The following is a 144,179-nucleotide window of genomic DNA, read 5'->3' as shown; positions in this document are numbered from 1 at the left end:
TGTGAAGTAGTACAATATTAACTCTAAGTAAATTATGATAAATTAAAGACGCATGATTTAATCCCTAGAAAAGTAGTCCTCCAGTTTGGTTTGCCAACTAACCATATCAGTGTCACCTAGAACTTTGTTAAAAATGCAAATTATTGTTCTCTTCCCAGACTCACTGAATCAGAAACTCTGGGGAAGGGGCCTACAAATTTTTGTTCTTAGAGACTCTTTAGATGGTGAGAATCATCACCTTAGAGCAACAAAAAGCAAACCAAAAAAATTATAAAGATATGCTTTTAAGGCAATGGAGAAGAATAATTCTCATTTTATGATGCCCATATACCCTTGATGCGGACACTTGACAAAGACACTACAAGTAAAGACAATTACACACCAATATCTCTCATGAGCATGAATGCCAAAATCCTTAATAAAATAGTGCCAAATTGATCACAATGAAATGTAAAAAGAATAATACATTACTACCAAGTGAGCTTTATCCCAGGAACATGAAGTTGGTTTAATATTTTAAAAATCATTCAATATAATTCACCACATTAACAGGTAAAAAAGAAAGTAACTATAGGATCATCTTAATAGAGGCAGGAAAATATTTGACATAATTTAGAATTCATTCATCATAAAAGCTTTATTAAACTGAAAATATAAGTGAATTCTCTTAAACTGATCTACAACTACATCTACAAAAAGCCTAAAGCTAACATCATGCTCAGTGGTGAATCACTGGATATCTTCTAACATTGGAGGCATGCAAATTCCACTATTTCTACTCAAATTGCACTGGATGTCTTAAAACAAGAAAAAGAAATAAAAGGTGTAAAGATGGGAAAGGAAAAAGCAAAACAAAGTTTATTCATGTATTCACATGCTTATTTATGCAGAATATTCTATTTCTATATACTACCAACAAACAATTTTTAAGTATTTAAAATAGCATCAAAAAACATCATATAGCTAAGAATAAATCTTGTCAAAGGTGTGGAAGACTAATACCTATGAGAAAGTAAATAAAACCAAAAGAAATGGAGACATAAACCATGTGAATGGAATGGATATATCACTACTGTTAAGATATCAGTCTTTCCAGGCAGATCTAAAGATTCTACAAAGTATCAATCAAAATCTCAATTGGCTTTTGTGAAAATTGACAGGATAAGAGGGCAAAAAAAAAAGCGATGGCACCTGCCTCTCACCATACACAAAATTGATTTTCAGTGGCTTCTAGACCTCAACATAATGTCTATAATGACACGTTTCTAGAAGAAAACACAGGAATATCGCTGAATACTGGGGTTGGCCAAGGCTTCTTAGACAAGACACAAAAAGCACTCACCACAAAAGAAAAAAATTAATCAGAAAAACCATCAAAATTCAAATGTTTCTCCTCTTCAAAAACCACCATTAAATAAGTGAAAAAACAAGCCTGGGAAAATACATTCATGTTCAATTTATCTGACAAGGTTCTTGTCCATATTGATGAAGAACTCCTACAAATTCACAATTAAAAACAGGTGAAAATACAAAGACATTTCACAAAAAGCAGATATATGAATGGTCAATAAGCATGAAGAAAAGCACCCAATATCATTAATCATCAAGAAAAGAAATGAAAGAAATTTCCGGTATAATGGAAATATACTACATGTTGATTGAGATGTTTTTTATATAGGTGTATTTTTGAGCAAAACAGATGGAACTTTATACATAAAATTTATATCTCACTGTGTGTTTATCTTACATCAATTTAAAGGAGTACAAACAGCTTGTACTTTTTTTCTAGCTTGCTTATTGCTATTCTAGTATTTGTACTTGAGAGTTGGTTTGTTTTAATTTGTGTATTTTTTTGTCATTCATTCATTCATTCATTCAGCATTTACTATGTACCGGACTTTGGGTTTTAGAGAAACCAACTTATCATCAGTTTGACTATGGTTGGGGGCGCACAGAGGGTAGGATGTAGTGTGGCTGACTAATTTAGGAGATTCACAGCATTACGACAGAAGACAAATGACTGGGGCATGAACCAAGGAGCTGACACTGAAGATGTGATAAAGGAAAAAGGAAACTGACTCAAGAACTACTTGGAATGCATACTCAATAGGACTGATTAGATTTGGTGGAGCAGGGGAACTAGGAAAAGTAGAGGGAGAAATGTAGAAGAATTTTTAGTTCCTGTCTTAGGTAACTAAAGATAAATAAGGTGGGGCTAGTCATCAAGAAAGCAAATATAAGGGAGACTAGATTAGAGCAGGAGAGAGGTAATGGGCTGGTGCAGATATTTTGCAGAGACTGAGTTGAGTTACCTAAAGGAGACACACAAAAAAGAGGTCAAATAGGCAATAACATCAGACCACTGAATCCTAACTACTTTCTGCTTTGCAGTAAAAACTTGGGTTGCTGCCTGCAATCCTTTTCTGTCTCATCTATAAAATGGACTTAATCCTTCTGACTCCTTTTACCAAATAGTCCAAGACTAATGTCAACATTTTGACTTGGTTTGTATTTTGAAAAAAAAAAAGAAAATTCATCCTTAAGCTTCAGGTTAAGCTCAGTTAAAGGGAATTATGGTGGGAGTAGAAGCATGGTTTGAAATCAGACTGATCTTTATTCCAGTCCCTGTTCTTTTAGAAGCTGGGTGATCTTGGATAAATTAATCCGTACATACCAGCCTCAATTTCTTCTTCAGCAAAACTGGATTCGAATCCTATTTTGCAGCCATGTCGTGATAAGTATAAGAGACACGGTGCAAAGGGAGTACGTCTCACAGAACTTGGCACCCAGGAAATGCTTAGCACTATCCATGTATCTGCAGCCTTCCCCTCAGGTAACAAAGGGATGATGTTTCACCAACAAAAAAACAGCCTTAGCTAAAAGCGTGAAGTGTGATAAACCCTGGACTCTGTTTCCCACCCTTTCCCTCTTCAAAGCCCAGGGCTTTCTCCCTCTTTTCATCATCAAAATCAGCCCTCAGGAGAGGATGTGACACCGGTCATTTGCCTTTCACTGTTAATGAGGTTACATCATCCCCTCCCTCGCCAGGGAGACTTCACATTCCAAGCCTTTTATGTAACAATACAAAGAATGGCTTTGTTTCTGGTTAAAGTCCCAGTGCTGGTGAGGAAGGAGGCTGTACAGAGCAGGGACCCCTTCCAGGGACTCCTGAAATCCTACGCATGAAAGCAGCTGATTCTCTCTTCTCTGCCTCTCAGTTGGGAGCTTAAAGCAAAGGACAGCCAAATTTCATCACGTCGAGGGTGCGGAGGTCCCAGCGAGCCCCTGGCAGCTTTGCAAACTACCCTCCTCATTGTCTAGTTACCTCCTTGGCTGTGCCATTTTATTTTGGATTTCAATTATTACATTTTAGTAGCTGTAATTCTCCAAAAGAGACAAATAGGGGAAAGGGGAGTATTTGTCTATTATTTATTACTCCGTAAGCTAAATGTCTGCAGGTTAATTAAATTGAAAAGTATCCCCCTGGGGTGTACCAGGTCCCTGGTGGTCCAATAAGGTAATAAAACCACAGTGAACCTGAAAGCATTATGGTGTGCTGCTTTATTCTCATCAGCAACGGAATCCAAATACAAATTTTGTCAATTATTGGGTGATTCAGAACAGGTTTTCTGGGAATTTAATTATCAAAATGATCTGTGTGGGCACCATGGTTGCTGTGGGGCAAATGAGCTGGAGTTGTCCAAGGGCCACTAGTCTCATGTCCTGACTAAACATATTTACCCAGAAAGTGACTAATGAACAAAGAATTCTGCTCTGGTTTTATCAGAGAAAGTGTCTACCACAGCAGCAACCTCTGTTAGGGGTGTGTGTGTGTGTGTGTGTGTGTGTGTGTGTGTGTGTTTAAATCACATATTTAAATTACCTCATTTTCTTTGTTTCACCAACCTCCCTCCATTAATTCATTAGTTTTGTAAGTCTTTGTAAGCATGTTAAATTCCTCTCAACAATAGGACAGGTGTTATCAGATCTGAGCAACAGTGAAATCGATAAAGTCTCTGGAGGGGAGCAAGAAGAACGGTATAGAGTAATAGCAATTCTTCACTGAAAGCAGTCTAACCCATTTTTTATTTAATTTGGAGTGCCATTATTTAAGGATTCCAAATGCTAAGGCCATTTTAATCATGCAGATCTCATGTCTTATCGAGTTGCGGCAGAGAATTACTCTTTTTTGTGACCCTGACTTAGCAAGGACATGCTGGGCAAACAGCCAAGGTGCTGTAAGCTCAATAATAATAATAATCTATACTTAAAGTTAGCATGATGGCTCTTAGCCATTGGAGGACTGTCACCTCTTCAGACCCTATAGCCATTTGACATAGCACTTTCTTTAGTGAATGAGAAATGTCACCAAATAAGCTATCTTTCTTGCTCAGGAGGAAAGAAGGAATAAGACAGACTATAGAGAAAAGCTATGAAGTACTAAACATATAGAGGAGAAGCGGCAGTAGGAGTGGGGAAGCATATGGGGAAAAAAACAAAAAGAGGCTACCTTTGCAAAGATGGGCAAAAACCTCCCTTATCCTGGAGCATTGTCTTAGGATGTCTGATAAACCAGGGACATATTTTGAACCCATCAGTTATTCACCAAAAGAAAAATCACTTGGTGATCTACTTCCTCTAAAAGAGCAGTTAGACGGGAAATCCCAAGTCATTTGAATTTGCATACTAGGTTTGGATTCTCTTTTCTAATACTAAATTCACTAAATTCACACTTTATGCAGAGTCCACAAGTTCTCCGCATACATTAGCCTTATTTAATTTTCACTGCCAAACTTACACTACATATTTTCCTCACCTTACTGATGAGGAAACTGAAGCTTTAAGAGGAAATATGTTATTTGCCACTCGAGCAAGAGGCAGTGCTGGGCTTTTGATCTGGAATTCCAAGCCTCTCACTTTTGATTCTGCATCACCATGCTTTTTCTACCAATGTGTAAAGCTATTTTGTTGTTGCTGTTTGTTTGAATGAAGAGTTCAAACATGGCCTTCTAAAATATGTTTTTCTTTAGATAAGTAAAGTATCTAGGCTCTCAGATAAATACTGAGATACCTGATCATTTACTCTCTCCTTTTTGGAGTGCGCCAAATATTTAAATCTGATTTTAAAGACCCAACTTGTAAAATGGACTTTAGAAAATCAACATGTTATCAGTTTGGAAGACGCTTCTCTCCCAAAGTCTTAAAGATTAGCTGCCAGCGGAATGGAGAGGTTGAACTACAGGGTACATAATATACACTATTCAAGGCCGTCTTGTACTAGAAGGTTCTATGAATATTCTGAAACTAGTTTGTTCCCAAAGTTGCAGATTTACTTTCTGTGTGCATCACTAGAAAGTGGGATTGTTGATTTTAGTCACTATCTTATTTTGCAAAATGGTCAAAGATAAATAAAATCATTCTAGCAAGATACCAACTGTTAGAAAGACATAAACAAGATTTTTTAAAAAACTACTTCAAAACCATTAATTCTTTCAATTCACCTTCTAGGGAATGAAGACACAAGACAGTCAATAATTCAAATTCCCCAGTAAAATAGGAAAGTATTATTGACCGTGAAGAGCACAGAGGTTAATTTATTTGCAAGAATCACCTCCCATCACATGCCCTGGGTGGAAGAGAAATTATGTTAAGCCTCATGAGAAAACAACCACCTTCTCCCCTCCCCACCCCTCATTTGTGTCTGCTTTGGATGTGTGTTGGTAGGGGGAATCCCAGGAAGCCATTTAGGAGAGGTGTTTGGGTATGCTTGAGTGTATCCAAGCTTGTGTACGCTTAGCTTGTCCACAAGAGAAGCCATAAAGATTAAAGGAATATTGGCAATATGGATGACAGCCAAACACATATTGCAGACTAGCAGAATTTTTGCAGCCTACTTATTTATTTTTTAATGATTTGCAAGGCTGGGTAAATTGAATTACTCAATGTAGATTATAAAGTAGGCTAGTAGGCAAGCCCAGAAGGTCAACTTATTTACCATTATAACTACTAACCTGTATCTTCACCCATAATAATATAATATAATAATATTCTTCAGATTATTCTTATCATCCAGTCTATAAAGACTATGGCATTTCCTCAAATTATTCCCAATAATTCAAATGAGAGAATGCTGAATTTAAGCGATGACTTGTTGACATTTGAATTTTAAATTCATTAATGAATTTCATTAAGAAACCTTCTGAATTAAAATGTTCTTCTTTCAAATTGTATTTTGGAATGACATACAGTGGACTATTATTGTTTTGATTATCAAGAATGCATCTCCCTGTCTTTTGGTAACAAAATTCCAATCCATTTAGGGAAAAACTTATCTCCCCCAAGGTGTGTCGTCTGGGTGGGACTGTAAATGAAGGCTCCTCACCCTACCCTAGATAGGTGATGGAAACATCATCAAACTAGGTCCGTCAGAGCTTCCCTCTTGAATATCTTGAGGGTGGCATGCACCCATTCTGGTTTCAGAGCCTGGTGAGATGTTTGAGTAAATCTTGAAACTGAGAATTCAAAAGCAATCTGGTTCCTTTTGTTTACTTTAGTCAGTCCGGCTCTTTGTTTTCTCTTCAATTCTGTGAGCCTTCCTCAACTAGACCTACCATCCCACTTTGTAAATTCTCATTGTGTGTAAATTAGCCAGAACCCATTTCTATTGCTTGCATCCACATACTCAAATACATGGACTCAAGACACCAAAATGAACTGGAAGCAATGATGTTAAAACCAAGATCCAGCTGGGCCAGGGATGCGGATGACTTGTTTTAAATAGTTCTGTCTTTGATCTCATTTCTCTCTTACATTGTTTTAGAAACATCTGGGGGAGAAAAAATATTACAGTGGAATCTCTTGATCAGCCACTATATCTCTTGATGGAGTTAAGACTTAACCTTCTCTACTATTTGTCTTTTTTTATTCTGTACCCTGGGTGGTTGTCTCAGTATCCAAGCCAATCTGATATAAAAAGTAAACAAAATATATCAAAATAAACAAAATAAACAAAAAATATCAAAATAAACAAAATAAACAAAAAGTAAGACCAGGTTAGATTTCGATCAGTGTCTCTTCAAAAGACATCGTTGGGAAATTATGAATGAAATAAATTTTGAATTCTGTATCAGACCATGCCAATTCCTTAGCTTTGCTGATTCCAAATCTGTTTCAAAATTAGGTATTTCACTAGCTTTAATGTATTTTCTAACCTGATTCAGACTCTAGGATACATTTTATAATTTGGGTTCATTCATAATTTACTCTTTAGGAAATTATTGTGTGAATCACAGCTGGAGAAAATCGTCCTCCCTGCTCTGTTCTAAGAATTGAGGTAATAACAGAAAGCAGCACAGGTTTCCTTGGGAACTTCCATCACAAGCTACTTGGATAACATTGTACCTGAGACCACAAGGAAAGGAAGGTAGGAAAAGGAGCTAATATTTATTGAACACACACTCTTTGCCAAGCATTATGTTAGGAATTTATTATCCCCATTTTTTTTAAGAGAAGGAAACTGATGCTTCGAGGTGCTATTTTTTGTTTAATGTACATTTCTTGAAGACTTACCATATGCCAGGAACTGTGCTCAGTCCTGGATGTACAAACATGACTAAGATCCATAGATCCATATAGCAGATCCATGAATGAAACCCAGGTCCATCTATCCCCAAAGCCTATGCCGTATGTAACTAACGTATCTCCCATCAAACATTCCTTGGTCAGGATCCTTTCTCCTGGCATGAATCTGAGACCAAGAACCAGAATAGAACTTGTGTTGCCAATGTTTCAGCATCAGGACATATTCTTAGGATTTTTAATAATTAGAACCATTTCTGGGTTTAGTAAAGGAATTTTATAATTCTCAACTTTATGATTTTAATTTTCCCAAGATTCCTATAAAATTGAAAACAAATATTTTATCTCTTTCAATTAACATATTAAAGAAAAAAATGGCTTAATGAGATTACTTAATAACGGTCCTAAAATGAAAAGAGAAAGAAAGAAAGAAAAGAAAAGAAAAAAAAAGGAGAAAGAAAGGGGAAAGAAGGAAGGAAGATCTGGGTTTAACAGTCCAGACAAGATAGTGAGTTAGCACAGATTATTGGCCACGCCCGTCGCTCCACAACTCAATCCTGGAGACGCCACATGACAGTTTAAGAGGCTAAAGAACTCTGAACCTCAATAATTTACCATTAACTGCACATAGCCCTTGGGAAGACCAAAAGTGGTACAGAAAAAGCCTTGGAAATAGGTCAGACGCCACAAGGAAAAGGAATGACTAGAAACAGGTTTCTTTCCTCCACATTGTCTTGGCAGATCCCTGCTTACCCACTGCTGCCTGAGGGCACACAGTACCAGTTCAAGGTGCCATGACCTTAGGGCAGTATAATGGAGCTCAGTAGACAATTGGAGATGTGAATATTAAAACCTCGAATTGGAGAACTGTTAGAGTTCACAATATCAAGAACTCAGTGGGTAGTCTGAAGAACATGTTGAATGAACATAGATGAAGAAAGAATTAGTGAGCTAGAAAATTATACATAAGAACTATCCTGAAAGTGATTCAAAAGGGATAAAAGTTGGAAAGAATGAGGTAAAAGTTAAGAAATAAGGAAGAACTAGAGGTAACAGATTTCATCATCTAGGAATTGTAAAAGGAGAGAAATCAATCCCCAGATGGAGAAAAGAAAATATTTGAGAAAGCTGTGGTGAAGAATTTTTTTAAATTAAAGAAAAAAATATGACTTTTGCACCCTTTGTCCTGTGCTACCATAGTATGTGATTCACTAAAAAGAGTCAATCAAGAAAGAAGAAGACACAGTATAGAGGAAGCACAAGTTCCATCACAGGAGAGAGCAAAGGAGATCCTTCAGTTGATGGGAAGAGGAGATTTAGGATGACTGCCATGTGGAAGAGCTGGGCAGCAGCCAGGCCATGTTAGAGTCAGAAGTCAGAGGGCTCTGGGAAAAATGCCTCCAAGAAAAAGAAATTTTGAATATCTGATAGGTTTGGATGTATTGAGAAGAGACTTACTTAAGGTAGAAATTTTAGTGGTGAATTGCCTACAAAACTGAGCAAGTAGAAAAGCAAATCGATTATTAATGCCAAGAAAAAGAAAAAAATTGTACAAGAAAGAAAATATATTGATAACATATAACAATGCTTAGTTATGAATAATCTCTATTTTATATAAATCTTGCCCCCAAAGTGGAAAAAAATGGAGAGCTGACTGTATTAGTTTGCTAGGGCTACTGTAACAAAGTACTGCAAACTAGGAGCCTTCAACAATCACCTAGGAATGTATTGCCTTGTAATTTTGGAGGCAAAAAGTCCAAAAGCAAGGTGTTGGCAGGATTGGTTCTCTCTGAAGTCTGTGAGAGAAACATCTATTCCAGGCATCTATCTCTCCTTGGCTTATAGATGACTGGTTTCCTGTTCACGTGGCATTTTCCTTATAAATATGTCTCTGTGTCAAAATTTCCCCTTTCTACAGGGACACCAGTCATGTGGGATTAGGGCCCATCCTCATGATCTCACTTTAAATTGTTTACCTCTGCAAAGATCCTCTCTCCAAATAAGGTGACATTCTGAGGGGCTGAGGATTAAATTACAGTATGTGAATTTTGAAGAGACTAATTCAACCCATAATACAGACCAGCATAGGCTAGTATATCCTTGATTTCAAAATTGAATAAGAATTTAATTGTATAAGTACTGTTTTGTTACCATGTAATAAAGACATTCATAGGTCAGTTTTATGTATGAACATGGATACAATAATCTTGAATAAACTGAATCCAATTGTATACTAAAACATCATCGTTAATCAGGTTTATCCTTGGAAAAATGAGTGAATCAGACATTCTATAAATCTGATTCACCACTTAATGCACAAAAATAGAAAATCTCCTGATCAACCCAGTTGCAAAACACTGGCAAAGTTCAATACTTACGTTTATAATCTGAGAAAACTTTAAAAAATAAGAAAAATACCTAAATACAATGGGTAAAACAATTAGGTTAAATTAACAAAATGTAAGAAAATATCTGTGTGACCTAGGGCAGGAAATGACTTCTTAAACAAAACTCCAAAAGCATGAATCAGAAGACCAAAAAAAAAAAAAAAAAACTAAACTAAATTGACCAAAATAAAGTATTTTAGTTCAGTGGAGATCAGTATGCAGAAAGTTCATAAGACACCTACTAAAATGGGAGAAGATATCTGTGGCATCTAAGCCAAAAAACAAATTGTTTGAATATACAAAAAACTCCTTAAAATCAATAAGGTAGCATCTCTAATAGACAAAGGGGGCAGGGCAATTTATAGACAGGGAAACCCAAAAAGTTAATAAGTATCCACCAGGATGTTCGAATCATTGGTAATCAGTGAAATGCAAAGCAAAACAATTAGAGGGGTAAAAAGGAGAAAGCTGGATAATGCCAAGTCCCAGTGAGGATGTGGGACAGAGGGTCCTCCGTGCACTGATGGAGCAGGAGGGCAATATGTCACTACCTAGTTTTATGCAATAGGCATTTGCCTTATGAGCCAGCAATTCCACTAGGGCATGTATATCAAGGAAATGATTCTTTGGGTCTGTAAGGGGACATAAAAGGGATTTGGAAGCACCCTGGGTATTTATCACTGTGAATGTGGGCAGGAAAAAATGGGATTGGAACACCCTCTGGAGTATTATGTAGCAGTCAGAATCAAAGGATTAGATGTTCACATGCTTGGTGAAAGAAGTTGGAAACAGAATGAGATGCACAATCCAATATCATTTACAAAAATGTAAAAATCATGTGCTATATATATATATTTCAAGAACATATTGAATTAAAAAGAAACACATAAAACATTAACTTGACTGTAGGGAAATGGGAGTGGTATAAAGATAAAATGGAATATATAAATAGATGAAGGAAGGAGGAAGGTGTATTAGTTAGCTGTTGTTGCAGTAATACTGCATGACAAACAATAGAATTCCAGTGGTTTACAACCACAGACATTTATTTCTTGTGCATCTGCAGATCATCTTGGAGTTGGCTGGTGTAGGTTGGGAAATTTGTTACAAGAATGTTCCATATGTTTCTCATACTCCTTAGACTGGTGGCTACCCAAGGTATGTTCTTCCTGTGATAAAGGGCAGAAGCTTACATGGGTGAGCCCAGACATGCTGATGCAATAGAGTCATACCCCATTGCCAAAGCAAGTCATATGGCCAATCCCAAAGTCAGGTGGCAGGAAGAATACCCTACTTACCAGGAGTTTATGGCAAAGATACAGAACCATACCATTTCAGGGCAGTTAAATATGTTGAATCAATAATTCCATTTACCATGGTAGATAGATAATAGATAGATGTTATGTATGTGCACATGTGTATACATAGATAAACATATATATTCATAAAAAGCAAACAGTATATTTGCATGGACATATAATGATAATAATCCATAAACTAAGGAGTCTGATAAATTAACCCTATACACCTAAGATCCAAGAAAACAACCTAAAAACCCCAAAATACCAAGCAATTCTAAGAACAGAAAGAAACAACAAGCAAGTAAGTTGAGATTGAACATCTGAGGTGGCACTGCAAAATATTTTAATTAGTCATCTCTTTACAAAAGTGCAAAGAGAGTGCATTTATCATCTTTCTTTGGAACCTGTAAATGTGCTGTTTATTTTTAAAAATAAATGGAACCTATATTGCTAAATCGAACTATGATATGGTTCTGTTCTAGGTAATGCTGCAACATGGTTAAAAATGTCTAAAGCTTTGGAGCTCTAATATAAGGTGAGATGAGACCCATTCTGGCTCCATCCTATTCCATCAGAGCCAGCTCTTTGCCACTAGATGTGTATTTAGCATATCAGAAGGAAAAATCAAACATGGATTTTATATGGGAGTTACTAATGGAAATCTGTTAATGGAAAAAAATTTGGTGGATTTGACCACATCTAAATTAAAGACTTTGACATTTCCATAGACAAATCAGCAAAATTTGGGGGAAAAGATATTTGCAAAACTTATATGGAATTGATACTTAGAATATGTAAACAACTTTGCAAACAAACAGGAAAAAGAGGAAATTCAGAAGAAAAAAATGGGCAAAGGATATGAGCAGGCAACTGACAGATGAGGAAATGGAAACAGCTAAGTATATGAAAAATATACATCCTCATCAGCAATCAGAGAAATACAAATTTAAAAAAATGAGACACCATTTTACACCTGCCAGTTTGGCAAAAATTAGAAAGTGCTAGGAAAGATATAGGGAACTATCACTCTCACTGGTGGTGAAATAATAAATTGGTACAAACATTCTATATATCAATCTGAAAGTACTTAGTGAAATAAATTGTGCCTAAACATTCACAGCTCAGAAGTTCTACTCCTGGGAATATACTCTAGAGAACTTCTTGCTTAGAGATTCATAAGGAAACATGGTGATAGAGAATTGTTGTAGCATTATTTATGGTACCAAAATGCTGGAAACAATCTAAGTATCCACTAGAAAATCTAGGTATCCACTAGATGTCCACTAGAGAAATGAATAAGCAAAATGTGCTGCATGCAAGAGTCAGATATGGTATATGCATGTGTTGGAATAATCTGCAGGACTAAGAAGCAATGAATGGGACTTTTATATATAGAAAAATACATAGATGTCAAAAACACTATGCTAGACTCAACACCAAAAAAAAAAAAGAATAACCTAATTAAAAATAGACCTGAATAGACATTTTTCCAAAGAAGACATGCAGATTACCAACAGACACATGAAAAGATGCTCCACATCACTAATCATCAGGGAAGTGTAAATCAAAGCAACAATGAGGTGTCACCTTATAAAGTCAGAATTGCCACTATCCAAAGACAAGAAATAACAAGTGTTGGTGAGGATGTGGAGAAAGGGAACTCTCATACCCTGTTGGTGGGAATGTAAATTGGTGCAGCCACTATGGAAACCAGCATGGAGCTTCCTCAAAAAACTAGAAAAAATAGAAATACCATATGACCCAGTAATTTCATTTCTGGGTATTACCCAAAGAAAACAAAAACACTAATTAAAAAAAGATGTATGCACCCCTATATTTACTGCAGCATTATTTACAATAGCCAAGATATGGAAGCAACATAAGTGTCCATTGCTAGAAAAATGGGCAAAGAAGTTGTGATATATATATATATATATATATATATATATATATACACACATTACTCAGCTATAAAAAGGAATGAAATCTTGCCATTTGTGACAGCATGGATGACCTGAGGGTATTAAGCTAAGTGAAATAATTCAGAGAAAGGCAAATACCATATGATTACACTGATATTTGGAATCTAAAAAAACAAAACAAATGGAAAAGCAAGTAAACAAAACATAAATAAACTCATAAGTTCAGAGAACAAACTGTTGGTTGCCAGAGGGAGTGGGGTAGGCAGGATGGGTGAAGTAGGTGAAGGGGATAAAGAGGTACAAACTTAAAAATACTATGCTAGACAAAATGTAAGAAAGAAAAAGAGATTTATAGCACGTACATAAATGGCACAATACTTCTAAAGAAACAGTACTAATCTAAATAAGCACATGAGAGGTGGGTTAGAAGAATCTCCAAAACATTCTTGAGAAGGTGCAGTTGGGAGTGCTGGGCAGACTGGGGATGGGGACCAAAGTGCAAACAAAATAGAATAAGATAAAATAGGGGCCTTGCAAGGTTAATAGTGTCTTATGTATTGTCTCAATTCTGTATACCTAAGATAATAAATAAACAGCAATTGGAGTCCCTCTACCAATTCTCTGTACTGTAAAAAGTGCTATGATCAGAAAGTATATTTTTAAGTTCTTGAAGAAAGCCAGCAACAGAAAGCAAATAAGAACTGAAGAAGACAAAGCCATTTATAGATTATCTTGGTTAATCATTCATTTATATGCAGCAGTGGGATAGTACTGATCTAGAGAGAGATTCTATTGGTTTTGAAACACATTTGCTGCTGATGAGTGATGGAACAATGACATTTGTGTGAGTTGAATTGTCTTTATTTACACGCAGTGACCATCATTTGAGGACTAAATGCTGTCAAATAACTCTTCATTTCTGACCAATTAGCTGATGGCTGGGAAGTGTGCAGGCTGAAAATATTCCTACACAAGTCAGGCATTCAGATCATTCTCACTCTTCTTTTTAAGCAAACAGAGACGTGGAGAAGGGCATGAACCCTAAGCAAGTAGAAAGTTCAGACCAAACATCAAAGGTGCACATCAATTGATTTTAATTAGTCATCTTCCTACTCAACATAGGGAACAATTAGTGTAATGAGGTTGCAGTGCCCTCTTTATTTGGGACCTGTAAATGTGCTATTTATTAATAAAGATAAATGGTACCCGTGCTCAAAGGAATGCTCTGAGGTGGTTCTTTTCCAAGCACATCTTCAACACAGGCAAGAGTCTCCATAGCTCTGGAGCTTTAACATACAGTGAAATGAAACCCTTTACATCTGGCTCCACTCTATTCTGGGCCACTGAATGTACCAGTGCCAGCTCATTGCCACTAGACGTATACTTAGCATATTGGAAGAAAAACCAAAAGCAAGGATTTTACATAGGAGCTAATCTGATAATTACATGGGTATCCAAAAGCCAGACAGTAAGGGATGGTGGAAACAATATAATTGCATAATTTGAGTGAGGCAGGAAGACTAGAGGCGAGGAGTCCGCCTCTGAGATTGGATGTAGAATACATTTTATCAACGAAGGAAATCACAAGAAGAATTTGATGCCAAAGCACATTCACTCTCAGAAGATGGATGGCAGTTAATAATCCCACACCTCCACCGTGACCCAGACGTCAGTTTTCAGTGAGAACTCAAATTGTGATTCTAACTGGAAACAGAACAGCAAGGAAGATTGGGGAGGAGTTAAATTTTAACAAGATTCCAGGTCAATTCTTCCAATTCCTGAGGCTTGGGAATGGAGATAAACCTTGAGAAATTTGGGATCCTTAAGAATGGCATTTTATAAATACCAATTATTTTCAGTTAAGGTTTTTTGCTGTCAGTGTAGCATTTCCATTTGCCAAAGTCTTCCAGGCCTTTCTGAAGCTGTCTAAATGATGCCTCCAAGGAGCTGGCCATCATTACCTCCAAGTCCCAGGTGGTGAGGCTGAGAGGTTAAGTGAGTTGCCCCAGGCCACACACTTCATTTCTCAGCATCAGGTGCCAATATAGGATTATCTCTCCGAGTTTCTGACTCTTTGTACAACAAATAAATCTTTGCAGGGTAAAACATATCAAAAGGCACCTGCTGTTAATACAGTCTGAGAAACCTCTTGAGCAATATAGACCTCTCAGCATATAACAGCTACCATTAGAGGGACCCAACACATGTCCATCTATGACTCCCCTTGATAACACAGAAAGCACATAATGTTTATTCAGCAGGAAGGACAGGAGGCTTGTTCAAAGAACCAACTGAACACCAGATCTTCTAGGTCACTAGCGAGATTAAGACGTATCATTGGTTCTTAAAGCATCCGGTGTCACCTGGGAGCCAAAGTGCTTGCTCTCCTGAGAAGGCGGCACTGATGTGGCTACAAAGAGTGCAGATGATGGAATTAGACTTGGTTTCATTTGTTCTCCAGCACTTACTAGCTGAGAGACCTTGAGCTTCATTTTTCTTGTCTGCAAAAGAGAGGAGGGGTTGAACAGAGTTATTGTATGTGACCCCCTGCCCCAAACTCCTAACCCATAGAACCTCAGAATGTGACCTTATTGGGAAATAGGGTCTTTGCATATGTAGTCAAGTTAAGATGAGGTCATTAGGATGGGCTCTAATCCTATATGACTGGAGTCCTTATAAAAAAGGGGAAATGAGGACCCAGCCAGACATGCTAGAGCAGACTTAAATTCTACAGATCGGTGTCATAAACAATCTGTTTTCCTGGGGGGATCTCTGGGTTAGAAAGGGCTGAGGACTGGGCCAAAATACCTAGGTCTGAACTGGAACAGAGGAAACTTCTGACTGGAATATAAACTGCCATTTATTGGGAAGAGCTGGGATGCTTTTCTCTGAGGGACACTGGGACATACTGTCCAGCCAAGCCTAACTTCTACACCCTGGGTCCCACCTTCCCTGTAGCTGGGGCCTCTCAATACTCACCGGAAGGCTCAGCCCTGGCCAAGGTGCTCAGATCCCACAGCCCTTTACAGGAGCATCTGTTTTTAGGGGCTGTTATATGCAGTGGTGGCGTTATGACCCTGGAGCAGACTACCTCAGTGTAATCCCAACTCTGCTCCTTGTTGCATCCTTGGGCAAGTCACTCTCTAAGCCTCAATTTCCTCCTCTGAAAAATGGGCATGATGTTGATAGTACCCTACTTAACGGCTCACTATGAGGATTAGTTAACACAGCTAGAGCATATGGCTCGGTGTTGGGTACAGAGTACAATGTGTGCTATTATTGCTGCTACTATTGTCATTAAGATCCAGTCCCTGCCTGCTCTCCAGTACTGGCTGCTAATGCCCTTATCTTGAGAGCTTCTCTAGAACCAGGACCTGGACCAGACTTTCTACAACCTTCACGCATTGTCACAGGAAGGACCAGTGTCTATGGACCTGCTGTCTCCCCAAAGACATCCCTGATGTTGCCTGCCTGCCAGGATGCTCAAACGCTTTGAACTCTCTACCTCTAAGCTCCTCCCTCTCATGATGTCATCTGATGATCATCTACTAGCCCCTCCAGTGATGGCAAATGACTGGGCTGTTAACTGCCACCTGGACTTGCTTCATAGCTCAGCAGCTGGACTGTCTCTGAAAAATCTGCCCAGACACCCAGAAGCGGGCTGGATGCCTCCTGTCTGCTCTAACTTCTTGCTGTGATGGAGTTTTATCTAAATGGGAGACTGGGTATTTCCACAGCCCACCAAAATGGAGTTAGCTCATTTTGACCACCAAGCAGCCAAAACATTAGAAATGTGTGAGGACTCACGGGCACTTGAGCAGGTCTATTTAGTAATGACAAACCCATCATTCACAAGGCACTACATTTGATTGTAGCAAATCCTAAGATTGAGAAGAATAGGAAGGTCAACATTTATAAGACTTTATAAAAGTTTCTCTCATTTTGCAAGTCATCCTCTCTAAACTGCTTCAAGGGTGGTATTTAGGAAAGCATCAACAACAAAGTACAAAAGTTAAACCCTTTTCTGCTCCTCATTTTCTCAAAATGATTCTACCTGTAAGGTAGTTAGGTTCTGCAAAATGAAGCCCTGGAAGAGCAGCTGAGATACAGGGAACGTGCAGGAAGTGAGTAAAGCTTGTGAACTTCCATTTGCCAAGTACTAATTATGTTTCAGACTCTGTGCTAATTGCTTCACACAAATAACATAATTGAATCCTCATAATAAACTTGTAAATTAGGTACTGATCCTATGTTTGCTTTGTATGTTTGTTTTTTTACAGACAAGGAAATTGAGGCACAAAAAAGGTGAAATAAATTGACCAAGATTCAAAATCTGTGTTGGCTGAGATTGAAGCCTGGGTCCAAGAATAGACCCTTGTACACTAAAGTTCAAGAAATAAATTCTTTTACATTCTTTCTTCTTTTTCCAGTTGATTTGGGCTCTGACAGCATAAGAGTGTCCAGCTAGGCATTCTCCTTTCAAATGTATTCAGTGACATTTGCTTGTGAGCCACCACCAGCAAACAGTCCCTTCATTGTCCCCAGCATAATGCAAAGTCACCGTGGCCAGCAGAGGCAGCGAGTTCCTTTGCAGTTAACTAACGCTGGGGGAGGCTTGGACGGGAAAACACTAGAACCCCAGTGTTCCCTGCCAGCAGCCAGCCCGGCTGGAGCGCAAGGGTGGAATGTGATGGGGACCTGTCTCAGGTGCTGTTTACCTCTGGATGAGGTAGGCTCTGAAAGCTGATCATCTGTGGAGATTTCATGGACGTGGGTGCAAATGCGGGTGGAGGAAAGAACGTGGTGAGTTTTTTAGGACTGTAGGCAGGAAATTGGTGGCAAAAGCTTTCCACCCAAATCAAAGAAAATGGCTTTAGGAAGCTGAGTCTCTACCCCTGTTCCTGTTTCTTCCTCATAAATCTACCCCTAAGTAATCTTCAGGGAATCGGAGCAGTTGGTTTCTCCTTGGCAATAAGGGGAATTCCAACTACTGACCAATTAGAATACAGCCCGACTTGACTACTGGTTTCATAAAAGAAGTGAAAGAAATCAGAGACAGCCTAGAGCCTTGCCTAGAGGCCAGTCTCCTGGCGAAGCAGATGGAAGCCGGCCCTGTGGTCTCCCGATCTCTTGTCCCTCCTGCAGCATGCTGCTTTTGGCTATGCCACCTGCCCGGGACCGTGCGGTGTCCTGGGTCACACCGGCTCGCCACACACCCCTGAGCTGTAGTCCGTACTTCCCTGTATACTCAATCTGTGTCCTTGGAGGATTCACTTCCTTGTCCTGAGCCTCGGTTTCCTCATTGGTCAGTTGCTGGCATAGGTATAATTTAACATCTTAGACGGTGACCAAACACTTAGAAACGCAAGACATTGATTTCATCCCTTATCCCCTCCCCACAGTCACCTCTGCGTTGGTTTTCCCTGTGTTTCAAGCTGAGGCATACATTATCCTTGCTCCTACTGACTCCCTACTGCACGTGGTGCATGTGTGTGCACGTGTGTTTGGGAATGTGCGTGCCCGGCACGTCTGTATTCTTGTCATTCTTTCTTTGTTCTCTCCCAAGGCTTCCGCGAGAGTAGTAAGTGGGATGGAACATCCTCCGTCAGACCCTCCCCTCACCAGGAGGAGAAGGGACCCCCTCCTACCACCCCATCTCCGTTCATCTCCCTCCCTATCCTCATCAGTGAGTCAATGAAACCAAAGCTGAGGAAGAGTTATTTGATTATTTGCCTGACCTTTGCCAGTGCCAGAAAGGTGTAGATCCATGCGCTGTCGTCCAACAGCCTTCTGGGGCCCTTCTGAGTGTGCCCCCAGAGAGGCCTTCCTGTAGCTGCATCGAATCAAAACTGAGTGGACCCTGCCCCCAGCACCCACAGCCTGCCTTTATCCTGCATCGCCTGGTTACAAACAGCAATTACTGACAGTAATTAGCTGCCCAGAATAACAAGGGTGTTATCTTTGCTCAGCTTTACTCCGAAGCGCATGAGCAAATCTTACTGTGCCCAAGCACAAGAAAATAGATGTAAAAATCCCCCTTGTAGAATCCTGGAAACCATGGCCATTGCCCCTTCCAACCTGGAAAACCTATTCCCCTCTTGATGAGGGGTGGATTTCCCTTTTGGGTAGAGTACAAAGGAGTCGGCAGGAAATTAGCATTTGTGAAAATTGTCATTTGTCCATAATTTTTGACACTTGATTATCACTTGCTTAGAATTATTTTACCATATGCATACTTCTTAATATGCATTCCTTGGATTATACAGCTTCAGGTGGCGTTAAAGTTGTCAATACTGAAACAAAAGCAACAAGCAAACGGTGAAGCTAGAGGGGAAAGGGTAAGACCTTAAACCTCTGTTTAAACCGTGGAGAGGTCGGCAAGTCAATTTACCAAAATAGCAGTATCCAAAAAAATCTGGAAAACAAATTCACCACCAAACAGTTTCTACTGCTCCATTTATTTCAACTAGTGTGGTATTAATAGAACGCCTAACAGCAGGGAGTTGGAAAATAAATGTATTCTCACTCACAAGGGAATGACTAAGTGACTCACAAATGCAAAAATAAATAAATGGTTCCCTATGAAAATCTGAAACTATATTACCCTGACTGAAACAACTAAGCTTTTTAACTGTAACCTAACATGTTAAATTCAATCAGTTTTATTTGAGGCCTTAGACAGATTGAGGGATCAATCTCCATTATCCTGGGCTTTTCTTCATCTTCATAGTGCTATTTTTCTTCCTACAAGACATTTCAGTTCATTTCCTTGAGTCTTCTTCAGTTTAATGGCTGGTTTTCAGACCAAAAATAAATAAATAAATAATATTTCCCACCCCCCTTCAAGGGGGGAGGGAAAACAGACCAATGAAAAAAAAATTTAAGAAGGCTTCTTTTAATTCTGTGTAGTAAAGACAGGGAAGGAGGACACAGTGTGAGAAAAAGATAACAGGTAGAGAAATAATGTGTGTTATAGCTTGTTTCAAATGCTATGTTAAATGTTAACCGGCAGGGCCTCCTGACACTATAAAAAGATCAACTTTTTGTCTCCTTTGTAATTTGTGAACAGGTAGGCCCTGAGGACTTGAATGAGGTCATGCCAATTAACTCACCGATTCCTGCAATCAGAGTGATAATAACATCCTTAGCAACCATCCTATCACTATGGCACCAAACCGCTGCAATAAAAACCCTTTTCATCTACACTAGTTTTTGGTTAGGTGCCCAGAGCTGTGATCCTGAAATCCACAGATTGAGAATTTACGTTAACCTCCCAACCCCACTGCCCCAGCTCACCCAGAGGCATGAAATCTTTCCTCTTTCAAAAGAGAAGCACTGAGAACAAAATTTTCCCTGGCTCCAAATGTTAAGGATTGGGACTATTCCCAAACATCATATAAAATCATCGGTTGGCCCTTTGGAATCATCTCCTATTAATGAACTTCTTACCTTTCAAATTTCTCCAACCTGATTACACTGTATATTCATACCTCTTGCCTAAAAACTACTTGTTACTGGACTGTCTTTATGAATAAAGACCTTATCAGTTACTTCATGGGATGAGAATTGATACCCTAAACACTGCTAAACAAAAACCATCAGCAACATCGAAGGGTTTCTTCCCAAGAGTACTTTTTAAATGTTTAGTTCTCTAGAGACAAACTGGATTCATATAACAAACAGGAGGGAGATCAGGAATACATGGTCAAAAAATGTATTGCCTGGGCAAATTTATCTTAACCTTCTCCAGCAATAAGTTTAAATTGAGCCAGTGTTTATTAAATCAAGCCTCTCTTGTATGCCCCTTGTTGTACTGGGCGCAAAAATCTAAGACACTTGAGTGTCCTGTTATTTCAAGGAATCAAATCTATTTGGGAAGAGAGAGAAAGAGGCACCTGAACAGAAATAGTAACAAAAATCTCTTTGGGAAAAGAAGTCTTTATGGTATAAGATCTTCATGTCTGTAAGATTCCTTAAAAGACCTCTGACAGTATAAATAAAGCTAAATAACAAAATAAAAGAAAGGAAGAAAGAAAAGCAAAAGGGGGAGAAAGAAGGAAGGACCAACCTGTCTGAGAAGCAATCAGGAATTAAAGAACAACTGAGCATCCCAGGGAAGTTAAGAGAAGGCAGGTAAATACACCTCAGGGCCTTTGCATTTGTTGACTGCCTAAGAAATGCTCTTTACTCAAATCTTCATATGACTGGTACATTTTCAGTTTTACACAAAAATGTCTTACTCATACTTTTGCATTGTTTCTATACCCTCCTTTGGAACCAGGGACTCTGTCCATCCTAAACTAGTGCTGGCTCAAGGTAGGTTCTCACAAATTTGTTGAATTAATGACTGATTGGGAAGAGTTAGTTGCAGGGGATGGAAATTGCACTTGGAGAAGACAAGGTCTGGTAAGGACAGTGGGCCACATAACTAAGTAAAATCTATGTTCTCTGACATACTCCCTAAGCATTGATGACAGTGTCAGGTAGGCCTGTGACTTCAGAGGTGATATTCAGAGCTGATATTATCTGTAATGTCAGCAGTTACTATATATTTCTCATTGGAGGATATCAATTCTCTGTTTTCCTAATTGATTCCAGTAACATAGATACCTTGAGTGCTGTATACAGCTCACTGATTGCTGGGCAAACACTATTGAAGTGTCAATATTTGCTTTTTCCTACAGCATCATTTTCAAAAAGACTACAATTCATTTGGGGACACTTCTCTTATATTTAATGCCCAGGGAGTGCCGATACAAACTAAATCTTCATTTTACTATTTTTTTACCCTTGCTCTGGTTCCGGGGTGCTCAACTTACCAGCCACGGTGGCAGCCCCAGAAATGTTCTTGTTGGATGCTGCTATTAGTGACTGTACACAGTGCTGTGTCCACCTCTTCTGATAAGCCCAGCAGTTTAAGAAAAGAGAATCTGGAGTGTCTTGGGACATTGAGGGTTAAGGTTCTTGATCCTACTCTACAGGACTACACTAGATATGGCAGCTGACTCCCGTCCTTAGCTTCTTGGGTTAACCTGAACCAAGCTCTGGCCCAAAGTTCAGACTTGGAACAAGGAATCATTCTGCTGTCACATGACCGCATCATTACAAGGCTAAATCCATATGACATATGTTGGAACATTCTCTTCCTTTGTGGCAAATGAATGTGCATTGCCTTCTTTAGTGTTTTGCCTTAGAGAAGAGATTTGGTCTCGGTAGAGTCAGGGATCTTGAGGCTAGGTCCCTATAAAGTCATATAGAGGTGAGTTTTCCTATACTTATTTCCAGATGCAAATAGAGCCATACTCAAGTGCTTTCTGTCTTCCCAGAAATTCCTGTACTGCGCTTCTCCTGGAGCATGTGCCCTGATAGCTCATTGAATTACTGTGCGCCATTCTAGCCCTGAACAGTCCCATTTTTCAGGGTTACTGTCTTGCCACTCCCACAGGATGAGAATTCCAGACTCAGAATCACACCTGACAAAATCACTATTATGTACATGAGAGTTTAGAAATGTTTTGACAGGGGACTTTGATATTGATGTCCCTGGACCTTTGCATGATTCAATTCCTTCATACCTAAGTTGAAGATATTAATAAATGCTTTATTCCTTCCAAGCCACATTAATGGTAATTGAGGTGCTTCTGAAAATGAAAACAACTTGTGATGATCCTGAGATATGATCTGGTGTGATGGGCCAGGCAGTAATATTTCTGATTAGTCACCACTAGGCCACCTAGACTTTCAGTTTACTTATAACTGTGTTTCAGATAATGGTATTCCCAGTTAGGCAGATGATCATTGTAATTTCTGGTAATGAAATGGCTAGGGAGCCCATTCTGTGCTGGGAAGACAGCCAGAGACTGGCACTTTATAAGAAACAAGTGTTACGGTCTAGGACAGAGGAATGAAACCAGGGTGCTAGTTGAATGTTTACAGCATGTATCAGATTGAGTCTCTAAGCGCCCTCTTTCCTACTTAATACTGATATATTTTCCAAAGGACATCCCTCAGCTTGAAAGCAACTCTGCAGAAAGAAGAGACACTAACAATTTTTCTTTCCCCATCATACCTTTTAATGTGCCATAGAATCACTGTTGGCCTTCCATGATGACGAAGTCATTTTCTCACCACGGTCAACAGTGGTTTTGATCAGCAACTTACACAACCAGCAACAATAAATAATAATGGAGCTTTTTTTTGTGAAACTTATTGAAATAATTGTGGATAAGAGCTCTCTAGATGAGAAAAAAAAATAAAAGACATAAGAAGAAGCTTCTCAAGAGGGTGGAATTGTTAATTCTCATCCCCTTCTATGTTTCTAACGTCTCATACCTCAGGAACATTCACAACAAAATAGTCACTTGGCTTCAAATTTCTGGATCGTTAGGCATTGCAACTAAAAGCTGAAACCCAGTATCTAAATTGTTTCTTTTCGATATATCAAGCAGTTTCTCATTCAACTTCATAGGTGTGAATAGTTCATTCTCTGTCAAGGTTGGAATCCATCTCTGTTGAGGCTGTAGCCCATTTATAACTCTGCAAACTATTTGCAGACAACTTTGTCGACAGGCTTCCAGCCAGGTTCGGTCAGTGGAAGGCACCAGAGTGCAGGGGAGGAAGGACCTGGGATAGTCCTTTTTTTCTGCTTCTGGTGACAGTTTACAACAGTGACTCTGTCATTCAAGCTGCCCTCCTGATAGCCCCTTTCTCTAAGGTCCCAGCTGCCTCCAGGTAGCCCCTGGCTTCCGGCCTCTATAACATCACTGTTTCCCCGTATTTCTTCAGCCTGAGGCAGACAGCAGCTTCCTGCTGCTGCTGATCTTTGGGTTGCTTCACCATCTCCTGTTTGGTTTCTCATCCCTTCTGTCACCTGCATAGTCAGTTCTTGTATTAAATTCCCTCTATTTAAATACTTAGAATGGTTTCTGTTTTCCTGACTTGACTCTATCACAACCCATTCTGTTCTTCTCTGAGACTCTCCATTGGGTACAGACACAGGTTACCCCTCTATTCAAATTTCAGGTCATCTCATCAACCATTAAAATTCATCATACAATCACAGTAATAATAACAGCTCTCATTACTCAGAAAGTTTGCGAAGTCCTTATCTGCTGCCAGTACTATAATGTAAGCGTGTTGTTCACATTTCATCTAATTCTCTCCATGCATTCTGCAGTCAGTATTATGATCATCCCATTTTCTAGATGAGGAGACTGAGGCTGAGAGAGTTTAAATACCTTGATCAAGGTTACGCAGATAACAAGTAGCAGAACACTGATTTGAAATTATGTTCATTTCAAGCCCCTAGTTTTTAACCCTCCCAAGAATTCTGATGGCAGTTAGCACCACACTTCAAAGGCATGGCAACTCCAGAGTGTAATCAGTAAGGGTTCCAAGCAGTGTATCTTCATATAGCCTTTTGGGCTTATTCCTTCTGCTTAGAGGCATTAAAATGGATATTTTCTATGTGTCAAGGAAACAAGGGGGGAAAGAAAAAACACCCAAAGCTGAGGACAACTGTTAATCTCCCTCAGGGTGCTTGTGGGGAATAAGAAAACCATCTCCTGCTCAAGACAGGCAGCCGGGACACCTGCTGGATGCCTGCTGGGCGTGCAGGGGCCTGGTGTGTTCTCTGAGCTCCCTGCAGGTTTGACCTGCCGAGAGTACTCGGGCTCTGATCTTTCCTTACCTAAGGGCAAAGAGATAAGCTGCAGAGAAAAATTAATAAGAGTGAAGGAAGAAACAGTCATAGGAGGAGGAGGAGGGGAGGCTCCTGAAAACAAAGGGGGATTGTCTAGACACGTGCTACATCCTTTCTGCTGGCTTCCCTCCACCCCTTCCTTTTTCCATTTTTTTCTGAGCTTTGTTTTCAGCCTGATTTGCCTTTGCATTCCTTCCCCTTCCATGTCTAAATATGGGGGGTGGGGTTTCGGAATAAGAACCCAATTAGCCAAACATTTCACCTTTGGGACTGAGTGGCAAAATAAGAGCCCAGTTTCAGCTCTCTGAAGCATTGCATAGCATTGGAGGCATGTGGAGGGGCACCACAGGAGCAGCACTGGGAGACTCTAGGCCTGTACTAGAACTTGATTTTTTGCATGGATAAAATTCATGTTCCTCTCGGGGACTGGTTCTGAGCAAAAGCAATGACAGCTTGCCAAGTAAGAAGTCCCAAATGGTCATGCAGTGTATGAGCAAGCCCCTGTGGCTTCTGGGAAAGGGGCATCATTGAGAACCTGTGAGCCCATAGCTTACTTTAAAGTGGACAGATGTTTTGGGTCTTTGATTTTCCTGTTCTACTAGCTACTTGCCCTCAACACACCTTCCAAAGAGGTGGGCAGTGGGAAGGAACTGAGGATCTAGCAGATTGGTCGCCTAGGGTTGTTCACTTTTAAGCAACGCAGGTGCCACCTGGTTAGCTGTTGGATGTCCTTTTACTCATGTCTTTTCTTTCTCTCTCTCTCTTTTTTTTTTGAGTGCACATAAAGTTGTGTTTGAATATCAAAAAAATCAGGAGATATAGGTGATCCTGAAATAAATTCCAGTTTTGATCTCTTTATCTAAAGGATGCCATACTTTCAGTCTGACTGTGTGAAGGGAAAAAACAAGATATTCCTGTTTATCTTCTTGCAGAACTGGTGAATGGTACATGTGTGTTAGTGCTCAAGTGGCTGCAGGCTCACATCGTTTTATACCCACAGCCAACAAATGCTGCAATGGTGTCACACTGCAGTCACAGAAGCCATTGAAAATGCAGTTTTGTGAAAAGGGGACATTTTTATATAAATACAAGGATGGTGTGAAATGAAAACTGCAAAAAAATCTGAAGATAGATCAAAAGGTAAGTCCCTGCTTTTTCTATTGTGATTAAATAGAAACAGAAAAATAGCAGATGCAGAAAGCAGAAGAAGCATCTGTGTGGAAAGAAAGACAAAGGAATGGGGAACAAATGGTATCTTAACATTGAGACATTTGACTCGGCTGCACTGATCACTGTCATATTCTGCCCTGACAAGGGGAGACATGGGTTGATATAAAAGGGCTTTTTCATTTTTACTTGCTAGAGTTTGCGAACAACTGGTTCCCAAGTGGCAATTGCTCTGCCTTCTCCCAACACCCTTCCCTACCCCTTTGTCCCCTTGTAGCCTAAGCACTTAAGAAATAAAAACCCCACTGGGTCCTCTGGTGCTCTTGTTTCTCTGAATTGCAAGTCTGGCCTTGATGCACTTAGATTTTGGAGGATGAAAATTGCAAAAAAAAGGCTGCCTTTAAGAGGAAATCTGCTTATTGGAACCAGGTGGCCCTCCAACATCACCTGAAATTAAAACATATTCTCCTGCTCTATGAGTCTGTCAACAGAAGTCCCAGAAAATAGGTCACATGAGATCTTGAGCCACTTCGGGCCTGCTGGAGAGCCTGGTGGTCAGCATGAGAATATTCCCTAGGCAAGAAGGATCTCCAGGTAAGTGCTGGCTTCAGGGTCTCCGTGAAGGCACTATTTGTAGGGATCCTGCACCCAAACATCAGTCCCCAAGGGTGCCAGAAATTCCATGAAGATTGATTTGTAGCATTGGGGTAAAGCAATAGGCCGTATTTGCAGTTCAGAGCTCTAAGGAGATATGATATCAGAAAGACTAGGCTAAATGTTTCTCCTTCCCCAAGAACTCTTTGTCCTCTTTTAAGATTCCAGTATCAGAGGGGAAGGTGTGATAATTAGTGACAAGCACCCTACCATGAACCAGTGTTTTTCAAATTTCATTTCTGTAAGCACATTTTTATGAAATAACATACAGAGGCCACTTTTTGAAGTTTCTGGCAATCTATTGGGCGAAGGCTGGGGATGAATGTAAAAATTATGGAAAATATAGGACAGTGCTTCCATGCCAAAAGAATTGGGTAAATATGAAATTTTACAACAATGCAGGACAGGGGTAAATTTATGGGAAGCTTCAAGGAGGAGGTGGGACTTGAGTTGGAAGGGAAGATAAAACAGAAGTAGAAAAAATGGAACATTTTGCAACATTCATCATTTGGAGACTTTTCTTTAAGAGAAAGGTATTGTCTGAGCTGATACTCTGGAAAAATTTATCTGAAACGCACTGCACCCCTTCTGGCTCATGTTATCAGCATCTTCTGGGTTCTCAAAGGTCACCCTGCCCTCTCTCCTGTCCTCCTCTCATCTATTCCTCAAAGTACTGCAGAGGGCTCTGAAACTCTGTTGGATTCTATGTGGCCCTACCAGTTAAAAATCTTCACAGCTCCTCATTGGTTTTAGGATAAAATCCAAACTGACACATGCAGCTTCCATGGCCATGCTCACACCTCCATCCCCACCTCTCCCTTCCTCCGCCCTGAATTTCAGCTGTGCTCTCTCCTTTCAGCTTCGAACAATACCTCCTCCCATCCCCACTTCCCTCCTTACCCCCGGAAAACTGGGGTAACTCCTAAGCATCCTTCAGGCCTCCACCTAAAGATCATTGCTTCCAGAAACTAATCTGACACCCCTAGACTAGGCCCCTTCCTGCTACATGTCAGCACTTTTCTGGACCCAGTGGATAGGTTGCCCACAAATTAGACATGGCCCCTGCTCTTGGTGGAACTCCCATTCTGATGGGAGAAGACACAAAACCAGAAAATAAACACATAAATACTCATGATCATTTCAGACGGTATTAAGAGACTATGATGGAAATAAAACAGGATGGTGGGCCAGGAGCCGACAGGGCAGTGAAGGAGTCAGTGAGTAGTGTCCTACTTACGTGGAGTGGCCATGGTGGTTTGGGACCCATCCCACATGTTTCTTGCACATCCAGCTTTTCCCCATCACAGGTAATAACACCCCACTGTTATCAAATGGTGAGAACCATTTGTTCATCTGTATTCCCTAGGAGATTATAAGCACAGAAGCAAGGTCTACCCATTTCCTCATTTTCCCCTGGATGCTTTACGTGATGCCTGGAATATAGTATGTAATAAGTATTTGTTGACTAAATGAGAGAGTAGAAGGGAAAAGACTTGATTTAGAAGACCATTATCATCACCCAGTTAGAGCTCATGGAGGACTGAGCTAAGTGGGGCACCAGGGATAGAAAGAGGCTGGATATGTTCAGCAGAACCATAGAGGAAAGATCGACAGGTATGTGGCGAAGTGGAAAGGAAAGGAGATCAGCAGCAGCAGCAGAAGTAAGGGATATCTCCTTCCAGTCTTTGAACACAGGTTACAGGGAGAATCCAGATAGCTAGCCACTCACTAAAACCTGTCTCCTTCCAGGCACACAGCTAGAAAACATTTCCCAGCCTCCTTTGCCATTAGGCTACATGACCAAGTTCTAACCAGTGAATGTGAACAAAACGAGGTGTGTCTTTTCTGGATGTGGCCTATATAAACCTCCCACAAGACTCTCCATGCCTTTGCCATCCAGGGTCAGCACTGAGACTTCCTTGGAAGCCATACATTGAAGATGGCAGAACCTCTATTTGCCTGGCTCCTGAATGACAGAGCAGAGCTCACCCTTCCTTCATCTCTGGGGGACAGGGGAATGCTTCTACCTTGACCTATTGCTAGGTCATGAAATGTTCCTAAATCAAGAAATGAATAGAAATAGGAGATTTAGGAGAAAAATGGCTTAGGTTTGGATGTGGGAAACAGTGACAAATTTGATTTCAGAAAGCGGAGTGTGAAGTTTCAGAAAAGTATCCCATTGAAGATGTCTCCAGAGAAGTTGGAAAAACTAGCCCAGGGAGTTTAGGGCCAGGTTGGGGATGTGATGGGTAGGTATAGGGGTCATTTCTTTACAATGAGTAGGTAATGCTGTGGGAGTAGATGAAGTTGATAAGGAGATGGAGGGAGAAAAAATGGGCAGAACCTTTTGGAATCACAGCATTTTTGAGATTAGGAAGAAGAATAGACTCTGACAGGCACTGAGAACCCAGGAACCAAGTGCCCCAGATCTTGTGAGGGGACCAGGAAGGAAGGACTTGGGCAAGATCAGGGAAGGTCAGGGAACATGCTGGTGCTGACACAAGTGGTACACCAGGGCACAGTGAAAGTACAAACCAAATTGCACACTGGTGGCATGGCAATATATGGGGTCAGTAATTGAAGAATCCTTTCCACCCCCAGGTCCCCACATGACAAAACATTGCAGTGAAAGGTTGACGCCTATGCCAGTGGCTAGAGAGAGTCACAGAGGAAAGAGACGTCTTGAGGGAATGTGGAAGTGGCAAGGAGGATCCTACAGAAGCAGTGAGAAAGAGAAGGAATAAGGAATGTGAAATGTCTGGAGGAGAACCTGAGAGGGGATGGTATGAAGGACATGGGTTAAGGATGCCGCCCTGTCTACAGGGACTCTTCATATAAGACATTAGTGAAGGAACACGTAACCCTGCTTCGACTCCAAGAGAGGCAGGCAATGTGAGATGGGAGAAAGGTGCCACCCAGGAGCAGGTGGCAGAGATGTGACCCCAGCAGGACCAGATTCACCCTTCAGGCTGCATCCTCACAAGCTCTCTCCCATCACTCTCATTTCATCTGGAGCCTCCTGTTCGTGTATCTGTCTTGCTTCACCAGCTTGATGTATTTCTTGGTCACCAAATCATAAGACTGTGTCCAAGGTCAAGCACCTGAATGGTGCGTGAGTATTCTAAAAAGAGGTGATAATTATGTGAAAGCCTATATACTGGCTGAAAGAGTAGAAAAGAACATATCTCAGCACTTGTAGTTGTAATACGATTCTTTTGGAGACTGTTGGGGGAAAGAATTGTCCACTCTCTTGAATTGTAAACTCTCAGGGACCTGGATTCCTAGGATAGAAAGGAAAAGCTATTTTCTGCCTAGAGCACAGAGCCTGAAACATTAGGAAAAGCTTAGCAGATGTTAGCTACTCTTATTAATATTATCATTAACGACCCTCCCCTTCGGGTAAAGCAGTCAGCCTAGAAACATTATAACCAATGATCAGCATTAGACGGAGGAGTCATTGATCTTTACAGCTGAAGCCAGGGACTTTTCATGGTGGTGGGAGGAAGAGGAGGCAAGACAACCACAGGCCTGGGCTTCTCACTAATGAAGAGGGTCAAATTTATGCTTTAATCATTTCACCAAATGAGGTTTTTATCTTCAGTCTCAGAGTTACCTCGGCAGGACTGATAGAAACCATTCATCATACAACCTTAAACTTGGGACCTATTTTTAGGTCAGACTGCCTGTGGTTTCCTAAGAATGGACATTTGTCATAACTCTTTAACTATCTTGTGGGATTAAACTGCACTTCAACCTTATATTAAGTGTTATTAGGTTAAATGTAAATACAAGTTATGCGATTCAAAATGTGCTAATATAACTTGCTAGCAAAAAATGATCTTTAAGCCTCATTTTTATTTTTCTTACTACATGGATGCCCTAAAAACATCAGAAATGAGTCTGAGAGTTCCTGGCAAGATGATTACCTAGTTTAGTGATTTTAAACTAAAAATCAGAGGAGCACATCTGAGTCACTGGTGGAATTTCTTGAAAAACAATGCCCCACCCACTCCAAGAGTGTGATTCAGGAGTTCCAGGCTGTGTCCAGACCTGCATCTATTCTGCATCTATTCTGAAACACTCCCTGGACTTCTGACCCACGGTTCTGATTAAGATCCACTGTCAGGTGCTCCCATCCCGGGCTCCTCCCACCAGTTCACAGTCCGCATGTCATTAACAAACATACATCCTGAACATAGAGCCTGAAACATTAGGAAAAGCTTAGCCCTAGAGGGCCCGGGGCAGGTGTGTTTGCTCTCTTTCAATATTAGCTAGTGAGTCGTTTGTTTCTTGCCATCCTTATTAAATCAGCCCTGAAGCAGGACACGATGTGGTGCCTCTTAAAAGCCATGCGTATCTGGCTTCAGAAACAATAAAAGAAAAGAGCCATCTCTTTCTTCCACTTTCTTTCTCATGAAATTTGGTTTGGGAGGCATATGTTCCCAAACCTGAATTACCAACTAAATAGGAAGCTTGCTTTATGAGCTGGACTTCAGATCCTATGCCACGGGGCATGCAGATGTGATGGGTGAATTCCCACTCTTAGCGTAGCAGCCGTGAGGTCCTGTGCTCTCAGCGCCCGGGGACTCTGTGTCTTCTTGTCCTTGGGGCACTCTTCCTCAAGAGGGGCTGAAGTCAAAGGGTCTGGTCCCCCGCTCCAGGACACACAGGATGCTGGAACAGCTGGTCTCTGGTGCTGCAGGAAAAGGCTGAGCATTTGTTGATGTGCCTTAGACTCCTGAGGGACAGCACGGGACACAGATGCTGCCCAGGGAAGGATCGACCATGTGTCATCTTTATGCTTCCAGAGGGTCACGGCACATTAGCTTGGTCTTGGTGCCTCTCAGAGGGGCAGGGCATTCTGTCTCCAGATTTCATTCAAATTCTGGACTTAATGTCTGCACATTTGACACTAAATTGTACCCTCTCTCAGGAAATCGATGATCTTGTCTTCCGTCATTCTGTAACTTTATCTGAGTGTCTCTCATCTCCCCCAATTAGACTGTAGGTTTCTCAGGCAACTATAAGTTGTCATCTTTGCATTGCCACATCCCACAGTACGGGTTCACCGATTTCACATCAAATGATGAAAAAAGTTGTAGAAGGGAGGCCCAATATAATTGGTGCTATTAATATTGTTACATCCAAAGGTGTGCTCCTTAGGCCTCATTCTTAACTGGCAGAAAGAGGAAAAGCAATAATATAGTAGATCATTGAATATACCCCTGTTGTTAAGAGTGGCTCTTTGCAAATAAACAGACCTGGGCTTTGTCTATTACCAGGGAATCATCTATGGACATCACCATTTCAAGTTCCTGAAGTTTCTTAAATATTGAAAACACCAAAAAGAAAGACAAAAATGATAGTGGATGGCAAATGAGGTATATGACTTTGGGTGTTTTCTTAATTGAGTTCCAGGCTAGGTTTAAATGGATGATATATCCATTGATGAGGGCCTAAGGAAGTGAGCATTCTGAAACATAACTGGTAAGAGTGTACAACAGTATCACCTAGTGTAAACAGGATTCACACACTTACGTAATCCAACAATTCTACTTCTAGGAATTTAAGCTGAGAATGTAATATAAAAAGTATGCAAAGATATACATTATGAAAGTTCATGAAAACTTGGAAGTACTGGAAACAACAGAAATGTCTACTAATAGGAGATTTGTTGAGTAATCTATGATAGGACTGTAAAGTGCAATATTATGTAGCTGTCAAAAAGGTCAAGGTAATTTTTTAACACTGTATTTCATCATTTATAAGGTGCCTTCTTAATATTTTAACACCTCTGAAATTAAGACATGTCATATAGTCTACAGAGCCTGCCAATTATAACCAGCAGCATTTTTTCCTTCTTACAGGTACATAATCTTGCAATCACAAGCATCTCTCATTCAATGAGGTATAGCTTATTGGCTTAGAAATATGGCCATCATACATTAAGTTTAAAAAAGGTCCTACAGAACACTACATAGGTACGATCCTGCTTATGATAATATGCATATTGATTTTTGGAAACATGCATCAAATTCTTGATAGTGATTATTTGGGTAGGGTTATAAAAAGTTTTCACTTTCACTGTATTTGTTCAAATGATTTACAGCATTCATGTTTTATTAGGAAAAATAAAGGTATTTTCAAATAAATCAGTTGTTAGTTTTTTACCCCCCAGCCTTCATGAGGCCATTAATCTGAGCGAGAGGAATTTCAGGATTCCTTCCCGTAGAGGAGTCAGGTGAGCAAATGTTGTCTTTCTCTCCTCCAACCAGTCAGCAATATGGTCATGGCTGCAAGCCTGCGGCTCTTGGCTCTGAATACACAGTCCAGAGAGCATTTTTTGAAGTGAACTTGCATGGCTGAGCTCCTATATGACCTGTATTACATTTAACCTAACAGGATTGGTGCCGTGTTTTCTTATGATGAAGGCAGGGAGGTCCTGTCAGGGAAACTTGGCAGGGGTGGGGAGGAAGGAGAAAAAGGTAAAGTGGTTGGTTGTTTGAGAGAAGCTACCTATTCTGATAGTGGAAAAATAAGGGAAAGAGGAGAAAAAATAAGGCATTGAGGAGCTAAGTTTGCCATTTATCTTCTGACCCAGCAAATACTGACACTTGGTAAAAGTTTGTCCATCAGGGTAATATTACCTCCACCAGGGTTGCAGGATTGAACAGAAATTGCTTAAAAGGAGAATTCTGAACATGAGACTGATCACTGAAAATTATTAGGGCATTTTATTTTTTTATATCTAATTCTATTACATTATTTAAACAACCATAATTAGAGGATAACTAGAGTCATTTACATTTATTTAACGTCTGATTTTTAAATTCCTAAGCATTGTGCTAAGCATAATGTTATTATCAATTAATTCAGCATTCTTACCACTTTTGGTCTCAATAACTTTTTAGCTCCTATCATCTGGAATTTTAGTAGCGTCTCGTCAGTAAAGGCTCATTGTGGCTGTGCCGTCTGTTCCATTAATAATTTCTTAATTAAAGGAGATGACAGCTGTCCCTCCTTATCCTCACTACCTTGTCACTCTCTTTCTTTCCAATGTAATTTTTTTTGTCTGGTCTTCCTCATTTTTGCTCCTTACTTTTTTTCCCCTACAGACAAGCTTAGCTCCCAGTGTCGTTACAAATGGATCAGGAATTTCTTCTCTGATCCTCACCCCACCTACCCCAATCTGTTCCTTCTCTGTCTCTTGATTTTAGTTCCATATTCGTTTCTCCTGTTCAAAAGCTTTAGTCACTTCTTGCCATGTCCTATCTCTGTCTTTTTAGTCATCATGGGCTTCTTTTCTGCTGAGCTCTCATTTTTCCCACAAACAATTCAATCATGTTACCTTCCTTTTCTCTCTGCTTATATATTTCACCCATGTTCTAAATATCCAGTAATAGGAACAAAGCCTTTATAGAAAGAGACTAAATTAATGCCAGCTTCATCATGGAAACCCCTTATGACCTTGCACCTGTCAGCCTCATATGAACAAACATTGTTGCAGCCATCCCTTTGTTTATTCAATTCCAAATATTTTTTCCCTAGTGATTTTTCTCAATGAGAAATGGAAAATGTTAACTTTGGAACAACTAGTTGACTTGATACCAAAATGTACACCCAGAAGACTGATTCTTAAGTACTTCATTTTCCAGTATTGCCTTTTACTTAAGACTGTGTTGTCCTTGCTTTAAAGTCTTTCCTCTTGTTGATAAATAAACCAGCTATGAACTTAAAAAAAAATATCTAGGATTATATTCGACTCAAGAACAAGAAAAGTAACTCAGGATTCAGCCCTTAATTTATCCAGATTGGCTTATCTGCTTTGGAATTATGTATGTAGCATTGTCAGAATGAGAAAAGACCTTAATGGGTCCTCATTTTATAGATGAGGACCCTGAGAAAGTGGAACACTTGGACACATGCTGTCCAGTACAGTAGCCACTAGTCACATGTCACTATTTAAATCTAAATTAATTTAAAAAAAAATTTAAATGTAGTGTTCCTTCATCACACTAGCCAATATTTCAAGTGCTCAATAACCACATGGCTACTATATTGGTCATGCCAGATACACATTTCCATTTCAGCAGAAAAGTCTGTTGGACAGCACTGGTTGAGATTATTACAAGGCAGAGGTTCGAGAATCTGGGACTCAGTCTTCCTGTAAACTGAAGACCTCAGTGCCCTGTAATAAAATTTATTTTGTAATGTTGTCTTACAGTATGGGAACCTGAGAGGTCACATACTAAGGGGAAACTGGATTAAATATACTTTCGTACAGTTAATCGTTCATGAAATGATGCTGCTTTCAGTTTACAAAGCATTTTCACATCCATCATCATATTTGAAGCTCACAACAGCCCTGTATGATAAAAAGGACAGGTGTTCACATCTTGGTTTCTCAGAGGAAACAGCAGGTCAGAGAAATTAGCACTTGTCTAAAGCCACACTTCTTGAAACTAGGACATAAACCCAAGTCTTCTGCTCTGAATCCCTTGGTCTTTTCATCATGTTGAGAAGTACCAGGAGGATGGGTATTACTTTAAAAAAAATCATGTGTATTAAGAACATTCTAGAAGCCAGGTGTTGTGCCAAGAGTTTATGTGCATTATCTCATGCAGTTTTAAATGCCCAACTGCCTACTTGATCTTTCCCCTAGAGAGTCTGATAAATTTTCAAACTTGCAGTAGCTAAGGAAACATTGCAATAGCCTAGACAAGGGATATCGTAGCTTAGATGAAGGTGGTTTTAGTGGAGGTGGAGAGAATTCAAGATGCTTGTGGTATATTTTAGAGAGTAAATTCACTGGATTTGTTGATGGGACGGGAGAGGGAAAATGAGAAACCAAGAAGGACTCAGGTTTTTCACATAAACAATTTAAATGGATGTTGATGCTCCCTACTGAGGCACAGGGCTTGCTTAGAAATGTAAATCAGATAAGGGTACCCCACTGTTTAAATTCATGAGTGGTTCCCCATTGCTCTTAGAGCAAAACCCCAGTCCTTGACCTTGCCTTGTGAGGCACTTCAGGACCTGGCCATTTTCCAGCCTCTGTCCTGTCTCATACGACTTTGCTCCCTGGAATCCAGCCCCAGGGGCCTCCTTTTTGTTCCTCCAGTTCTGCAATCCTGCGCCCTCCCTCAGCTTTGTTCTTGCATCTTCTGCCCAGAAAGCTCTTCCTTAGCTCTACACATGGATGTTCCCTCTCTTCTCCCCAGGTCTTAGTTCAAATGTCACTTCCTCAGACAGTCCTTTTGTTACCATTCTATCAAAGTAGCCCGAATGTCCAAGATCAAGTCTATACATTAACCTCTTTACTTTCTTCATAGCACTGCAACACAATTTTAATGAACTCATCCACTTCCTTATTTCCTTGCTCATTGTTTAAGGCCCATGCCACCTGTGCTTTCTGAAATATCTTCCTGATCCTTGCACAGTGCCTCGTACATAGTAGGTGCTCAATAAATTTTTATTCACTAACTCAACAGCCTTGGGAGTAAGTTCCGTTATTCTTTTAATTTTATAACTAAGTTAATGGAGGCTTAGGTAATAACTTACCAGTTATTTCACATTTAGTAGGTGGTACAGCCAAAAATTGATCCCAAAACATGAAAGCCTGCTATTAATCATAGATCTATGTTATGTCCTTATTTAAAAAATTCTCTGAGTTCATTCATTCATACATCAAACAAAGTAAGTGCCAGGCAAAACAGGCCACATTGGGCAAATTCAGGCCCTCTCTTCGTGGCTTAAAACTTAGCAGATGATTCTTTTATAAAGTAAAAAATGATCCCCAGTTCATTTTGCATATGTATGTGATCTGCTTAAATCTGCATGTATTGGTTATAACAAGAGAATCATGGGAATAGACAAATTCTTAAGAGGCCACTTCTCTGACTCTCTCCCCTCCTATTCCTGGAGACAAAAATCTCTTTGGAATGGAGATTTTGCAAGATATTTTAGTAACTGACCAAAATACAACATACATAATTATCTGGAACCACCCAAGTGGTTTGTCACTTGGTAGACTGAATTATTAGTGACACAGATGTGATTCCTTATGTCGATATCAAAGGAAAACTCCAAGGAAGGGAGAAAGAGCACTGAGTTGGGAATTGAAAACCTGGGTTCTAGTCCCAGTTCTGTCCCTAAAAAGCCTTAGCCAAGTCAAGTCCTTTAAAATTTTTTTCCTCATCAATAAAACGGGGAAAGGAATGTGTCCTACCTACATCATGGCAAAATTGTATGAATCTAATGAAAGAGTTTATGTGAAAGCATGTGTTTCTATCATTTTAGGACCTCATTTCCTTCTTAGAGGATGGGGAAGGTGGATGGGTCATAGGTACACATAGGACATAGAGTGCTATTCCCCTTTCTAGCCTCTTCTTTTCACTCCTCCCCCATCAAAGTTCCATGACTGAGCCTTTGCACATGCTGTTCCATCTGTCTGGAATGCCCTTTCCTCACTGATTATTTTCACTCCTTCTGTATTTTTTTACAGCAATCTGCTGTATTTCTCAACTGAGCTCATGTGCTTACAGTATTGTCTATTTATAGATTACAAGATTGAGAGCCTCATGGGAGTAGGGACTATCCATCTTTCATGGGGTTGTCTTCTCCACATACCCCTTCTAGGAGCCGCTCATTTCCACCTATGTCCAAGGGGTTACGAAGGATCCACCATGCTAGTCCAATGTAATTTCACCCCTCACCCCACCAATTGTTTCAGGTTAGTGCCTGACAGCCGAGTATTCCACCCCAAAGAACAGAGTTATTTGGCCTAGGGTGAGCTCCTGGTCCAATCTGGGAACTGGAACTGAGAAAAGGAACTTAATCTCTTGGTTTTAAAGCAATAAACTTCAGTCACTGGCAGCCATGTTTTCCGACATGAGCAAAAGAAGAGGAAGTCTTTACAAAGAGAAGAATGAAAATAAGTGAGTGAGTGAGAGAGAGAGAGAGAGGTAAACAGAGTCCAGAACAAGGGTCCTGAGCACTCGAACCCCCATTTCTAGTGGCTCTAGAAGCCATATTCCATTTCCATGGTTTTCACAAAAATACTCTGGCATACCTCAAGTGGAATTTCTGTCAGCACCAAGAATAAATAAGTAAACATAAGTCTACAGTTCTAACTAATATAATTGCTTTAGGCATCTTTGAATCCCAGTGTTGAAAACAGTCTTTAGCTTATTGCACACATTAGATAAGTTGGCAAATTAATTCATCCTTATCCCAATTCCTGTGTCATACAGTTTTCACAATACTAAGTAAAAAAGCCTGATCTTATCAATGACCAAATGCCACAATGTAATTGCATTTTTAAACTTAAACATTGACTAGTTACTTTAATAAAAATATGGTAAAACCCACTTTTTGAACAAACTGCCAGAATACTATAGTGACTCAATTATAAACATAAACATCTACTAAAAGAACCACATCTGTGGACATCTCATCACAGGAGGGTACAATTTTCTTCATGCTGTGCTGATCAGCACATGGTAGGCAGGAAAAAGAATTAATTGAAGAGCGATGTTTTCACCCCAGCTCTATTGCTTAGCACTTTTATGACCTTGGGCAAGTCACTCACCCTCTCTAGGCTTCAGTTTCCTCATTCAAAGACAAAGAAGGGGTAGAGAATTGGGTTTAGATAATATCTATCCTCCTGACCTCACACATTATTGTGAATATTAAATAATATATTTTGCTATAGGCAAGCTATTAAAGCAAAACCAAAAGGCATATAAATTTTGCTATTATCCTATTAGATCACTCTTGAATAATACGTTAATGAGTAGTTTTCATTTTGTACCTATGGAGAGATATTAAAAATCTAAATAATGAATCAGTCCTACATCCTTATAACAGCTTTACTGTTATAAGGACTGTAGCCTGTGAGTGGTTGGCGACAAGCATTATCAGTTCTCCTTTGAGAGATGTGGGGGGGTGGCATATTTCAGAATATTTTTCTGTAACACTGTTTGGTTCCTTTCCCTTTTCGAGTTTTCCTTTTCTTTTCTTCACCTCTCAGTGAGTGCTATTTCCCCATAGAGAAGCCTTTTATAATAATAATAGTAAGTTAGAGTTGCCTGACATTTTATTTGGAAGGAAATCCAAATCCTTCAACAAGCAAGTATTGTCTCCTTTTAAGGATTGAAGAAACTGGCCCAGTGAGACAGGCTCCCGGAAAGCCACGCGGCTGGTGAGTGACAGACTGAAAGGAAAATGCTGACTCTTCTGCTCATATAATCTAGGATCCACTAACAAAGACACTGTTCTTTCTGTTCAAAAATAACTGATGCAGGAACACCTCAAAACTCTTTCTCCCCCACAGTTGTGAAGGAAAAGGACGGAAATAAGCGGGTGCTTAATCACGGCTCCCCTCTGTGCTGAGTTTCCTGACCCTTCTTCCTCTTGGTACTCTCCAAGAATTGCAGGAAATCAGATCTCGAATGTGGAAAAAATAACACTTAGCAAAGAGAATGGCAAACATTTCCACCAGGGTTGAGTTGTCTGAGAACGCACTGGTTAGCTTTTCACAGGTAAGGTCTTAGGAGAAAGAGCAGGGTTTGAACCTGGGGAACCCTCGGCCCCGCAGCCTCTCTGGTGACTCTGTACGTTAAGGAGACTGAGCTGGCCAAGGAGTTGGGGGCCATGGTGCTTGGGGTGGCTGCAGGAGGGGAGGAAAAAGAGAGAGGCTGTGCGCCATGAATAGGGCTTTCTTCCCTGAGCCCAAAGCGGAAGCCACCAGCCCAAGCTTGGGAGTGAGTGTGAGCAGCATGTCCTTTTTCTCAAGGACTAGGGTCAGAGTCAGATCTAGGAAACTGTTTCCCAAACTGTTCAGGCTTTCTATTGGTAATGATAATGACAGCCAGCGCTTACTAGGCATGGAGTGTGTGCCAGGCCCAACACCCACATTTCCATGCATTAATTAATGTAATTCTTAAAACCACTTTCAAGTTGCTAATAAAGGCTCAGACAGTCAAAATGGGGGATAACTCATAATTAATATCAGATTGTGTTTCACAGTGTTTGTACATTTATCCTTGAAGATAGAGGCCTCTGATGTGTCTGGAACTTATTCTAAACCTAAAGAGGAAGCCCCTTCAAAAAGACCAGACACAGAAGGCAGAGGAAAAGTCGGCCAGTTTCTCTATCCAGCCATATTCATGTTTTCCTGTAGCCATTAAATGTTAAGGTTTCAAAGTGTGAAGGCTGCAATCTACTTAGGAAAAAGAAAGAAGCCATATGTCATCAATGACTGCAGAATTCTATAGGAGAAAATAGCATTAAACATAAAAGGAAGGCTTACCTCAGAGATACTGCAACATAGATGATAAAGATATTTCCTATAATATCCTGAATTGTGCCTTTGAAAGTGTAGGAATTGTATCATTTATTGCTATTTGCATATCCAAAGCCTAGCACAGAGATCAGCTAGTATTAAAATATTCTCAGTAAATTTTTTTTTAATGAATGAAAAGATGAATCACTCTCTGGAAACATTTTATATGGCTATTCTACAATTTTCATATCAAATATTTCTTAAAATTATCTTATTATAGTGTTTAAGAATAGAAAGGACTTAAAGATTCATCTAATCTATTTCTTTATTTTTCAGGAAAGGAAAAACAAGGCCCAGAAAGGCTAAGTGATTTGCCTTGAGTCACACAGCTCACCAGAAGCATAGTTAAATGAGGTAAACGTTTCTTACCTTCTCATCCCCCGTCTTTTCTGCCTATACCCTTGATGGCCTCACACATGAATAAACAAGGAAATTCATCTTTGTTTTTACTGTAACTGGATTATGTGTGTTACCTCCACTGCTGCAGCTTTTCTCTTGATTCTCGTGGAACTGTCTTGAAAGGTTCTTGGAATTTTTTTTCCTCCCAAGTTTTTTGAAAGGAGGTGCAGCAGAAGTGTGGGTGAGAAGGAATTAGCGGCTCTGGTAAAATGAATGAGCCTGTGCAGTGCTGGAGTATATTGTAAATTGTGAACACAAAAACCAGAGCTATCTGCAAGGCTGTGTTGGGTATCCTGAGGTGCTCGACTCCAAGGGGAAGAGGTAGACTCCTGCACCTTGCCCTGAGGAAGGGTGTCAGGGATGCCCTTCTGTCCTCCTTGACTATAGTGACTCTTAGCTCTGGAAGGATGGACACTGTGTGACTGACCCTTGCTTCCCACTGGCTCTCAGCAACAGCTGATTGAGCCAGGGATGAGCCCTGGACCCAAGCCTGGCCAATTAAATTCTTTCCTATGGGAAAGTAGAATTGGGACCCAGAGACTGTGTCAGTTCCTGTGGTAGCCCGGTGACAAGTCCTGTGGAGGCTGGAACTAAGGCAGTTATTTGGGGGCAAGTCAGGGGGAAGGTACACTGGACCATACGCAGTGGATGAGGAAGCAAATCAGTTTGTTTGCAGAAGGGCAGAGCAGTAGGCAAAGGAAAACAGAAATGAAACAAGAGTAAACGAGAGAGAGAGGAAGAGAGAGGAGGCCCAGTGACTCTCAAGATCCTCAGGGACTATTCTTCCCACAATGAGTTTTCATGAAACCCCCCTGCACCTTTTTATTAATCTTTTTATCTTGAAACTATTGTAGAGATTTTTGTTCTTTGGAAATAGATGTTTGACTTTTGAGTTAGAGAAACCAACAGGCAAAGGCTATGCTTTGCTTCTAAAAGGGCAGGTGAAGGGACTACAAAGTGGAGCATAAGGGAAGCAGAAGAGAGCCTGCAGAAACAGGGGAGGGGGCCAGAGAGGACCACGGTGTTGGATGCCGGGAGCCAGCACGACAGGTGAAGCTGAGGTGAGCTGGGTGCCTGTGGCTGCCTTCCAGAGACCACCCCGCTGACTGGGTGCCCAGCCAGTCTCATTTTCCCTCCCCCTGGGCCAGTCAGCTGCTCGTAGCTGCTGCACGGGAAGAGATCAAAGGGATTTAATAATGGTTGGCAAATGTTAAATTACATTGAATCTAAACCAAATTCCAGACATTTAGGGCTGCGTAGTCATTAACAATCAATTAGTGAACCAGCTTTTCAGTCAAAGCACTTTTTATACCCTCTCCTTTTTCCATGACAAGGAGACACACGCTTTGCTTCTTTTTGCCTCCAGCTGCTGAGCAAGGCCTCCCTTCTTGAGTTCCGTCAGAGAAGGAACAATCTAGTCCCTGTTCCCATTGTGGCTGCCTTTCCTCCTTTGCTCTCCCAACAGTGCTTTCAGGACTGAGAGAAAACGTTCCGCGGTGTTTGTACATCCCACCTGCAAACATGAGCTGAGGAGAGAGAAATCGGTTACTTTTCTCTTTTGGGAGTCGTGAAGTAATAAAAGATAAAGACGATGTAGGAAATCATTCAAAGCTTTTCCTCTAGTTGGAAGCAAGGGACTCGGACTCCTGCACCTTGAGGAGTGATGCATACCAATTACACGGAGGCCATCAGGTGAGCTCATTTCACCTCTAATGGCTCATGTTCTGATGCGGCAGGATTACATTCCAGCAACAGAGCCATAAACATTTACCACAAAACAAGACGTCGCTCTATTGATTGCCGAGTATCTGCTTCGTCCTTCCCTTTCCAAATTAGCTCAGATTTATGGCAATTCCCTTCCTGTTCTCTGCACCAGCCACCTCATCTCTGTGGTGCTGCAGGTCTGAGCAAGGAGATTGGCAGGAACCTGCATCTCTACATTTCCAGAAAGAGCTTTCCCAGTCATTTAGAAAATTCTTCTTTTGCTTCTATTAGGTCTTCCACAGGCCTATCTTTAGAATAACTTTCTCAGTATATAGAAAAGCCCATATTCTCTAACTGTGACATGGAGTTTCTCTAGTTTAGTTGATAAAATCTGGATGTGACACTGGGCTTAGCTTAAAGGGCTTTGTTGATGGCAGCAGACCCATGTGGGAGTCCTCCAAGCTCTTTGTCCCGCGTCATTCCCACTTAAAAGGTGAACCTCAGTGGCATAAGGAGACAAGGCTTTAACAAACAAACAGGACTGGGCACAGAGAGGGTGCTGCTGGTGTCTCAGAAGCCAGGCACAGAGCCCAGGCTGCCGTCTGCCCAAAGCAGGTGAGCGGCTCAGGCTGGGTGGCAGGCTGGCATCCCTACGCCCCAGTTAGGGCATGAGCCACCAAGGCCAAATAAGAGCACTGAATGAAAACCAATGAAATAAAAACTTACTCTCCCCTCAGAGTTACCACCAGAGGTTTCCTATAAGAAAAGAGCCAGAGAAGGTCCATTGTGCACGCTTTTAGAAGGGGTTTCCTGAGACTTGTCCCTATCAGCTACCTCCTCGGCAGTCACCTGCTGGTAACAGGAGTGGGACGATTCTCACTGTGATAGATCCCAGACAAATGCAGTGCTGAGAATAGACATACCACACTCTGGGCTATTTCAAAGTATGTATGAAAATTCATACTTTTAGAATAAACACTAGAGAACACTTCTTTGCCATTAAAAATGTTACTTTGCTTTATATATGACTCTTTATCAGGCTCCAGGGTGCTCTGAAAATGCCCCTGAGAAAACCTATTAAAATGCAGATATCTAGGTCCAGCTCTCCAAGAATCTGATTCAGGTTTGGGATGAGACTCAGAAAATTGTGTTTTTTGAAAAGAATCCTAGATGATTTTGACGGAGGTGGTCATTAGTCAGCACCCTGGAAAACACCACATACAGTTGCCTTCTGCACCCATATAAATGGAAATCAATTTCTATTTGGGGGATAATTATGTTGCATAAATTAAAACCCACCTATATTGTAATGGATGGGACTGTGAGCTGAGGGAGAAAATTTTTATTTGATATTTTATTACGCTAAGATTCATTCAATGGTTACATTAGTATTATTTGATTATTGCATGTGGGTCTTGTTAAGAAATGGACATGGCTGACACATCTTATACAACACACATATCCCAAGTGAGTGATTCACTGCCTGGCAGATCACCATGTTTAACGAATGAATATGTGACCGGGGATGAGTCCGCAGTTGGAATCCTCCAGGTCCTCCTGCCTGCCGTTTTCTGTTTCTAACTGTACCTAAGGAAACCAGGAAAACAACCAAAGCCATTCCCTTAGTAGCACCATTTTAGATTATGCTGAAAATGGGCACCCTCTAACTGGGAGAGAGTTACACTGTAACGGCACAGTGAAGAGGAGGGCAGGATGAAGGAGGGGCCCCTGGGAGGACGGAGCCAGGTGACTGGGACAACACCAGAGAGGGAAACCCTACGTGAACTTTGGAGTCAGCTCTTCCCTGTGAGTTTGCAGATATCAGGAGGCAGAGACGAGGGAGAAAAGAAAGAGGAAAAGAGAGTAAGTGGGACCAAAAATGAAAACAAAAAGGTCAAGATTGGGAACAGAAAGGGGTTAAAAGTTCCCAGAACCAAAGACAGAGTTCAAATCTGCCCAGTCATTAATATTGTCATCATATAATATGTGCATTAGAGTGTGGTTAGGTATTTCTAAGCAGGGGTGGAAAATTATTGCAACAAATCTGATACTGAGTCAATTGATTTAAAGTTTCAAATGACAAATCTTTCAGTCTTTGTTTCCAGGAGTTCACTGGGGCATATACATAAGATCACCGTGTTTATTTCTTACAGCCAGGGTTCTTTGGCAATGCCATAATCTCAGCTCAGTCTGCAGACCTAAACCCCCAGAAATAGCATGTTGTGGAGTCGCAGAAAATATATCATCATTGCCTTGGCTCTGATGTTATTTAGAGCCTATGAGCAATGATCCTTTAATATTCCCCCAGTGACTCAAGTACATTCCCATCTTTATGAAGGGACCTTGACTTTCTGCTCACAAAACCAGGAGCAGGGAAGTTGTTGCTTCAGGGAACAGAATCCAGTCTAGCAACCAGGAACCTGTCATTGCCATTATTATCTAACTAGTGGCCAACCCTTCACTGGTCACTGTTTCCTCTAATAAGCTGTGCAGAATCAGGTTCTTGTAGACTCTTATTTTGATCACATAGGAGAGTTTACTGGCAACAAAATACTGCTTCAGTCCCTTTAGGAAGGCATTTGACTGGCTCCACAGTGATGGGCAAAGAACTGCCTGCCTGACTGCTTACCCCTCCCCACTTGCTGAGTCCCAAAGTTAGACACCTGCTTCTTTCTTTTCCTATCCATAATCCCTGCATGTCTCATCCTCCTTGCACTTAAAGTCTTTTCTTGTGAAAGGATGGAATACACTCATTCTCATTAAGGTACATGTGACGGGTAACGCTTATCATAAAGAGCTATGTCTCTTCTAGCTAGACGTAGTTTAAAAAGAAGGAAATTTTTAGGAATGGCAGAGTATCAGGTGCCTGGAAGCTGGTGGAAAATATTTAAATATTTAAGGGCTGAGTTGTGAGTATGTGTGCATGTAAGGGCAGTGGTCTGGGAACAGGCCATGATGGTGAGCAGTTTTTGAAGCCGGGTGTCACGGCACGCATTTGTTTCTAGGCATTGACTGTTGACTGGGGCACACCAGCAAAGGGCCATTTCTTTGATGAAGCCAAACCCTAACATTTGAGGCTCCATTCCCAGAATAATGGCATGACCTGGTCATGAGCCCATCCACTGAGTGTGCCTTTCCCTGAGGGAAAGTGGGTGTTTCAAGGATGAAAAAGGAAGGCAGAAAATGCACACTCACTTCAATCATGGCCACATGATCTTTTTCCTCCTAAGAGACCTCTGGGTCCTTAAGTAACTTCCCAGTCATCAAATCAGTCTTTATTAAATTTTCACATGCACTTAGTTTTAGATTCAATTTGAAATGTGCTCCAAGGAACATCATGTGGACTAAATAATTAGCTGAAGGGAAATGGTACAGCATAGATTTTAGAGAATAGCACAGATCAGTGCCTCTCCATAACCACCAGTAGTAATGGAGTCTTTTAGTGTAATACAAAATGAACATTTTCACTTTGAGTTGTATTTTTATTTTCATTTGTATTTAAAAGTGAAACAAGTCACATCAGTGGTTTCAGGAATATTTTTGCTTTGGACAAAACTAAAACATATATTTAAGGTTTTAAAAAGTGGGTCGATTTAAAAAAAGTACTAAGGAAGTAATAGTGTAAGAATATCATGAGCATCTTGAAGGTTGGACTCAAGTGACTGAAGTTTAAGAAACACTGCTAAGACTAGTAGAGCTTTTGTGCATGTCAACAACCCTGGGCTAACTCCTGTTCTGCAATGGAAGTGCTGTATGACCTCGGGCAAGTTGCAACTTAGCTGAGCCTTAGTTTACTCCAGTACAATGGTGGCACTGAAGGAGATCTGCCAGATGTGCCCCAATTCTAGAGTGTGATAATTTATCTGTATTATAGGTTACCTTCTGTGACAAATGGGAAGGAAATGGGAAAATTAAAGTCAGTGTTGCCAATGGTGAGGTCATGGCTGGACACACATATGCATCGTTAGCTTCTGGGTTACGATGAAGGGCCACTGGTTTGAGAGTCAGAGGACCTGGGAGCCATCTCTGCCACTTGCTGTATCCCCTGCACCTTCACAAAGTTCACATGCCCTCTTTGAACCTCAGTTTCTCTATGTGTGAGGGCAAAAGTTATGGTGGCAAACGATCCCTATTTCATTCCATGCAGTTTTGTTGGAGAGCTCAGATGCAGTGGATGTAAGTGGAAAATTCTATACAAACATATATTTTGTTCTCCCCATCCTTTTGTAACTGTCATTGTCATTTCATTATTTTTAAGTAGAGTGTGGTGGTATGTATAACTATATGATGATCAGGAAGAATTTTTTTAAAGTAAACCAGTGACATTCAAGCCAGTCAATATTGATAGTTTTTAATCGTTCAGATAAAATGTTTCATGTTGGAGAAGGAATCATGAATTGTCTCATCATGGATAACCCAGAAAACCACCACCTCACAGTCACCTCAAAATCTTGTTTCAGTTAAAAATTTAAGCCATCTCCTCCAAACCTATAGTCTTAAGTGGAAGATGAGCTAGATATGCTAAATTATTTGTCAATTCCACCGAGCTCTGCTTTTTATGAGGTTCCTTCCATTAGCACAGTATTCCCAGTTGGATATGCAACTTCAGATTATAGCTGTCACAAGGTTTATGCTCTTTACTTCCCTAGGATAGCCAGGTTACATATTCAGACTACATACAGCCTGTTGAATTTTTGCACTTACAAAGTTGCCAAGCATGCTGCTCTGATCTGCTAGTTGAGGAGATAAAAATTGTTAGAAGGGAACAAAGAGAACTTTGCAACTTCCAAACAAGGAGGACACAGAAGAGAAACTGGAATCATTCAGGATAAACTATGGAGTCATTTAGGGTGGGGTCAAGCAAATCCACAGTCTAGTCATCCCTGAATTTTTAGTATATTGCAAAAATGGATGCCAAAAAAGGTTGTGAATTGGGTAGTATATTTTTAGACATATTTTAAGCAAACGTTACACTACTAAATATGGAAGCTGCAGTCATCTAGAATATTCACATGTGTACACCATCTCATCTCATTTCCTTATATTAAATAGATTAGACCTACTACCCTTATCATTTCAGCACAGGGCAGGTTGTTCCCCACCAGAAGTGTCCAGTTTGATATCCTTTTACAAGTCAGACTTATTATTACACAATAACAAACCTTGTTTTAAGTAATACTGCAAAAGTCATCTTATCCTTCCTCATGCAAAAAAATTTATAAAGGCAAATGATTTTGGTTGTGAGAATTTAATCACTCATTTCGCCTTTGAGCTACTGAATGACCAGAGGAAGGCAGGCAGGTCTCTAGACTCGGAACCAGTGCTTCTCCTGCTGGACCCTGTGTTTCTCATCCCTCAGCCTTGGGCTGCCCTGTTTCCCAGCTCACTTGCCTGCTCAGGACATGTGGCAGCTGACATTTGGAGTTTACAAAAACATTTTCCTGGCCGTTGGAGCATCTACGGTTCTTCTTCCTTAAGTTTTATTAGGGTGAAGACACAATGACTCAGCTTCCTTTCCAAACCCACTGTAGCACTGCTTAGAGACCGACATGTCTGTGCCTGTGCACCAAGTTCGGTCACTGTAGCCATGGCTTTTAATACGAAAATGTATTGAAAGGTTTCTTGTCAGATTCACTGTTGAGGAATAAGTTATTCACTATTCTGTTCCCATAAATCAAAGCGTGAAAGGAAAGCATGAGCAGAGTTCTGTCCGTGTAAGTGGCAATCGTGCTGTTTCCAGCTAACGACCCCACTTTTCTTAGGGAATCACCGTGTGAGGGAGGCTGGGACAATAACACCAGTTAGATTCCTTCCTTGCTGTTCTTTCCTGGAAATTGCATGTGGAAGAGATTTTAATACCTTTTTGGTTCTGAGGATTTTCCCTCCGCTTTTCAAGTCCCCTGTTAGGGAACATGGCTGCTTATATTTGCATTTACCGTATTGTACTTTGTGTAGCCTCCCAAATTTCTCTGCTTCTGGTTAGCCATCTCTTCCCCACTTTGTTATCAACCATCTCCTGTAAATGGACACCTCCCACCCTTCACCTAAATTATTCCAACTTTTGCCCTTTTCCCATCTCCACAAACTGCTTCAAGTTCTCCTTTCCAAATTCCTCCTATTTAACACTATCCCAGAACAAACTTTCCCCTTCTCTCTCCAAATAAACTGCTTCAATAAGCCTCTGCGAACCCCCTAAACAACTAACATCCCATAATCCACCTTGTTCTAAAATATTGCTTTTCATAACCTGCAACCATTTGCTCTCTTCCTCCCCTCAAAGAAATAAACTGTCTTCAGTGTTTCTTCTTCTCTGGGTGCTGAGCTACCTCACTGAAACCCTAAAATACACACACGTACACACACAACTAACAACCTCCCAAGCAAAGGAATATGACCTAATACTGTCTTTCACCTTCCCTTCCTCTGAGAAAGAAAACTTTCGTGAGGTATGTAAGACCCATCGGTGTTCAAGGATTTTCTTCTTCCTGATGAAATAAGCTAAGGAGAGATACAGGAAGGCATTCCAAGGCCGAGCACATTCTACTGTTTATTACACATATTACATTCTTAAATAAAAATGCGTCACATAACATTTTTTGCATAGATATCTTACAATATACCAATTTAAAAAAGAATTATGAAACAGACCAGTAACAAAAATAAATTTTTTCTTCATTAATAATTTTGTAACATTAACATACCACCATCATATAATACAAATAATAGTTTTAAATCTTAAGACTTTTGTACAGCAAAAAAACTTGACAAAGTAATATATTTATATATATATATGTATATATATATATAAAAAGCTTAAAAAAAATAAAATGTCAAAAAAAGGCATAACCGAGGGCTATAAGACTGGGTACTTCTGTGATATATTATAAATACCAGAGAAGGCCTGAGAGAATGTGACCGGGAGAGGTGGGAGAGGGGAGGGGCTGGGAGTAGGTCTCTCCAAACACACTTGTTAGACACATCTGGCAAAAAGAAAATGTATAGTGCAAAAACTAAACTTCTTCAAGCAACTGTTAAAGAGGGTAACAGAGATTTGAAAGAAAAGTGGTGGTGGCTAGGAAGCTGTGTGATGGGAGTGGGGAGGGCGTGATGAGAGCAGGGATTTGTGGGGATTTGTGGGGATTTGTGGAAGGGAAGGGGAGGCTTCAAAAACATTAAACATTTATTTTTGCCTCTGTGTTAGCAAGGTGATCTTGGCCATAACAGGTGTATTTTTCCTCCCTGGAATGAAGCAGAAGTGAAAGATAAGGAAATAGTTGAACTAAGTCTGGGTTTAGATAGGAAATGCATGCTGGGAAAAACAAAAACAAAAAGGTTGAGAACCAGCCAATGAGCCCAAAAGCCTTTCAGGACCTAGATTTGCAGAAAACATTCTGCCCCTGGTCCAAAGGCCTAAGATTAAAATGTCCCTCTCCCCACCTTCCACCCCTCCCCTCTATGTGGAACTCCCAATGTGGTTTCAATATACTGGCAATTATAAGCATCCATTCCCCCCCAAGAGATATTAGGCACTGGTGGCTACTCCTCTTAAACGTCAGTAGCCTGTTTTCCTTCTGTGAAGGTACAATAGGTACATATGCACACATGTCCAGGTGCGTGCATGCATACCACCCTCATTATTCTGACATGGGGTCCATTTTATGGCAGTAGACAGAAGCTGGAGTCAAAGCAATTTACGATTCCAAAGCTCACAGTTAAAAAAATTGTATAAGCAGTCCCCAACAAAGAACATATCAACCCTCCCTCATGACCGCTGAGAGGGAGCCCTGTTCGAAAAGTGTATCTTGTTTGGGAGATGTCTGAAGTGATGGCCTAGGATTTCTCTCTCCATTTTTGATACCTGTTTCCCGAGGACTTATATGTAAATGCAAAATACCTGAAGAATACAGTACTCTATTGGAAGGGTGCACATAAGAAGGTTAATTGCAGCTTTATTTTTCCCTTTGCTGGGATCTATTAGGAACCAACAGAGGAGATTTAAGAAGTGTTAAAAAGCAAGAGAAAACCCTGAAGCCTCAGGCAGTTAGTCATGGGATCTCACATTTACAAGCAGTTTTTGCTTCTTTCCACACATTTTTGTTGTTTCATCTCAAGTATTCCCAAAGATCCTCATTGAGGAAAGTAGGCCATCAAAGAGGCATTGATGTATAATCAAGCCAGCCGTCTCTTTTTCAGACTGAGATACCACCGTGTTTACCGAAATGTAATCCAGACCCAGCATTCTAATTCTCTCCTCCTGCCCCCACCCCACGCTTGGCAGGTGGCTATTTCTGGAAGGTGCCAGGGAAAGCTTCCACAAGTACATTTCAACCAGGTTCTACTGAACGAATTTTCACTTTGGCAAAGATATGGGTGCAAAATTGTGGCCAAAACCGCTGGCCCTCATAAGATTTGTAAGAAAGAAAGAACCTGATTATTGTACTTATATGTGTTGCATCTCTCTGACTTTCCCTCCCTTCCTCCTTCTCCTAAAACCAAATCACGCAAAAGAGAAGACAGAAGCACTCTGCACTGTATTTTATATTTTATGAAGTGACTTCCATAGAGGAAACCATTGTGAACCAGTAAGACTAAATCACTAGGTTTTTGTTGTTCTTGCCATTTGAGTTCATTCCTTTTGATTTTGCCATAGCATGCAGGAGTGGGGCTGAATTCAGAACAGGCAGAATGTTCCAAATGCACTGGATGCGCAGGCCTGAAAGTCCCATCTATTTTCCCTTTGACACACACAGACATGGCTAATCTGGAAGCTTATCCCAAACTACAGTCCTTAAAAAAATCTTCTCTGGTTTCTAGATTCAAAGAAGATCTTTTAAAAATAGGAATCAGTTCTGCTAACCATTCGTGAGGTTGAGTGTCTTTTTTACCCTGTTATAATCAGGCAATCAAAGATGTAAAAAGGGCACGAGAGGTGCAGGAGGGGAGGAGGTGGGACATTTGAAGGGCTTCGCAGGGGAAGCACAGAGAGAAGGAGGAAATGGTCACGTGAATCATCTTGGGGTCTCCGATATTCGTATATAAAATGCAGCTTTGTCATGGAATCTGAACGTTTCTTTTTCTGGACATAATACTCATCACCACCAGGCATTAAGCTGGGCCAATTAACCATTAGTGGGGCTGGAGGCCAGTAGCTAGGAGCAGCATTATAGTTTCATGTTTCCACATCTTTGACTTACAGCCAGGTGGTAGGAGAAAAGCACAACTTGAAATAAAGAAAATTGTCAATGGCTTAGAAACATTCTTTTTCTGTACATCAAACTCTGAACCCCAGATAAAGTGTGCTTGGGAGGACAACCGCCAGAAACACCCTGCCAGGCTTTTCCTTTCAAATTTGGGATCCCCTGGAATGTCCGGAGGTAACAATTTAAATGAGAAAGCAGTTTGATGTGTTTCAAATGTCCATTAAAGCACTGTTTTAAATAACCTGTCCTCTTGGGAGCAAAGTATCTTCAGGTTTTTTCTTGGAAAGCCTGCTCACTTTGGTAGGCTCTTCCTAACCATCTCTGCCATGTCAGACACGATGGACATTTTATCACAGATCTGTTTCCAATATGATGGGGGCTACCCTCACTCCCATGGATAGGACTGGTTATCCTTCACAGGTGTCAATCGGGCTAGAGAAGAATAGTTTCAAAGCCATACACTTAGCACCCACCAAATTCTCAGGCCATTTCTCACAGTCATCAGTGACTGAAGCAAGCAGGCCCCGCCATTGCAGTTTAGCACACCCTGCTCTGAGAACAGTTAGGAGCAGATCACAAAGGACCTCACTGATACAAAAGAGAGAGGAATTACCGAACATTTCAGACACTGATGAGGACCAAGGGGCCTTTGTTCCGCCATATTCAAATGAGATCTTTTCAAGACCACAGATGACAACAGGGAGCGAGCAAACAATGATTACTCTTTTTCATTCTTTTTTTCTTTTTTTTTAAAAACTTTCTTTTTAATAGAACCTTGCATTGGTCAGTTCAAAAATTAAATTAAGGATGATAAACCCTTAATAGCATTTCGAGAGGCAAGAGCAGCTCCAGCTGAGGAGAGAACATTTGTAAGTTGTGGCAGCCACGGCTAATGCCATCACTGGTGTGTGCGTGCATCCGTGCTGGAGGCTGCGAGAGAAAGGGAAATCAACGAACCAACAGAATCTGGGGGTGTCTAAAGTTTCATCTAGTGTACTGACTGGAGGCGCTACAGTTTTAATACAGCCGAGGTTCAAGGTCCCTCACACATCCTTCATCCAGAAAGGATGCATCACACATTCAAATATTATCCCATGGTACGCCCTGATGGACTGGCCACAAAATGCACTCAAATGCAGTAGAGAACTATGAGATTGTCAGCAAGCAGTGCTCCAGAAATTGTTTCTAGGTCATGTCTAGTTTTAAATCTTTGGAATAAAACTGATTTTTAAAAAATACCCTCCAACTAACATATACATAATTGCCTCCGGCAAATGGGCAGATATTGTGTGTGTGTGTGTGTGTGTGTGTGTGTGTTAGGGTGGTTTTTCTTTTTCTTTCTTTTTTTGTTTTTGTTTTTTTGTGGATTTTTTTTTTTTTTGGTCTAAACTGAAAAAAAGGAAGAAGAGAAAGAAAACTTTAAGGGCCAGACCTCAGAATGCCCCAAGTGTTCAATTGGCAGCTATAGCATTTATGATAAGGAGGCTCCTTTACCCTCAGACGAGTAGTTTCAACGTTTCAGTGAAATCAAAGTTTGCAGAAAGCTGAGAAACCAAATGCCAAGGATCTTGAAGGTTGCTGTCATAAATGGATTTTTGTTTCCTATATATTATTTCCTTTTAAAGACTTCAGTTTTGCATCCCAAATAGGTATGGGGTGGCATTTTAACAGTCAATGAGTCAAACAGTCAAAGGAGGGCAGAAGGGGAGCCAGCTGGTATGAAGGAGCAGCAACCATGTGCGGACCAAATGCCACTTTTGTTTTTTAGACGTGTCTTGAAGGGATGGTCCCAGAATATACAAAATATACAATCTGTCCTAATAACCACCCCGCTTGCTTGCATAGGCCATTTAATGGTCCTAAAGGCAGTCTTTGGAGTTGAGGCCAGTGCCAGCTAGCTAAGAATGCGGGTAGAGAGCGACCGATATTGGATGTGTGTGGAGGATGAGAAGTGAGGAATGTAAACCCCCTGGGAGTCAGCTTGCCGCGTAAAGGTGAGGCCTCTGTTCATCCTGGGCGCGCTAGGTCACAAGTCATGGGGGGTCTAGCCAAACAAAGATTAGAAATATGTCTCTCCTGCTGAGCAGACCATGAGAGAAACATCTCAACCCTTCCTTTAAATCTCCACCCTTCATGCCCACAATGGCATTCTGAATTGTGTGTTTTAGCAAGTGGGGCAATATGAGCTCAGTGGGGATGAGAGAGGAAGATAGGATGATGTTTTCTGAAGCCACTAGACTTGGGAGGCATCCTCAGTTTTCCCCACTCTTGGAAAGAGTGATATTTTTTGGCTTTTTGTCAGGTCAGAACCCAGAGTTAGGTTAAATGTGCAGCTGCCCTTTGAGACTAGCAGCATCTATGCTGAGACTGGTTAGAGGGTAGCAATGACACACAGCACAGGGTTGGTCACTATGAGCTGAGGTCATGATGCCTCATGGGGATGAGAGTACTGTGATGTCCCATCTGATTGGCTGCTTCGAGAGCTGGACATCCAAGTGCCGAGAGAGTCCTGGAGAGGTTTAGTCCATGGAGGAAAGATAAAACATTTAAGCTTCCAAATAAGCTTTTCAAGTTTTCGTTAGCAAAAACAGAGAGATTAAAAAGAAAAAATCTAGCACTGGCAATAAGGTGAGGCTCAAGGGATATACTGTGATTTATCATCAAGGACTTTATTCTCTTGGCCACTTTGCAGTCATGCTAGAAGTTTCCAGAATCCCTAGTGCATATGGTGTGCAAGAGTCAAAAGGTAAGAAAAGAAAACTCCTCCCTTGCGAGTGAAGTCTAGAGAAATGCAGGCCAGGAAGGTGAAAGGTGTTATTCCGGAGTCTGCCGCCGCTAAGGCCGTTGGTATCGACTGGAAAGATCTCAACAGTACTAAGAACCAAAACCGATCAACAGTTCTGTGAGGAAGTTGGACGCACAGAATAGTAGGACTTTTCACACACAAAGGACAAATAAACCAAGAGTTAATTTTGGCTACCAAACTGCAATTTGGTTTTCTAGGTCGTCATTTTCCCCCAACTATTTAAAAGGAAACATTAGTGCTACACAATTGCAACTTTAAGCCGTTGTGTTCTCCTATCAAGTCGCACTGAGAAGCAAGTTAAATAAGCCCCTCTTACTGCTGTCCTCCCGCAGAGACGTCACATCCATTTTCTTTGATTTCCATTGGCAACAGCGGGAAATAATTCCAATAGTGCTGAAGTAAGCAGCCAGTCTGCCTTGCTGAGCTCACCTGGTCGTCTTCGCCTTCTGCCATCCGGCTAGGGCAAGGCATAAAGAACAGACGTATATATTTTCAATATAGCTGAGTGCATGATGGTGTGTGTGGGAGGGTGTGTGTGTGAGTGTGTGGCTATGTCTGTGTGGGCATGTACACAGAGGTTTATAAGTGAGAACTTTCTTCTGTGAAGCAGTGGGTCCCACCTGAAGTCCAGCCCCCTGCCTCATGGCATTTCCTTCAGACAACGGCCGATGCTATGGCAACTCTGGCCTTTAGGGTTTTTTTAGATATGTCTCTTCATATGGAGGGCAAGATGGTCAGACCTGGAAAAACACCTAGGAAATAAAAACAACAAGGATATTAGAGAACTCAGCTTCTATCACCCCTTGGAAAATGATGAACCCTATCTTTAAGAGGCAACACATAATATATGTGCTGAGAAGCAAGGTGGTGTGTTGGGAAGGTGAGCTCAGGGTTCAAATCCTAGTTCTTCCATGAGCTGTGTGGCTCTGAGCACATTAACCTCTCTGTACCTTAATCCCCCCTTCAGTAAAATAGGATAATTATAACACTGACCTCATAGTTGTAATAAGTGAGATGATCTATGTAAAGTGCTTAGAATATGGCCTGGAACATAGTGAGAGATCAATGAAAGCTAACTATTAGTGCTCTAATTATCCTCACTAAGGAAGAGACAGATGGAAAAATGCTTTGGAAATGTGTTATGCCCGTATGCAATACATACGGTAAAGAATGATTAGTCTTATTATCATCAAGTGGTGGAATTCTAACATTTCAACATCCAGATTTCAGTCTTGAGCTTCACCATGGAAGCCCAGAAATGCTGCCTGTGATATCTACAGGTCTACAGAGACACTCCTATATTCAAGTCCATAAAAAGAACAGAAAAGGGAGCTCAAATGTATTGAGTATGGTATAATATGCAAGCATAGTAAGTAACATCCTCAGTAACCTCCCAGGATAAGAAATCAGATGCCTTTTGTGTGTGTGTGGTCAGGAAACTGAGGCTAGGGTCAGACAGTTACTGGGTGGCAGACTTGGGATTACAGCACAGACTGATCTGTAAGCCCACTCCATCAAATGCCCACTCTTTCTAACTGCTTCCTGGTGCCTGAGGTCCAGCTCTGAGCGCCTCCATCTGCCTCAGAGCAGATGCAGTGGTCACCCGCAGTCCTCCCTGTTCCCTCTGGCACCAGCAGCTTAATTTTCCTTTGGGTAGCAACCCTTCTGCGTTCTCAGCTGTCTGGGGCTGACCCTCCCCCTAAGACTGAAGTTATGGCCACAGTGATCTGCTAAGTGACAGCCATGTGAGTTATAAAGGTTAATGAGCGCCAGTCCCGGTCATCTGCTGAAACTGTTGCCAGCGAGAAGTTCTCTTTCCACTAGGGCCACTAAGCTGCTAAGATTGAAGCCTGGAGTTGCTGGTGTCCATATGGCCACATGGGAAAGAGCCTGCTTGAGGAGGAAGTCAACACTGAAAAATGGGCCAGGGGATAGAAAGAGAGAGAAGGGTCCCAAGACCAACATCTGAGGACCTGGACCCAATGAAACCTAAAGACAAATCCAATTCTGTTCTTAGTGACCTGAGCTAATAAATACTGGTTGAAGCTAACACCAGTCTAAGTCAGGTCTCTGCCTCGGGTTACTAACAGAGTGTGCATTTCCATACCTCTGCAGCTTACAAGCTAAGGTTCTGGCCAGAATCCCTGTGAAGCTGCTGCATCAGGCAGCAGTCATTCTTAGCTCTGGGTGTGTGTTTTCCCTCTGCATCCTTCTCTGGAAACTGGCCATTCTCCTACCTGTGAGAATGTTCCCAGGCTCCCTTGAGTTTAAAGATACCCTCACAGTCCAAAACTCCTGTTAGGATGTTAGCAGGCAGCTCTGTCCAGGTTAGCAAGGCTTCCTGTTTAGTGCAGGATTTCCCTATGTTTGTTCATTCTTCAAACAAACAAACAAACCCATACTATATACCCTGAACCCAACATTGTCCACAGCCTCTGTGTTCATTTCTTAAATAGGTACATGTCCAGGCTAGAACCCTAGGGAAATGAAGCAAAACAGACCAAAGAAAAATGAAAAAAGCAAAAAAAACCAAAAAAAAAACCCACGTAAAAATGGGGAAAGTACAGTAGAAAACAACCAAATCCAATAACATGCTGAATAATAATCATTCTAATTACACCCACTTATTTCAGGCCCTGATTTGGTATGAGCAAGATATTTGGATAATCTCTTAGAAATGCTATCTAAAAGGGATTTGATTCACTATAAAACAGTGGTAAATATTCTTTAAGCAAATACTTGATGTCACGGGTATACAGAAAAGCAATGCACCCTGTAGGGAATTTGGCATTTAACATGCATAACTGAGTCCCATTCGAAGGGCACCTTCAGTATTGCCCTCGGCCTGTCCTCTTTCTTCGTTCCCTCCCCACTGCTTCCTGCCCTCCTTCCTTCTTTCCCTCCTTCCTTTATCCACACAACCCAGAGAAAGAAGATTTAAGTTGGGAAGTTCTTTCTGTAGGTACTTCCTTTTTAAAGTTAACATCCTTATAAGAACTCTATAAAGAAGCTACCATTCTTATCTCCGCTACCGGATGAATGTTTATCACAAAGAGGCAAAGCCAAAAATTGACCGGAGGTAGTCTGACTCCAGAGCACAGGCTCTTCTCAGTCACACTTGCTTTTTAGGCTGAGAAGAGTGAGAGCTGGGCTGTCAGTTTAAGGTGTCTGTAGTAGGAAGAATAATGGGTGGCCCCTGCCAAAACATGTCTACACCTAATCCCTGGAAACTGAGTATGTTAGGTTACAAGGCAAAGAGGAGTAAGGTTATCGATAGAAGTGATTCGCTAATCAGCTGACCTGAAAATAGGGAGAGATTATTCTTGATTATCTGGGTAAGGCCAATGCCATCACAAGGGTCTTTAAAAATGGAAGAGGAAATTAAAAGAGAAAACCAGGGAGAGGGCAGCACAAGAAGGACTCAGCAGATCTAGTGACAAAGCAATGGGGTCAGGAGGCAAGGAAATGAGGACAACCTCTAGAAGCTGGAGAACACAAGAAAATGGATTCTCCCTTTGAGCATTTTTTCCCCCTCTTCCTCTCCTTTTATTTACTGAAGTATAGCTGATATACAATATTATATTGGTTTCAAGTGTACAGCACAGATTCAACAGTTATCTCTGTTATTAAATGTTCACCCCAATAAGTGTGGTTACCATCTGTCAATATAGAAAAATACAGTGTTATTGACTATATTCTCTATGGTGTACTTTCATCCCCATGACTAATTTATGATTGAGATTTTGTACCTCTTAGAACTTCTAAGCAAAGATGCAGCCCAGCCAATACCTTGATTTTAGCCTGGTGAGACAGATATAACCAAACTCCCTGAAAAAGAATTCAAAATAAAACTCATAACCATGCTGAGGGAGCTGCAGAGAAATATGCAAGAGCTAAGGGATGAAGTCTGGAGGGAGATAACAGAAATGAAATAGACAGAAGGGCTGAAGAACAGACTGGATGAGGTGCAAGAGACTGTTAACCTTCTAACCTTACAGAACTATAAGATAACAGATTTGTAAAGATAAGTGAAGATGATACTAAGTCTGTGGCAATTGATAATGGCAGCAACTAGAAAACTAACCCAGAAATTATTCTGGTCAGGCCCAAGCAGTAAAGTCCTGTGAGAAAACATTAGAGCAGGCACCAAGAATCCTGCCTGTCCAACCAAAGGAGGAATGTGGGACTTGAGATGGTAAGAAGAGAAGGAAAGGTTTTGGCAGTGGAAAAAAAATCAGTTTCTTTTCCTTTATCAAGAAAATAGTATCCTTGATACAGAACTTCATTTGACAATAATATTCAGTAATGTATGTGTTCCAGACTTTTATTGTGCCTTTCCCGGTTGCCTACTCTGTGCTAGGTATCTAGCAATACATGTACAAGCACCTGTCTTTACACCTCAAGTTCTTTCAGGGGAAAAAAAAGTTAAAAAAATGAACAAAATCTTTAACATGGTATGAAATGTAATTGCACCCCTCCTGAATGAAACTAGCTTCGTTATTTGTTCAAATTCTCGGAAGTATATAATGGCTTAGATTTAGATGAGGTCCCTCACCACTGGGATTTTTATTTAAATTCAATATACCAACAAGATACTTGGTCATGATTAATTTGTATTTATTAATTTATACTTCCTGGGCTCCACACAGGACTAGTAAAAGGTAATAGATAAACTCAGCATCTAGAAATGCAGAATCAAATAATTCTTAGGGTAATATACCCCCAGAGGGTATTTACAGCTCCACAGGAGTCAGACGACCCTAAATAAGAAGGGCCTTAACGATTGAAATTTGTTCATTACAGAGAACTAGTAAAAGCCTGTTGTCATTTCTCTTGCTTCCCTGAGAAAGGCACACTCCAGTCATGTGGGCATTAAGCTAACAGCAGCCCTTTAAGGAACCAAGGGCTAGAGACAGGTTAATATTTATTATCTATAAGTGGGCTGGCTCAAAGATCAAAACCAAAATACCTACTCTCTCTGTCCAAGAACTAGGAGGTCACTCTGGTAGCAGCCCCCCTGGGTCATACCCCTGCTGAGTGGGCAGGACAAGGCCTGCGTATCATCTCTAGGGGAAGAAGATGCCTGTTCACCACCATCCACAGCCTCATGCGCTGTGAGAAACAAGACTCATCCCTACAGTAAACGGTCACTCCGTGGGCTGCGCTACTCAGGCTTGTGTAAGGAAAAGGCAGAGCACTCACTGCTCTCTCTTCCGACCCAAACTTGAAGCCAGAGGTCACAAGACCCAGTGTTTTCCTGGGCCAGACAGATAAAGTAAATGAGCGCAATGGGTCAAGCGGACACAAACACTTCTGGACTCTGATTCCTCTTTTAGTAAGGTATGGCTACTGGCGGTCTGCCTTCCTACTGGGGACACCATGGGAAGTGGTGGGAACAGAGGGAAATTAGTAATCCCATAGCCATCATTGTTTTCCGCTCCAGAAAACAATGGCCATATAAGAGCATGAGCCCAATGTTACCAGCTCTTCTGATTTTTTTTCTAGACGTGGCCAGAAATACAGACATTCTTGTGGCATCTAGCAATTTTAAATGTTAGCAAAACAACCAAAGAACTCATGTATTTTTTCAATCTATCTTATAGGCAAAATAAAAGTTAGACTTGGTACATGTTTTAAAGAAACGAAGCCCCAGTCCTAGCTTAGCCTCAAAATAGAGTAGTCTGATTACTCATATCAGAAGAGGCAAGAGGTAGGTTTCTCATACTCACATACATTGTGGTACCAATAGGATTCAGTGTCCTACTAATGGCTACAGACGCTCTCTGGTCCTGAAGGTAAAAGTCTTCTAAGGAATGCTAACTCCCTGGTCACTCCAGACTTTCCTTTCATCTGCTCTGGGACCCCTCCAAGTCCCCAGGCTGTCTCCTAGACCTGCACTTTTAGCACAATCCCTGCAATTGAAAGGCAAGGTGCTCCCTGTCATGAGACACTAATGACAGTCCAGCCCCTCTACCTGACATTGTTGCAAACATGCTATGATCGGCCAATGCCATAGGACCTTAACATAAACCTCCCCCAAACCACAATCTCCCTCAAATACTATGGCACAGAATTCGTACCACCACTCAGCAAATTTCTAGCTTCAGCAATCATGGTATATTTTGATGAAGAAAGTAAAGGGAAAGAGTAACGAAATTACCCATCTCTGATATCTCCTTCACTGAAACACCCTGTTGGTTTGAAATATTTCTCCCCATAAACCATACAAATGGTCAGACTTAATCCAGGTATATCAACTGCCGGAGAGCTGTAAATTCCTCACTATGCAGTCGATTTGAGACTAACTCTGGCAGTTTCTCCATAACAACTCTTTTGTCAATTTCTAAGGAATATGGTGATCCATAATGCACAATGTCCAAGAAGTAGCCTCACCATCCATCAGCGATGGGTGACTTGTGTGTGTATTTACCACCACCATATTTTGAAAACTCACGAAGGATTCCAGTTGATATAATGCTCTTCCTTAAAGGACTCTGGGCAAAGAGTCACCAGCTATGTAGCTTCTTTATTAGTAGCCAGTGTTAGAGAACAATGAATTGAGATGGCAGTTGAGGGAAGATGCCGAATAAAGAGAAAAATTACTGAAGTATGATATATAGAAGAACAGCCACTGATTCATGTAAATTCAGGGGGACTGTGAGGTAAGGGGATAAAAATTAAAAAACAGGTTGTGTTGTTTGGGAGCAGAAGAGAGCTCTGAGGCTGAGAGAGACAATAGCTTCGTGAAGAGTACTTCCTCGGCCCTGGGGTGGGGGGTTATCTCTGGACTCCAGCAGGCGTGGGGGGCTTTATTTAGTTCTGAAAGAATGAAGATAAGAGGAAAATAGCCTCTTCAGGAAGAAGGAAAAAAAAAAGGAGGAACAACATGAATACTCCTTTATAAGCATCTTAAAGGAGCTCCAACCCCACTGGTCCCCCATGAGACTTGGCCACTCCCGCTCTGCTCTCCAAATAGACGCACACTGCTCCAGAGGCAGGCCTGGCGAGGGGAGGCCCGGCAGGGGGACCAGGAGGCAGGATGCAAAAGCGATCCCACTTCCTCCCAGCGAGAGCCAGGCCTCTGCGGACTTCCTGCACACCCCTCCTGCCGTCCTACGTGCTGGGGAACCCTGGGGCTTTCAGGGCTTTTATCGTATTAGAAGCATTTTTCTCATCATAACCGAGACCTTTAATATTGCATTAAAAAGATGGTTAATTTTCTTAAGCTTCCTTTTAAACACAGAAATAGGATTAGAAGGATAACATGCTCAGATGCAAGCCCATTATTTGATTATGTCTAAACCTAATCCTGCCTTCACCTTGGCCTGCAGAGTCTCCATTTTGGGGTTTATTGGTTGATAATGCCAGGGCTGTCAGATACTATTACTTGTGTGGTATCTGTTGCTACATGCTCTTTCTTCCACTGTCAAATGCTCCAGGTTTGAAATTGAATTATAGGATAAGTTCTCAAAGCCTCGCCATCTTTTCGACCCCTGCACCTATTTTCTAAGGAGAAAGAAAGGTTTGGGTGCCCAAAGAATGGGAACTCTCTTCAGCAAATTCACTTCTAATAATGCATCAAAGGAAAGCCTTGTAACTACCGTTCTTTCAGTTAAGCAAGCTTTCTATTCTTTCATGTTATTAAGGATAAGAGAAAATGGTATTGATGTTAATAAAAAGGCCTGAAGAAGTAGCTACAGGTAACCATTCTCTCTATTACTTTTCATATTATACCAAAATTGTCTGTCACATCACCGCTTTGAGGGTAAGAACTGTGTCTTATTGATATCTAGTGACTAACATGGTTCCAAGTCCAAAGCTAGTGTCCAGTAAATACTTGCGTAACTGAACAGAGAATTCATATAATCTCTTGATTACACCCAAGAAAGCACCTTTATCTCATTAGTTTTCTCAATGGAGAAGTTGAAAGCAGTCTAGGGCCTGAGTCTCTGTGACAGATCCAAGAGCACATACATGGACAGACCCTCCCCAGCCCACCTCCCATCTCCCCTCCCCATCCCAGCAGCTTCTAAGTTTCCTTACCTGTCGCAGTGGTTGCATTTAAAGGGCTTTGCACCTGTGTGTTTCCTGTAGTGCCTCGTGAGCTCATCACTTCGTGCAAAACGCCACTCACACCCTTCCCATGAGCACTTGTAAGGCTTCTCACCTGCAGGGGAGATGGGATATCATGGTCAGGAACAGGACAAAATGGCCACACAACTGATCAGGTTCTGCTTCCTGTCCATCAGTCTTGGAAAAGGGTTCTAGAGATCATTTTTGAAAGACTGTATTTCTGACACAGTGTGTCACATTATTGTAGTCTCCTAGTGTTTTGCTGCTGGTGTTTAACCTTCAAAAGTGGTTCACAAGCTCCTCAGATCTGGAGCTGTCATTTCAGTTCTTGGAGTCAGAGCATTTCCTTTGACTGGTGAGGAATCAATTTTTATTTATTTCCTATTCCATGGACCACTTTGACCCCCACCATCCAAGCAGAAAGGAAATGTGCTATTTTCATCTGAACCACAAATGCTTCTAATTCTATTTTTCTCCAGAACCTACAGTAATTTACCATTTCAGCCTTTTTAGTCTTCTCCCTCCTCTTCCCTCCTACCACAAACTGAAGCCAGGTAGCTGACTGACAAGGCAAACAGCTCAGGTCTGCCAGAACCACTGTTGCTTCCAGTAAATGCAGACAGACAGTCACGCGAAAGGACTACAATTTGAGGGTAAAACAAAAATCATGTGATGATTCCTGGCATTCATTTAAAATACAGTCGCCAAAGTCCTACTTAAGAAGCCCATAACTGAATGACTCCCGCGTGTTCATATGAGAGGGAGATACACATTACTACAAATATTTTTAAAGTCAATTTGTAGAACAAGGTTTTTGCCACAGTGAAGCTGCTTATAAGCACAAAATTCAAGCTCTTGTGCTCAAGTGACCTTTTCGTGCACCAGATATAGATGGAGGGAGACATAAGAGAAAGTACATGACTTTTCCTTGGCCCTTTTTTAATTTTAACCCATCAACATCTGTCACTGAACATGACAAATATTTACCCTCCAACTATACGGTGAGCTGGTTCTGACTAAGAAAAAAATTAATCTTAAAAACCCCATGAGTTACTGAGCCCTAGTAACTGAGAGGCAGGTTTAGCACCACGGTCATGAGTTCTTGAAGCCAACTTTCCTGGGTTCGGCTTTTGGTTATGCCCCTGACTGTCCAACCTTGGGCCAGCTAACAAACCTCTCTGTGCCTCTGTTTTTCTAGAGCTAGTATGCACCTCAAAGTGTTCAGAGAGGATAAATTAATATTACGTATTAATTACAACAGTGTCTGGCATACATCAGATTCACATAACTGGTAATTATTATAAACTACCAAACCCCAAACCTTAGGATCCACAGTGCCAAAGAGCTGTGGTTGTCCCATTATTTCTCCATTTTTAGTAGCAAAACCTTCACGGGGCAGCACTTAAGGAGACATTGCCCAGGTACTATAGTTGAACCACTTTCTTCTTTCCACCTTTTTCCTTCCCTTTAAGCCTGACTACAAAGAGTTCACAATTCTTTATTTGTATCACCTAGAATCGAACCAAACATGATTGAAAATTTTATTTCATTAAATTGGTGCCCTAGTGAGCCACTGCTCTCAGACCCACAGAGAAGAGGAATGAGAAACAAGGCGCTTCTTTTAAAGGGGACCGAGAGGACATAAAGGAGGGCCGGAAGCACAGGAGGAAACTCATTCAGTTTTGGAAACCAAAAAAAAGAAAGAATCACTGAGTGTTGTTATAAATTCACCCTCTGGATCCTTAAAGCCAGAATTTTTGAAAATTGTGCCTGCTGAAGAGAAGGTAGCAGAGTGGAGGCCGCAAATCAACTTTGCAGTTAGCACACCCGGCACCTTTCTGGGTTCACTACAGACTCCTGGCCTCAGTGTTCTTGTCTATCAAATGGGGGTAAGCCTCCCATGTTTACTGTGAGGTGTAAAGAAGCTGTCATGCATGGCACACGATTCTGGGGCCTGGAAGATAAATATTCAGTTAATTTGAACTCCCTTTCCTCTTACCTTCACCTGCATCTTCAGAGGCTGCTGAGGAGACAGGTCTAACTGTCAATAAAAACATTCAGAGTATAGGGCAGGCCTCCTAAAAGGAGCAGAAGTCTTTAGGCTGTTGGAGGATGAAAACTAATGCACTGTGCATAGTGGTGGTCCCTCCCCCAGGATGAAGCAGTGGGTGCTGAGATCTGGGGACATGTAATCTTGGCCATGCAAGGACTCATAGGAGACTTGCACTAACCTGCCCGGACCTCGGGGTTACCTAAGGTACTACCTAAGGTACTGTGGATAGCGGTGGTTCCTCCCCCAGGATGAAGCAGTGGGTGCTAAGATCTGGGGACATGTAGTCTTGGCCATGCAAAGACTGATAGGAGACTTGCACTAACCTGTCTTGCAAGATATTGGTTTATAGAAATGGGCAAGGAACCCAGAAATGAGGCCTAACCTAAATACTGGGACAACCTAAATACTGGAAAACAGGGAGTCTTTTTACATTTCAAAAATTTTCTCAGTATATTGGTGGATTATGGGCCAGAAAGTCTGAGGGTTCTTTAGTCTGCTCTGAATGAGTGGGACGCTGAGGGGGAAATGAGACTCCAGTTGCAGAGATGCACCCTCTCAGAGAGCAGCGTTGGCATCATTTACTCGAAGTTAGTGATTATCCGATTATCCCAAGGCTGCTACTTCAAGAATATCCAGCACAAACAAGCAAACATGATGAGGAACATGCGGCACCAAAGATTTCAGATATTCAAATACCCTCCACCCCCAAGGCCTTCAAATGCATGTAGAACTGGAGGGTTCTGAAGCCCTGGGGAGCAAATGTACCTCAAAGGCAGAGAGGCTATGGAAATGCCCAAGCCAATCTACAGCAACAAGAAGGGACACCCAAAATCAATCCCACAATAGAATCGACCCGACCATCACGGGCAACCACATTCTGAAGGACACAGGAAAGACAGACGGAAAATGGAGACTAAAGTGGATGTCTTTGGGTGCTTTTTTAAAAACTTCAAACAGTTCGTTTCTCTCCTTGGTGAATTTTTTCACCGTGGTGAATAGTTTTGTTTTGTTTTATATTTGACTAATAATATCAAAGATTCAGTTATTGCCCAGAAAATAATGTAGATTCTTAGTTAATTCTGGCCAACCAACTGTCCTATCCAGTAGTGATTTCAGTGTCCCTTTGCCACTAAATAGAAACTACAGATGTCTTGACTTGGCTCTGAATTGTGACATCTCACATCACCAGCTTGTGACTAGGTGCTATACAGAACAATATATGGGCTCTGACTGTTTAGCCAAGTTATATTATGATTTATCAAGCTGTTTTTCCAGGGTTCTGATTAACTTACCTATAAGTTGCCATTTCTACAAATACTAATAAGAAATTTAAAATAACCAAGAAAGAACTTAGCCAAATGAAGGAGCAATGCCTGAAACAGGTAGAGTTCACCAGAGAAACAGAAAAAATTATAAAACAGTTGGAGCAAGACCTCCTATTTAGGGCTCAGAAACAGTGGGGTCAGGCTGGCCTCATTTCTGGGTTCCTTGCCCATTTCTATAAACCAATATCTTGCAAGACAGGTTAGTGCAAGTCTCCTATCAGTCTTTGCATGGCCAAGACTACATGTCCCCAGAACTTAGCACCCACTGCTTCATCCTGGGGGAGGAACCACCGCTATCCACAGTACATTAGTTTTCATCCTAACAACCTATTTGAAGATTTCTGCTCACTTTATAAAAGGCTTGGGTTTTTTCTTTATAAAAGAGTAACTTTCTTTTTAAAACAAAAGAAAAGCTTTCTTTCTAAAAGAAAGAAAGGAAGAGAGAAAGGAGAAAGAGAGGAAGGGAGGGAGGGAAGGAAGGAAAGGGAACAGAGGGAAAGGAGGAAAAAAGAAAGGAAAGAGGCAGATCAGTTGGAACTGGAGCAGATTTCATGCAAAATCAGCTCATTTCCCTCACTCTGCCCTCCCTTTCACCCCCTTTTCTTTCCTTGCTCCATTCCAGATACTATTCCTGGGTATAAAACAGAACATGTCATAGCCCTGCACAATACTATCAATGTTATGGCACCTGCAATTATGCCTGCCATTCAGTTCACTCACCCCAAGAATGAACAAAAAAGTGCAAGAGGTCTATAAGATACAGGTAGATGGGAGCGAGGCTTAACACACTAGGACTCAAGTCTGGAAGGGGTGCGTGAGTGAAGGCAGCGCACTACCAACAGGGTGGGCGAGGGACCGTGGCGGTGGCTGCACACTTCACAGTGGCTCAAGTAGAAAGGACACCCTTTGGAACACCCTGAATTTTAGGGGGAATATCAGGAACTCTCTGGAAATCAAACCCAGGAAACTTGTTCCTTTCACAGGTGACAGCAGATATAACCAAGTCTCAACAGATTTGCAGCCATACTAGGGCTCTGAAGACAGTTAAGGATGCTTGAGAAACAGGAATGACATTTAGCAAGGTTGAATCATGGCAACAATTCATACTCTCCCACCAAATGGCCTCTGAAATGGAATGTGGTCTAAGCCAGTGTGGCATTTTTTTAGTTTCTTACAGAATAACTTTCCTTACATCATGATCATCAAATTTGGTCAAAAAACCACCTGAATACCTTTGACCATGCACCTTCAATAAATGCAGATTTACTCATGAACTATATAAATGTGTCAATGTCCTAATATGTTATGATATTATAAAATGCACCTCAATATAGAAATTTCAAAGGATGAGGGTAAATTTAATATAAATATAGGTGGTAAAGTTTCTCTCTGCACTCAAAAAAGACTGTTGCACAGCCCTACTTTGGAGACCACTGCCCCACAGGAGAAAGGAAAATAGCTTGACTCTACGCTCACTGGTCTCAGTGCTTCTGTTCTTGACCCCCACAGACTATTCTCCCTCCAGCAGTCGGAGCAATCCTTTGAAAATATAAATCAGAGCATGTGTGTCCCTTACAGAGGACTTCAAGCTTTATATTTCCATATAATTGGTTTCTCTGACAACCCCTGGATTTTATTTTATTCATTTAAACATTATTCTGAAAAGTATTCTACAGGCTTCACCAGACTGCCAAAGAAGTCCATGACCCCAAAAAGATTAAGAAGGGATTAAATTGTAAATGCAGCAATGGTTTCCTATGACTCTCAGAATAAAAGTCAAAAGCTCATTAGGCCCTGTAGTATAGAGTCTACACGATCTGGCATTTTTCAAACTTAATCTCCTACCTCCACCCCCAACTCCCAATCACCATGCAGTCTCACATGCTGTTGGGAGGGAGGGAGGGAAAGAAGGAAAGGGAACAGAGGGAAGGGGGGAAAAAGAAAAGAAAGAGGCAGTTCAGTTGGAACTGGAGCAGATTTCATGCAAAAAGACCTCAGGGCCTTTGCACTTACTACTTCTGCTGCCTGAAACACTCTTGGTTCCCTCACCTCTTTCAGGTCACTGCTCAAATGTCTCCACCTCAGAGAGACCTACCTCACCATCTGTCAAGAGCAGGGTCTATCACCTTCTCTGCAGCACTTAATCAGATTGCATGTTGTTTGTAAGACTATCTGCTTCTTCTACTAGAGCAAAAGCTTTGTGCAGGCATCTGCTTTGTTCCCTGTGATACCAACCGCACTAAAGCAGAGCCTGGCTCAATCCTGTGATACACATTAAATGCATAAAAGCATCCTGATTCACAACAAAGACCCAAGTACACACAGAGAGGCAGGACAGCCTGTGTGATTTCTGTCCCTTTTTATGTACTGAATTGGTTTAAGGGTAGAAAATAGTCGTTTGCTGGTCACTCTTCTGTGACAGGGACTAAAATGTGGAACTCTACAACAGATTAGGTATCCCTTCACCATCAAAGATTACTTCCACTTCTTCCCATTTGCCCAAGCCTAAAAATGTAATCTTCTGGTAATCTCCATCTCACGCCTGGGACCCCGGTCTCCTGAGCAACACCCCCTCTGGGGAACCAAGTGCGTCATTTTATAGAGCTCACTTGTAAAGGTTCTCACTGAAGGTGCGTCAGGAAGGCACAAGTCCTATGTCAGAGGCACTGCACTGTAAATTTGCCTTTAATGTACAGATTGCAGCATGAAATAGCAACATGTCAGAACCTTGCATTCCAGGTTTAAAAGTCCCTTGAAAATAAACATTGCAAATGCAAATTTTCTGCATTCATTTCCTGACATGTTCAATTTCCAGTTCCTAATCCAATTCCTAGCTAAGGAGACTAGGACTTTGACATGCCCAGATCTCTGTTAAAACTAGTTTTACCTATTTCTTTTCAGTTTTTTAAAATGTGGTTACTAGATTTCTGTTATCTGGCCATGCTGAGGTCCTAGTCTCTTTAGGATTTGGATTAGAAACTTGAAATTTTAAAGATCAGGTGATGGAAAAAAAAAATGGAAAGAATACTTTGTAACAGGCTTATGTTGCCACCCCTTACATCTAGAGGACATCAGCCAAGACCCATCAATTGCTTTCACATCATACTCAGCAGCACTAGATAATTTAAGCCACCTGGGGAATAAGGACGTTGAGAGAGAAAATGTCACTAAGATTTCTCAACTCTGGAAGAAGAGTAAGCAGAAAACATCACTCCATAGTTTGGCACTCCCTTCTCAAGGTGTATGTGTTGCAACTGAAAAATACCCCAAGTTATTGACTCTGCTTTGGAAAACTGGCTCAGCATTCTTCATAGATTGTGGCTGAATCTTATTTCTCTTTCAAGGCTTTTAGATTAGGTGATTGTCGGAAAACGAGACAAAAGCTTTATTTTCCAGAATTTCAAAAGCATTTTTAACTACCTAAAGTAAAATGCATACTCACTTATGTTCCACATTCATTTTTTCATTCATCCATTACTTACTCACCCAAAGGCCCTCTAGGTGCTAGGACCTGAATTGTTGAATTTGCACAAAGTACCACTCATTCTAAAGAGCATACAAATATTTACTCTATTTTTTTTTAAATTCTTAAAACAAGTAAAGAACAACAGCTGGCCTCGTTTACGTTACCTTCTCATAGCTGGGATCACCACCTTAAAAAGGTATGTAAAAATCCATACTCTAACATTTAAACTGTATCTTCAATGAGGTACAGCTCCTATTTCAGAACATGGAGAGAGGGAGAGAGGATCTTGACATAATGCCCCAACTACTGATGACTGCAGTAGTAGGGATACAGGCTTCCCTAGCCACATATGGCCATGAAATGTGGTTAAGGTGACTGAAGAACTGAACTTCTAATAGAATTTTAACTAAAATTTAAAAACTGAGGCAGCATGAAGAATATTTTATACTTTTGTTTTGGCAGGACTACATTTAACTTTAACCACTGAAAACTTAGCATATGGATTTAGATATAAGTATATAATTATATAAGGGATATATATCCAAATTATATAATGAGTAAGTATATAATACACACTGGAGTTCAAAGACTTAGATAAGAAAAGAATGTAAAATATATCTCATTAATAACTTTTTCATACTGATTTTATGTTGAAATGATCATATTTGAGATAGACTGGTTTAGGTAAAATACACTATTAAAATTTATTATCCCTACCTCTTTTCACTTTTAAAAAAAAATGTGCTTATTAGAAAATTTATTTAGCTCACATATATTTCTATTCTGGACAGAACGGGTCTAAAATATATTTTCTATGTGGAAATCCCAGCATCACCTCAAAAGGGGCTCATGCTTCCTAAACTTTTCCCCAAAACGCTTTGTTATAAGCTTGCCTTCCAGATCCATAAACCCTGACATGAATTATCTCCAAAATACCTCATCTCTGTCTACGGGTGGGCAAGCAAAGTCAAATACTTAAGACTTCTGGTCTAATTCACTGATGGTGAAAATACAGCCTCTTCAGGGTGACAAGGTGGATTCAACCTACATTAACTGTTGGTTCTAATGTGTACAGAGCCACTCTGAAAGCGATGATGTCTCTAATGCAGAAGTGCACTCTTCAGAAGTAACACAGAAAAGGAACACTTCCCCCAAAGAACCAACTGATTCCAGAGGTTGGCAACTCAGGTGGACAACTCCAAGTGGGTATAGCAAGGGATGTATTCTTATTGCATAGAGGGTGGTAGTAAAAAAAGTATTAAGTGTGGAGTGCCCAGCTTTGAGGGAAGGTAGGCCCACCTGACGCCTCCTGGGAAGGACTTAGGGGCGCCTGATGGCAGTGTGCGAGGATTGGGAACCTGGGAGTCATGGAAAAGGGAGCAGCATGGAGGTCCTGTACGGGGAGGGGGAGAAGGGGAGCTAAAACATTACATTTCATCAGATCCAAGGCCAGTGGTAGTCGGCAGGCTCTCATCACATTAGTTGACTATGCCTAATTTACTGTCCTAGAATTTTTTCTTTCTGTTAAGCATTAGACTCATTTAAGCCTGAATCATTTACTATTAGAATATAAAATTAACTTTCTGCCACATATCTGATATATATGAAGAGATGGATCAATGGTATAGAAAATCCATGAACGTGGATAATCCAAAAACCACCTCAGAAGTTATCAAATGATTGGCTCCAGCATCTTGAATTTGTTCTGATTAAGCTAAAGCTAATAGTGTTTTCCCTGACATACAAATGCAAACAGTGAAGTACTGGCTTAAGAATACCAGTATTTTACATAGCAATGTGCCCTGAAATTAAAAAGCAAAAAAAGGTAACTTTATCAAACCTCAAGAAGCCCAAATTGAATAATCTATATATAGGTAATAGAGAGATGGCCCCTCCCCTGGTCCAGTTACTATATGAGTTGAATAGATACGGATCCAATTCTCTAGAGATTTTTAGAGGCAGATATGAAATCCGTCAAGCTTTAAAACATCAATTCATCTACATAACTCTCTTCCAGGATAATCTTTTTTTTTTCGGAGACTAAATTTCCTCATTAGTTAAAGCAACCCAAATATGTACCTTACCCAAGTATGAGGTCTATGAAAAGAGAATCCCAAAGAAAAATTTCAATGTCTTATTTTGACAAAGACTAACCTAAGGCAGATGCCTTTCACATATCACTGCCTCTGTACTCAGAGGAGATTCCCAAAGAAGCCTCTCATTTATTTTTCTACCCTTATCTACCCACGGATTCTTAAATAAACCCCTCACTCTCTGGCACCTCTAGGCAGCCCTCCTGCCTTTCCCACTTCATAGGATGTTCTCTACTCAGAATGTGTCCATCTTCCACATGTCACCATGCTAGAAGTATTTCTCCTGCTCAGAAAATACAGCCTTGTTTGAGTTTTCACTCTGTGACTTATTCACTGTTTCCTGTAGATACTTAACTATTTATGCTTTGATCGCTTGGCCCAGCTTTTTCCCACTCACATGACATGGAAAGTGCTTTTAAAACTGGGACATCTTACGCTTCCAATTCAACAAATATTAGCAACTACCCAATATGTGTCCAGGCACAGCACCAAATGCCTCCTCTCCTGCCTCTCTGTCATCACCCACAATGTCTAGCACAGGTTCAGGAACACAACATATATGCATGCAACATGACATTTGCTAATTCAACAGATTGGTGATCAATCAAAAATCAACAGTACAAAAAGCTTCGTTACTACCTTGCCTTCCAATTCCATAAGCCCTAACACGCATTACCTCTGAAATACCTCCTCTCTGTCTGTGGGTGAGTGGGCAAAGTTAAGTATTTACACTTCTGGTCTAATTCACTGTTGGTGAAAATATAGTGTAATAAGTTGGACTCAACCTACATTAATTGTTGGTTCAAATATTGCCAAGCAATGATGCTGCTGGAGATGAAAGCTAAAAAGAAAGGGTCTCTGCATTACAGGAGTTCCCAGGTGGGGAAGCCTCACACATACATATGAACAACATAAGGCCTGATGAGTTTGGTAAATGCATATGGAAGAGGGAATCCCGGAGATTCTGTAGGACCATTACAGGTCCGTTTGCACAAAGCACCACTCATTCTAAAGAGCATACAAATATTTACTCTATATTTTTTAAAATTCTTAAAACAACTAAAGAACAACAGCTTGCCTCATTTAGGTTACCTTCTCATAGCTGGGATCACCACCTTAAAAAGGTGTGTAAAAATCCCAGGGAAGATAAGCCTCACTGAAACTTAAAGGATGCCAGGGACAAAGACCGCAGATATTTCAGGGAGAAGGAACAGCATGTGCAAAGGCCCAGAGATAACAGGCAGCGGTCTATCATAACTGAGGTGAAGGATACAAGGAGGAATTTCAGGAATGGATGGGAGGCTGGTAAGAGCCAGACTCTGAGGGGCTTTGATGATAAGCTACACCCTGAGGAAGACTGAATGCTATGAGGTCAGAGCTTGTCTCTGCATGTTTGTATCTGCAGAGCCTAGCCCAATGTCTGGCACTAGTACCTTAAAAAGCATATTCTCTGGGAAGTGAATCCAGACCAACTCTGGAGGAGTCAGGTGCTCCTCCCCGCCGCTCCTGTAACTTCCTGCAGAAGAGTCTTCTTGTTGCTTGAGTAATTTGTTTACAGGCTGTAGCCTCACACAACCAAACAGTTCCTTCAAGGGCAGAGGCCAGGTTTATTTACCTTAGTATTGCCAAGACTTAGAACACTGGACACATGTGTTCATTAACTTGATGGAACGAACATATGTATATATTACCAAATCTTTCTTCAAGCTTCCTCTAAGCACTGTAGACTACACCTGCTGCTATGTAATAGGGTTAGGAAGAAACCAGTGATTGAAACTACTCAGAGAATCTATATTCTCACACACACACACACACACACACACACACAGCATTCCCCTCCCCCCAAATCTGCAAACAATTCAGCACAAACATATTGACACCCACATATGCAGAAGCACCCCCACACAATCTGTCAGCCTGTATTCCTCTAACCTCAACAGCCTTAATTTTATCTGTGCTAAACCCACAGCTACAAAATACTTTCTCTTCATTCTCCTACTAAGTTTTTATCCTAGGATGAAAGTGTCAATGCAATGTGACTTTACACTTTGGAGGGAGGAGTAAGTACAAGAAATGGTTAATTTGGCCCTATAGGCTTCTCTCTCAAGTTATTAATTTCCCAGTCACTTCATATTATTTCATAATGCACTATTCTCATATGATACAAAATGTAAATTAAGTTATCATTCAGAACTTCTGGCATTCACAGGAATCTAGTTTTCATGCTGCTATTTCGATTTTGCAATATGCCACAAACTAGAAGGTATAAGGATTTTTCCCTTGCCATGTTGTACATTAGAACTTGAGAACTCAAGTGTTTCATAAAATGTCTGCAAACAGGCTAAAAAGAAACTAATCTTAAGACTAAGTGCAACTGCCAGTTGACCTTCTATAGTCATTCTCCTGTCTTCTATTATAAGAGAATCCCCAAATTTTAGTTGGGCTCCTTGCCACCCAGAACAAAGACTATTTCGCAGCTCCTCTGCAGTTATGTGTTGACATATGACTAAGTCTGGCTGATGAGATGTGAGTGGAAGTGACAAGTGCAATTTCAAGCTGTACTAAAGGTTGGGACATCCTCTCCCCTTCCCACTTTCAAAATAGCTGCGTGAAAACTATGTTCCTGGAAAGCAAGCCTGAGGAAGCCATCTTGAGTTGTGTGGACTTGGGCAATTCCTTCAGGATGGAAGCCCTAGGGGTGGGGGAGCAACAGAATGGAAGGAGTCTGGGCTTCTGAACGACTTCTCAGAGCACAGCTGCCTGTGATTCTGGACTTATATGTGAAAGAGAAAAAAATCTGACATCTTCCTTAAGCCTTTGCTAGCCTGGGTCTCTTTCAGAAATAGTTTCATTTATGTTCTTATTAATTCAAAGGGTAAAAGAAACTGATGAATGAAAATGATACATGCTTAAATGGCCAAAACTTGCAGTCAAATATTATTTCATGTCTCAATCTCACCTCTTTTATTCAGAAAGGTTGCCAGTGCCTCTGAAAATGGTGTCTTGTGTGCCAGTACAGCTTAGAACACACACACACACACACACATGACTCACCATCAGGAGACCTGGGCTTTAGTTCTAGCTCTTACCTATTACTATGTGATCTTAGAAAAGTTATATACTTTTTGAGTCTTCCTTTCCTTCTCTGCAAAATGGGGCTAGCCCCTTCTTTGACTCTGGCTTCACAGGACTGTAGTGAAGTATGAAGAGAGATGTCTGTGTAACTGCCTTGTACACTGTGAAGTGCTACATAGGCAAGTAGATTATTAAAATATTCCAAACAAAAATCCTTCTTTTTGCAAGGTGGCTCTACACGCAGCACTCAGATATACCTTCCTGGTGAAGAGAGGGCCTATAATCACCTGTTTCAGCTGAGATGGTTAGAGATCAGTGTTAAGGTGTCAGGAACAGACCAAACCCTGGGGCTGGCCTTACATTTAATGAAATACCCCGAGCCATAGGGCCTCAACTGACACTGTGTCATTGATTAGAAAGCCAAAGGGTTTAGACCAAATAGTACAATCCCACTCAACATATAGAAAAATAGCCCAAAGCTTGTGCACACTGAAATATGGTATGTATGTCACCATGCCTCTTATGTCATCCACTGAAATACATTTGGCTTTTTCTATTGAATATATGGCTGGTTGACTCAAATCCTGAAGGGATGTCTGTATTTCCTTCCTCACACAGATAATACTTACAGTAGAAAACTAAGGTGGGAGAGAGACTCAAAACCTTATGCACAAACTAACCATATAATAAATCTATCTTTCCAGAGAAACCACCTTGAGAGATCATCCTAAGCCAAGACTTATGGCCCAGTTCTGCTCATCCTCCATTGATATTAGTGTTCTACAAATCCTGGGGAATGGGCTACTGGCTAATATTTATTGAGCACTCACTGTGTGCTGGGCACTATAGGAAACTAAGGGCTTTATCTCTATTCGCAAAGCTCCGTAAGACGCATACTATTATCTGCCCCCCTTTTTATAGATGAGGAAACTGAGGTCAGAGAAATTAAGCAACTCACCAAGTTTACCGGCTTATAAGTGGTACAGTCAAAATTTAAACCCAGGCAGTCTCACCTTCAAGGTCTATGTGCTTAACCACAACCTGACTCTGACTCTTACTGAAATACCAACAATTAGAATAGAATAAATGTTTACATTCCCTTCCAAAATATTTTGATAAAACAAATATTTCAACTGGAAAGAATGCCAAAAATACTTAAATGTACCCATGTAATAGTTGTTCTAACTTTAAAAAAAATCAATAAATGATGGAAGGTAACTGACTTGGGATGAGAAGCTGGGGTGTGAATTACAACTTGCTCACCCTCTCCCAGGTCCCATGGTCTCACCTTTACCTTATTCCACAGGACTACTCATCACAGGACCTCTGTGTGGGACAGGCAGCCAATTATCCTCAGAAGAGAATACCACATACCAACTTTACCAGTGTTTTTCCATTTAATTCCCTTTACTTTCTCAAAAAATATCTGGTTAGCCTGACACAGTCCTAGATAGACCAAAAATGGAAACCCCTCAACCGCCCCAAGGCCAATAGCTAAGCAATGGCTTCATTCCTAACTCAACCCTTAGACTGGCTAAAAGCCCCACAGGGGCAGGAGAGTAGAATGAAGATGGCTCAGTGTTGGGCAATTTCCTCAAGCTCCTTATCAGCAGGGCTATGTTTCCCCACCCTTGTCAGGTCTTCTCCCACACCCAGTCCAGAAGCTTGGCGAGGAGGATCTGGAGTGTGTGTCCCACAGGGAGAGAGACAATGGGACAGGAGAATCAGGCAGGGGCCAGACTGCAGGGGCTTAAAGATTTGCACTGTCCCATCTGGTGGCCTCCAGCCACACGAGGCTCCTGAGCACTTGAAATGTGAGCACTCTGAGCTGAAATGTGCTTTACATGTAAAATACAGGCCAGATTTCAAAGACTTGGCAAGAAACAAAAAAGAATGTGAAATAGCTCATTAGTAATTGTTTATATTGATTACACGTTGAAATGATAAGTTTGGATATACTGAGTTAAATAAAGTCAGCATTATAATCAATTAATTGGTACAACTAATTACTTTAAAAATAAAGCTGCTAGAAAATTTATATACAAATATACATGGCTCACGTTATATATTTCTACTGGGCAGTGCTCTTATAGACCATGTTTAAGAATTTGGACTTTATCCTAAGAACAATGGCAGCCACTGTGAGCTTTTAAGCAGAATAATAACAATCAGATATGAATTTTAAAAATATCACTCTAGCTACAAAATGGAGAATAGGCTGCAGAAGGAAATAAGCTGATATGGGAGACCCTCTAGGAGGCTCTACAACAGCCTGGGAGAGAGAAGATAGTGGCTGGGACGTGGATGGCACTGCACCTAGCAGCAGAGATGGAGAGAAGCAGACAAGTACGAAACAGCAGAAAGTAGTGCCAACAAGACATGGAAATTGATTGAATAAGGGGGAATCAAAAGGGTGTATATCAGGCATGCCTCCCAGGGTTCTGCCATGAAGAGAGGGTGGCCATTTAGCCTCTGCTTTCTAGTAATTATGCACCCAGGTGGAAATGGCCCATCAAGTTATCCTGGGGTTGCAACAGCCTATCTGCATGAAGTTACCCCACGAGGGGCATGAATCATGGATCCCCTGGGTACTCTGCAACCAGTGCACGCTGAAGAGCTCCCAGACAAGTAACTCAAGATTCTGCCAACACAAAAAACACTTTGGAAAGCTGTGGGAAATGATGATGGTAATTGCAGCTAAAACCAGGAAATGGGCTAAAAGCACAACAGATGGGATGGACTGCAGTGGAAACAGGGTGGGGTCTGTGCTCCTGTGCCCCTTCTCATTCCTAGGAAATTACAAAAGAATATTGCAGGAGAGAGGGCTTGGAGTGAGACCTGGACTTAAAAAGTCAGGTCAGCCCTTTATTAACTGGGTATTATCTCTAGGCTTCCATTTCCCCTCCCTAAGATGGGAAAATCACAACCTACCTTGGAAGGATTCAGGACAATAACATAGGTGCAGCACCAGCACACTGCCTGATAAGGACCATTCCATCGTTCTCTACCTTTCTTCTTGCTCCAACCCACTCAACACCCACTCCCCAGAAAGCAGTGGCAGGTGTGCATGGACCTTCCAACCTTTAGTTGTCTCACCTCTCACAGGTAAAAAGCATGACAAATCTCAAGAAAAGCTGGGCAGGCGGTGTCAGTGTTAGTAGCACAGAGAACTAAACACCAAGCCAAGACATGGGAGACCTGCTCCTTCCAGGGCAAGCATTACTATGAATAATTAAAGCGAAGCTCTGCTTATCGAAATAAATGAACAAAGGATGCCTCTGACATAGCAGCCACTGTTTTTCCTTTTCGTTGTTTTAGGAGACCATTTTTTCTCAGTTACTGCTCCTTCCAATTTGGAATCTTCAGAGGCTTCCCTATCAATTTGGGTAAATTAGTAAGCTTCTTCTCCGTATGGAGCTGCAGCTGTAAATCACAAATATGAGTGTGTGTAAAATTATATAGCATGGGCCCAGTGTAATAATAAACACATTTATATTTTATAACTGCTGTTTTCTCCACCTTCGAGTTGTCTCACTGTCTGGGCTCCAGGGACTCGCCGGCACCCCCACTGCAGCCTTGCATGATATGCAATTTCCTTACCCTCTTGTCTCAGACCGCTATCTGCCAAGAGCCAGCTAGCTCCTGCACTGCAGCAGGCAAGGAATCACACTGGCTCATGGCCCTCTGTGCAGCACAGCACAGAAGACACGCAAATGAGCAGGTGACCTTTCAAACCGTGTCCAAACAGGCCCTTGACCCAGAGACCTCAAAACTTCAGTGGTTTCACTGTCTCAAACAGCTAGCTGAAAAGACCTATGTTTGCTCAATGTGATTGTGTTTACACAAAGATTTAACGCCTCAATAGAGCAAAAGCTGTTCAGTTAATTTTAATTATTGCTTTATTCTTCTCACAACAGAGAAAAAAAGCAATGTTTAACAGGGAGCTCATGGTAATTGATCCCATAAGCTTTGTGCCCATGGTCCTTCTAACTTGTGCAGTAACACTAGCTCTAGGGAAGAATATATGAAGAATGTTCCTTTGCTGAAAAGATTCTTTCCAGTCCCTGCCTTTGCTTATTAAACATTTTTTGTGGAGAAGATGGACACCAAGGAAAACCACAGAAAAACTTCAAGATCTGACTGGGGGTGGGGCAGGGGAGACACACAGGTGGGTCAGAAAGTGTTCTAAATGCTTAGTGACAAATTCTAGCAAGCAAAAGGCAAATATCAAATGGGGGCTGGGAGCCCTGCCAATTATAACAATTTATTAAGGTTTTTTCTCTGTCGGATAGAGTAAATAAAAGGGGGAAGTAAATTTGAAAATACAAAGATGCACAGGAACACAAGATCCGACAAAGAAAAACCTACAAGCCAACAATTCTCGAAAGTGGAGCCTTCAGAGGTCATATGAAAGGTTCCTTCCACCTTCTAGGAATGTGTCTCTTAGTGTTAAAATATTTTCTTTCTTTAGATCTCTGGAAGACAATAGCAAGGTTCCCGCTATTCCCCTGGAGGTTCCTGTAGATCTTTTTGGCAGAATGTTAGCAAGCAGCCATTCCTCTTCACTGTGTGCTTTTGTGAATACAGAGGAGAGATTGTGGCACATGGCAGTGGAATCTTACCCTGAGTTTGTGATCTCTGCCTATTAGGGGATTTATAATTCCCATAGTGAACAAGAGTTTCTCTCCATAAGATACTTAACACATCCACAAACATCCTCCAAAAGAGTGGGGCAAAAATAGGGATAAAACAGGATTATCTTTAACTCCACATATATCATACAAATAAAAATAAAAGCACACATTACTTGTTCAAAATCCCCTAGTAAATCTCTGGTATACCTAAGATAGCAACATGCAACATATACCAAGATCCATTTATCCATTGCTTTCCCCAACTTCTCTAAGGCACCTCCATTTGGGTTTTCCAGGTTACTAATAAATGAGCACTGCTAAGGTGCATCCCATTAAAGGTGCAGGGACAAGTTTCTATGTACGATTTCTCTCCATAAATTTTCTGAAATATGAAAATCCACCAATACTGAGATATCATTTTAAGAATCAATACATGGCATTTATTTGCATCTTCAAAATTAGCTTCTTTTCTTAAATTAGAAAAAAACAACAAGACCAAGACTTAAGTTCAATTAAAATATACAAGACAATTATTCCATGTTCTTATTCTGAATTTGTGGTCCTACTAGGCAAGTAAGACAGTAGCATTATTGGGCATATCTATGAAATAAGTAGAATGCAAATATTAAGCCATTTAACTTGGTGAACCATACAAACAACTATATTCATTTATATCTTGTTTTAATTTAGGCCCCCAAAAGTACTGATTTCTAAAGGAAAAACAGAATGAAGTAGCCTCTATAGTTCAATGGAGAAAACTGAAAAATCATTCTCTTGAGTGTTGCCTCATCTATAAAACGGGAACACTGAGAATACTTACCCCACAGTAAGTGAGGAGTAAATGAAATGAGGTATGACAAACCACTTCGTAGGCTAGAAAGATAAATAAAGTGATACTATTATTGCTTACTTACTTGGGTTAAGCAATAATGTGGAGGCAGCCATTCCCAGGCTTGGTACCCAATTGCCTTCTCATTCCTGAAGCCAATTTGAGCAGAGATGCCTCAGCCTACCCTGTCTTTAGCACATCTGCTTTGTGGAGCTAACTAAATAACCACTGTATCTTTAGGTCATCAAGGTAAAATATTACTAATTCCCTAAGGGGCCTAAAACTAAGGTCTGATAATCACTATGATCCAAAACATGGCACTTCCCATGACCCAGGAGGCCAGCTCACTAATCGCAACCTCTCCAAGTGGCAAGGGATAAGCTAACCAGTGTGAAAGACAGATGTCACGCACTCCCTACAGCCACATTCACATGTATGAGAGGAATAATGTCAGCAGCATTATCTCCAAAAAAGCAAGGACAATGCCACACAATTATAACAGCATCTTGTCCATTGTGTCTGGGGATGACACGTCTGAAAATGTTATTTTCTATGCATGTGAATGTGGCTGAAAGGCCAATGCATAATTCACATCCTTTAACAAAACGCAAGTGTAAAGGCTGTGTCCATTAGAGAATGCCATTTAAATCCTTCTACCTGAGAGAGCACCTTTCTCCCTGAGAACTCAGAATGCTTTGCTTCCCTCATGCTGCTGGTGTGAAAGGGAATAGTGAATGTTAGGAAATGCACTGATGCAGCACACAGCAGGGCAATGCAGTGTTCCCAATGAAAGTTCTATTTTCTGACTAAAAATGCTTATTCTCAGTCTTATTTCTGTACCTTCATTTTGCTAACAAGGACATGATTGTTGTATTTCAGTGAGGCTGCGGTACAGGAGAGGACAGGTAGAAGATGATCGTGAGAGCCCAGTCAGTGAGGCCCATTTCCTGACTGAAAGCTTCCCTCTCACACACCAGCCTGGCAGCTCACACCATTCAAATCTCTGCCTCAGCAAAATCTCAAATTATTACAGGTCCGGAGCCTTCAGCGAAAGGGGAGGGATGTCTCTTGTGAAGAGTCACAATCATGAATGTTAAATCTAGAAAGTGAAGCTTCTAGCAGAGATGGAGAGATGTGCCTCATGTGGTCAGGGGGGAAACAGCACATCTTCTAAGTATGGATAGAAATAATAAATTGTACGATATTTATATTTTGTCAATTTTTAAACAATCATAAAAAAGTCAAGGCAAGATCTGGTTGGGAGCCTTAAAAGGATGAGGAAATATTCTGCAAGCAGTGCAGAGTGACGCAAAGAGAAGCAGCAAAGGACAACCGAGGTTGCATTAGGCCAGAGTTTCTCAACCTCTCTGTTGACATTTGGGGCCCCAGGGTTCTTTGTCGTGGAGACTGTCCTGTAGAATATAAGATGTTTAGAGGCATCCCTGCCCTCCACTCACCAGATGCCAGTAGCAACCCCCTCCCCTGGATGTGACAACCAGAAATGTCTCCAGACATTGCCAAATGTCCCCTCAGGGCAAAATCGGCCCAAGCTGAGAATCACTGCATTAGGCAACTAATGATCTCACAGTGAAGGAGAATGGCTGGGCTAAAAGGTTTGCTGTCACACATAATGGCCTCTTTAGGCACTGAGAGAAGGCCCCCATACATATGCCCTTGAACAGTCATGTGACTTCCATGTTCTCCCGGAACCTCATTAGCCTCACAACTTCTTGAAGAGTCAGGGGAGTCTCGCGGAGGGGATCAGCCCGGTGGTGAGCGGGCAACCACAGGAGTTTGTGAGCACAGGGTGTCCCGCTGAAGGGCTAGGGGTGCTGAATCCAGCTCCACTCCTAAGCACAAGGCTGAACCTGCCCCACGGAAGGGGAACCTCTTTCTGATTTGCACAAAGGTATAGTATGTATCAGCAGCAGCTCTACTGGGCAGCTAGCAGCCATCAGATTCTTCTTTTCCAGGTTAGCCAACTGACTGACCTCATGTAAAAGGTAACAGCTTGTGTGGAGATGAGAATTAACAAAGCAGGTTTCACCACTGCGGAGAATTGAACGGCTGAAGCAGCTACGTAGAGTATCTCCTTTCCTCAACCCCCAGGCATTTCTGTGCTCCCACTGTTGCTTTAAACATGGAGACAGTCAAAGAATAAAGACCTGCCTGTCCAAAGAGCATGAAGAGAAGATGCTGGGCAGTGGGTGCTGATGTGTGTTTGCAGCTGGGGCTAACCACGGCTGCTGCAGCCCTCAAAGACCCCTGCCTCAGGTTTCTCAGGTCTTCCCAGAGCTGGAATGCAGACCTGCAACCACACCCAATGGAAGGGTGAAAAGTGGTGGGCAAGACAGACCCAGAAATTCTTTGGACTCTTCACTCCAGGTCCTGCACTGGTCTACTAGGGATAATCCATAATATACACAGAAAGTTGTTCCTCTGACAATCTGCCATCAACAAAGACTAAACACTCAATCAAAACCACCCCCTCACAAAGTCAGAATATAAAACATATCAAGCAATGAAGGATCATTCAGCCTCTGATGGCTTCTCATGATCAAATGGTTAAGTCTTTTCAATGGACAAATACTTGTGAGTGATTCCCAACTGGTCCTTTCAATAGGGATAGCAGAAATAGTATTACACCTGCTCTGAGGTTATCCTTTTATAACACGGTTTTCCTTTTTCAGTTTGAATACTACTAAGGGCAAGCTGGTTTCCTTAAGATTTATGGAACCTGCAATGTTCTCTCCATCATCCTAGCCTTGTTTGAGGCCTTCTACCTATTTTAAGGATACCTAAGCAGAAATGATTCTCAGAACCTGATCTGATCTCACAGTGGCAGGGCTTGGTGCTCAGAAGAGAGCTCTGCCTGCTTCACTTTTGATGGGCAACAGGAGATCTCATTAGTATGGGAAACCAGTACCAGCCATTAGCATCAAATAAGAGTTGCCTTTGCTAACTATCTCTGTGCACGGTCACAAAACATGCTCTGAGTTATCTCAATAAAGTGGTCCTTCCCAGGGGGATGAAGTTGCCTCTTCAAGGGCCCCGAATTTACATACACTTTCTCAATCATTTAAAGTGAAACCTCCTTGATGCATCACTTCACTTCTGAAGAACTTCCCTCCCCACACTTCCAGTGAATTTCAATTATGATGAAATGGAAATCTCTACTTAGGACACACACCTACATGGAAAGTAATTATACATTTTTAAAATCACAAAACTGATTTTAGGTTTACTCTGTCCACATTTATTAATTTGCTATAAGGAAAGAAAATAAGGTGTGCATGTATTATTTCTGTGTGAATGCAATGCATTCCTAAAAAGTACCTGAGACATGAGCAGTGCACATCAGAGAAATTAAATCCATAATGGAAGGGCATCGGTCTAGAAGCTTCCCTTTACTCCTTCTTAATGACTAAAACAGTTAGGAAAATCCCATAATTGCTTTAGTCCAATTTATTTCTTGTTTATATTCTGTATGATATTAAGAAAATTGGCTTTCATAAGAATTTGGTCCATTTAAGAGATAAAGCGTCACTATCATGAAGATGTTAAAGATGTTGCTTTGTTATTTATTTTAATGTTTGTGCAAATTCTATTAGAGCCCATATCAAATGTAGATGTGTAATGATTTGCCAGTTCTTTTGTAAGAAGACTGAATCCATCATTTAAGTAAAAAATCTTCAAATGTTTTGGTTCTTTTGAACTACATTCGAAAGGTATGCAGAGAAAAGAAAGACTTCAAGTTCTAATGTGTTTTCATAGCTAAAGGATTTAGTTGAGAAAGCAGGATGAGGGGACGCAGGTGCCAGACACTGTGTAGAATTTGCACTTATGCTCCATTAATTGCCAGCATATCTTCCTTTCCCTCCTCCCTCCCCTTTCCCCATTAAATCCCTTTGGAAAACAGCAGAGCAGCAGGCCCAGACTGGTACCCAGCAGCAACACCAAGAGCAGAAGTAGCCAATTAGCCTCCAGAATACAAAAGGGGGGTGGCGGGGGAAATGATGCAGTTACCTAGCAACCAGAAAGAGCAGAAACAGCTGTGTAGCAGGCCCAGGCTGGTACCCAGGCAGAAACAGGATAGCCAATTAGCACACTGTATTTAATGCTGATGTGGTTTCCTAGTAACAGGCTGTACAAGTCTGTCTGTTGCATTTTCTCCCTCCTTTCCTCACATTTTCCTCAATCATGCACAGTATTACTATTTGCCCTAATTACTGTTTCTCCTCTGCTTCAAGCGGCCATTATTTTGTCCCCAGAGAAATTGGAAGAACTCAGAAAAAAATCTTCTGTAATGACAGTATTTAGTTTCAAATTTAGATTAGCTGTAAGTCTTGAGGCACTAAACAACAACAAAGAATGAAAAAAACAAAAAAGTCAGCAAATCACCTTCTCCCTAAACCTGTCAGTAGTCTATGGTACCTTTTCTACATGCCAATATTTATGTGGGTGAAGCAGAAAATATTTAACAATACATACTGTCATTTTGCCATACACTACATTTTCAATAGGTTGAATCCTCTGTGTACTTGAATTTATTCATATCGATTTTCTGACACTCTCTCCTGAACACGAGGAACATAAAATGTCTTATTACCTATATCAGAGGAGGGAGATGTATCTTTTGTTGCTCTTTTTAAATTACCAATACTAGTGTTTCAAGAGGCTCATGACCAACTGAGAATACAATATGAACAATCATTATTTCCTTTCTATGACAGAAGTTGAGTACAGTTGAAGAGTGTGCGTATCCCATAGTAAGGGGATTCAAACACCATGTTGTAAGTTCATAATCACAGTAATGAATTGCAGTGAGGTGACATTAAACTACGTGAACACACAAAATGAAGACAAAAAATTTTTAAACACAATTGTTGCATTGCAATCCAAAAAAAGTCCATCCTGCATCTCGTAAACTAGATTATGTACCACAGTGAACATTTGTCTTGGGTTCTATTAATCAGGGAACAGATTATATAGCTACAATTTTTAGGGCACCCGTTAGACTCCTAGGACCTCTGTCACTTAATTGTGGCTTCAATTTTGGGACAATCTATAGTCCTTCTTACAAAATTTCCCAGATATGCAAATGGCAAGACTCAGAGGAAGACATCAGACACCATAACATCCCTAACTGGGCAATACTTTACCACGAAAGAAAAGGACTTTCTCAACTGAAGATGGCGTCTGGCTTCCTGCCCTCAATAAAAGAACTGATGGCTTGTATCATGTTTTGCTCACTTTGTGAAATAGAAACAATTCTATTACAACAAACTTGGGATTTGAAAAGATTTTATACTGTTTTCCTGAAAACAATTCAGGTAATTGTTTTACTTTACTGAATTCCATAAATTCACTGTCAATTATAGTAATGGAAAGAGAACATGTTCTGAAGGCAGAAAGAGCAAAAGCCTAAGTATACATTTCATGATATTGTTTATAACATAAAATGCATTTTAAATTAGAATGTATTTCATTTTGCAAAGAAAATAACAGGGGTCTAACCTGAAAGCAGGTAACTTGTGAAGGGAAGAAGCAAAAGATACAGGGTCCAAAAAGGAAGGCTATCTGCCAAGTCAGCCTGGTTGAGGTCCAAGCTGGACCTAGGCTCCACAAGGAACCCATAATTGAAAGCCCTGGCTTTCCACCCCGAAAAACTTATGGGGGCCAACTTGGGTCAGTCCCCACGAAACCTACCTCAATAAGCACAGATGGTGAAGGAGAAAGAAGTAAGGTGAAAAGAAACAGGGAACAGACCACAGAAAGCTTATTCTCACTGAAGACACTCGTAAATAATTTAGGTGAGTTGACCTGCATTATAAAAGCTAGTCAGGTCCTAACATTGACAATCAAACATGGGGACACTGCAGGGACTGGGGAGTAACTCTGCCACTGGTTGGCCAAATAACTAGCACCTTAAAAACTTTTGATTGCTTTGAATGGTCTTGCTTCCACCAACATTTTTAGATGGTTGAAAAGAAGTTACTCTTAGAAAATGCAGAAAATTCAGCAGCAGGGGAGGAGGAGGGCTGGGAGAAGAGGTGGGGAATGCTGCTCCAGCTCCCAGCACACCCCCAGCTTGTCTCCCTACTTGCTTGCAGATTCCTGAATTCTATTAACAGTCTCCCGTTATTGAAGATTTTTAAAAAATAATAAAAGAGTTCACAGATGGATGCATACTCTATCAATCAACAGCATATCACTACCAGATCTTTTCTGATGTAAGGAGGGTAGAGGAAGTCTTCTAAGGCAGGAAGTGACTCAGCACAGGACAGCATCATATAGGGCTCCTAAGCGGGGCATGAAGAAGGAACTGAGATTTTAGGGAACAGTCTGCCGAGGGCCATCCAGATCACCTCCATCAGGCTGGGGACAAATTGAAATTACCTGGCTAGGGAGGCCAGGCTTCTCCACATGGCCCTGGGCACCCTGGCAGAGCTCGAGTCCCATTACACCCCTGGTGGGCAGGATTCCCAAAGAGTTCCATCTGCTTTTTAGAATTAACTTCATTGTATGAAAAGTTTGCTTCCTCTTGATCCATTTGCAAGGTTTCACTACAATACGTATGAAATTCAAACTGGATATTTTTCAAAGAATGATACAACATTTCAGAAACATTTTTTCATTTGTCCTTACTGTTTAACTATTTTTTTAAAGGATTATTTCAAAATTTTTTTTTAAAAAAGGTTTTATGTTTGTTTTTTATTACACAGGACTTTAACTCCTTTTTTTTTTTATTCAAATAGAAACTCCATTGCTATTTCAACTTAAGAAAGCATAAGGAAAATACTGCCTGCCACCAATTAGTTTTTATAATATCATCTCTTTACAAAGCTCCATTTAGCTCTCCTCACACCTCCTAGTATAATATGTACAGGATAACCACGATTATCATTATCATTAACACTCTTATTATAACAGAAACAGCTTCTATACATTATTTATTAAAGAGAACAGGTTTTTTTTTTTAAGTTCACACTTGGCCTTCCCAATGTCATCCCTTCATGATCTTCTTTTTATTCCCTATCAAACAGAGCTAACCTAACTTTTAAATGTTAGAATTTCTTAAATTCTATTACCTCCACTGCCTTTTCTGAAACCTCTGCCTTTTCTGATTCCTCTTTTCTCTTCCTTCCTACCTACCTCCCACCCACAATCCATGCTCTATTCTCTTTTGAAATCAGGTTCCAAATATCTTCATGAAACTGTATTTCAGGCTTTTGCATTAGAAAGTAAGATCCTCAGAGATGGGGGAAGGGATAGTGTCTAGTATAGTGAGTGTTCAATAAATATGGCTTATGATGACATATTTATTTAATTTCATGTGTTTTTTCCCCCCATGTTTATTTACTTTATGACTATCAACTATCCATTGAAAGGACATCTGGAATTGGCACCCCACAAAGCCTACATTTATTGCTATATTATAATAATAAAATAAATGTGCTTGTGTATATGCTGAGGTTAAGCCATTCTCCCCAATACATATTTACCTACATTTATCTTCATAAATGTTAAGAGCTAGCATATTGCTAAATTAGCATGTGGTGAACCCAAAGATTTTCCTGAATCATAAGATTCTCCTGTCACTTGTTTTCTACCACCTCATTCATACCCCTTCTTTTCAAACTCTTCCTCTTAAACTCTTGAAATGCTAAATCCAAACTATCTAACCTATTAAACTCTCTACCTTGTGAATGGAACAGTTAACCCTTATTCCAATTTCCATCCCATAATAGGGTTTTAATGAGTTTCTGCCTCAACACATGGATAAACTTCATTAGCAGCCATGTGTCTCAGCATATTAAAGGTTCTTTAATGTCTTTAAATTGCCCTGTTTCAGTTGTTATTGTATAAATTCAAAGAATTCTTATCTATGGCGCTGAGGAGGTGGAAAGTGGTCGATTGGCCCCCTACCGTTTCAGGCTGAGGTATTTAATTTTGTCCTGCTGATATGCCTGACCTTGAATTAGGACATCTATTTATATAAATTAGTGTATTATCACATTGGCATCATTTAAAACGATGACCAGCATCAATAAACACCCTGTTCAAAAAGAAAAAAAGCAACTTTCTTTTCTCTGAATCATCCATGCTGCTTTTGACTGCTGCTTCGCTTTGCTCCCCTTCTCTTATGTAATGCTCGGTCTTCCTCTGGGCTTCTCTGAACGAGTCTTCCTTTCCCAACCAGCAGTCACTCAGTGGCACAAAACCTGACATCTACGGACACTCAGTACTTATTCATGGAATGATTGAGAGAACAAAGTAAATATGAAGATGATCAGTGAAATAGGATACAAGCCTAAGGGACAGGAGATGTGGGTCAAATTTTTATTCTGTATAACCTGGGCTAAGGCATTTTTACCTCTTTGGTTTTCAGTTTTCAGTATATATGATATGCCTTTTTCATAGAGATAAGAGTGTTTTTACCATTTGTCATTTTAATAAATGAATTGGGACTATTACAAGAAAAGTCTCTCTTTAATCCTGAGGTTTAAAAAAAAATGGTTTAATAGTAATGACCATAATAATAGTAACTATAGCAGTAACAATAATGGGCCTGGAAACGGAAGACCATTCCTTTGTAATTTCCTCGTTCTGGTTCTTAGTCAGTTGATGAGGCAATATGTTTAAGGATCCTCCCTACTTTTATCTATTTAGAAAAGATTTAAAGTAGTTTTCATTGTCAATTTGTATTTAAACTATGTTTCTCATTTCCTCTTAAAAATGGGTTATTAAGAAAAATATGTACTTGACTTCTTTTCCCCTCATTAGTTAGCATGGAAGTTAAAAGCTTGGACTGAAGCAATACAGTTTGGTTTCGATCCTGGCCCAGCCACCCAGCTGTGTAATGTTGGGCAAGTTATTTGACCTCTCTGGGCATCATTTTCCTCATCTATAAAATAAGAATAGTACCTATGCCATTAGACTGATACAGAATTAAAAGGGTTAACATTTGTATAAGATGTAGAACAATGCCTGGCATACAACAAGTATTTTGTAAGCATTTGTTGAATAAGTAAAATAAAATTATTTTTCAAACTTTAAAGAACTTTCATTATATGTACCAAATGAGCACTTCTGTTTGCCTCAAACATGACACTCATCTTTTTGTTTGTAATATTTTTTAGCCCCCTTTTCATTTGAAAATAAACTATTGCCCTAAGTCCTAATTAAACTTAGAAATGGTGTCACCTCTTGATTCAGTAAGATCTGCCCCAAAGAAGATATAAAATGCTAAGTAAACCACACACTTACATTTCATCTTTCCACCTGAAAAGCATCCCTTTACGTCCTTTGGTACAAAATCTAGACTGTCCTTATTCCCACCCAAGAAACAGGTGAAAGCACCCCTGGCCCATGGGGAGAATTCTCCACGCAGCACATGAAAGAACATGGCCTCTTTTCTCCCTCTTCCTGTGACCAACAACCAGATTTCACTGCTGGCCTTTGTCCTGACTTAACCAACATGACTCACTCTTAATAGTAAAAATGTGGACATGCTTTTATAGGAATTTCCGTGTAAGAAAAAAGTCTGCTCACTTTACACAAAGCACCATTTTAATCACAGGCTTTTTTTCTGTCTCAGAAGTGATCAAGAAGAAATGTAGAAAGTAATTCTCTCTTTTTGCACAGTTAACTACTAACATTTTAACAAATGATTTGTGCTGAAAATGGGCATAATAAAGTGATGTTTTAAAAACTGCAAGTGAAGGTTTCCCAGGCATCAAAATTTAAGGATTATTAGGCTGACTCCGAGAGGATGAATAAAACTGATCATAATGGTTGAACTACTGGGAAAGAAAAATATAAAGACGAGAAAACAGAGTGGGAGAGAAGATCTGTAATGGCTTGGCTGCTAAAGGACATTTTTATACTCATGCCAGCACAAAGTGCTCTTCCCAATGAATAAACCATATGCCCATTTTTATATGCTTCCTTTCACTAAGATCCTGCTATTTCACAATATTCCCTTTGTCCTGGTCTCTCCCTCATCCTTTTCCACCACTCCCCACCCTTAGTTCTCCCATCCCTAACTTCACCTCCGTGGACAACCAGTATTTGTGCTCTAGCTACAAACCTGAACATCTGCTACCTTCAAAAAAAAAAAAATTGCCTCATTGCCTAACATCCTTCAGGGCAAAAACTTTGAAGGATTTAGCATCCTCAAAAAAAAGGCACAGAAGGAAAAAAACAAAAACAAAAATCAAAAAGGATATCTTTCCCAGCTCAATAAATTCTATCTATAAAAAGTTTAAATAAGTAACACTTTAAAAATTCTTGAATGCAAGCAAATCCATGTTACCAACTGTGTATTGTCTTTCTTATGCATAGAGGAAGACCCACACATTTTCCTTTATTTCATTTTTGTAACTATGTCTCCTTTTCAGCATATTACCATTTGGAAGAAATATGGCATATATATAACTCTGGAGAAAAAAAAGGCAATATTTTCTCTTTGTGCTGGATGGTTTTCCCGTTTTTTTTCCTGTCCCAAAGTACTTCCCCAACAGAAAGACAAGGAAGTATTTTCACTGAATTGAAGTGAGCCCTGTGGTAAAGTGGCTTGCCTGAATCCATCCAGAGCCTGTTTCCTTAAACCTCATTTCAACAGTTGGGCAGCAGCTCGCCCCACTCCACTCACTCTTATTACTAAACCCTTCTTGAACCCGAATTCCCATCACCATTTACCTTTGCCCTCAAGCTTTTACTAGTCCATTTCCTTTATATGTTTGCACTTAATTTGATTCCATCCTTCATGCTTTTTTCATTATTCTTAGTTCATCCACACCACATAAATTATCACCTTTGTTTTCAGTTCCCCATGTGCCCCATTCACACCAATTCCAAATAAATACTTCTGATTCTCATCCATTTAATCCAAATTAATTCATATTCCTTCTCCCCATCCTCCATCCTCACCTCTGCCTCCCCTCCTGTCTGTTTCTTTTTCACAGCACCTACTTTTCCTCCCATGCTTGTCTCCAAGGTTTCACAGGCAAAACACCTCTGGAGGATTACAAGGCAACTGCTTCCTGTGTTGTCTTCGGGAAGTTGTGCTCTACCGTACTCCCAACCTCCACGAGCCAGAGCCTGCACACAGTCCTGCCGTCCGTAAGCATCATAATCCCCACACTGACAGCACAGGAGTGAGGAGAGAAAAGCGTCTTGCTTTCGGGTGGTATGTAACTGGCTACCTGGCTTATCTCTAGTTTACACCTTTACACATGCTCATCCCTAATCAAGATCCACAGAATGGTAACTACCACCAACTACACCACTGTCTGTAATGAGCTCTTATGACCTGCCAAGTATCTGACATATTTTTACTCATCTGCTCTTCAAAACAATCTAGGAGGTAGACAAAATTACCCTTATTTTACAAATGAGGAAATGGAAACTCAGGGAAAATAAAAAACCTAACCAGGTCATAAATCAAGTAAGTGGTAGAGCCAGAACTCAAACCAGGCCCACCTGACCATAAAGCTCTGCTCACAGCCCCTCTGTGCTACTGCTTTTGCTAATAGGGCACCGTGCCTCCTCGAGTAAATTCCCTATAGGGAGAAGTCTCTCCACTTCAGCCGGCCACAGGCAGTGGCTGCAGGTGCTGGGGAACATGATGAGCTCCACCTTGATCATCACTGAGTGGACAAAGCCTAAAAAACACAGCACCACATGAAGGAGGACTCCTACGAGCTTTCTTTCTGACGCCGGTCGGGAGGAGGGGAAAGAGAAAAGAAAACGCTCTGGACTCTCTCCCTGCCCCCACCACACACGTACACAAAAGGACCTCTGCTTTCCCAGAGCTGTCCAGCCCCCACACTAGGCAGGATGTTGCCTGTCTTAGCGTCAATAATTGAGGAATGTGTCCATATCATGAATTGCACACCCCCAACAAAGCTCAACATTCTTGCCTCATCCAGCTTTCTCTGGTTTCCTGGGCACAACAGGAGATGAGTCATGACTGAAGCCTGGGAGCACTGCAATGCCTTGTCGTTACTTACTCATTGACTTGAGAAAGAAAGAAAGAAAAATGACATTCCGGACAGTGTCAAACACAGAAAAAAGCTGACAGTAGCAGGAAGCATTAGCTGTGGTGCCTGTGGAGGGTGGAACTTGAATCCAAACTCCTGGGAAACCGTAAGTGGGTCTCTGCACCTGAGCCATGCAGTTCAAAAGTTATGTTGGGAGACCTTCCCCTGAACCAAGTAAGAGCCACATGGGAAATTAAGTTCAGAATTAGAGTAATATATGCCTAACTCCTGTGCTGCAAAGAAGCAATGTCAGCTCTCAGCCTCCCGTGGGAATAACTTTGAGGTTCCAAAAGGTGACATGTTATGTCTTCTAGTCACATATTATGCATCCTACTTCAGGAAAGTTCTTCTGTACTGCACAAAGACATTTCACAGACCACCCCTCATCCTCCCAGAACCTTAGAGCTAAAAGGGCCCTTAAGAGCTGGATTGTCTGACAGATGTGGAAAATGAGGCCCAGGGAGGCAGAGACACACTCAAGGCCACAGAGTCAGTTAGTGGCAGAGTCAGAACTAGTACCCAGGTTTTTCTGATTTGCCAGCCAATAATTTTTGCTGTGGTCTTCCACAAACCACTACAGAGCACCTGGCAGACAAGCAGTGAGCCCAGAAAGACCTCTCATCAGACACTCCCTAAACTCAGAGCCAGTCAACCACTGCTCTCCGACTATGCTCTTATTCTGTCGCATATACCTTTGCAGCATTTCCCTATTCAGCTGACACTGTGCAAGCAGTATGCAAAAACCATACTGGCAATACACTGTCAGAGACTCACTTAAAAACCACCAATGACAGTAATTGCTTCTAGTATGCTCACACGAGGAAGAGACACCAGCCCTAAGCTTCTACCTCAAAGCAGAGAACAAAGACCAGTTTCAAGGAAAATGCCAGTCTTACTCTTTTCTCTGTAAACACCAGTCTTCCAAATCATCCCATTGCTCCAAAGATCGACATGATTCCTGGGAGTTACCACAGAAATCCTGAATAAAATATACAGTCCCCATTGGTCCCCACCACCCCACACCACACACATAGCAATGTAATCACTTTAGCAACTTCTCAGTAACAAGCTCATTAAAAAGCAGTTCTGCCATCTCTCCATAAAGCACGCACCAGAGAGCAATGCAAGAGAGGAGATGACGATTAATTATAGAATGATCACATCTAATGAACTCTGAAACCCTCCTGCTGTTGGTGACTTTGATGAAAAATCAGAGATGCTGGGAAAAGAGTGAACAGGGACACCCTGACTACCTTGTTTAACCGTGAGTTCTTTCAAGTGTACCTCCTCAGATTCCAGCGTCAATCAGAACTGTAAACTATACTCATAAACAATGAAAAGTGTCAGGAACGTGACAAGCACGTGTGTCGTATGTAGCTGTGAGTCCCACGACCACAGCCCCATTCAGGCGTCCCCAGAGCTGCTGGCTGGCACTGCCTCCAAAAGTTATCCCACAGCCTGCGAGCGACAAAGCCCTGTCCTGTGCTTGGGACATCTGGAGAGCTCAAGGTAACCAGTCAGTCACTCCACTTCCTGCCCAGGTCCTCCTGCTTCTCTACCGCCTCCCAGTCAGCCCAGATTCCCCTTCTCGGGACAGAGAGGAGCCCTTCCCACCGCGAGGCTAGAGGACAAAAAAGCAGCAGAAACCACGTGCGGCCAACTTGTACCACTACCTGTGTGAGTCCTCTGGTGGGCCTTTAAGTGGGAGCTTTTTGTATAAACTTTGCGGCACCCGTTAAACTGACAGCGGTGAACCCTCTTCTTGTTTTCGGGGCATGCCTCAGCCCCTGGCCCTCCTTGCTCACTGTCGCTCTGTCCACTCTTAACCGTCCCGGCTGCCACGGCTGCTGCTGGCGCCACCCCGCCCACCTTTACTGAGCCGAGGGCAGCCTTCTTGGCCACCAGTTTCAACGTCACCGTGCCATCCACGGCTGAGAGAGTCTGTGAAGTTTTGACCAGATGGCGACTGAGCTCTGGGGACGATGGGGGCGTTAATGAGGTCACTGCGTTGAGCTGGGCCTGGTTGACGGCTGTGTAGCTGTCTAGAGAAGAGCTGGTTGGCTGGAGGCTGAGGCAGGTCTCAGATAGCAACTTGTCCCGAGAGAGCAAAATGTCCACTGCTGAGCTCTTCTCACAGATGGTGGCTTCCACAGGGAGCAGCAGGGGGTCTAAGCGCCTGAAGCTTTCCTCAATGCACGGGGGAGGAGAAGCGCGGAGGAAACAGTCCAAGTCTTCACCAAAGGTCTCTGAGATCCTCCGAGGCTCGGTCTGTAGGTAGCGTTCCAATTCAAGGCATGTCTGCAGAGAGGAGGAGGGAGGGAAAGAAACAGCCATCAGAGGCAAAGAACAACATGAGGCCACATGGTGGCAGGCAGAGGAGAAAGACACAGAGAATGGTTTTGTGGCTGATATCTGAAATTCTCTTGTTGAAAGGTCTGACCTTGTTTTTTACTCCCTGAACACTTCTGAAGGGTTCATAAGGGTCACATCATTTCAGCTGTATGACTATAGCTGCACAGAACTAGAGGCCCAGAAGGGCTATCTCACACTATCACATGACTCCCAGAGAACACTGAATGTTAAAATTATCTCCTGCCCCACAATTCAGTTCAGCAGGTGAGATGCTCCAAGCACCCTTAGGAGTTCCCATGTAAACAAGAAGCAAAAAGAATCAAAGTTTTCATACCAAGACAAGACTTTTCATACTCCAACATTGTTTTCCAAATAGGCTTGAGCAAGTCACAAAAATAAATCATTTTCCAACTTGCTCTGAAGAACAAACCATGCCCACCCAAACCAAGAGGTGACCTCAGCCACAATCAGCCAACAGTAAGCTCTGCCTTGAGCATGGCTGGAGTTCCTAAGCAACAGGAATGGATGTTGTTCTAAAGAATGCCTCTTGTAAAACCTTTGATACACAAGACAAACTCCCTTTGTTTTCACCGAGTTATTCAAAATACAACTGCTACATATGTTGTGGCAAGGAACATGAGCCCCATTACAATGCTTCATCACCTCTGACTGATGATAAAAATAGGTTCAAACACAGCTATCTGACTTGGTAAAGATAAGACCCAATATATTTCAACATGAAGTTTTCACCTGAAAAAGAAATGGAGAAAAAGAATGGAAAAGTTGAGTTTCAACAGATGATGCACGGTACTCGTAAGTCTTTCTAAGATGGTTGGAAGCACTTTTATGGCAATTTTAAGTTTGTAGCCTAAAAGCTCTCTCCTTACTTAAAAATCCTACTCTTTCACTATCTTCTATACCACTATGGTGCTAACTTGCATCATCAGCTCAATTTGCTCTGACTCTTGGCCTTCAATAAGGCAAATTTAAATTTGAGGGCAAATTTAAAATGTGACTAGCTCCTAATTTACTACCTCTGCAAAGCTTCAATGATTTTAACATTATCAATGTTCTGACTCTAGCCTTTTATTCTGTTAAGAATATATTTTAATGATATACCTGGTTGTGTTGTACCTATCAAGGATTTTATTTTGGTGACATTTCAAAAGATTGTTTTTGTTTTTGTTTTCTCCTTCTTGGCCCATTTAATCTCCCATAACAGAGATAATAGAGATGCACTGTCAGTGGGGTTTGCATTTTCTCAGCACATACTCATAGAACTGTAAGGTTTTAGAGTGCTTTGTCTTGCTTTTATGTTGGCTGTGCTTCTCTAATGTTTGCATATGTCAGCATTTCACCTGTTTTCTTGGACTGCATTTAATAGCTATGCCATGCCCACTATTCTGACAAAATTCTAGCCACCTACCTGAAGTTAGTCACTGATCTCTACATCAGGATGCACTGATGGTCACTGCCTTTGGTATTTTCCATCAAGCTGCCCTCCATGGCTGCCAGTGCCCACCATATCCTTGCACCATCCAGTGCCCTATGGTTCCTCAGCTGCTTGTTGCACTCATTGCCTTCTGAGTACCTCAAGCTCTACCTGTAAGGTTTTCTTTCCTATTTGCCGAAGTATCAAATACCACCTTATCCTTTATCCTTCAAAATCCTTATTGTTCATATTCTTCTACCAGTTATATATTTATCTGTCTTGTATCCCCTATTTTTTAAATTATTTTTTATTGAGGTCTAATTGACATATTAGTTTCAGGTATACAAAGTAATGATTTGATATTTGTATACACTGCAAAATGACCATCACAATGATTTTAGATACCAAAAAGAACGTTTTTTGTTTTTTTTTAATCAGCCTTCTGGTAAAATTCTGCATTAATAAGAAAACCGTATTTTTAACTATGAATCACCTTGGATCTCACTGTTGAAATTTTAATAGTATAAACTAATGAATGGCTCTAGTCTCCATTCAACACTCATTCACAAGTGTTCATTCAACTACTATGTTCACAGCAAGGTGCAAGGCTTTCTATGTGTTAGAAGGGGAAGACAGAGTAACAGGTCCATGTGATGAAGGGACGATCATAAGCTGAAAAATGACATGAATATACAAAGCAAAGTGATACCAAATAATATAGAGTGTGTTGATAATTTCTAAGGGGATGAGCGAACAGCTAATTTTATACTCTATAATATGGAAGTATTAATCAAGGAAAGCTTTTTGGAAAAGTAAGTTTTGATTCTATTTTACGTATTGATTAAATAATAGCTCTGGCTGAGTAGCTTCCAGTAGCTTTATATTCAAAACTAGTACTACCACCTTCTCAGGTCTAGAAATTTATGTTATCCTCACTCGCCCTTTTTCTGAATTCCATGTCTCAAAAATTTGCCTTTCCCTTTTCCATCTTATTGCTAGAAATTATCATTTACTTCTCTCCAATACTGAAACCCTCAGTCTTAGCTCCTGTAAATTCACTTGTGAATTATGAGAACTTACTCCTGAAACCTCCATTAAGCTTCCGCTTCCCTTTTTAAACCACCACCTAGCATGCCCAAGTGCCTAACAACCAACAGATACAGACTGCCTATCAAACATGACAAAATCAACTTTATACTATTACTTTGGTCATTCTACCTCCTTCATTCTACAAAAGCCATCTACTGACACCCTATCCTGGACCATATTGAGGATGGCAATCTTAGAAATGACCACCAATACATGTTTTCTGAAACACAATTGTAATGCTTCTTCAGCTTTATCCAAAGGTCAGAACCAGAGCTCTGAGTTATATGGATTATAAACTGTCCTCAAGGCAGTTCCCTGCCTCACATGCAAGGACTATTTTGCACACCCAGTCACTACTATCTATGGATAAAGCTTGTGTATGCCATATCATCTGACATACCCTCTTGTTCAAAGATTTGAAAGTCACTAAGAAGCTGCTGTGTTTGTTAGGAAGCTCAGGTAACTTCATAACCAGAGTTTTGAGGAAGTGGGATATTCTAAACACATGTACATACATTTCTGGGAGGACTAAGAAAGAACCTACCCAATATTCTCTAGCTTGAATCCCAGGAGCACATGGGTCACACTAATGACCTAAGAAGGAGATAACTCCCATCACTAAAATGTGGGAAAATCTGGACCACCATAGAAAGACTATCACTTGCAATCCTAATACAGGGCATCCTTATTCCAGCTGAGAATTAGAGAAGTATGAGTGGCCATCAGGATGTGCTGGATAGCCCTACGACATTATTATGAAATAATATTTGTCTCGAGAAATCCAGCTCTTATAATATTCCTCTTAGAGCAGATGTCAATCGAAGCTCATCAGGAGTGTTGGAGATCAAAATGTTAAGGATGAGGAGGATTTTAATATTAGATTATTTCCAAGCAAAAGAGGAAGTTCATTTCCATTTTTTTAAATGATTACAAGAACTCCCTTAAAAAATACCTATGATGTTTAATTGGAATTTGAGATGTCAGTTATTTCCTCATAGATTTTAATGAATAATGCTAAGGTATATATAAAATAAATGTGTATATGCATGTATGAGTACATAATCATAAATTTCCTAGCTCTGTCTTTGGGGCAACTCCACAAGCAAAGATGACCCAGTAGCAGTAAGTGCACTAAGCATGAAGATCTTGGTTTCTAAATATCATATCTAATACAGGGAAAAATAGCTCCTTGAAGAAATAGTTGATTCAAAGACTGGGGCAAAGAATATAAAAGATGAGCCTAGCATATCTTATAGTATCAGAAGTTAAGCAAGTGTTCATAAAGTGATGGTGGTATGTCAAAAAGACTCAGTAGCCAGCTTGAAGGATCTCTCAACAGCCAAATCTGGATAACTTGAGCAACAAAATGAATAATGATAATAATGGAATTTAACCCATGTTATAAAAATATCTATGAATCCATAGTTATATAAATGGTTGAATAAATAAACAAATGGAGGGGAAAGGTCAGCTTCTCCTCACAGTAAAATAATAATTAATAAACAGAGAAGGAATGATGGAAATAGAAAATTGCCATTAAGCAAACAAAAAAAAAGTAATGACTATGGGCAAGAATCATGACTGGATTCTGAAATTAGTAGATCTAAGTATAATGAGAAACAAGAAATTTGTCTAGTCTCAGAGTAACGCCCCCCCACAAGATACTTGTTAATTACAAAGACAAAAGTAATAATTTTACAGTGGAGAAACCTGATGCACCACCTTAAACATATGACCAAAGTTAGCAGCACTAGTAATAAGACATGTACCCCTGACAGGAGAGGCTTAAAAGAGAACATTATTCTGCACCATTCCTGCCAAAAATATATAACCTCAATCTCATCATGAGAAAACATCAGACCTAGCCAAATTGAGGGCTACTCTATAAAATAACTGGCCAGTTTTCTTTAAGAGTATTGAGGTCATGAAGAACAAAAGGGGGTTGAGAAGTTATTGCATATTGGAGAAGACTGAGGAAACATAACCACTAAATGCAGTGGATCTTGTTCTGGATCCTGGGTGAGAAAAAGGTCATTGGTGGGGAAAATACTGTAATTCTAATAATGTGTATGGATTAGTTAATGTTATTGTATCAATGTTGATTTCTCAGTTCTGATCATTGTACTGTGGTTGTATAAATTACAGGAAGCTGGGCAAAGTATATGGGAATCCTATGTACTATTTTTGCAACTTTTCTGTAAATCCAAGTAATTGCAAAAAGAGAGAGAGAGAGAGAAAGGAGAGAGAGAGAGGGAAAGAAACATCCATCAGCAAACTAAAGTTCCCCCAGTTGTAAATTTAGATATAGAATTCAAATGTTTGTTTATCTACCAAGACCAGAGATTTACTCTGTCCAAGTCACACTCCAGGCAGGAAACACCAAAACAGAGTTAGCAGATATCAATTTAATTACATAAATTATGCCTTGTCAGCACCTCACCTTGGAAATAAGAGGTTTTCCTCCACCTGTCCTAACAATACAACTTAAGGCTTGTACCACTGAATCAACCTCCACCCCCTTAAAAATCCACTACAGTCAGCAATGGGAAGGAAATGTGCCTAAGTACAAAGTGATTTTCTTATTTATGAGGTACAAATGAGCTTTGTGAAGACTCCCTGATAGACAAATTTGAAATGCATGGCTTCTTCCTCTTCTAGTTGCCTAATAAATATCACCTGAACTTGATTTTGAAATGATCACCCTGAAATCTTTAATACTCTCTCCATTCTGTTCATAGCCTTACTGCTTGTTGAAACATGCTTATTAAAAGTAGTTATCCAAGACGTAGTTAAAAAAAATTCAAACCTATTATTGCCATGCCTACTATATCTATGGTAGGCTCCAAAGGCAGAAGTTGACAGAGAACAGGATAACACGTCTTGTAGTACAAATTTTGTTCACCAAAATCTCCCTATTGTTGGCATGAGGTGGTTATTTTCAAGGGATCAAGAAATATGTAAGAAATCTGGTCATATATGCACATGATGATGCCAAAGTTACTAAATGGTTTTCATTCAACTTGTCTCTCATCGTAAATTACATGAAACTTGCCATTCAGGATTGCCAGCGTCTTCAGTCACTTTGGTCATTTCCCCTACAACCCCCTCCAAAAGGATTTCCTTCACCTATTTTCCCCTTTACTTTCCCTCAGGTTCATACGCTTGACACAACCTTTCATCTTCCCTCCCACTAACCATCCTTTCATTCAAAGTTCAACAGAAAGTCTATCCCCTTCAGGAACCCTGATCTAGAAAAGGGAGTTAAGAAAATATGCTGACTGCCAAGTGTTGAGAGGCATGCCTCTTCAGTCCTAGACAATTAAACAGTATCTCCAAAATGAATCTAAGAGTCCACAGATTGGTGTTATGTCTGGTTTATTATGATTATGATCTCCTTGTGGTTTTAATTTTTATTTCCCTAATGACTAGTAATGTCAAGCATCTTCTCCTGAACCGGTTGGCCTTTCGTGTATCTTCTTTGGAGAAGTATCAAGTCCTTTGCCCATTTTTTAACTGGGTTATTATTATTATTTTTGCTATTGAATTGTATGAGTTCTTTACGTATTTTGAATATTAGCTCCTTATCAGATAAATGGTTTGCAAATATTTTTATCCCATTCCATAGGTTTTCTTTTCACTTTGTTGATGACTTCTTTTGCTGTACAGAAGCTTTTTAATTTGATATAGTCCCATTTGTTTATTTCTCATATTGTTGCATGTATTTTAGGTCTCATATCCAAAAAATTATTACTAGGGCCCATGTCAAGGAGGTTTATTCCCATCTTCTTCTAAAACAGCCATCATCAAAAACACAGATAACAAGTGCTGGTGTAGATATGGAGAAAAGGAAACTTATGCACTGTTGGTAGGATTATAAATTGGCATAGCTACTATGGAAAACAAGATGGAGGATCCTGAAAAAATTAAGAATAGAACTACCATATGATCCAGCAATTCCACTTCTGGGAATACAGCCAAAGAAAATGAAAACACCAACTCAAGAAGATATCCGCACCCCCATGTTCACAGCAGCATTGTTTACAATAGACCAGACATGGGAACAACCTAAGTGTCCACTGATGGATAAACAGATCAGGAAGCCATAGCACATATACACAATGGAATATTATTCAGCCATATAAGAAAATGAGGAGCTCCAACCCATCTGCAACAACATGGATGGACCCTGAAGGTATTATACTAAGTGAAATAAGTCAGACAGAGAAAAACAAAAACAAATATTGTATAATCTCACTTATGTATATAATCTAAAAAACTAAAAAAAACCAAAACTCCACAAAAAACAAAACTCTTAGAAAAAGAAATCAGACTTATAGTTACCAGAGGCAGAAGGTCGGGGAAGGGGTAACTGGAGGAAGGTGGTCAAAAGGCACAATCTTCCAGTTTTAAGATAAATAAGTACTAGGGATGTATGTACAACATGCTGACTAGAGCTAACACTGCTGTATGATGCACAGCAATGTTGTTAAGAGAGTAAATCCTGAGTTTTCATTACAAGTGAAAAATTTTTTTTCCTTTTTTTTTTCTTTTCTTTTTATTCTATCTATATGAGAAGATGAGTGCCGGCTGAACCTACTGTGGCAATCATTTCACCATTTCGTTGGAATTATATGTAAATCAAACCATCATGCTGCATGTTTTAAATCTGTACAGTGATGTATGTCAAAACTTTCTCAATAAAAGTAGGAAGACATATTTTAATAAATTAATTAGAAAAAGATTATGATCTCCTTAAAGCAATGACCACATTCCTATACCACATGTGTTTTCAAATAATAAAAATTCTCATTTGGATCCAAACTTTTACCTCTGTTGGATGGCCGGGATGTTCAAGTATTTGAAGTGGTGCAGAGCTGTAAGAGTTAGACCTTCTGAAAGAATGAGTTAGAGTCTCCTCACAACCATCCCCCACCACCGCTGTCTCCACATCCATGTTCACCTGGGGCCCATGGTAGTCTAGGTTCATCAGTGTCATCCCTTTACAACCAAGAACATAAAAAGTTCCAGTTTTAAATATAAGACAAAGCCATTGGTCCAGTGGTTTTGCCACAACTCAGTAACTGTCACGAGTAATTATTTGGAGTCTTTGGATCCATGTATACTCAAGCTGGTGAATCAAAATCAATAAATAAAAGAAGCTATTTTTCTGGAATAATATAGTCCATGAAATAAAATCCCACCTACTACTACCTATGTTTACTATCAGCTATCAGTCATTTGTGGTCCCTTTAGCCAGATGCCCTTAATCCCACTCATTCCACTGATCTCACTAACCTAGAAGATCCTCCAAGAGTTGCAAGTACAAAGGGATAAGACAAACCGGGAAAAGAATGTAGATACAAAAACATGGGGAAACAGGTTTCCATTTCGTGGAAACTTGTGAAGTCACACTTCTTCTGAGATCAGACCTTAACCTGATGGTGATGATGGTGGCAGGGATGCTCCTAGCAAGGACGGAGTGCTCTTCATTCCCAGAAACAGTGCTCCCTCAGGTAACCGTGCACACAAGTGACTGCGCTTGGCTGCCCATGGGAGCCCCTTCCTGACATTCATTATGTGTGGTTTCGTCACGTGCTGTTAACCATGGTGCCACAGTCCCCAAAGAGTCTGAAGTATAGAAACAGGGAGACAAATCCCTTACCTTTCTCCTGGGATTGCCCCAAAGTTTAATTACTTTTTTGTGCTTTGAAATCCTCACACACATCCGAGAATGGAAATTCAAAGTAACACAAAACATGATACTGATGGTAGGGTAATTTGGGCTTCTTTTTTAAAATGACCTTCTAAACTACTCATTCTTCTCTAACTTATTATTAGATATGCTTACACTTCACACTTTTCACTCATTCCACAGAGTCCTCTGTCTCCTGAAACCAACTTGAAAAGCTCTGTAGGATTGCAAAGATTTGTATTTCTGGGAACTTTGTGCATTTTTTCCCTTCAAAGGATGATATGATGTAATGGTTCTGACACATTTCTAGTCTTTTAAAATTAGGTCAGGGTTGAAAGATGGGAAAGGAAGTGGAAAGTATGGCCAGAGAGCTCTGGTACCATTTTTCTCAGGGTTTGGAGGAGGAAAAAGAAGCACCATGGTTAGCAAGCTCAGTTAAGCCCATGGGAGAACCTCAGACACCAAGCACTTGAACTTTATTGCCCATTTTCCTGGGCAACATTTCAAAGTGTGTTTGAGGAGAAGAATCTAACACTGAACCTAACCCATGGCAACGAGTATGTATGAACCAGTGACAAAAATTCATAAGACCTAGAAAGTGATTCCTATGAAGATTTTAAACAAATACTTCTTCTTGACTTTCACTGCCAGAAAATGTTAGGGTGGAAGGTTAGGAGAGAATGAATTTTGTCCAGAAAAAGTGGGTAAGCAACTACATCGTATAAGTGAAAATCTCTTACTGAATTTTTTAGCTATTAGGTTAAAAAAAAAAAAACCCACATCAATAGCACACACACCCCAGAGGTACAAAACAGCATTACACATCTCCTCAGAACTGCTAACTCCACAAAACCACCACGGTGCTGTAAGCAGTGTAAAGATCGCATTCCTTCCCACTGTTTCTCACATCAACTGGTAGCTGGAGCTGAAACCAAATTAAATATTTCCCTCTAGTAATTTGTAAATTCTGAGAGACAATGCTGTGAAAATTAATTGAATCCTAAATAAACATGAAAGTTTGGGAGTTTCTACCAAAACCTTTTCAGCACTTCTCCTCCCCAAACTATTTTCAACATACAATGAAAATATTTGTTTGTATATTTTTCCTTGGGGAGGAGGGGGAGGAAGGAGACAAGATTAAAGGACTGGGGAGAGGGTGATAGCTTTGAAATAAGCAGCCTCAAATACCCCTTTCATCTTCCAAGGATTTCTTAACCCATGAAAGAAATCCCCCAAACAACTCAAATCCCAACTAAACATTAAGGCGAGTTCTGAAGTCATGTAACCTGGGCAGAGCTGGAGTCCAAGTCTTATGCTCCTTGAGGAAAGGCTCTGGGGTCCCCCACACATCCAACCACTTGGAAAAGCATTTTCCCCCCTCAGAATGTCTGTGATCCTCAAAATTAAGTGTCCACTAGGGACAGGTTGGCCTATGCATGGGGAGGTCTTCCTAGCTTGGTGCAGTGTTGTTTTTCCAGATGTTACTTATCAGAACATACCAATTCAAAGCCTATTGCTCTGGCTTCCACCCACAATTGCTGCACCAACCCCCATCAGCCCTTAAGAAGAGTCCTTCATTATTATGTGGCCACAGGACTGTAACTAAATTTAAATTTATTCGAGGCCATGAGACACCACTGTTCATGCACAGCTGCATCACATAAGATGCTTGAGCTGCTATCAAATCAAACCTCTATTTAGATTGACACATGCTGGAGGAAACCCCATTTATTACGTTCTAGCTTGAAAATAAGTTCATTAAATGTCCCTGCTTCAATCATTACACTTTCATGGACAAAATGAAATCCATGCCTTAATGGTCAATGAAAAATCATCCTACACTAGAGCCAAGACCTAGATCTGGGCTGCAAGTGAGGTTTAAAAAAAAAAAATGCAGAAGTGGCACTCCTAAAGGAAAAACGCATCACTCTGCACAAGTGTGCCAACCAGTCCTTGCTCTGGGAGGAGGGCACTCTATCCCAGTAACTCATGAGAGCCGAAGACTTGAGAAAAGGCCTCCCCTCTGAGGAGTGATGGCTTCCCAACAACAACAATGGCCTGACAGTTTTTCAGCTTCACCATTAATTTTCCATAAAGAGCAGTTTTCTCCACGAGCGCTTGTGTCAGGCAGGGCCTGATGCTTCAGAAACCTGTAATTATTCTTGGCTCCCCACCCCCCACAGCCTCTGCACCTGTGTCAGTTCAAGGCACCAGCTGGCCGTGTCTTGCCTCCTGCCTCTTAAGGGGGTGGGGTGGGAGTGGAGGGGTAGGGGAGCCTTCATTGAAAACCCAAACTCACATTACTTGCCTCTTCTTCTAAAATGCAAAAACAGAACACAAATTTTAAACTTGCCAATCTCATCCCTTCCCCCAATGGGTCTTGCCAAAGGAAACAAATAAACATTAATTGGCTAGAGAGCCTTCATTCAAACCAAAATTACTGAAAAACACAGTAACAGGGAAAGGTCTGACAAGGGGTTATTAATCCTGTTTTACAACCCGCTCTTACTCAACCCCCACCCGCTCCTGTTAACTTTGCACACACATGCACACCCACTCTCCAAACTCCCCGGGCCCCTTTGCGCTGAGTGGCCAAGATGGGAACATGCCGAACACATTACATCATCTCCCCTGCCTCTCCCAAATCACTTGCACAGGCTGACTCAAGCTACTGGGATTTTTTTTTTTTAAAAAAGCAAACTCATTTCATTGACTCCCTTCTGGCACATGGCTACATCCTTCTCAGCTGGATTAATTAAATATGCCCTTCCTCTAAACTCCCATAAAAAATACATATATGCTTCTTTTACCCCAAAGCACAATTGTACATGTGTACTATGTACAGACACGTGCGCACACAACACACTTTCTTTCTCACACACTTTTGCTTTCTCTCTCTCACACCCACTTGAAGCTTGAATTTCCCAAGAACAAGAGGTTCAAATCCCATAGGGGCTCTTGGTGGCAGATGTAATTTAGTGGCTGGTGATCACAGAGGATATTTTCAAAACTGAGAGTTTTCAGGAACTTTCCACTGTGGAATGCTAAAGACAGCGTGAGGGCACCGAGAGGAATGAATGTTTGTTCCATTCCTCAGACTGTGTAAAATGGCAACCAAAAATACAATGAAACTGAGCCCTAAGCTGCCTTTTCTGACATGGATGGTTGTACATTTACTTAATTTAAGGTACATGGAATCAACTTCTCAAAATATTTAAGATGGCTGCCTGGGTGCGCCCCTGTGCTGCTCATCCCTGTTAAGGAAACAGATCTGCCCACGTAGAGAGACAGAGGGGAGGAGTTAAAGAGTATTGGCCCTGGAGCCAGACTGCCTGGGTCCAAAAGCAGGTTACACTACTTACTAGCTTGCACCACTATGGGGCAAGTTACTTAACCATTCTGTGCCCACTTCCTCATCTGTAAAATGAGGTAATGGCACCCACCACACAGGGGTGTGTAAGGGTTTAACCACTTGAAATGTGTCCATTGCTTAGAAGGGCCTGAAACACACACACTACATATATATATATATATATATATATATATATATATATATATATATATATATATATACACTGTAGCTAGTACATAATTAGTGTTATTTTCATTACATTTCCAAGAAGACAATAAGTATAAACAAATATATCAAGGGCATGGAAAGGGAAAATGAGTAATACCAAACAATGACCAGAGTACAGTAAAGTTGTTCGGTATAAAAGGTTAAGTAAGCAGGGGACTCTGGCTGAGTGACTCAACTCACTGAGGGCTCAGTGTTCTCATCTACCAGGCAAGTGGGTTGGATTTCTAAGGAATCTACTTGTCTTGAGCTCTAGGATGCTGTGAAACAGTTGAAGGGCAAAGACTGAAACTCATTCAGAACAGGTTCAAGGGAACTGACACAGCTCTGCTGCCCAAATGGGTAGTGAAAGGAAGCAGCTTGGAGAACCTAAAGGTGGTCCTTTGGACCTCATGCCTCAGTTAAAAAGCTTAAGACACTGACTGATCCAAGCTTACAAGATGCCATGCAACTAGTTCTCTGGTTCACCATGGGAATCAGCCTCGCCAGCATCTCAATGTAAACTTCACTAGAATGTAGGTTCCTCACAGACATGGGGACCTGTCCCTGATTCATAGCTGTCTCAAGCATTTGTCGAATGAATGAATGCAGCAACTCCCAAACAATCCCATGGAAAAGTTGACAGTGATCACAATTCTTGACAGAAGCCAAAAATTCTTCCTTCTTAGAACAAAGAACATCAGAAACAATGTGTATGTGTTTACTACCTACATTTCTTGTAGGATACATCAGTATTTCAAGATGTAGGTATAGGTGATATTTACTTTTCAATGTTTTTCATTTGAGACAAAATTTTTAAATGCTTACTGTCTGGGACACATCCAGTATTCCAAAGAGAGAGGCACATTTAGGTTCCTAAAAGGCCATACATAGGTCAGCCCTCAAATTAGATACCTATATGGGAAGCAAAAGCCATTTCCTCACCCCAGAGAAGGTCCCCCTACCTTCTGCTGCTTCCTCTCTCCTCTGACCTCCAGAAACCACCAGGAAGAGAAGCAATAAATACAAGTGGACAAGATGTTATTTTCAACTCTTGTTTCAAATGATACACAGAAGCTGGCATGGGAATCAGGTTCAATACCCCCATTTCCCACACAGCCTCTCCCCTCCCCAGTAACTACTGAACCTGAGCAGGGAGTTTACTTCTTATCTGCAAAATGAGTTGACCCACACTCTCAACAACTCCTTCCAGCTCAAACTTCTTACTGATAATCCTTCAGTGGCCTGCCATTTACACTTTCTTCCTTGACAAGGCAAATCAACTGCTTTGTGATCTGGCCTTACTTTCCTCATCTACCCTTCTCCCATTCACACAAACCAACCAGGGTCCTACCTCTCTCAGAGCCACAGTGCCTTCTGTTCCTGTACCCCAGAATGCAGACTCCCCAGGTCATTACATACCTGCTTCCTTTTAATCTATTATGCTTCAGGCGAACTGTCACTTATCTAAAGAGACATTCTCTGATCTGCACAGATAATGTGGGCCAAACATCTCATTCATTCTCCATCATACTACCTTGTTTTATTTGCTTTTTAGGACAGTCCTAAAAAGATTTAAATTGTTTGCATGTTATTGTCTATCTTTCCCTACTAGGATGGAAGTTCCAGGAGACTAGGGCTTTAGTTTTATGTGTCCACAAATCTGTGGGACCCAGCACAGTACTTAGAAAAGGCACCCAGAACATACTACAGTTGATCCTTGAATAACATGGGTTTGAACTGTGCAGGTCCCCTTATACCTGGATTTTTCTCAGTAAATATATTAGAAAATCTTTTGAAGATGTGTGACAATTTGAAAAGACATCTCTTCTCAAGTTACTTTATTGTAAGAATACAGTATATAATACATATAATATACAAAATTTGTGTTAATCAATTGTTAATGTTATGGGTAAGGCTTCTGGTCATCAGTAGGCTACTAGTAGTTAAGTTTTGGGGGAGTCAAAAGTTATACACAGATTTTTGACAGGGACTCAGTATCTCTAATCCCTGTGTTGTTCAAGGGTCAACATTTAGTTGAACAAACCAGTGAATCAATCTTGTAACTCTAGAGAAGAGTTTAGCTGATCTATCCACGAAGAAATCTATCCTAAAATGTCCATTTTATTAGGTCAAAAGGCTCCATCCTTATTCCTCCTCAGCTCAACTTTTAGCACTGAGAAGGCGCTTGCTGATTCATATTCATTAAACAGCAGTTAAATGGAGCCTCTTCTTAAAAAAAAGAAATCAGTCTTGGGTCCTCAAATCTGCCCATTTCAAATAGATGCAAAGAGGGCATTTCTTCTCAGCAGTCCATATTGCATCATGTGCTCTGAGTGTCATTCAGATGAACAAAACCCACCCCTCCCCTGGCCTCTACCCTAAGCGCTTATTAACCTGTGTCCTGAGGGAACAGATTAAAGGTAAAGGCTCAATCCACCTTATATCATTTATTCCGATTTCTATCATCTAGGAGTACCTGCCTGAAAGAGGTAATTTTGGCAACTGGTCTCCAAAGCAATTGAGAGTCACATTAATTTGGTCCCAACATTGGCAACCCTACATTCATCAGTCCTTAAATGAAAAAATCCATTCATATCTAGTAGTCATCAGGACTTGTATTTTCTGTCATCCTAAACAGTCCCACACTCCATTTACATAGGTGAGATCCTTGGAAATATCTGTTTGGGCCCATTCTGTGACTTTCCCATAAATTCCTAAACACAGAAGCATTTCGTTCTTCTGCATGCCCTTTAAGAATTTTACATAAAAAGATATCTCTACTGAGAAGTATTATTTATTTCAGGATCATTATTTCACAGATATAGAGCCCTCAAACACTGAACCTGGAAGTGAGCCAAAATCCAATTAAGAGGGTATGGTGTTTGAACTAGGCAAGAGCTAAGGGTAAAAATATTGAATATATCTGTACAGGGATTGTGTTTTGGGTGTGTGTGTGTGTGTGTATGTGTGCACATGCACACATATGTCACTGACAATGAAATGCAGATTCTTGTTAATGTATTTTGGATGCCTTTTTCTGAATTTGTCATCATTCGCAGAGTCACAGAGCTGTTCCCTTTCTTGTTCATTGTGTCAGGCAATAGGAACTCTTTCACGTGCTGGCTGGATAAAGATGAGGGAGAAAGAAAGAGAAGGTTTTTCATCATGTAAAGAAAAGTAAATTGTGCTTGGCCCATTTCTGAACCACATTACGATGTTGCAGATTTCAAATTAACAATTCAACCCAACTTGACAGGGAAAAATCAAATGCTGAGGCCCTGCAGTCTGGATTCCAGTAGTTCTGGCACCTCACTTAACCTAAGGTGGCTCCGCTGCTATCAGATGACATGCACTTTCAGGCACACCAGACTCTCACTGAAGAGGAGACGCTAATGTGAATCTTCACTGCCATCCCCTCTCCCCTTTGTTCCTGCCTGAACCAATTTCCATACAGTTTCAAAAAAATCATCAGCCCATGCAAAGGGAAATCCCAATGGAACAAGAACTACATTAGCAGCATAAGGGGGAAAATCTAATTTCCAATCCAGTTGCTTTGTTGTTTCAACCTCCAAGGAAGGTTGCTACATATGCACAACATAAATTAAGTTTTAAAACACCACCGTGATTTAAAATTAATAAAAACTCTCATGGGGAAAAGGTGGTTCTTGGTACAAATCTCCTCACACAGTGAAGGTCAGCTCCACCACAGCTGGTGGGTGGTCTGGGTCTTTGAGATCTCAATCTTCTCAGCCAACAAAGTATTTCAGAACATACATTCATTGAAGCCAATGAACACTACTTAATAGTTTATGGTGAGTGAATTCTCAGTTAAAGGCAGTAACCACATGAAGAATTCTTAAACTGTCTTTTTAACAGGCCTCACTGAGATGTACTTAAATGGTCCGAATCAAGGACTCCTTTTGACATGAGAGGATATGCCAATGAGACTTCCTAGCGCCCTACTTACTGGAATAAAACCCATGGCAAGACACCAGTGTGACTACATCATTAATTAACCTGAACCACATACCGGAACATTGCTGCTAATAAAACTCCCCTCTAAAGAAAACATGTTTTCTCTACTGAGAATCCTGGAATGTGGGCCCCAGCAGAGCCTCTGGCTTAATTAAGGAGATATCTTGATGTTTTGTTTTTATCTGTGATTGCCATGAAATTTGGTCATATTTGGTTTGATCTTCAGTAACTTGAGTTCTTGAATGTGTCTTTTGGAAAAAGAAAATTAAAATGACATCCACACTGCCAGGATTTGCAAACAACTATGTGAATGAAAGGATCATTTTTTGCTAAGGTAGGGATGCTTTATCTGTGCTATTCTTAAAAGCACAGTCTGAGCTCTCAACCCACAGTTCACTGAGTCAGAGATCTTAGAAACCTTCCATTTTCTCTAGAAAACAGGCTGACAAAATCAGGAACAAAGTTATAACTACAGCAGCCAGGTGATAGTGGGACTTTTCCAATCCAACGCATATGAAATGACATCTACTTGGTTACAGAGAATTCTTCTGTGAAAAGCTTCTGAAAATGCTTACCAATATTTACAGTGTAACCCTGGAGTCCCCTGGGCGCCTATACAGGCAGCAAGGATTAAAATCCCCATCCTATTTATGGGGAACCCAACCTAGTCAGGGAAGTTGGGTTTTCCACACTTCTGCAACCAGACTATCAATAAGCCCAGACACAAAACCAAAAGTTTCTCAGCTACTAATAATTAGGCTTTTTCTGGCCCAATGCTAAACATTCTACCAGGATCTCAAAACATTCTAAAAATTCAACAAACTATTATCCCTCAGTAACCCTGGAGGACAAGGATTCCTGATGAAGGTACAGGGCCTTGCTGAATGGGAAACATAACACCCAATCCCAAAGGTCATTTCCCGCACTTTCCAACAACATCCCTATGTAATTTCTCCTGGTGATACTGGAACAAGTGGTTGTGGTTTTGACAACCTTTACTAGATTTCAGAGGTTTCCCTGGCTATTCTGTATCTTTGTTGGACTGTTAAAACTAAACGGGATTTCAGTCATTCCAACCTGTCTATTTCAAGTGTCATTGTTGAAATAGAAATAGAACTAGTTTAATTTTTAAAGATCCAAACTGAGAAAACTTATTATTACAATTTACTGAGGACCTAATTTTATTTGTTTATTGGGTTAACAACAATTATATAAAAACCAGAAGTGATATACTTTTTTAAAGGGGGGGAGCATTTGAACCTGTTATCAAATATTTCCTCATTTTAATAAACATAAAAATACAAGTTTGACTAAGCCACATTCAACATTTCCCCAAACCAATGCTCTTCGAAATAGTGGTTATTGGCCCATATTCAACACCAGTATTATCAATCACTCTTCTCTTTTGTTCAAGAGTCAGAATTTGTACAAGCTTGAAAAAGGACACAGAAAGAATCAAAGCAGCAAGAGGAAGCGGAGGGAAAATAACAGCAATGGACAAAAGATGACTACCAGGCATCTCATTCCTGTGCAAAAGTCTTGGAAGCCAATAGGTCTTATCATGTGACACACCTGTAACCAGGGGGAGCTATCAAACTCTGGGCAGCAGATCAGCTCAAGGGCAAAATTGACACTTGGCCCTGCTCCCTACATGGAGCAGTGGTTTTGTCTAAAACCACCTGCTAGTGACAAACTAAAAAGAAAGATGACTAGGGGGTGAAGAAATTTACTGTGATTCAGAAATGTGAGGAGGTAGAAGACCATCTTCACCAAAAATCAGGTAATTTAGCATCTTACTTAGAATGGGGTGCCTAATCAATCTTACATCAAAAGTCCTTCAACTTTGAGCCTTTTTTATAGGTATATAAAATCAAAGGCAATGTGGCATCACGGAGGGAACATAGACCAAAGTCAGGAGGGCTTTTACCAGCTCCTCCTACATATGAGCTTTGCGGCCTCCCTCATGTCACCTCCCATTTGGTCCTTGGTTTCCCACAACCAAATCTTGCTTTTGCCAAAGGGCAGCAAGATGTGAGGAAGATGGAATTTACTATTCTGATCCCTTGTTTATAGGAGTGCCATGTGTATACATCTCTCAACTTCGGAATCTGGACTGCAGTTTCTACACAGTCTCCTAGATGAGGTCCCATGATACAAAGCCAGATGCTTGTCCTTGGGGTGCTGCGGTAGATAGGTATTGTTTCTGAGGATTCTTTACTCCAGAAGTTAACAATGCTTTTCCTGATAAATCTAGGTTAGGCTTCACAAAGTCAAATACCTACAGGAGCCAGGATGATAATATACATTACTAAAAAAGTCAAGGAATATGATATTAGGGACTAGTAGGGACTGTAGTAAACACTTTCAACAGTTTTCCTATGAAATTCCTTATTTACGGAGTGACCCAGCTGGAGGAAATCATGAATGACAGCACTTGCATTATTGTTCTGCTGAGTTACTCTTGCCCAGCGCCCTTAAATCCCTGCTCTCAGAAACAATCTCCACACAAGAACGGGCCATCTGCAGTGATGGCACCTGCAATGTCAAAGAGCCACGACAAATCTGTAAGAGCCTGGAGGTCTTGGCATCAAGCTTTACATTTCATTTTACTAAGTACAGTGACCGAACCCCCTGGCAGATTTGTCCCACAGGATAACGATCTCTGGAAGAAAGAACTCTGCTAGGATAAGCAGGCTACACCCGTTTGAACTCTTGGCCTTTCAGGGGCAGATACTGTATCTTGTACTTCTTTTAAATTAATCTAACAATTATTTACTCAGCTTCTATTTTACATCAGACATTTTGATAGAGATTTCAGAGAATTCTGTAGCTCAGTATCAGCCTACAAGGTGCCCATGAGAGAGTAGAAACAGAAGGATAGAAATATGTACAATTAAAGATAACAGGGTGTATGTGTGACTAATAACTAGAGCGAATAAAGTATTATGGCAACAGAGAGGAGGAAACCCATTCACTCTCCTGAAGAGGTCAGTGAAGGCCATGTGAAGAAATCACATTTGAGCCAGGCCCTGAAAAATGTGCAAGCTTTTGTCAAGTGGAGACAGGGAGAGATGGCATTCTAGAAAGAGCATATGACATTAGCAGTGAAATTGCTGCATGAAAGCCTCACCGTGTATTTGGGAAAGGATGAGCAGTTTAGGGGTTCTGACAAATGGGGTACATGGTATGGGGCTTGCACCCAGAGCCTAGAAAATGCCGAATATTTTTGGCTGACAATGCCTTTGCCTGAGAGAGTTTTGTTTTTTGTTTTTGGGGTTTTTTTGCTGGTTTGCCCAGGGTTTGGCTTTACCAGTATACTTATTGAACAGTAATGGCTGTTTCTCTAGATGCTCAGTGGCAATTCAGGGTAAGATTAAGAGCTCAAAAGATATAGTGATGAGGCTCAATGGTCATACTCATGCTGCCAAGTAATATTCTTCCAATGAAATGTTTAAGAAAAATCATCCAAGACATTTTCCTTTTTGAATTTACACTCCTAATTTAAAGCACATACATATACCAAACTTTAAAATGAGAACAAAAGAAGAGAGAGGTAAATATTACCAAAACAAAAAGGCTACTGAATCAAAAATTAAATTCAGCCTTGAGTTTCCTAGCAGCAGAGGCAAAAAGATCAAACAGTTAAGAAATTCTCATGATCAAATAAAGGAAATTTCAGTTCCTTAGGGATCAACTGATTTGTGTACACCAGATTTAAAGTAAGAGGATGAGAAGAAGGAAAAGAAAAGGTGGAGAAGAAGAAAGAACAAAAGGAGGAAAGATGATTAAAAAGACATATGTCCTCCTTTAAAAAAAGAAAAGGAGAATTCCCTCATTTAAAAGCCATCAAATGGCTGGTGAGGGGATCAAAGGTTCAGAGCCTGGGTATGTTTTTCTCCTTTGTAGCGTCTCTCTGTTGATGTTTTTCTGGCTTTCTAAGCAAAGAGGAAACCTCACCCATTCCTGTAGACATGCATTTATGACCACATTCTCCTGGCCAATAACCCTCAGTGGCTCCTTGAGGCACTTCTCAAGGGTGGAGTGTCAGCAGTTGGATCTGGGTATGAAGCTACTGCTGCAACGCTCAGGTTGAACACTGGCAAGTTCAGTGAGGGCTGCAGGGCGGAGCTAACTCACTAAGGACAAAATGTGCAGGCACATCTGACCTTTGGAAATCCAGCCCTGGTTGGAAGCATCCAGATTCAAAACAAAAACTTCAGGGCTGGTAAGAGAGTTGGAGGAAGCGCACTGCAAGCGCTACGACCAACCCCCACAATTCCCCCATGACTGAGGCTCACAAAATCAATAGGGCAATATTATTAACTCTGCAATATCATAAGAGAGGGCTTCACTCTCTGCCTGAGTGGAAAGTGAAGACAGGGGAGAAGGCAGCCTGGCTCCAAGGGAAAGGATGCTTCATTATAGTCTTAACTCTGGGGAGGCCACTGCCATGTAAGCTCAACACATGAGCCTGGTGTTGGGAGCCTGCCATAAAAATCCTGCCCTTGGTCAAGGACTTGTCATAATGGAAGAAAGTACAGCTAGACCAAGTAAGGTCTGGATGACAAACAGTAGCTGTTTGCTGCAGACTTCCAGAAAGTCATACAGGGGGCAACCTTACAAACTTTTACATGCATCATACAAATGTGACTCTTTCATCTGCAGCCACAAATTTTAAAGCAGCCCAGTGTTGCTAATTTTTCACTCTGTTTTCTTGGGTCACCATATGACCACTTTCAAATGTTTTCACCAGAAGAAAACACAGAGCTTTGCTCTACCTGAATGGAAATGAGACCATAAACCCGACCTCTGTGTCCCTTCTGGTTTGCCTAGGACTCCCACCCAGCTGGGTCACCACTTCTCTCTCACAGATATATGACCCAATCCCACTGCTTCTATCACCAAATCGGTGTCACCAACAAGTCTCATGCCACCCAATAAAACAAGGGCTCATTTCATATTTATCTCCGTATGAAGACAGACTTGTCTCTCCATTATCCTGCCACCACTCCTTAATAGTACTAGGAGCTGTCATTGCAGGGTTGCAAACTGGCAGACACACAAGGTAAACAAGGTAAATTTTCAGATACATCTTAATCCCCAAATCCTTTCCTCCAATCATGCAGATCAAACCCATGTTTTATCTCTGTAAAGTCATCATTGTCTTCAGCTTCTCTGATTCTGGCATTTGATTCTAGATAGAAGGTTAAATATCCCTTCCTGAAAATTACACTTACATCAATTCAATCTATTTGCTGTTAAAGAAGCATCATTCTTCCCAGAAAGGTTTTTTCCTTTAAGTACATACTAAGCCAGAATCAGATGAATATGACCTGATATATTTATTGATAGTGTTCACATCATTCCACAGGGACAATGGTAACTCGCCAATCATTCCTGGGGCAGAACTCAAGGAATGGAACAGTTATCACATCTATATATTTAAATACTGCCACCACTGATGACCATAAAGTACCTATTGCTTCTACGGATACAGACTTTGTTAGGAAGTACTGTGCAGTAACCTATCATTAAGGCCTTCAAATCTCCTGCCTGCCATGATTTGCTATGGGACATGGAAAGACCTGTTAACTTTTCCTTTTCTTTACCTCCCTCCTCAAAGGAGAAGGAATAATATAAGCCTTTCAGAAAAGAAGTTGATGTTAAAAACAAAACCTTTAAACAATGATACATTTACTCAATGCTAGCAACATAAATAGAATATGGAGTGTGACAATGTCTTTGCTAAGCAAGATTTCCCAGCTATATATACATAGCAGGGAAGTTACAAGCCTAAGAGGAACTGGAAATAAATGAAGTTCAGGTAACTAAAGGCTGTGAGTGTTCTAGGCCCAAATGTCTGCTCCATCTTAGATTCCTTTTGAGTAGTAACTGTAAACTTCTGGGAAAAAGTTTTGAGAAGAACATTTTGAGGAAGTATTTCATAAAAATACTGTGGTATGAATAGGAAAATCCAACTATTTAAAATGTGACTGGGAAAGTCACTGAGGAAGTATTCTCTCCTGGCACCTGTTCTTTTCCTTGTATTCCAATAACAATGCATTCTTCCACATACATTTATCAATCTGCTGGGTCTACTTCTAGACTCTAAACTCCATGACAGCAGAGGCAATATCTGTCTGAATCACTATCACATCCTCAGCACCTAGCTCAGTGCCTGGCACATTGAAAGCTCTCAAAAAAGGAGATGAGGAGGAAGGGAAGGGACAAGAAGACTTACATAAATGAATGAAAGAAAAGGCAAACAGGAGAGTGACATCACCAAGATGGCAACATAGGTGGTTCCTGACTTCACTCCCCTGACAAGAAGAGCAACTAACAACTATTCACGGGCAAGGCGCTGCTGAGAGAATCCTAAAGAAAGAAACAAAACCAAACAAACAAAAATCGCAAAAGATAAGTATAGCTACAAAATTAAGCATTTTCTACTTCTCAATAATCCTGATGGTTTATTATGGACAAATGTGACTATTCCAAAGCCTTTATCCCTGGTTGGTGGATGATGAACTCATGACTACCAAGGTCCAGTTGACTTCAGGGGGTTTCGCTCTCTGCCCGAGTGGAGAGTGAGGATGGGGGAGAGGCAGGCTGGATCCAAGGGAAAGGATGCTCCATTATGGTCTTAACTCTGGGGAGGCCACTGACATGTAAGCTCAACAGAGAAACCTGGTTTTGAGAGCCTGCCATAAAAATGCTGCCCTTGGTCAAGGACTTGTGTTAATGGAAGGAAGTACAGGCAGGCCAAGCAAGGTCTGGGTGGCAAAGAGTAGCTGTTCGGTGTAGACTTCCAAAAAGCCACACTGGGGGCTAACCTAACGCAAGATTTTGCAGCATCATTTGAATGTGACACTCTTTCATCTGCAGGCTCCTCCTCCCCCGAACTGCCAACAAGTATATATATCCTTTTATTTGAAATGTCATGCATATAATATATATATATAGCATATACATAGTTATACATATATAGATAGGCATGTATAGTTACACATAACAGCATATGTAATAGATATTCTGATTCCTTCTTTTTCTCTTTTACACAGAAGATACTTGGTTTTTCGTTCTCATAGCTGAGAGGCCCCAGGTGCAAAGAAGCTGAGGTGGGAGAGGCCCAGATTCCTCTGGCTCCCTGCTCTACTCCCTGCCTACAGGTCCCTTCACCCTGTGAGGGCTCCCCCCCCTACCTTTCCAGGTGATCCTTCCTACCACACCCACCCCACTCCCTCAGAGCAGGTGCCTCAAAATCAAGTAAGTCATCTGACAGCTGTATAAGAAGAGGTGATCACTGGGGGAAGTTGGGAGAAGGAGGCATGGGAGTCTGTGTGTTTTTTGCAACTTATTGTGAGTCTATAATTATTTTAAAATAAAAAAATGTTTTTAAAATGAAGTAAGTCAGTGCTTGATGGGGTAAGCCACAGTGGAGGAACCCCAAATGAGAAGAGGAGGAGTAACTGATGATGACAAAGCTTCCCTGTAACATTACGCCCTGACCTCTGCCACTGCCATAGTGTTTGCTGGCCACGGCTGGGGCATCAGCTGTTTCTTGAAACGTTTTAGGACAGGTTTGATTTTTTTTAAAGAACTAAACAACATTTTCCAACAAAGGTATTTATTATAAATTTGGAAACGTTACCACTGGATCCAAAGCATTTTATGTGTGTTTTTTTAAACAGTTGAGTGAATTTCTATCCTCTTTCAAAAAATGAAAACTAAGCCTTGAAAGTACATAAATATTTAAACTTGCAAAAAAAAGGTATGGCTCTCCAGATGGGGAGTCCATCCAATTCATGATCTCAAGCAGTTTATGGCCACACTTCCCTGCAATTCACACTGATGGCAGAAACCCAGCTGCATACTCAAGTGTTTTCTCGAATTCTTAATCCCAGAATCAAATTTCTCATGTGGGTGGTTGAAGCAAAGGTATGTCCTGACAAATCCTTACAGAAGTGGGTCGAGAGGCTGACATTCTTGTCCCTCTCCATCTACACTTCTTGTAATTCTGGAGCCAGAGCAAACAGGAAGCTGAAAACTTCAGGGATCCTATCCAATCCAACTGTGTCTATGATCTGACCCAGGCAGATACAGCAAGAGAGGGCTGTACCAAGCCACCACACTGGTAGCTCCCCAGGGCCATCCTATATGCAAACTTTAACTTCCAATGTATATTTAAAGACAGAGCTATTCCACCCCCAGAAAGTGATGGGCTAAAACCCTGGTGGCACTCTCACAGTGATCCAGCTGTGCCCTCATTTATTGCAGTGTTCCAGGTGAGGCACTATGAGAGTGGACCTTTGGACCTGACGCTCTGGGCTCCCAAATCCTTGTCAATATGGTACCTCTCTTAAACAGCATGGAGATCTCAGCATCCTTAGTCAAGGAGTTCATGGAGCTAGACCAACACAGTCAGAGTGGCCCTCATGTCAGAGAGATCAACCTCCCGTTATCTATAGTCACCTCCTATCTGGGTTGTCCTGGGCTGAGATAAAGAGTCCATGTCCCAGAAAGCACACGTGCTTCTCTGTCACTCCAGTCCCCATGTGGAACAAGGTGGGCTTCCCTGAAAGTCAGGCTGAGAGGTCCTGGTAAATCTCATGTTTCCTATACAGGTAAGTTCCCACCTTTATGTCACCTAACGACACGTGACAGTATATTGTTAATGAGTCATTTTAGCCACACAGACTTTCACTTCAGGGTTCTCACTTCTACACAAAACCTAAATTCCTTCATTCATGGGTACCAACACACACACAAATGCACACAATATTTTCATGAGTGTGGTAAAAAAGTTTTTTAATTTTTCTAAAAATATAAGCCAAATGTATTATCTTTATCCAGAAGTTTTAAAATACCATACATTATGACTTAGGTTTACTTTCCCAAAATTTATTTAAAAGCTAACAAACACACCCCAATCAAAATTGTAAAGTTTGATGTCTCCATTTTTAGATAGCCATGAGTAAGGCACACGTAACAACCCATTTAAACAAATAAAAAGCCACCACATTTCTGCTCAGAAAACTGATTAGAAATCAAAGCAGGAAGAGAGCCAACAAGAAGTACTAGTGTAAGGCTTGAAACAAAAGCTTCCCCTACCACTGAACAGAACACAGTGACACTGGATGCATGTGACAGTTTACAAATCACTTTCATATCCATATATCTATCATTTGATTATAACAATCCTATTATTATAATTCCCACATTGCAGATGGGACATGCACCTTAGCAATTTGCCCTGGTTTATACTTATAAAGTCAGGACTAAATTCCAGGTTTTCTGACTCCAAATCCATTGAATTTTCTACCACCCCAGTATTTCTCAAATGTCAGTTTCATTCCTCCTTCATGTGTTCTTACCAAATCAGCATTCCATCTCTACAATCACTTCCCTGTTATTTCCATTTTTTAATTGCCTCACTAAGGCATTACCTATTAAGGCTGCATATATCATAAAATACTTTTCCTGTAAATGTCCATCACTAAAAGACAATCATAAAATTAAAAACAAAACAAAAATGATATTACTAACTTTCAGCTGGATATTTGCCTGTCAAAAGCTCTGGGTCTGAGATCTGCTCTCCCTTTATTAAAAAAGTAAAAAAAATAAAGAAAGAAAGAAGACAGAGGAGGAGGAGGATGGGGCAAGGAAAGATTATCAAGCCTTTAGGGTTAAAGACATACTACTACAAAGCTGGGCCTTTCTCCTTGAGTTAGTCAGAAGGATTGAAAAACACAAAAAACCTGAAAGGGGAGTAATATTTCCTCCCAAGGTGATTCTGCTATTTAATACTTTGTTCGTGAAGCCTGTGGAGTGCAGCCCGTCCTTTGAGAATCATTGCCCTGAGCCACACTGCACCATGCCTGTGCTAACATGTGAATGCATTTAAAATATTGAAAAGGGGCTCACGATTCTTGAAGGTCCAATACTGGCTTGGACTTAAATAATGACCTTTAAAGCTCAGGAAGGTTATCAACAAATTGAGAAAGAGGAGGAAGGACTGCAATGTCTAATGGTCCTCAGGTTCTCCTATTTGTAAAAATCCTAGCTTCAATGAACAGAGAGCATGAAAAAGACATCATGGATGCAAAAGCATGAGGAAAAAGTGAGTGGACAGGCAAATCTTGGGTAGGACAACAAATGGTTTGCATTCTGTGTCGCTTTCACAGAAAAACTGTGCAATGACATTTTAAGTCCACATAATGTCTGCCTTTCTTTATTTCTCTCTCTCTTTCTTCCTAGAAATGTTATTTCAGAAATAGTTTAATAGTAGCTAATTCACATAGTAAAATGAACAGTTATTACCTTTAAAAAATAATTAATATGTATCTTAACAAGATAATAACTCTGGACCTTTACTTAACACGCAGATGTTTTTAAAAAGAAAAAGTAATTGGAGATTGAAGAAAAGAAAGAGAAACACCCAGCATCAAATAATTCAAAGGAACAGCTTTTTTTAAAATAGGAAAAGAATGACTCTGAAAATCACCATCTGGTCAACCTAAATGATATCCTTATTAATATAAGGGAGCCAATATAAAATAATCTTTTTTTTTTTTAAACACCCCTAATGTAGACTAGCATCCTGAAAGCATTAGGAAATGAAGGCCAAGTGCCTCGCTGGCAGTAGATGAGTGCCAAGGGTAGGAAGAAAGCAAATTACTTGATTCTCAGGAAAGTGCTTGAGTATAATGCCCTGGAGTTCTTCACACAAAAAGCATCACTTCCTTAGTGAAACAAGTCATATAAAATCCACTTCCACAAAAAATAAGCAGTTAAAGTGGTTAGTAGGATTCTGTACAACATGCTTCAAATGTCAGACTGAGACACGTCAAAACTGGCTACATGCTTATCTTCCACAAAAAGGAGTTCTCCTACCCCCTGACCAGTTGAGTCTGCAGGAGCGAGTGACAAAAGAAACCGTGACAATAGCAGTCATCTGTTACTGAGCGTTGTCTGACCAAAACAACTTTTTGTTCGGTATCGTCCCATTTGACTCCCATTTAGACCAAGAAGAGGCTGAATGCTCAGGAAACTTACAGTCATTTTCCAAATTGGAAAACGTTGCAAATACCAATAAGGAATGAACATGATCTGGAGCAACTGCTCAGCCCAGGCAGGGAGAGGGGTAAAACAGATGGTCTTTTCCATCCCAGATTTCGATGATCTACAACAGAACCTGGAAGACTAGGAGAAATTGAGATGCAATTTGGAAGCTGCTTTACAAAATAGAATCCCAAATAAAGACATTCAACAAGGCACAGAAAGCTAAAAAGAAATGAAAATGGACTCTAGGTGAGAGTAGAAGCAAGCTTGAAACTATGATGGAGAAATAAAGGTTATCCCCAAATCACAGCGTTTTGGAGGGAAGGCGCCATGGGAAGCTACCAGACTGTGGGTTACTTATCAAAATGCATGCTCACCAGGTCAGAGATCAGAAATGTGGTGAGGTGAACATAGGGGGGACAAGGTTAATTGAAAAGTGCATGACCAGTCTAAAAACATTCAAATTAAAAAGAAAGCTGAAGTATGTATGCTGGCCAAATAAAACACCCCTTCAAGCCAGTTCAGCCTGGGGACTTCCTGTCTCTCTCTCTGGTAATCTAACTGTTCTTAACTCTACCCAACAGTACACACATGAGGAAACTGAGGACCAGAGAAGACACCCCCTTTGATGGTAAGCACAGAACAGTGGGTATATGTAGCAGAGCCAAAATACTAGCATTGTGTTACACACTGAGATGATGTTGAATATAAAAATTAAATGACACTGAGGCAAAACGCCTTTGGTTCAGGTATACTAAGTTCACATGACTTACTCCTTTAGAGAACAAATTAAATTATCTAGTTAAAAACAAAGCTACTGAGAACTAGGGAAGAAGTATGTAGAGAGGATGTGCTTTTAAGAAAAGGTAAAAAAAAAAAAAACACCTAAGTAACCAGAGTCAGATATTCAATTTTTCAAAAACAATAGTTAAATTTGTCACAATGGCCCTGAATAAGATATGACAAATGGAGCTCCTGACTTCCATTTTCCAGGCAGGAAAAGTGAGGTAGGTACTTAGAACCCTCACTGTTTGTTAAAATGCTTGTTTAAAATAAGGTTCCAGGTTCCTTCAAGGTACTCCTCAAAGACCAAGGTAACAGAAATCCTTTCCATTCCTGGGTACTGGTTAATTAATTTTTTTAAATTGGATAAACTTTAGTCTTTTTTTTAAAAGCGAAAATTCCAGGGGAAAAAAAAACTCATTGAGATATATTAAGAAGTGTGAACTCTTCCCAGGAAATCCATGAAGTGGAGAGAAGGATGAGAAAATCCCCCCCTGGGACAGCTGGAAGCCAACCAGACAAAGAACTGGAACTGTTCTTCCAGGGAGCCCCCTCTCCTAACATTCAGGGGCTTTCCTTCCCTGGTTTCTATGTATTTAAGAAAACACAAATACACACTCCTCAGGAGAAGAGTATACAGTCTGCACACAGGGCTGGTAACTCTGAAATAAATCTCTCCAAAGGTGCTGGACTGAATCTTCAATATGAGGAAATAATCTTTGAGTTTTATAGCAGTGTGCCCATGATTCTTCCCCCTCCCCCATAAAATCCCACCATGAACAACCGAAGCAAATTATTGCTTTTCAGAGGCCAATTCAAAAACACCCTACTTTATCACAGAAAAAATATTCCTTGTGTATGGGAGTGCTTCCATTATGTCTTATTTGAAGGAGGAAAATGAAATAAAAATCCTATCTGAGATATTTATAGATCTCATAAAACCTGATTCACTCTCATAAGCTGCTATAAGCTCAGTCATCAGGTAAGGCAGAAATGGCAGGTGTAGTAACCAGCACTGTATTATGTTATATATGCCTAATTCTGGCTCTAAAAAAAAAAAAAAAAACCCACATGCTGGAAAAACTTAAGAGAAGTAAGTCATAAGTAAGACTGGAGAGAAAAAAAGGAGACCAAGTTGGACATCTGCATAAGCAGACCAATCAAATCCCAAATACATCAAACTAGGCTGTTTCTGGGGGCAATGGGTATTGCTAGTTTTTCCCCAGTTCTAAGCACAAGTGACTTCACAAGAGCTTCTCCTGTGGGATGGGAAGGAATACCGTGTCCCATGCCTAGCACTCTCCCTTGCTCCACCTTCCATCACCTTCTCTCAGACACTGCAGAATCACTGAGATCTTAGAACAATGATCCTTTTTAGAAAAAGAGCATTGTGCCACTTTGCACTGTCATTGAGGAAAGAAAGAATAGTTGAAAATGGGAAAGGAAAGAATATTTGTTGAGCAGCTGCTATGTACCAGACCTGGGCCACGGAGCCAACATGGCTGTCGTTGGGTAGGCATTAACTCCATTCCACACAAGGTGGAATGTGACTCAGACATTCAGTGACTCTCAAGGTTCCAGCTTTGTCTTATTTCAAAACCTCCATGTAATATGACTCCTACAAGAAACTGTGACAATAAAGAGATCTAGCACAGTCCAGTCCTTTTACAGATAAGAAAACCAAGGCCCAGAGAGAGGACAGACCAGAGCATTGTTGAAATACATACAGGTCCACTGGTTGCCAGGTCATGGCCTCTGGTTTCTGTCCTGGTATCTCCTGCCTAACTAGGAGTCATTGTGAATGTAAAAATCCAGAGTGTTGAGCAAACTGCCTGGGTTTGGACCCTGGTTCCACCACTTGCAAGTTGTGTGACTTTAGGCAATACCTCTAACCTCAATGTCTACATCTATAAAATGGGGATATGCAGAATACATATCTCCTACTGTTGTTAAGAAGATTAATTGAAGTGCTAAATATTCAGTGCTCACATGAGATCATCTTTAGGAAGTATTTGATATATACTAGATATTATTATGATGCTTACTATGGTGATAGAAGAACAGCCAAGTAGAAAGAGGGAAGAGGAAAGTGTATTCCACCACTGATTTTGCAACTCATTTACTTTGCAGCCACAATAAGACAACTTGCTTCATCTTCCTCTGCCCCAGTTTTCTCACCTCTGAGTGGGAAATTCTGTAACATCTGCCTGCTTTGTAGGTTACAAAAAGAATGTGCCAATGACAAGAGATCATGAGCAAAACATCCCGAGCCCTTCAGAACAAATGCTCAATATGGGTATCTGTTAGACTCTTAAAAGCAAACATGAAAATCCCCACTGTGGAGGAAATCATCTCTCAGTCCATATTAAAGAAAGCAAGAACCTTGATATACAGAGGCAAATGCACAGGTGAGGGCTGAACAATCTTGGAACCCAAAGGTGAAGCCAGTGACTCAGTTTGAGATGGAGCAGCATCTCAAATAGCTGCCCGGAGAATCAGTTATGCAGGGCTTCCTCACAGAAGACATCCTTCACTACCACAAAAAGGAACTATGCTCTATCAACAGGGTCTATAGTGGCCATATGAACAAACACCACAAATTCAAAAGGTAGGGGTGGGGGAATCAATTTCTATGCCTTTGTGTGCTGAGCATATTTGCTGCCTTTCCAAAAATAAGAGCCAGCACTATGACCACTCCATTGAATTCCTGGTAACTCAGTTCTGGAAGGTGACACAGGGTCAGGAGCAGGCAGGCACTCCTTTGCAAAGCAATTGCTTCACGGCTAATTGCCATCTTCACAGCTGGGTTGAGCTTTCCAAAAGGTATGCTTCCACCCTAAGCTCTGAGCTCCTCTCATGATGTCCTTTCTTGCCAACTATACCCCCATCAAAGTCAGTTTATAGATGAAAGGATGAAGCTATGGTACATACATTTTTGCAAACATCACAGTTTGAAATAGAGGCAATTCAAAGGCTTCTTTGTGAAAATCACCACATGCCCTTGGTCACTGCCACAAGAGCTAAGCCTTCTTCGGATGGGGAAAGCGGCCTCCTTGCCTGAATGTCCTCAGCAGCAATTCTTCCACAGTTTATTTTTGCTCCTCTTACGAGAAACATGGGTCCTTTGAAATTCTTTATAAACAGAGTCTACTTCCAAATAGTGAAGTCAGTAGAAATATGGAACGCTGCTACCTAATGTCTATCTGGCATCATCCAAGGGACGTTCATGCTCACATCCATCCCTTTAAAAACCACACAGCACGCCGAGAGGTGAGTGGAAAATCATGGTTGAGGGCCTGCCGAGAATGCCTTATTTGAAGCACAGTGTGGCTGGAGTTTATGCCCAACACCACAAAGGTACCAGAAATGGAATTTGACCAGGTTAAGCAAACCTCTACTGGGACATCAAAAAGGTGAGCCAAATGGTACTGCATCAGACATTGTAGAGTGAGGAAAAGCAAAAAGAGGAAGATGTAACAACACTTGGCAGTCATTATTAACCAATGCACTGCATGCTGTACACCTACTAATGCTGTCCTGCTTTATTAGAAGCCTCTGCTACACTTAGATTCCAAGTTACGTAATAAATGAAACATTTCCATATAAGGAATAGGCACCTGCCACTCTGCTATATCTGATATTAATCCTCTACACATTAATGGCTCAAAGCCTTGGCTACATCCTGGACTCACCTGGAAGATTTAAGAAACACTAATGCCTGGGTTCCACCCAAAGGGGTACTGATTTAACTATTCATCCACCATCGAGAGCCATTACTGCAGACATAGTCAAATCTTAAGTCACAGAACCATCATAGTCTCATATTTGTTGAATGCCTACTGTATGCAAGGCTCTCTATGACCCTGAAGGGCTACACAGTAAGAGTTTATCAAAATTAAAACCGAGGCATCAACTCTGCTCTAAATCATACAACTTAACTGGAAAAGTAACAGGAAGAACAGAATAAAGGGAAAACCACACTACAAGACAAAACTGAAAAGCATCTGAGGAAGTAAAAAGTTCTACACAAGAGTGTAGAAATAGTAGCAATTACTGTTGGTTGAGGGAAAGGGGGTGGTTTCCTGGAAGATGTGGCAATGATCTGAAAGTTAAAGGATGGGCAGAATTTGGACAAAAAGAACCAGAGGGGTGGAGGGCAGAAGAAGGAACGGACTGAAGGAGCAACATGAATAAAGGCAGAAGCAGGAAAAGCACAGTCATCCATGTTGGATGGTGTTTACTATACAGGAAAGGAAACCTGTGACTATTACCTAGACCTAACCTTCGAACATCTTGACTCTTAGAAGTTTGGCGTCATCTTATGTGTAATAAGGAGCCATCTATAGTTTGAATACATGGTCATGAGGGTAGCAAGTCAGCACAGGGGAGGTGACAGGGGCTGCCCGAGGGCAATGGCAGAAGGAATGTGGTAAAGTACTGTGGGAGCCAAATCCGTGGGATTTTTCAACTGATTAGATTCAAGGGAAAGAGAGGAGCCAAAGACGCCTGGGGCTTCAAACCCAGGTCCCGGGAAGAAGGCTGTATCAATAAAAGAAATAGGGAAGCTGGGAAACGAAGGAAAGAAGTTGAGGTGTTCGAGTTTGAGGACATTTCTGCTAAGATGATCATGGGACAATCCTAAAAGCCTTGACTGTCAATCCCATGTTTCCACATCAAGAATGGGGGCCTGAATCTCAGGAAAATAACTGGATTTGTAGATGAAGATTAGAGCTTTGAGGAAATAAATTAGTTTCCATATGGGAAGGAAATTTCAGTTTCTGAGATCTTAGAGGTGAAACAAACCTGAGATGAGTTCCAACAGAGAATTTTCACATCATAAATACCAGAGATTGGGTAGCGAAGGGCAAAAAGTCACTGGGTAAGGGAGTGGAGAGTACCCTACACCTTTCCTTTCCTCCTGAGGGATATTGTGAAATTAGGCCTGCTGTGGACACCTGCCCCAAAAGTCTTTCTTCCCAACTGCTTATCTCAATAAGAGGTATTTTTTGTTTAATTTGTAAGGCAACCTTACTGCCTATCTAACCCTCTCAAGACATTTTTAAAAACACTTTTAAAAACGTTTTCTGAATGCATATGTAATTGCTGTTAGAGTTTCATGCAGTCCCTCGTTGGCGAAGTGTCGGGAGACAAAGCCATTCCACGTCTGATGCTTTCTCCATGAAGCCCCACTCCTCCCACCCAGTCAACTTCAAGGTACTCTCTTCATTCCCACTGTTTGTCATCATTTAAGTGACAGTACTTTTAAAAATAAGACTAGAGTTGTAACTGGGGGCTTCTGTTTTGTTTTTCTTTTTCAGTACAGTATACATTTTCCAGTTCATCACATATCATTCAAAGTAGAAAAGGGATTAAATTACACACATAAGCCTTCCCCAAGATATTCAACAGCTTGGTTTAGGTCCCAGACAACTCCAAAATTCCATGTTCTAATACTGTTCAGAGTAGAAAGGGAATTTTCTTGCCTCCCTTTCAAGGGAGAGAGGGAACAAGAAAGGAGAAAACAGTGAGAAGTGTATTCAGATCAGGGTGATGAAAAGAAAGCAAATTGATGTGGGGGTTGAGAGCGGCCTGCACCCTGGAACCACCAAAGATGTTCCCTGCTTCATCTGGCTTTAACGATCACTTGGTCCAACCCCAGTGTTGTAGAGTTGAAGCCACCATACCCTTCCGGGATTTGAAATTCTAAGATTCTGTGCTTGTAGCTGTGGTACAAGTCCTGGAGCCTGACTTTCAATGTGACCCTCAGGAAATGTCAATAAACCCATATTCAGAAATAGGTATCGCTTATGGCTCTACATTAATTATTTTAATTACTTCTGATCATTTCCAAATGACACAGACACAGACACGGACTGCTTCCTGGCCATGACTGACATATGTATTCACACTGTATATTCATCTGCTCTGAAAGGGCCCCTGGCCCCAACAGGCCGTTAGCTAAAAGCACAACAGAACTCAGTAAATCACAAGCACATTTTATAAGCAAGGTTGTAACAAAGTGGGTAAACAGAGACAGGCACAGGTTGGTGTTCAAAAACTCACAGGACTTACAATCTCTTTTTCTTGCAACTGTGTTCTAATTTTCTTAGTACTTAATATAGGACATGCCTACTCTCTCCTACTAGAGTCACTTCATCAAAGGCCGAATCTTTATCAAATTCAACTTTGCATCACTCCAAAAATATTTTGCACATAATTAGAATTAAGGAATAAAATATTTACTATGAAACATTTTCCATATTTTAATATAAACAAAGAAAACCCCACAAGGTATGACAGAGTACCTCTACCAGCTCAGTCTGGAACGGTACACAATGAAATCAGAAATCATTCACACCTCAAGCAGGCTGATAATGGACCCAGAGTCCAAAGCTGCTGCTGCCCCTTAGCCGTAACATCTATACATCACATGTGTGGTGGGCAGGGAGGCTTGAAGTGGCTCTAATGGAGAGTGCAATGGACATAATACCCTTGGCAGGAACAAGCTCTCAGGGTCACACAGAACACTGAGAGGAAAACAAAAAGGACTCAAGACAGTAGAAATAATCCTCCCAATTAGCAGCAGAAAATTAAAGCAAAGAAGGGAAAGAGGGAATAGCAGGATCTAATCTTAGGTAAATGTGCTACTGATGGTAATATTTCTTTCTGGGACTCTTAAACTAAATTGAGTAAGGACAGTCTCCCGTGTGGATGTTCTAAACTGAGTACGAAATGTAATTGGGTGGAGGAGTGTTTTTTTAACCTGTCCATGTTGTATGTACCATTAATGATTAGATGCTGTACTTGTTACACTGGCTTTAACACAGTGAATAGTTGTAAAGCTTCTTAATCACTGTAATTCGTAACATTTGGCAATCTGAGTTAGTATGTTTCCACCTGTTTATGCTAAGCAAGTACTCAGCTGATTTGGGAAAACAAAGGGATTTATTAGTAGGCAGACTAAATCTGCACCCTTTACCCTTCTGCCACGACTCAGGTTGAGTTGGGGAGCTGTCCTAAACTTTCAGCAAATCCGAATTCCAACATAGATGTCAACCGATACAGTGAGTGAACTGGAATCACAGAGGCGTTCTCGGTATTCGCCAGTCACAGGGTCCAGCATAGGTGATAAAAACCACTTGCCTGCTACTACAAACTGCAGAGATAAGTTGGGACTGGCTAGAGTAAACTGTATTCTTCTTTCCCCAATAGGCACAGAGTAATTTAAAAAGACTGCAATGCCTCTTTATTCTCAAAAAACTAAAATACAGGAATTCTCTGAAGGGAGAAGAATCAGAAGATTTTTAAGACAACGGCTACTAAAAGTCCCATTAGGACCCTCTTTAAGCTATTCCCACTTAAGTGGAGAGGCAAACAGCCCCCACTGGCATTTATATTTAGAATGGGCTAGGGGAGAGCAAGAACCCACATTTGAGCACCGAAGGTCTCTGACATACCCATATATAAATCATTTCAGGGTGAGGCTGTCAGAGTGCATCTTCTGTTCTGCCCTTTAAATGGATTGGACCCCAACATCACATTCCCCTCAGGGTAGGGAGTGAGGGTGGGAGTTTCATGGAGAACAAAGAAGTCACCACTTCCCTTATCCCCCCACTAAAAACAGATATCTGTGTTGTAACATTCACCCACTTTAAAATACCGAACTGCAAACAGGTAGACTGAACGATAATGTTTGAGAGTCTCTAAATCTACACAGAGATATAACTATTAAAAAGAACATGGAAATTAATTAAAGAAAGGCTAAGTGTGTGATTGCATTCACATGTGCTTTCATTTGGAAAGCTACATTTATTTAGCAATTGCATCCTTACAAACAAATCTGAATAACAGGGGCAGTTCTAATTTTTTTTTTTTTATCATCTACCAAGTCAGTTTTAAATAAAAAAAAAAATATTTATGGTAACTGAAGAACACACAAATCACATACCAACAACAAAAAAAAAAACAGCTATTTTATCCTTTCAGTGTGGTTAGCAAGGCTCCTTTGTGTCTACAAATTTCCCTGGGTGGTGCTGTTGCCAAGAAATTCTAATTCATGACAAGGTTTTCTGCAAATTGGGGACAGAGACAAACCTGCAGATGCAGGGACCCTACAGTTTGCTTTGTCTTTCTGGCTGAGACAGCACCTGGTTGCTCAGGCCTGTAGAAGGCAGAGCAAAGGCAAGAGGAAGAAGCAATGTAGCTCACAGAACAAATCCCATCCCTTTTACCATGAGGCTGTTCTTGGAAGGCAACCATTTTTGTAGGTTGTCCCCTAGAGATGCCTCATACTGAAGTCCCTCGTAAAAAGTGTTTCAGCGTGCCTGAAACCAAGATGAAAATTGCAGTGTTACGGGGACACTTCAGTTCTTACAGTAGCCAAGTATGCCATTAGTTTAAAACAATGGGGGAGTGGGGGAGGAGGGAGGAATGTTCTATGATTTATTTATTTGTTTCCAGTAGCAGTGGAAAATTTTCCTCTGAGCAAAAGAGAGGCCTGAAGCTGACCCCATCTGCCAATTATGAATCAGCATTAACAATAAGCATAATTCCATAAGTTTTTTCAAGTAAACATACCATGCTCCTCAACTGCATGTAGCAAAGCTAAGTGCAAATGAGACTTAACAACATCATTACTTGATCTGCATTCATGATATAGCACACTAGGTATAAAGAATATATTCATATTCTAAAAGTCTTTGTAGCTTCAATCAAGAGTATTGTATTAAATCCTTTTATTTCCAAGTCGGCAGCGAGTCCAGAAGAAAAATCATGATTTCTTTTAACAGCAAAACTCATAAACGGGTTTTCCTTTATTCATCATTAAGTGGTATCCTATAAACTATACCAGCTTCTGTCCTACCTTTGACTTTTTCCTACTTTTACTCAGACAGCTCTTGGAAAATTTCCTGCAAGTTTCCAAAGAACTTAAGGCTGGTAGTCTTTAAGAATTGTGCGTCCGCTGAATTCCATAAAATAATAGACCACATAAGCACAGTGTAATTTACAGTTATATGACAGGCAGAGATGATGTTACTTGGGCCAACGGCTTAAGTATGCAGTCAGAGCCCAGGAATGGAGAGCTGTTAATGTAGGATGTCCATCTGGATTTTAAAAATTACACCAGCAATGATTTTCAGAGCTAGGGCTGTAAGTAGCTAAGATATCACTGCCTGAAAACCAGTGTAAAAATGAGGACCCCCATGTCAGGCAGGCCATCACAGGCTCACTGAATATTAAAGCAGGACAATTATCCCAAACCATAGTTTAAAACAGAATCCCCAAATAGTCCTTCCTCAATTTTCAAATTCACAGATGTTCTTGGTTTTATGATCCAAACCACTCTTTCTCTTAATTATTGGAATCTCTGTATTTTGCTCATCTCCTCAAGGCCAGGTATACCATTCACTTTCAGAAGAAATCTAGTAATTGCTCTTCACTTGACTTCTAAAATCTGATTACCCCAAAGCATCCAGAAACTTCCTCCTGGCTGGGATTCTTTATAGCAACCTTCTTGAGCCTCCTGGAGCAAAGGAGTCTCAAGTGAAATCATCTGATGGTTGATTTGGAACCAATAGTTTCATATAACCATCCCTCCTCCTTACACTCAGAAGCTATAAGGGAGGCAGGTAGGTGGAGGAAGGAATAGATGTAGGTTGGAGGTTTTGTTATCAGCATGAACTTAAGCATGTCACCTTTATACAGAGCAGTTGTTACTACAGCATCCAAAGCAGAAAGCTCCTTGGAGGGATATCTTGTTGAGGAGTACTTCCCCACAAGTTACATTTCAGTATGGGCTATGAGCATGCCTCTGAAATAGCTTGGCAAAGGGTTTTAAGGTGAGAGTGACTGGCAATAGGAGAGGGTTAAGGCAAGAAATGAGGAGGGAGGTGCCAGGGAGTGAAAATTCCTTGGCCAGCAAATAGAAACTAAGCTAGAGGTTCCTTGAAGAGGGTTAATGGAGAGGAGTCAGGAGAGGAGGGGAAAGAAGAGAGAAGGCTTCCGAGGAAACAATAGATCTAACACATTCCCTAATTATCAGACCAATGATGTCTCTTTCCATATCTAGACTTTCTCCTGCATGGTCTAACCAGATCTAGAAAAGCAGGTTTCCTCTGGAGAGGCCTTCCCCCAAATCAGGCTTTACTACTGTGAGAACTTGAACCAAAACAAAGTTGGGTGATTCATCAAGAGGGAACGCTGTAACAAATAAAGCCAACTTTCTTCCCTCTAACACTGCTTAACAGCTAGTCAAAAACAAGGGCTGCCTTGGGCAGGCTGACTAAATCTACAGATTCCCTCCCCTAACCTGTCTAGACAGTTGTTAATACACAACCGATTGGACACCAGTGGGCTGACAGTGAAATGAAGGCTATTTCAGAAAATGAAATTCTGGCAACATTTTGGTTTAATTAGCATGCAAAATAAACGGAGGAAAAAGATCTAGTGAGACAGGTCATGAGATAGTCTTGTCAAAGACGGAGGGAAGGATGCACTGAATAAATGCCTCACGCTGAAAAACGTGAACTGTGTGTGCACTCAGAAACAAAGTCAAACATATCCGCCAGTATCTTTGGGCAGGAATGTATGTGTGGACACAGAGACACCAGAACCGGCACCGGGAGGAAAACTCACAGCCTCTAATCAGGGAAAAACAGCAACTAGTTTAACAAAGGTACAGTCAGGATCGGCTTTGCCACTCAGCTCCTTATACCAAAAGCCAGATCTTGCTCACTAAAGCAGAACTGTTACATCCCAGCCTCAAGCTGGCAAATCCTGCTTTGGATCCTGGCAGAGGGAATTCAGCCGTTTATTAGCCTTAACAAGCTACTGTCATAGAGTGGAGAAGTTACATGAGCAGCCACACACCAGGACTCGCACAGTCCTTCCCAAGGGCAAGCAGGTTTCTCCAAGACGGACTGTGCAAGTTCACACTTCCGATGTGCAAATTCCGACTTTCTTCTTGGATGTTCCATGGTGCACACTGTGGAATTTTTGAAGAACACCGTCTCCCCTGCCCCCAACCCACCATCTTTCCTGCAGAATGTCCCCTCAGCAGCATCTAAATCCTTGCTGAGAAAACCACTGTTTCCACAACAGATCTAGCACTTTCCACTGAGCAGCACTTTCTTGATTCCACTTCACAAAGCTCAGTGAACTTGTCACCAGCCCCACTTCGCCCTCACTGGGATGCCTAGCCAACTTGGCATCGGTGCCCTTCAGCATCCTAGGAGTTCCTTAACTAGTCCTCTATGACAAAGTCAGAGGCAAGGAAGCACACACCACCCTTTGTCCGAAGTTGTGCTGTCTAACTGGAGAGGGACCTCCAAACAAAAAAGAAACAAGGACACACACAGAGGGTGTTTTCTTTCTGGAGACACTGCACTTGGGGATAGCTACAAGGCACGGTCAGCCTCGGAGAGATCCATCTTCCTGTCCTCCTCCTGGATATCCTTGAATACCTTTTGTCACTGGGCTCCTCTCCCTCCTGCCCCACGTTCTAATCTCAAAATCAAGTTCCCATTCTTTATTGACACTCGCTAATTACTGGGAAAACACTCCACTTTGCTCCGGCCCCCTCCACCCCCCATCAGACGGTCGTCAGCACCAGTTGAAAGAGATGAACCTGATTTAAGGAAGCAAGTAGGTAGAGCTTGTGCATGTAGGGGCGCGCTGTCCTGTCAGCGATGGCTCCTAAAGCCACCGAATCCCTTCCCACCCGGCTCCTCCGAACCCCAGAAGTTCGGACAGGGAGCCCGACAACGTGTGCGCAAGGATGTGTGCTGGTGACTGAAACGCACGCAGCTCGGCCGGCTGCTCAGCTCGGCACACCAAGGGGTTAGCGGGTGGGTGGAGAGGTAAGCGCAGATGACTGTTTCCGAAAACATTTTAAAGAACAAACACGCCAGAAAGGGTGAAAAAATAAAACAACAGAAAATTCAACCCCGAGCCCACACCAACGCAGCCCCTGCGTCTCCGCCGCCACCACACGATTTACACAAGTAATTTAAATCATTCACCTGCTGCCAGGTCTCCTCCAGGGATGGCAAAGCTGAGAAGTAGCCGGTGTCGTGGACAAGTTGTAGCTCCTGGAATATACTATAACTAGCCAACACGTCCATGCTGCTGCTGCCGGGCAAAACGGGAGGAGAAACCCTCCCCCGAACACAGTTGGGTCTGTTTGTTTGTCAGTCTGTCTGGCTCACCCCCCAAGAAGGCAGACATCCAGTGGCCCTTTTGTTTTGTTTTGTTTCAGTCAACTAAAAAGGAAAAAAAAATCAATGCAGGAGAGAGGGAGAAAGGAGGTGAGAGAGGAAAGAGTGAGTGGGGTGGATGGAGAGAGGCATCCAGCGTGTACAAGTGCAGACGGCTGCCCGGAAAAGGGGACTTCTCCACGGGAGCAACAATTCCCTTCCAGGGCTCTAATCACTCCAGCTCGTGGATCAGGAAGGGGGATGCAAACTCACTGACACGAAGCTGCCATCTATTTCTGCAGCGCTGTTCGCTCCTAATGCAATCTTTGCTCTTTATTTTGGGAGGTTGCATTTTTTTTTCTCGCGATCGCTTCCCTCCCCCCTCTTCCCTTCCCTCCCCAACCCCCACCGCATCCTCGCTAGTTTGTAGTCTCTCCCCCCTCCTCCTTTTCTCCTCCTCCTCCTCCTGCTCTTCCCCTCCCCAAACTCCCTCCCTCCGCCCGCCTCTCCGCGCAGCCGTGGGATCTCGGAGGAGGGCGGCCATTAGGCCGCGTGTGACCATGTAAGGTAAACAGGGGGCTCATGAAGTCACTGAGGACCAATGGGGAGCGCGGAGCGAGGCCTGGGGCGGGCCTTGGCCCTGGCTGCGAGCGAGGATTGGTGCGTTTCAGATCTCCCTGCTGCCTTACAAGGCGGTACGAGGCGAGCTATTTTTAGAGGGCTATATAAGGGCGCTGAGGCGGCCGCGCGGCGGCTGGTGAGCGCGAGGGCCGGGGAGGGCCGCAGCCACAGTCGCCCTGGCTCCCCGAACGCTGAGGCGGCCGGGGTCGGGCCGCGCGCCGGCTTCCGGCTGTCGCTTTGGTACCTGGCGGAGCCTCGGGCGCCCGGAGCCTGCGGCCCTCGAGGGCAGGGGTCGCGTGCCGCCCTTCTGGCGTTGGCGCGGCCGGCCAGGAGGTGAATGTCCAGAGGCCGGGTTAGGATGCCTCCTGGAGGAGAGCGGGACGGGAGACCTACGGAAAAGCCGTCGGGCTGGCTGGGGTAGGGGGACACTGCCCACTCCGCCTCCCTCCTAGGCAAGGGGGCGAAGCTCGAGGGCGAGGCAGTCCCGAGGATGTCCTCCCGTACTAAAAAAAATAGCCACAGAAAAAGGCACCAAAAGCCTCTTCGCAAATTCCCCACAGGCTGCCAGGGTGCAGAGACGGAGCGCCAGCGGAGGAAGCGCCACACAATGGAGCAGAACAAAGCGCGGCGGCGCCGAGGAAGCGGCCCACCCCCCGCGCCGTCCCGCCCCGCCCCGCCCCGCCCCCCGCGCCGTCCCGTCCCGCCCCGCCCCGCGAGCGCCGGCGTGCGCGCCGCCCGCCCCCACTTTCCTTCAGACCCCGGGCGGGAGTCAGACTCCCCGCTAAAGTTGACTGGAAGGGGCCGTTTCGTTTGTGTGTGTGTTACAATAGCGGGACCCCGGGTAGACGTGGGGCGTCAGCGGGAGCCGGCAACTTGCCAGGGGGCTTAAACGGAGGCCCCCATGTGGCTTCTGGAGAGGGGTCTGCTGAGCAGCGCTGGCGGGAGGCGGCAAGGCTGGTGTTCTAGAACTGACCTGGAGATCCATAGAGATCCTGTTATCTTTCAGATGAAAACCCTGCCCAAAGCACGTTGTTAGGGTTGCCCAGCCGTTTGCTTGGCCTTAAGTAGTTAATGTGGCTCAAGCTTCCCCAAAATGTACTGTGAGCTGAACTTCCACTTTTGGAATCATTGCAGAATTCATTATTTATTCAGAGATGAGAAACTTCTACTCCTACGGGAAGAAACAAGTCCACCTTCATGGCACTTCTCAGTTTTCCCTCCTTCTGACCGTGGGACTCGACATCATCGTATGTGAAAGATTCTGCTATATAGAACCAGTTCAATTTGAAATTCAGTATTTGCCAAGGGAAATTAAACAGGAATTATGGGGATTGAGGAAAGTAGTTCATTTACTTTTTGATGTCTGGAATTCTGTTGGTCACGTCTACAGCGTCCGTTGTATGAGTATAGTCATGTGCTAGGGGATAAGTGGTATAAACTGGTTAAAAGTCATACATGAATAAGGTGATATCATTCTAACACACATGTGTTAGCACCTATGTGAGGAGGCCTCTCTTTGAAAGGCCAGATGGGCCTTTTCCAGAAGTAGAAAACCACTTAGAGCTATCACATCCCATTAATGAATTAACTTGATCCTTATGGGTTATTGGTGCTGCCATTTACTAGCTGTGTGGCTTTGAGCAACTTACTGGTTCAGACCCTCTGTCTTCCCATTTCAAAAATAAGAAGAGTCATACCTATTTTGCCTGGTTGTTATGAAGAATCAAAATAATGTCTGTAACTCACTGAGAATAGAATCTGGTGCCATTAGGTGAATACTGAGTGTTCACCATCATTATCTCCTGACTTTAGCTAAGTAAAAATAAATAATATCTTAACTAATAAGACCCATGGGGGGACATACCAGAGTTTTGGGAAAGGAGGGGAAGTAGAAGTCCCTCATCAATTTGTAATAAGGTCCCAAATGCTGTTCCTATTGTGTGTTAGGGTGGGGAGAAAGCCATTGAAAAGTACTGGGGCAGAAACACCTTCATGAGTAATAGAGGAAGGAAAGGAACTTACAGTTTGGAAACTCAAAAGGCAAAAGGCAAATCAAGACCAAAATATAAAATCTGATGTTTAACACTGGGTGAACATTATCTTTATTTTTGTTACACCATTACCATTTTTAATCAAAATATGTCATAGCCTGTTGTAAGTTCAAAAATTTTATAAATAATAGTTACTATATTAAGCATTTTCAATGTACTGGGCTGTATGGGCACATGAGCATTTTATATGCAATGTCTCATTTCATGACAACCCAGGATAGTTTTTGTTATCTCCAATTTTATTAATGAAGATACCCAGGCTTAAAAATAGTTCCTCAAGGTCACACAATTAGGAAGCAGCTGAGCAGGGGTTCAAATTCAGAAGTATCTGACTGACTTTCAAGACCTATATTCTGCACAGGGTTCTCTGTGCCGTGAAAGATTGTGTTTTTTTGTTTGTTTTGGTTTTAAGTCAAGATTTGTTTACAGAAATGTGTGAGTGTGAAAAAGGGGGCTACCAATGAGGGTTTCCCCATGCAGCTATCAGCCATCCAACATAAAGAATAACTCAAAATTTTAGTGTAAACCCTGAAAACATCATTATGACTTTTTTCCCAAAGCTTTATAGAATATAATTCAAATTTATGCAATAAGGTGCTCCTAAAGGCACATTGTCAATATTACACGTATTTAGCCACTTTTTATACACCCAAGGTTCACATTGCAAAACACATGCAAAGAATCTGAATGTACAAAATAATCAACAAATTAAGATCACAAGGGAATTTTGGCAGTCAAATCAGAAATAAAGAGCACTGCTCTACCTACCATATACTGAATGTCTTCTCTGTACCTGGCATTTTACACATGTTTTCATCTGATCTTCACCACAGTCTTCTGAGGGAGCTATTATTGCTCCATTTTCACAGATACGGATACCAAAGTTCAGAGAGACCATATAATTTGCCCATTACCATATGTCTACCATAAGAGGTAGAAGAAGCAGATTCAAATATCGGTGTGACTCCAGGCTGACACCGAAGACTCTGTCCTGTACATGTGTTGCTTTAGGAGAGACATCAATATTACCTTTTCATGATACCACCCTTTGGAAGTGATCCTATAGGAAACACCTAAGAGTAAATAAATAATAACTCACCCCTGAAGAACAAAGAAATAAGGATATTTTATGAACAAAATAGTAAACATTTAACATATAAATACACACAATCAAGGCATCAGATTATTACTACTAGAAAAATTCTGCTTCATCAGTCTAGGAAATCCTTATTAGCACTGTGTGATTAGCACTGAAGCCTCCTTAAAGTAAATCTGCTTAAAACGGACCAAATTTCAGATCAACTAGTGAAAAAAGGTTTGCTGGAGACTTTATTTGAAAATAAAACTCAGTTATTAAAATACATATATTCTATCTTATATTGAACAAAATTTATGTTGTAAGTACAACTATTCACTGATTATAGAATTAGTAAGTAATAAACCAAGAAGATTACTGTTGGCTTATTTTTTTCTACAAAATGTGAAGTGCCTTACAGCATGCTTTATTTCATGTTTGACTTTTATACCATAATCAAAAAGAGGATCATTTTTGTAAACATGTTTGAGGACTGCATCAGTTTTCCCAAGGGTCTCAATTAATTATTTGATATTCAAACTATTCTCTTCTCTTTTGAAGCATCAGTATAGTCATCATTCCTGTTGATTTTACCTTCATTTGTTTAACTCTGTAGATCCTCATTTGCCAGTTGCCTTAACAAGCTCACTTTCATTGACATCGTGAAACCTTACACCTTTTCAATTTTTGCAATAGAATTGAACGCATTTGCATTGTCTTGTAAATGTTTACCACCTTTGGGGATGTGGAGGAGAGCCAAGTGTTTAAAAGAGATATTTGAATGGGGGTCTAATTTATAAGTGACCATATCATTAATAAATACTTGTATACACTAATGACTTTTACTTCCTTTCACAATCTTACTGTAGTGGAGGAAAGTGTGGATTTGGGGAGAATGCTTCAGTGGTACAGAAAGCAAAAGTGTCAGAGAGATAAACAAAACTATGAGAGACAAGATGTGAATCTGGAAGAAATGTTTGTGACCATACATACAATAAATGACATACATACATACATACATACATACATACATACATAGAACCAGAGAGTTGTTGCATGACTTTAAAAAAAAAAGGCAACTTCATCAGGCTTTTCATGTCCTGGATAAAAGATTCCTCGAGAATACACATCTTTTCGGTTTCATTCTGTACTCACTTTCTGCTCTTAATTTGGCTTCCCACTTGTTCTGTTTGCAGAGAAAGAATATGCTGGTTACAGCCACAGGAACCTAGTAGTCATTGTGACAGTTCTGGTTGTTGTTAATACAAAGACATTTTCGTTATGTTTGTGTTCCTTGAGAGTTTAGTTACCATGGGTCTGACTCCCTGAGTGTGTTCAATTTTGAGACTGACATGCTGAGATTTTTGGACATGGTGGGAAAAAAAAATCATGCGTTTGGTGAATTAACCAAAAAGCTCTTGGCAGGTAGCCTGCTGATGTCCAGAAAACATCCCAATCTTGCCACTGACTCTCAGAATTCTGTGAGTATGTTATAGTTTAATAAAAACGTTTTATTTTAAAAAAAAAATTTATTAAATGTTTTTAATAGATTCTTAATAAAATGTTAAAGCCAACCCTGTTAAAATTTGCACTGAAATGGGTTTTGCAAAAGGGGCTAAAAGGGGTACTTGGGGTGTATTGCTGGTGATGGGCATGTTGCTTTGACTCAGGCAATCTATTGCTTAACAAAAATTGACTTACCATAATGATAAAAAGGTAAGGAATTCAAGAATTGAGCAGAATTCATTCCTTCACTGTCAGGAATGTCCTACCCAAACCTTAGAATGTTGGACTTGAATACCATTATGACCTTTGGTGCATAACTCCTATGGAAATTGTTATATATAGTCACTTTTCCAGCCTGGACTACAAGTACTCTGACATGTCAATATCCTCTAATGAAGAAGAAAAATCAAAATCATTGTCTAAATTCAATCACTCAACATATATTATGCAAAACACCTGGTCATTTGACATATATTATACAAAGTGCATAGTTTCAAAATAGAACAGTAAACACAGACCATTACCAATGTCAGATACTAGTACTGTATCTTGAAAGTTAGAAAAGGCATTTGAAGTAGTCTAACCTTAGTAGACCCAATTGTTTCCCTCTGTAACATTCTTTCCAGGAGATGCCCGCTCTCTCCAATGGTGGGGAAATCCCAGCAGGCACTGGGATAAACCACCATGACTGAGCCCATCTGGCTACTTTTCTCCATCTAAGAATAGCGTTGTAAGCTATTCAGGGGTTTTGGACAAAGATTTTGGGAAAGAAGCCAATAGAAAAATGAGAAAAGATTTTGAAATAATAAAAAGAACAAGTCCTTTGGCTAAGTAATGATAGATATGTCAAGACAATTGTGAAGCCACTGAAAAATTAAATTTAAGGTTTTAGGGATTATTGCCCTTTACAGTGTGTAAGACAGTTTGTAGGACTGTGTTATGTTTCATCCTGAGCATTTTTTGTTGTGACATGTTGCATACTGCACAGCATTGCTATTAATGTATTCAATTACTGTCAATGTTTTATTGAATATTATCATTTTTCTTTTAAACATGCCATTTCCAAAGGGTTTGGTACACACTTAATGGGATTTAACAGCAGAATGCATCTCAGATTTTCTAATGGAAATCAATGGGAAAATAAGATTGATTTGATAGAAAGGCTCAGTGCAGCAAACTTTGCTGACAGTGACCATTCCTTTAAGTGAGAGAGATACGTATTCCACAAGTGCTCAATGATGAGTTTTTATGTGTGTGATATATCTGGGTAGTTTGGAAGATTAATAATGTCAGCAGCAATGTTTTGCTGACTGGTTGCTCATTTGAATTTCACTGAATTTTCTTAACCGAAGGATGCTTATTTAAATAGTTAGAAGAGTTAGCTGAGTCACAGCTTCTAATACTGGTTACCGTCTTTCTCAGAAGCAAGGCATATACCCTAACCTTCCATTTCTGCAGTCTAAATGGGAGGAAAAATTCAGAAGGCTTCACAACCTTCTCCCAGCTCTCAGCTCTCCCTAAGGCTTTGCAAAGCTGAAAGACTGTTCTAAGCAAATTGGTCATGTTTTACACAGGTCATTTCATTTCAGCCTCTCTCAAGCTAGGCCCCACATATGACAAGCTCTTTTCCTCCTTTGCTTTCAATGTTGGTCATTATTTGGGAAAACTTCTCTTTTGGTGAAGGTCAAAAGGCAACATAACTCAGAGAAACTCACTCCCTCCACCCAATTTATCTAAATGTGAAATTCTTCCTAGCTCTTTCTCTGTGCCACACATTAACCTATCCTTTGCTTTTCTGCAATATTTATTCTTGATCTTCAAGAGATGTCTGTGTTGAAATCTTCCTGAGTGTTCTCATCCTTTCCACAATTTTATGTGCTTCATTGCCCTTTTGAGATTATACATTCTTAGGGAACATGTTGTCTGATCACTTTATAGAAAATTCAGTATCTGTTGTGGTACACATAAATTTTTTAAAACCAACTTAAGAAGATCATACAAAATATTTTAGTGAGATTTAAAAATAATATTAGTCTCTCCAATACTGTTTGGACACTGTATTTTTTGTGCTGGTTTCTGTTAGGTCTGGCCTAAATAGGAGGAAATTGTATTACCTCAAATGGTGTCGAATGTGGTTGAAAGAAAATAGAAGATTTAAGGCTCCTAGCAAAAACCTATGTAATTAAATTGGCCAAAATCTGCATAAAGTATATGAAACACATTGTCAAAGAACCCACTTCACAGAGTAATTAGAGATAACACTAAAAAAAAAAAAAGCTACTTCCTAGTCTTATCAGGAAACAGCTGTTACATTTGTTTAAGAGACTGTAATCTTGAATATTGTAACATTTCACATAGTGATGTAATAACAGACTTTTCTGGGAACTAGTAACAACTTTAGCAAAAAGAAAACTGGAGAATAAGAATTTGTTAAATTTGAGTTTCTTTCAGACTGTCTTGGGGTAAAGGATGTCCTGATGCTAAATGACCTTTAAAGATCATTTAAACCAAATAGAAAGAGAGCCACATTAGTAACTTGAAAGTAAGTATTTGGCAACCTTGAATTTCCCCTTTCTGGTCTGTCTTTACCATAGCAACCTTCTGATCTATAATTTGGTCTTCTGAGTGGACTTAACTTACACAAGATCATCATTTGTAAACACATTATTGATTTTTATTCATTTACATGCTTGTTTATTATCTTCTACTACCAGAGAGGAAGTATGAATAAAGACAATAAAAACACAGGAATGATAATACAGAAAACTATTAGTGTTAAATAAAAGAAGTCTAATATCGAAGGATAAGGGAAGAAGAAATATAATAGTTATCCATTATCATTCCAGCTGTGTCCCCCATTAAACACTGATTAAGCTATGTTGTTATTTATGAATTAGTTCCTTGTAAACTTGCCTTGTGAACCCCTAGAGCACAGAATCTCACCTCTGTGAACTTAATCATTTGGCTTTTAAACTAGCAAAAATGAGTTTCATATTTTTCAGTTCTGGTGGCCCCACTAAGATGTGCCCAGGTAGTCTTGTTTAATGCCCCTTAATTTCACTTACTCAGCAATTACTGAGCACTTATTCTGTCAAGCACTAGGTTGGGGGCTGGAGCTATAAGGATGAATGCGGGATGACTTTCCTCTTCTGAAACTGAAATGTTAAAAAAAGAGAGATTTAAATAAAAAATAACATGGGTAATATGGGAGACTTAGATTATTGGGAGAGACTCCCTCCATGTAAAAACAACCAAAATGCTAGGCCATAAGCAATGATGACCTAACAAGATAATAAGGAATTATTGGGCTAAAATCTAAATGAAGGTGAGATTCAGCATTGCTTCTGGCAGTGAGCATTCTTAAACTCAGTATTCCCAGCCTTAGCTGTATATTTGCAAGAACTTAAAAAATATCATTGGGTGATGCGGCTTCCAGCAAAGGTGGCCTAGCTGGTACTGGATAAATGTTCCCCTGACCACTCCCTGAGAATTTTCCAAAATTGAACAAAAGATATCAAAAGCCATGGACTACAAAGAGCTATAGATACCCAAGATGGGTAAAAACACCAAAATATTTCTAAGCAATTCATAGAAAAATTGTTGACAACCAAACAGAAAATCTGAAAAGCATTTAGATAAAAGACATTTTACTTTCAAGAATACAAAATAAGGCAGAATTCATTCTCAGCGGAAACACTGGAAGCAGAAGATGATGGAATGACATAGGCAAAGTGTTGAAAGAAATAATTGCAGCTAAGATTTCCATACCTAGTGAAAATTTTGGAAACCTTCAAAATTGTTGTGGGCAGATCCACTCTAAATTAATACTAAGGAGACTTCTTCAGTCAGAAGGATAATGGAGATGAAGGTGTAGAGATTTGGGGTGGGAGTGAATATAGATACTGTTTCTATAAAATAGGTCTATAAGGTTTTAGGTGATATGGAATTAAAATAGTAGGGAAGAAAATGAAGTTAAAACATTCTAATACCCTTGCATTGTCCCAGGACATGGAAAAAGTACTAATGTGTGTTAGACTTTAGCAAATCAAAGAGAAATATAATTTCTAAAGTAACCATTAAAGGAATAGTTTAAGAATATTAAATAAGATAATAAAGGGGTAGGAATAAAATTATTAATCTAGGAAAAGAGATAAAAAGAAGTAGGGTAAGTAGCACAAATAGAAAAAAATAGTGAGATGGTAGATTTAAACCCAAATATATCAGTTATTTCAATAAATGCAAACAGAGTAAAATGTCCAGTTAAAAGATATCAGAATAAATAAAAAACAAAACTCAAGTGTAATAAAATTTCCATTTTTTGTAGATCAGAAATGGTCTAATGTTGATAATTTTAAATTTCAATCTGAAATGTCTATGCAGTTTATAAGAGATACTTATTAAACATAAGGAAAAAGAAAGATTGTGAATGAAAGTAATAAAAAGGTAAATCATGCAAATATAATCAAACAAGGCTGGCTTTGTGCTAAGAATATCAGACAAATTAGACTTTACATTAATAAACAAATTAGACATAAAAGAAATTTTTATAATAGTCCACCACAAAGGTATAACACTTCTAAATCTATTAATATAGACTCAAAATGATAAACTAGAAAAACTAAAGAAGCAACTGAAAATCTACAATCATACTGAAGTTTATTTTTTCTTGGTAACTGATAGAACAGAAAGTGACAGTAAAGATATAAAAGATTTGAGAAACAAGATATCTACCTACTTGCCAAATAGAGAACACGGCACTTAAAGCCTGTAGAAAACATATTTTCAACTGAATGTGGAACATTTACCAAGACGGACCATATATTGAGCCATATACAAGTCTCAGCAAATTCCAAGAATGAAGCTGTACAGAGTAGATTATTTTACCATAATGGGAATTAAGCCAGAAATCATTAACAAAAACATAGCTGTAAAGTCCCCATGTGTTTGGAAATTAGGAAATACACTATTAAATAGCCTGTGAGTTAAAGACAATATCACCATAAAGTTTTTAAAATACATTTTGAACTACT

The 144,179-nt window shown here is 40.8% G+C and overlaps 1 protein-coding gene across 2 annotated transcripts; it reads right to left on the bottom strand.

The window, feature by feature from the left end:
- Positions 1 to 48,692: 48,692 nt before the first annotated feature.
- On the bottom strand, positions 48,693 to 134,243 carry KLF7 (KLF transcription factor 7). Of its 2 annotated transcripts, XM_036920302.2 has the most exons (4): positions 133,723 to 134,232; positions 93,433 to 94,057; positions 62,208 to 62,331; positions 48,693 to 54,916 (listed from the first exon to the last, which is right to left on the bottom strand). In XM_036920302.2, the coding sequence occupies exons 1-4, from the start codon at positions 133,822 to 133,824 to the stop codon at positions 54,865 to 54,867; spliced, it is 903 nt and encodes a 300-aa protein (XP_036776197.1). In that variant the 5' UTR covers positions 133,825 to 134,232; the 3' UTR covers positions 48,693 to 54,864. The 2 variants fall into 2 exon arrangements, with proteins under 2 accessions (XP_036776197.1, XP_036776198.1); XM_036920303.2 differs by lacking the exons at positions 48,693 to 54,916; positions 62,208 to 62,331 and adding an exon at positions 79,391 to 87,944 and having other exon boundaries at positions 133,723 to 134,243.
- Between the last annotated feature and the right edge of the window lie 9,936 nt (positions 134,244 to 144,179).

This window comes from Manis pentadactyla, chromosome 6 (genome assembly GCF_030020395.1).
Source record: "Manis pentadactyla isolate mManPen7 chromosome 6, mManPen7.hap1, whole genome shotgun sequence".
Lineage (NCBI taxonomy): Eukaryota > Metazoa > Chordata > Mammalia > Pholidota > Manidae > Manis > Manis pentadactyla.
Note: the sequence above shows the minus strand (reverse complement) of the source record. Positions and strands in the feature narration are given on the sequence as shown.

Bases quoted from the DNA above. Each gene is read 5' to 3' on its own strand.
- KLF7 (XM_036920302.2), bottom strand. From the start codon at position 133,824: ATGGACGTGTTGGCTAGTTATAGTATATTCCAGGAGCTACAACTTGTC. The intron at 62,332-93,432 runs GTAGTGGTACAA...TCTCCCCTGCAG, and splicing joins CCACCAGAGGACTCACACAG to GTGAGAAGCCTTACAAGTGC. The intron at 54,917-62,207 runs GTAAGGAAACTT...TTTATTTCCTAG, and splicing joins AAATGCAACCACTGCGACAG to GTGTTTTTCCAGGTCTGACC.